At 46.5% G+C, this 121,441-nt stretch overlaps 4 protein-coding genes across 6 annotated transcripts; 3 read left to right on the forward strand and 1 right to left on the reverse strand.

Moving 5' to 3' along the window:
• The first annotated feature begins 2,191 nt into the window (after positions 1-2,191).
• NUP160 (nucleoporin 160) lies at positions 2,192-37,728 on the forward strand. Its single transcript, XM_083164344.1, has 36 exons — positions 2,192-2,438; positions 6,165-6,273; positions 9,110-9,320; positions 10,200-10,422; positions 10,498-10,573; positions 11,539-11,653; positions 11,767-11,925; positions 14,401-14,478; positions 14,566-14,669; positions 15,248-15,332; positions 16,007-16,075; positions 17,251-17,331; positions 17,521-17,691; positions 18,237-18,336; positions 18,619-18,784; positions 21,874-21,992; positions 23,816-23,976; positions 24,056-24,189; positions 25,148-25,221; positions 25,342-25,495; positions 26,084-26,153; positions 26,342-26,440; positions 27,055-27,174; positions 27,584-27,679; positions 27,758-27,852; positions 29,005-29,101; positions 29,196-29,301; positions 30,283-30,443; positions 32,441-32,501; positions 32,586-32,696; positions 32,835-32,958; positions 33,120-33,221; positions 34,291-34,432; positions 36,077-36,202; positions 36,288-36,392; positions 37,508-37,728. Exons 1-36 carry the CDS (start codon positions 2,342-2,344, stop codon positions 37,595-37,597), a joined length of 4,191 nt encoding a protein of 1,396 aa, XP_083020470.1. The 5' UTR covers positions 2,192-2,341; the 3' UTR covers positions 37,598-37,728.
• A 7,739-nt stretch (positions 37,729-45,467) lies between these two features.
• FNBP4 (formin binding protein 4) lies at positions 45,468-61,204 on the forward strand. Its single transcript, XM_083164345.1, has 17 exons — positions 45,468-45,638; positions 48,963-49,049; positions 49,132-49,268; positions 49,978-50,170; positions 50,427-50,574; positions 51,180-51,300; positions 51,496-51,819; positions 52,365-52,557; positions 52,648-52,763; positions 53,327-53,431; positions 53,525-53,658; positions 54,593-54,768; positions 55,375-55,673; positions 56,943-57,066; positions 57,147-57,406; positions 57,766-57,923; positions 59,976-61,204. The coding sequence occupies exons 1-17, from the start codon at positions 45,533-45,535 to the stop codon at positions 60,064-60,066; spliced, it is 2,772 nt and encodes a 923-aa protein (XP_083020471.1). The 5' UTR covers positions 45,468-45,532; the 3' UTR covers positions 60,067-61,204.
• Positions 61,205-62,622: 1,418 nt separating this feature from the next.
• AGBL2 (AGBL carboxypeptidase 2) lies at positions 62,623-93,282 on the reverse strand. 3 transcript variants are annotated; one of them, XM_083164346.1, is made up of 21 exons: positions 93,090-93,282; positions 92,518-92,578; positions 90,044-90,107; positions 88,155-88,280; positions 85,304-85,492; positions 83,925-84,032; positions 83,156-83,306; positions 81,315-82,097; positions 77,309-77,468; positions 76,945-77,071; positions 74,817-74,917; positions 74,561-74,691; positions 72,324-72,390; positions 71,121-71,219; positions 69,638-69,724; positions 68,407-68,473; positions 68,233-68,319; positions 67,931-68,152; positions 66,181-66,235; positions 64,655-64,785; positions 62,623-63,492 (listed from the first exon to the last, which is right to left on the reverse strand). In XM_083164346.1, exons 2-21 carry the CDS (start codon positions 92,551-92,553, stop codon positions 63,347-63,349), a joined length of 2,937 nt encoding a protein of 978 aa, XP_083020472.1. In that variant the 5' UTR covers positions 92,554-92,578; positions 93,090-93,282; the 3' UTR covers positions 62,623-63,346. The 3 variants fall into 3 exon arrangements, with proteins under 3 accessions (XP_083020472.1, XP_083020473.1, XP_083020474.1); XM_083164347.1 differs by lacking the exon at positions 93,090-93,282 and adding an exon at positions 93,064-93,084; XM_083164348.1 differs by lacking the exon at positions 81,315-82,097 and having other exon boundaries at positions 93,090-93,281.
• Positions 93,170-115,265, forward strand: MTCH2 (mitochondrial carrier 2). The gene is made up of 13 exons (XM_083164349.1): positions 93,170-93,324; positions 102,824-102,908; positions 105,504-105,610; positions 107,091-107,117; positions 107,709-107,759; positions 107,864-107,921; positions 109,397-109,448; positions 109,839-109,898; positions 110,931-111,024; positions 111,280-111,321; positions 112,019-112,086; positions 112,170-112,245; positions 114,963-115,265. Exons 1-13 carry the CDS (start codon positions 93,238-93,240, stop codon positions 115,047-115,049), a joined length of 894 nt encoding a protein of 297 aa, XP_083020475.1. The 5' UTR covers positions 93,170-93,237; the 3' UTR covers positions 115,050-115,265.
• The last annotated feature ends 6,176 nt before the right edge of the window (positions 115,266-121,441 follow it).

Below are 121,441 nucleotides of genomic sequence, written 5' to 3' on the forward strand. Positions count from 1 at the left end.
GGCCGATGATAATGTTACGTTTCGGGTGTGCACCCGCAGCCGGGACTGCTGTTTAGGACAGCCACGGCGGAGTCCTACGCTACCTCTGTTGACCCCCGGAGTTGGGTGACCGGTTCCTGCGAGAACTAGGCTTCGCCTGTAGCCGCCATGTTTGGGAGGGCGAGTTAAGCCCGCCCTAGCTCCGGTGCAGCCAGGAGTTAGGTAAGAACAAAGAACCGGGGACCCCCTCAGGGTACAGTCAAAAGGATAATCTAGCTGAGGGACCCTAACTGAAATTAAGGAAAAAGGCAACTTGCCGAAGCTAACTAACGCGGTTAAAGGCGCCAGCGACCTAGTCGCCACCAACTGCGACCACGTCGCATACACAATATAAATACACCACACCAAAGCACACAACGAAACGATACGCACTAACACAGAACAAAGAAGATAACCCAAACTGGAAAACCCCAGACAGGGTAACTGAACACCCAGCAACTGCTGGAGATGCCCACAAGAAATCAAAACGGAGGGTTACTAAACCAAATAATACCCAGGCGGGCAACTGGCAAAAGGGGAAAGAACCAGACCCCCAAAAGGGGAACTTACAGTACCAGGAACTGACTGTCAGGATCAGGATGGCTCCAAGCAGCAAGCAGACAGGCACGGGAACAGGAGAAGCGGGGATCAGGCAGATGACAGCGTCAGAGCGGAAGCTATCATCGGCGGGGTCTGGCTGAACTGACTCCCCTTAAAAAGGGAGTGTGACCAATGGGCAGTAGCCTAATTAATCCCTGCTGGGATAACGCGCGCTGGACAGCGTCCCACACGCTGCCCAGCAACGCCAGAGCAGGAAGAAGTGTTTCCGGCGCCTGTCAGAGGCGTCCTACGTTGCCTAGCAACCCCGACGGCTTCTGCCGGGGGTTGCGTCCTGACGTGGAGACGGCTAGCGTCTCTGGTTGCCGAGCAACCAGACGCTGCGCTGTCGGGCGGCCGGGCACCCCTTCCCTGCCAGAGCGTGCCCCCGGCGCCTGACACAGTTATTTATATCTCATCTCTGTGCATTGTTGCATTTGCTTTTATTTATATACCACCTCTGTGCATTGTTGCGTTCACACTGAGGTTACACCACCACGGTGTTCAAATAGTTACTGGTTGTTATTGTCCAGACACTCAGCAGCACCTGGCGTAGGTTCTCTCACCTGGGCCTCCTCAGGGTGGTTCCAGCCTGTCCGTGTTGGGGTTAGTTTCCCTCTTGCGCCCAGTCTGCCTCAGTGAAGGTGTTGTCCCTCTTAAGACCTGACTGCAACGGAGTCTGGGCGGACCTAATTCGCCCTTACAGCCTGGGCGGTTAAAGGTGAAGCTTAGCACCACACATATTCACTGACACCGAACTGGGGCAACAGAGTCAGAGGGCAGGTCCTGTATCGTCTCTGCTGGCCCTTACACCTGGTTTAACACAGGTGATGGCAATCATACATTCATGGGTAAATCCAGGAACAGGGCGTTGTGTCCCTCCTGCAGAGGGTCATACTGGGACATATGTTACATACCTCCCAACAGTCCCGTTTTTTGCGGGACCGTCTCAAATTTTTGGGACAGTCCCGCCCCCTCCCGGGGTTGGCAGTTTTCCATTGAGATAGGGGGGCCAATTGGGAGTCCCCCCAGCATGAAGGAATAGACGCTGTGCATTAGAGGGTGAAAAAAGGGCGCATGGCCCGGCGGCTGCATAATTTGCATATGATATACCCTCATTTGCATAGGCCATGCCCCCTTTTGCGAGGGTCCCACTTCAAACAGTCAAGAAGTTGGGAGGTATGATGTTATAATACTGTCAGTGCAGCACCATGCATGCAGGCAGGCAGCATGTCCAAACTATGGCCCTCCAGCTGTTATGAAACTACACATTGCAGCATTCCTTGCAATAATTTTAGTATTCCAGAATAGCAAAACTGCACGCTTATGGGAATAGCCGTGGCTCGGTGGCTAACTCGAAATTAAATGAATGGACTGATAGAGAATGAGATGATATATGCTAAAGCAGATCCAGAATGATGCTATGTGCCAGCACTAAACATGGCTGACCCGGAATACATGCTACACTCGATGCCAGCAATAAGCATGGCTGACTCCTCGGAGTGAATGCTACAATGGTCATCCAGAGCGCCACACTGCCAGTACTAACCATGGCCGACTTGGAATGAATGATAGAGTCCTGCAAGCATGGCGGAGCCGGAGTCCTCCTACAGTACCTCTGACCCCGGCGTGCTTTCACCACTGTGTGTCATTTTCAAGTGAAAGATTGGGCGGCAAGCCCCCATGCCCCGCCTCCCAGCGAGCACCGCGCCTCCCGGACGGGAACATGGCGGCCTCTGTGGTCCTGGAACGGAGCTTTACTGAGCTGAGTGGAGCGGAGAGGGAGATCAGGAGGAACGTCCGGGATCTCACCCTCAGCCCCGGTATGCGCCGTCACTGGGAGTATGTCATTGCGGGGTTACTGCGGGGCTGGTACTGACCCGGCCTGTATACCCACAGCTTACCCCGTGCTGCTGCCACCATGAGCCCATCTTATCACGTCCAGCTACGCTGTGCCCTGTTTATCCCATCGTCCTGCCACCCTGTGCACTGCTGCCACCCTGTGCCCTGCTGACCCCATCCTGCTGCCACCCTGTGCCCTACTGTCCCCTGTGCCATATTGTCCCCATCCTGCTGCCACCCTTTACCCTACTAACCCCATCCTGCTGCCACCCTGTGCCCTACTGTCCCCTGTGCCATATTGTCCCCATCCTGCTGCCACCCTTTACCCTACTAACCCCATCCTGCTGCCACCCTGTGACCCGGGGTATCCTGCTGCCACCCAGTGCCCTACTGTCCCCTGTGCCATATTGTCCCCATCCTGCTGCCACCCTTTACCCTACTAACCCCATCCTGCTGCCACCCTGTGACCCGGGGTATCCTGCTGCCACCCAGTGCCCTACTGTCCCCTGTGCCATATTGTCCCCATCCTGCTGCCACCCTTTACCCTACTAACCCCATCCTGCTGCCACCCTGTGACCCGGGGTATTCTGCTGCCACCCTGTGCTCTACTGTCCCCTGCTGACCCCATCCTGCTGCCACTCTGTGCCCTGCTGGGCCCATCCTGCCATAATTTTCCTGCTGACAGCATCCTGCAGCCACCCTGTGGCCGGGTGACCCCGTCCTGCCACAATGTGCCAGGCAGACTCCACTCTTGCTTACCCCGGACTGCTACCCTGTACCCTGCTTATTCTATACTGCAGCCACATTGTGCCTGCTTACCCTTTAGTGCTGCCACGTTGTGCCCTACATTCCTCCTTTTTGCTACTCTGTGCTTTGCTGACTATGTACTGTTACACTGCCTTGCTAATTCTTTATTGCTACACTGTCTGACTTACCCATTACCACTAAACAATAGGCATTATCCTGCTTACCCTCTACTGTTGATACGCAGCATGTATTTGCACCTCTACAGCTAAATAATCCATAGATCTATAGAATCATCCAGCTGCGCATATAGCCAAGAAGTAACGCAACGTCACTCATTGGGGTCAATTCTACTCAGTACAATGTGAATATTCAGTACTTGTGGATAATCACGGCTCCCACGATGTGCATCGCATAGCAAAAAATCGCATGCGTTTTTTAACAGAAAAGCATCCAAATGCATTGAAATTAGTATCAAACATGTTCAATGGCCCCCAAATGTCATTTTTGAGGCTGTACCACCCCCACTATCAACGCGAACCCGAAGCGTGGCGAGCGCAGCGGTACGCGTCCTCCGACCTTTTCATACCCCCACTATCCACGTCGGCGTGGAGTTGAGAATAGAAAGTGTGGCGAGCGCAGCGAGGGGACACGGATACCTTCACAGGTATACGCGTCCCCTCGCGGGCTTCACAGGTGTCCGCGGGGCTCGCTGCGCTCGCCACACTTTCTATTCTCAACTCCACGCCGACGTGGATAGTGGGGGTATGAAAAGGTCGTAGGACGCGTACCGCCGCCCCTCGCGGGCTCGCTGCGCTCACCACACTTCGGGTTCGCGTTGATAGTGTGGGTGGTACAGCCTCAAAAATGACATTTGGGGGCCATTGAACATGTTTGATACTAATTTCAATGCATTTGGATGCTTTTCTGTTAAAAAACGCAAGTGATGCGATCGCATGCGATTTTGTAAAAAAAAAAGGGTAAAAAACTGCAAAAATAGCATCCAATCACATGCCACTATATATGGCATGCGATGGGAGCCGTGATACTCCACAAGTACCGAATATTCTAATCACAAACAACATCAGGTGGATTTCAGCTCGCAACCGCGGAGGAGTGTGACAAAACTGCCCTAACGTGATGCAAACAGCACTACGGGAGGCACTTGAGTCGGAAAATGCTGGTACTCACTACTAAACACCCGCAAGTACCGGCATTCTCTGGCCCGGTGCTATTCACATCATTCTGCATTGAATTGACCCCACTATAGTGTACAACCCTGTCTAGTGCAAGGTTAAATGTAGATCCATTGATGATTGCCATGAACGGCGTTTTGGCAAGTGGTCATCGATGGTTTACCAACTGATGGTTTTCCCTGTTCTTTGTAATAATAATAATCAGGTATGCTGTGCCATTGGTGGAGGGAACCCATCTGAGCCTCCGCTGTCCATGGAATCATTGATTGCCCTTCTGCTCCACGGGAGGTTTCTGTCCTCCCTCAGCTCACCTTAGGACACCTGTGTTACGGTTTGACAGGTGTACCGCCCCAGTCAAACTCCCCACCTGCCACTGCCAAGTTAAATGTTTTTCTTTGTACCACTTTTCTGACACCTCATTGCCATCAACTGAATTGCCTCCATTGAGTATTTCTATAGAAGATTTGCTGCAGTCCGTTAAGGACTGATCTTCATGGTGGAGCCTCTTCCACCAGGGGTGCGCGGTGGAGCCGCTTGCTTCCCGCAGGGGTGCGCGGTGGAGCCGCTTGCTTCCCGCAGGGGTGCGCGGTGGAGCCGCTTGCTTCCCGCAGGGGTGCGCGGTGGAGCCGCTTGCTTCCCGCAGGGGTGCGCGGTGGAGCCGCTTGCTTCCCGCAGGGGTGCGCGGTGGAGCCGCTTGCTTCCCGCAGGGGTGCGCGGTGGAGCCGCTTGCTTCCCGCAGGGGTGCGCGGTGGAGCCGCTTGCTTCCCGCAGGGGTGCGCGGTGGAGCCGCTTGCTTCCCGCAGGGGTGCGCGGTGGAGCCGCTTGCTTCCCGCAGGGGTGCGCGGAGGAGCCGCTTGCTTCCCGCAGGGGTGCGCGGTGGAGCCGCTTGCTTCCCGCAGGGGTGCGCGGTGGAGCCGCTTGCTTCCCGCAGGGGTGCGCGGTGGAGCCGCTTGCTTTTCGCAGGGGTGCGCGGTGGAGCCGTTTGCTTTTCGCAGGGGTGCGCGGTGGAGCCGCTTGCTTTCCGCAGGGGTGCGCGGTGGAGCCGCTTGCTTTTCGCAGGGGTGCCTGGTGGAGCCGCTTGCTTTTCGCAGGGGTGCGCGGTGGAGCCGCTTGCTTTCCGCAGGGGTGCGCGGTGGAGCCGCTTGCTTTTCGCAGGGGTGCGCGGTGGAGCCGTTTGCTTTTCGCAGGGGTGCGCGGTGGAGCCGCTTGCATTCCCGCAGGGGTGCGCGGTGGAGCCGCTTGCTTCCCGCAGGGGTGCATGGTGGAGCCGCTTGCTTCCCGCAGGGGTGCCTGGTGGAGCCTATTGCATTCCCGAACGGGGTGGGCGGTGGAGCCGCTTGCTTCCCGCAGGGGTGCGCGGTGGAGCCGCTTGCTTCCCGCAGGGGTGCGCGGTGGAGCCGCTTGCTTCCCGCAGGGGTGCGGGGTGGTGCCCAGTCCACATGGGTCTATTATAATACCGATTCCATAGAGGTCTACTGTGGAGCCACAAGCAGACCCCCCTGAATATTTTCCACCAGGGAAGAGTTCTCCTCTCCTGCAAATACTCATCCACATGCAAATCAATTTTAATTCATCAATCAGGGTAGTCCTGGGATTCATTAAGTCTTCATTAGTCCAAATTGATGCTGTGAGTATACTAAAATATTGCATCGATGTTCTAGATAATTTCTTGAAATTGAATCATTATTTACCATATTGCTACTTATTTGTGTGTATACGAGGTTGCAATAAGTCGCCATCTGTAATAGAGGCTTGTTTTTATTGTAGGTGTCAAGCCTGTGGTTGGAGGCCAAAAATATAGTGAAAGTGCAGGCGGTTATTACTACAAAGAGAGCAGCAGTATCTTATCCGCTACAAGGAATCGGTTCTTACACTGGTGAGACGCTTATTATAACCTGGTTCTGTAATCATTTACTATGCCTTAATCTATTCAGGTCTCGTGTTTCTGGCCTACTGACAGACCAGACTAAAGGTGGCCATACACACGCAGATTTATCTTCAGATCTGTTTGGTTGGAACAAAAACATGGTTATGGATAAGAGCAAATGACAGTTCACCATTTGCTTGGAAATGCTGGAAAACTGACAAACTGTCACTCATCCATAACCATGTTTTTGTTCCAACCAGCCAGATCTGAAGATGAATCTTACTAGTGTATGGGCACCTTTAGTCTGTGCTGACGTTTCTGCTAGAAGTCATCCATAGCTGCGGATGTGTTAATATCCGCTAACAATCCCACTCATTGTATTGTTGCAAAATCTCCTGCGGTGCTGTCATGTCTAATCACTCGCCCATTGACACATTCAAATCTATCTTCTAATTATCCACTCCTTACACAGTGGACAGAGTTATTCCCAGTGGGTGTCAGGTCTGTCTGCGCTGTAACGGAATATTCCATCCCTAATGATATAGGGAAGGCTGGGGTATTAGAGCACGGTATCGGCTAGTTCCTCTTCGCCGAAAGGACCCTATGACGTCAACGTACCATGTGACAACGAGCGTCACGGTGCTGTGTAACGTGGATCAAGGTAAGAGATTGCCATAAAATACTGGCCGGAGGGCTTGCTCCTTCACTAGCCACGCCACCACTGGCTGCCTTTAGTAAGCAGGTGGCGAGCAGAGCGGAGCGAGCCACCGTGCCCAAAGAGAGTCAGTGAGGGAACGTTTGGGTCCCTTGTTCCGACCTTGCTCCTCCTCTCCCCGCCTCCTCTACTTCCCAGGTCCTTACGGCAAAGGGGAACTAGTCACAACCATTAGAGCACCCATGAAGCAATAAATAGTTATTAAGGCTAGAGATTAAGATAAAAAAAGTTGAATTAAAAATGTATGTAATCTTAAAATACCTAACAAAAGGCTAAATATAAAACAACTTAAATCAATTTATATAAAAGCACAACACTGAACATAAATAATGATTTATTCAGGGATTATGTTTTTAGTTAATGTAGCAATAACTAGTAAAATATACATGGCCAGATGTAAGAAGCTTCAGATCCTAACTGTCCTTTTTAGAACCCTGTAACATGACAGTTGGGAGCTGATTAGCTGGTTGTTTAACACACTCCACTTTATCACTTTATTTAAGCTGGATACATCTTGCCCTTCGTGTGTATGCTAAATAGTTACGTGTGGGAATCCCAAATATCTTTGTGCCAATGCAGCATCCATCATTAGGTCCCATGGAGTATAGAGGGATTGAATTATATTGCAGCGGTGGTCAGACCAGTGCTTTCAGAGTTACCAACAGTCTTTGTTTTCTAGGGCACCTGTGGATCTATAAAATGCCAGTTAGGATTGAATGCAGCATATATTTGAATATGTGACCGTTAGTTATAGGGAGGCCAATCCCGGGGTATTCGGGATTGAAAAATGCTCAATCCCGGGATTGGCCTCCCTAATAAAAAAAAAAATTAGTTCCTGCACATTATATATAGACCTCCCTGTGGGAGCTGCCTTTACCTAATGCCTGACAATGCCCTCCAAATGTACTGCTAGTTACACACACGTACATGCTGTGTGTATGTGGGAGAGGGTCCGGGCACACATGATAGAGGACAGCCGCATGGTCCCGGCTGCACACAGGCAATGGAAGAAAGAGTCTGTGAGGGTAACCTAACCTGGTCACAGCAGCAGGCGGGTTCTCAGAGACAGCAGCGGTGCGGGGGCGTGACCACTTGGCTGCACAGTGTGACTGCATCACGCTGCGCGTCTGAGCTGCACAGCCAGGACGGGAGCAGCTGGGCAGCGTCTGAACAAGTGCTCAGACGCTGCCCAGAATTAGACTAGTCTAATCCTGGGATTCAAATCCCGGGATACCGCCGATCCCGGGATTAGCCACCCTAGTTAGTAATAACTAGACCTGGGCACCAGCTAGATGGGCTGGAAGATGTGACCGGTTGGTAGATCTCGAGGACCGGTTTGACCCGCCCAGAGTTATTGAATTCAAGGAGAACTTCAGTAAGTCAGGTTGTGGCTCTGTTTGGGGTTGTCTAGTATTCCATGTGCTACACCAGAGCAGTTTCTAGCCATTTAAGGATGAAGCCAAATCCTCTATATACTAAGCCTTGGAGAAGATAAAGGTTTGGAGATGCTTCTTTAGCAGCAAAGTAAAGATTATAAATTATTTTGTGCGACTAGGTCCTGCAAAAAAGGAAGCAGGACAGCAGCAGAGTATCAGTGATTGACAGTCTTCCGCTGTCTGCGGGATGGGCAGGGAGCGGCGATTAGGTGAGGGAGGAGCTAGTTGGCTGGAATTTTTTTTTTAACTTTTTGAAACTTTATTACATCTGGTCCATGGAGAGAGAGTTTTCTTGAAGTAACTAAAACAGGCATGGCCAAAATATGGCCCTCCAGCTATTGTGAAACTACACATCCCAGCATACCTTGCCACAGTTTTAGCAGTTCCTTATACCAAAACTGTGGTACGGCATGATGGGACTTGTAATTTCACAACAGCTGGAGGGCCATCGTTTGGCTATGCCTGAACTAAAACAAAAACTGTATTTTTGTATCAGTTTCCGTTAATTCTCTGGTATCTGCTTTCTCCAGCTTGTAATCCCCAGGGAGCCGGGGGCTACAGCAGTCTGGTCCAGACGTATTTGGAGTTAGACTAGGGTAGCTAAAGGACAGTGTGTTCTGTATATGAGAGATGATGTTCCCGGTCCATGTAGTAATTTCCATTTGTTTCCGGCTTTGTTCTTTCATTTCTCCAGGACTTCGAATGCTGACACGTTAGAACTGGTGGAAGAATCTTTGGATATCAATCTCCTAAATAATGCCGTCCGCCTCAAAATCCTCAACTGCTCCATTTTACCTGGTGGGGTGCACATATGTGAGACGCAGAGTAACGTGATCATCCTGATCCTAACAAATCAGACGGTTCACCGGCTGGTTCTGCCTCACCCTTCCTGCATGTACAGAAGTGTACGTATTATGTTGTAGATGGCAGTTCAGAGTCTACCACCTGTGTCTTTCTGGTAGATCAGTGTCCACACCGCAGGTGCACATTGCACTATGTGTCACCAATTACCTATCCTAGCCATGGGGGAAGAGGGCCTGCAGGTCGTACATGGTTGCCCTTTAGGTACCAACCTTACCAGAAAGGTTGGTACATTTAATAGTAAAATAAGGCAAAGGATACTGATAATAAGTTGGTAAACCCAATTTAATTAAACATTTCTAATGCCAAATGGTGCATTTGGAAATCGGGCAGGAAAATAAGAGGTTGGGTTTAAGGTAATCACCGCTATTTAGATCAGTGATTCTCTAGCTGGTGAGAGGTGCCACGGTTGGTGGTCCAGGTCCACGCAAAATTATTTATGGTCAATGTGATGGGCAAAACCAGTGCTGGTGGCTGACTATTATAAAATGTGACAAACAGAAGAACAACCTCGTCCCCCACCACATAACTGATCTTTAAGCTGGTTGTACACTAGTGCGATTTCACAACTTTTAACCCAATTACGACGAGAAATTGGGGGGGGGGGGGGGGGGGGGAGTGGCCAAATCTCACGAGTTTGCCATTCGATCCGATTCGCTGTCCAATGTGGATCGGCGACGGTGATCGGATCTGGTTGCACGTCCGACCCCAGTCAGCCTCCTGGCAGTGGGGAATGGGATCATGTGCGATATATCGCATGCAAAAGGATATATATCCGCATACAATCCTGCCACCTGGGGGAAAAGCTGTTTGTTGATCCTCCAGGGCACCAAGTGTCTGTGTGACAGGTGCACCTTTAATTTTGACACTCTTTTTATGAATGAATATTGAAACCTTAACAATGATTTTTTTTTTTTTTTTAGGAAATCATTACAGAAAGTCATATGCAATCCATATTTACAGATATTGGGAAGATGAACTATAGAGATCCTTCCAACAGCTACGTGATCCCTCTGATGCCTGGGCGTGCACAGAATTCCAGTGCCTCCGCCGCCTGGCTCAGCAGCGAAGGAGAGGCGCTCTTCGCCTTCCCATCCAGCTCTGGTGGCATCCTTGTCGTCAAGATGCCTGCTTACGATGTTGACGGTAATATTACTTGGCAAGCACCGCTGCTGTTGTTGATGGGTTGTGGATTTGTGTTCATTATGGCTTTTTCCTTAGGGGTGGTGACGACTGTGGAGCTGAAGGAAACGCGAGCGATGCAGATGCTAACTGGGTGGATACCCACCGCTATACGGTCAGTACGACCTGTGCTTCTAATATGTAAGCTTAAGATTTGTTTGGGCGAGATCGTCATAGTTTAGTTCATTTGCCTTTAGTTTCCCATGCGTTATCTGGCAGACGATGAATGTTGGACTTTTAATTGAGATGTGATCGCTGTGCGTCGTTCTGTGCTGGAACCTGCCTGATCCTTCAGGACCGGTGTGTACTGGAACGGGCTCATAGGTTTCAGTTCTGGATTTTGCTTAACCAATAATCTTTTATTTAGTTTAAATGTTTTTTGTTTTTTTTACTTTTAACAACTGAATTTTTTTGGGATATGGATTTGGGATTTTGGGTTGACACTATTTAGGTCAGGCATGTCCAACCTGCGGCCCTCCAGCTGTTGTGAAACGACACATCCCAGCATGCCTTGCCATAGTATTGCTATTAGGGAATGCTGAAACTATTGCAAGGCATGCTGGGATGTGTAGTTTCACAACAGCTGGAGGGCCCCAGGTTGGACATGCCTGATTTAGGTTGACATGCATTGGATTGACCACTGAATGTCGACAGGCCTCAGGTCGACATGGATAAGGTAGACTTTGCTCGGAAGGTTGACACAAGCATTAAGTCCACAGTCAAAAGGTTGGCATGGTTTTTTCTAGCTGACTTTCATGCCCAACCATCCACCATGGTGTGGTGGGAGAATAAATTGGTCTGCCTGAAGCATGGCGAGCGGACACTGAACACGTATCCATGTCGACATTTGGGACAAAAAATGTGAAAAACTCTTGTTGACCTAATGCTTGTGTCAACCTCCCAACCATGTCCACCATAGCCTTGACGACCTATTTTGACCCAATGACCCATACCCTAATATTTTAGTTATGGTTCTGCAAGGTTTTAATAGCCTGTAATGGAAGAACATTTAAAAGAGACGGCATTAACGTAGCATGAAGTGAATTCTAATTTGTACTACTGGCTCTTTCCTGCCTGCAGAGGAGACCAGGGCCTTCCCTATCACCCCGTAAGTCTGGCAGTTCACTGCCTTAAACATGACGCTTTCCTGTTCGCGCTGTGCCAGGATCACAAACTCCGCATGTGGTCTTACAAGGTAATTGCTCATTAAAACCAACATTTATAAATGTAATGGGTATATACCTTTTTTTTTTTTTTTTTGGTTTTCTTGCTCACTGGTAACAATTATTTTGTTCTTGTAAATTTCAGGACCAGATGTGCCTGATGGTGGTGGACATGCTGCAGTTTGTTCCTGTTAGTAAGGAACTGCGCCAAACACCGGGTATCGGCCACAAGTTGAGACTGGCATTCTCTACGTCAATAGGACTGTACCTTGGGGTATACTTGCACACGCCCAGACAAGGACAGGTACATGCATGGTCGGTCTCTCTGTTACTATGGATGGCTGGTGATTCGTGCTGCCCCTACTTATTCGGGTTATGGATGCCAGTATGTGGCCAGATTGCCACTAAAATTATGTGGTGTCTTTCTATGAATGCTTTAATGTTTAAACGATCAAAAAACAACGATTGTGTGACCCCCAATCTGCGCACATCTATTTATATAGTAGTGCACTAGGAGGTTATCCCTTAACCGTCACCAAACAGACTGCAAACACAATGGTGTAATAGTTATAGCATTACTGCCTCACTGTGCTGAGGACATGGGTTTGATTCCCACCATGGCCCTAACTGTGTGGAGTTTATATTTTCTCCCCATGCTTGCATGGGTTTCCTCTCACAATCCAAAAATATACCGGTAGGCTAATTGACTCCTAACAAAATTGCCCCTAGAATGTCTGTGTGTGCATGTACATGTGGTAGGGAATATAGATTTTAAGCTCCACTGGGGCAGGGACTGATGTGAATGGTCAAATATTCTCTGTACAGCGCTGCGGAATATGTGTGCGCTATATAAGAAAGGGTACTTGTTTCCTAGCACGGCCACACCGATCAGAATCGCGGTCATCGGGGGTAAAATCGGGGCCATCGCGGCCGCTAAAAAAAATCGGGTGCGATGGCCAGACGCGATGCCCGCGATTTCCCCATAGAGAACAATGTTAAATGCCTCAATTTACCCGCGATGACCACGATTTCCCATAGGAAACAATGTGAAATGGCTCAATTTAGCCAAATTATCATAGGGAACAATGGTAAATGGCCCAAAAACACCCCTGAACATTGAAATGTCCCCCCAAAAGTTATTGACGCCACCCCGCCATCAACGTGAACCCGAAGCGTGGCGAGCGCAGCGGTATGCGTCCTCCGACCTTTTCATGCCCTACTATCCACTAGGGCGTAGAGTGAGAATAGAATAGTGTGGCGAGCGCAGCGAGCCACCGAGCCCGAAGCGTGGCGAGCGCACGCGGATACCTTCACAGTTATACGCGTCCCCTCGCGGGCTTCCCAGGTGTCCATGGCGACGCGGACACCTGGGAAGCCCGCGAAGGGACGCGTTTACCTGTGAAGGTATCTGCGTCCCCTCGCGGGGCTCGCTGCGCTCGCCACGCTTCGGGCTCGGTGGCTCGCTGCGCTCGCCACACTATTCTATTCTCACTCCACGCCCTAGTGGATAGTAGGGCATGAAAAGGTCGGAGGACGCGTACCGCCGCCCCTCGCGGGCTCGCTGCGCTCGCCACGCTTCGGGTTCACGTTGATGGCGGGGTGGCGTCAACTACTTTTGGGGGGACATTTCAATGTTCAGGGGTGTTTTTGGCCCATTTACTATTGTTCCTATGCTGATTTGGGTAAATTGATCCATTTAACATTGTTTCCTATGGGAAATCGTGGTCATCGCGGGTAAATTGAGGCATTTAACATTGTTCCCTATGGGGAAATCGGGGGCATCGCGTCTGGACCATTTAAGCATTTTTAGGTGCACACGACGCGACCGACCCGATTTTTTCACTGTTTTCAATGCATTTCAATGGAAAAATCGGGGGCATCGCGTCGGTCGCGTCGCAGGCCACTCATATTACCCCCGATGGCCAAGATTTGTGGCCGTGCTAGGAAACAAGTACCTAAGAAAGTGTTAATAAATAAAAATAAATTATTACATAACTTGCCATGCAGGGAAACAGATAACAATTGTGCCTAGTAAAGTACAATTGAAAATACAATAATACACTTAAAAATATTGCAGATCACACCTTCAAGGAGAAATAACGGAGTTGTCCCAGGCGGCTGAACTCCAAGTACTACCAGAGTTCTCAATGCGCAAGCGGTTTGTCCAGACCAGACTTCCAGCTACTCGGGCAATAGTCGTTTACACCGCGTCGGGCTCCGTCTAACAGACCGCCGTGTTTCTACCCTGCTTGAGTCTTTATCAAGGTCCAGAAAGGTTTTAATTTTGATAAAGACCCGAGCAAAGTGGAAACACGTCAGTCTGTTGGACGGAGCTCAGGATGGTGAGAACGACTATTGCCCGAGTACCTGAAAGTCTGGTGTTTTCCCCCCGGGGCAACCCACTTGTGCATTGAGAACCTGATATCTTATGTACTAATTTATGTTTGCAGTCGGTTGGGGAAATGCAGCTTCCTTCCTACAGTAGGTTTTTACAACTTGTGTGGGACAAGCTAGAGCCATTTACAGTCATTTCAATATACCGGGTTGACTTAATTTGCTAGGGAACAGCACTACCTGTAGATCTGTGACAGGGGGCCCATTGATTTCATTGGTATGAACTGTGACTGCTTGATTTTACTGACACGCGAAACACAGGTCGGACATGTGGGGTGATACAGGGATCCTCTCGGTGAATAGATTTCATGCACAAATCCACGTGAATGAATGTTTCTTATTAATGTGACTAAGAGGCCCGATGCTCCTCTCTCCCCCGTTGCAGTTCTGCGTGTGCCAGCTGGTCACTGCTGAAAGAAATCGGTACAGCTTGGATCACATCTCCTCCATATTCACAAGCCAGGTGAAGAGCGGCACTTATAATACACGTCTTCTATGCTTAATTCTCCGATTTTAGATGGATAGAATTTAAATCCCCTCTTCTCTCCAGGAAACGTTGGTGGACTTTACGTTTACGCTGACGACCACTGATATTTGGGCTCTGTGGCTCGATGAGGAAAACCAAACTGTTGTGAAACATATTAATTTTGAACAGTGAGTAGACCTTAAATCTTCCTCTGCCGTCAAATTTGTGATTTTAGAATTAATTGCGTTTAAATCTAGTCTGTACGGTTCTCCCCTTGCTCCGGCGGTGCGGCATGGTTGTGCCTGGTTGCTCGCTATTTTTGCTTTACTTACGTGAGTCAGGCCCTCGGTTTGAGTAGTTATTATATAAACATGGCTAAGGTCAACACAAGCATTTGGTCGACAATGGGAATGTTGACATGAGTTTTTCACGTGTTTTTTTTCCCCCCTGAATTTTGCCGTAAGTCAACATCGACACTGTATTGGTGTCCCGCGAGCCATGAGGGAACGCGGTACACCGATACAGTGTCGATGTTGACTTACGGCAAAAGTTTGACCGAAGCCCTGTTGACTTTTAGTGGTCGACATAATGTATGTTGTCCTTCATAGTGTCAACCTACAAGAAGGTCTGTTTAACGCGAAAGAAGTCTAGATGTATCATTTTATTTCTCTTCTGAATCGTACATTTCCATTGTTCATCAACGTGTCCTGGTAAATGAAGGAATTGAGCTTATTTCCAGTTTCAGATAATTGTATTTAAATTTCAGTAACCAAGCTGGCCAGTGGAACCAAGTGTTCATCATCCCTCTGCCAGAGGAGGAGCTAGCCGTCGGAGATGAGCAAGACCCCAGGGTGTGTATCCGATACTCTCCCGATCGATTTATTTTACTCACTATTGGCAAGCAAACCCTCAGTCTGTCTCTTATGCTAATAAGGTCTAATGCGGTTGGATGGATGCTTGTGCACAGTTAAGGTGGCCATATATCTACAGGTCGATTGTCAGATTGGGCTGGTTGGAACAAACACCTGGTAATATCTGAATGACAGTTTTCGGCAGTTTTCCAGCATTTCAAAGCAAATGGTCAACTGTCATTTGCTCTCATCCATTACCAGGTTTTTATTCCAACCAGCCCAATCTGAGAATCGATCTGTAGATGTATGGCCAGCTAAATTCTATATATTAGTGAGAATGAATCTGTGTGATATGTGTAAATGTATACACTGGGTGTCGACTTGTGTCAGCTTAATGCAGGCATGTCCGAACTGTGGCCCTCCAGCTGTTGTGAAACTACACATCCCAGCATGCCTTATCATAGATCTAGCATTCCCTAATAGCAAAACTGTGGCAAGGCCTGATGGGACTTGTAGTTTCACAACAGCTGGAGGGCCACAGTTTGCACATGCCTGGCTTAATGGATAGTTGTGGAAATTAATCACCTATGTATTGTGGGCATCTTGGTGGTTGCTCTGTTATTGCCTTGGCGTTGGTTGGTTTTCATTGAATTTATTTTGTATTTGAACGATAGGAAACGTATTTAGAGTGCCTGTTTGCCCCCGGGCGGTTCACCGTCGCTGCGCTACATAAAGCCTTACAGGTAATTACAGCAGATTCCGCTCCCTTGTTACACAGTGCTTTCAGTTATGTCAATGTACCAGTGTAAATGCTCATAGTATCCTCTTCATTCATGTGCTATGGTGTGTGCACAGGGAGCAATTCGGCAGCCGAGTTACGACTAATGATAGTGGGGGCATGCAGCATTGTGCAGCATGGCCCTTGTTACGAGACAGTAGAAAAAGGCTGTGCTGCACAGTCTATGTCTACGTGCAATCCCAGGGCCACGCATCGGTATCAAATCAGCATCGGATGCGGCTAAACACAGTGCCATTTTGGGGGGTATGCAATGTGCCGCCGCCATTTGCGACGTGGGAAATAGCGGCGTCTCCCTATTCAGTGCTGTCATTAACGACAGCATTGATGCGGGATGACGGCAGAACGGGCCCGACTTCAGAAGCTGTCGGGCCCATTCTGCCGATAACGGCCGTGGATTGTTGTTATCCAGGCCGCAGATCGACAATCCACGGCCGTTGTCGCGGCCACGCCCCCTTTGCGCCCATCGCGGGACATTGAATCCCGTCTGTCGTTATGGGCCAGGATCACGGCAGTCGGCGGGGATCGGCAGACGTGATCCCAGATTGCTTTCCCCCCTTTGACTCACTGACTGACTACATAGCCAAAATTGCTCCGTATGTCCACACCTTGATCCTGTCTAGAATGTGATACAGACAGCAGAGGTAATGCTAGCTCTAGCAGGGTAATGGGCCCTACACACGAAGGGATATGCAGAGATTTTCTGAACGATGTTACTTTTGCTCGCAAAATGCCCCTACATCGCTGTGTGTGTGGGGGGCGCTAGCAATGTGCGGCTTTCTCTCAGCTATTTAATAACTAGCACGCTGGTTATTAACCGGAGAACACTTGCCCTGACAGTTTGTTCAGAACGCTCATCTACAGGCATAGCTACATGTGTAGGCCCCAGACCTGACGTGTTATACAGGTTAATATACGTCTATAACTTCCTGTACCTGCTGATATGTGATCACACGCCTCATTCCTTGTTATGTGCTGATAGGATGTTTGCTTTACCATTGTCCACACTTTTGAGCTGTTTTTCCGTGGTAACTGAATTTTATGGCAGAAAATCACTTTTTTTTATTTTATTTTTTTACATTTTATTTTATTCAATTTTTTTGTTCATTTTGATGCCAAAAGATTTATCAAAGGGGAACCGGAAGTTTGGATCTCTCCTGGGAGGAAATGAGGAAAGAGGTCACGTTAACCGTCGAAAAAGAGGTGAGGTCTCATGAGCATTGAGAATTACATTGGGAGAGGGGTTTCCTTCGCGTGTATTTTTTCAAAGCGATTAAGTGTGTATTATGGATGTATACAAATGCCCATCCGGCCTTTATTATATGACACTGCTGGATAAATGAGGCCGGTGTAGGTCCCGTGGGTAATTGCACCTTCTCTCCTCCCGTGTAGCTGCACAGCCATGTCACGCCGTATGAGACGTCTCAGGAGGAGTTCCGCCAGTTACAAGTGGACTACTGGTCTAAATTCTACACCTGCTGCTTGCAGTACCAGGAGGAACTGTCCCGTCCCTTGGCGCTGGTCGTGCACCCTGATACCAGTATGATCTGCCTGCTTAAAAAGGTGAGTGTTTATAATAATTCTCTTTCGCTGACCACCAATGGTAGCAAGGCATGTGACATAACAGAGATCACTTGAATTGTTCCCAGTGCATTTGTTTTCCCTTATGTCACATTAAGGGGGCACAGAACCTGGTAGGATTTGCACATGGCGACCTTACTGCAACTTGGTCCTTACACCCTAAAGGGGGGTGAAGTTATAAGACCGTGGGCCAGATTCTCTAAGCTTCAAAAGTGATAAAATAGAGAGTGATAAACAGCCAGCCAATCGGCTCCTGTCGGACATTTTTCAAACACAGTCAGTGACATGGCAATTAGGAGCTGATTGGCTGGCTGTTTATCAGTCTCTATTTTGAAGCTTAGAGAATCTGGCCCCTAGTTTGCTTTGTCTGTGTTTCGGACAGCTCGTGGATTCTTTGCCTTCGTTCCCTTTGGTAAATTAAGCTCCCTATGTCGTTTGCATGCGTTGTATAGAGAACACGCGTAGAGCACGGAATATAATATAACTGATTCTTATTAACGCGAGTTTTCACTTCTTCTCCCAACCAGGGTTTCTCATCTTTCCTTGCCCCTTGTTCCTTGGTGGATCATTTATACCTATTACCAGCAGAGCACTTGCTTACCGAGGATGAAAGTGTCATCTCAGACGGTGAGATAAATGACTTCATAGTGTCTTTAACACATTGCTTACGATAACTAGAGTAAATTTGGGGTCTTTGGGGTGATTCTAATCTTCTGCAAGTTCGGCCCGGTCCCAAAGTTTGTGGGACTGCACATGCGCATGGTCCGCGCAGGGCAATATATTAACTTCTCCCACAGGACAATCGTGTGTTATTTTCAGCTGTTCCCTCCTTTTGGGGAGCAAATATAAGTCCGAGGCAAACGTTTGTGGTAGTGTAATGTTATTTCCGTGTTCTGTTCTCCTCTGCAGACGTGGAACTTGCCAGTGACACAATCTATCTGATACAGTGTCTACGTGTGATCGGAGATTATCTCTCTGCGGACATGGCCTACACGATCGAGTCCGCCTGCTGCAATCAGGAACCACCGGAGAGAGTCGCAAAACAGATTTTGGACGAGCTGATTGCAAATGACGTGTAAGTGGCAGTTTGTGTGGCCTTTTTTTATATAACTAGTGTATGCTCAATATAGTTATCATTAACTACCCACCCGTCAACTGAAAATACAGGTCAATTTTGGCTGTGTAGCCACAACCTGCATGTACAGTGGTGACCCCATGACGTCACTTGTTACATATATTTACAAATAACTATTTTCTCTCTGTACATCTTGCTGTTTTCATTGTGTAGGTAATTTTCCCAGGTACAGTTCAGGTGAAGTGTTATCGGTCTTCAGAGGGCTGTGGGTGGGGCTTCACATGGAGGGTCCCATGCACTGCTCTCGCCAAGTCTGCAGCAACCGGCGTACACGCATCAATAGCAACCAATCAGAACATTGCTGTACATGTGTGCTGTGTACCGTGATGGACTTTTTTTTTTAATTCAATCATTTTTATTGGATTTTTATATACCATGAACAGAAAAAAAAACCCACCCCAAACATAGATGGGGGTAATTAGGGCATCAAAGCAAAACTGCAATATAGACATTAAGGAATATAGCATATATATATAATTACATATATACGACCTTATATAGGGGAACAAGGTTTACATATCATAGGTATCCATATTATCTCAGAATATCGACGTAATAGTACATGCACCGAAGGCGCCATTTGGGCACAACCAAGCAAAAAAAAATATTATATATTTTATATTGACACAGTAACTGAATACTGGGATATAGTAAGTAGCATCGTCTTGTTTAGTAGGAATCGCTCAATATATCTTGCAGTGACCATATTAATCTAGGGTAAAAAGTATATACTGCATGCCCAACTACCCAAAATAAAAAAAAATACAATAATTACAAACACAACCCTACCTCAAAACCCCCCACCCTGTATAACCTGCCCCCAACTGAGGTATACCTGGAGCCCATAACCATCTAACCCCTACTCTACTACCTATACCTAATTAGACCCTCCCTCCCCTGTATTGAAGGTAGCAACCTGTGGTCCCTAGCTAGACTGATACCCGCACATCCATCAGGATGGGCGCACCAATAACATAGCTAAGCTATACCAAACTAGGTAACCCCTTCATCCCACCCACCCAGTAAAAGGATTACTGCAGTATGGACTGGATGGGGCAACAGAAAAATAAAGAATCACATAACAATTGAGGAGTATATAGTTAACCCGTAACATGCATAGAATTAACTCTCCCGCTGCAAAAGGAAATAAAGGAAAAAGAAAAAAAAGGAATGTGGCAGTTATTGCAACTATACTATTTCAATGACTAACAGAATGGATTCAGTATGAAATCCCGGCACCCAAAACCCCGATGCCGGAACCCCGACCGCCAAAACCGCGACAAGGGGGGGACGTGGATCGCCCCCCCTTGCGGGCCCGATGCGCCCGCCGTGCAGCGGGCCCGGTGCCTCGCTACGCTCGGCACACTAATTTATTCTCCCCCAGGGGCGTCGTGGACACCCACGGAGGGAGAAAGTGTCGGGACCCCGACCGCCGGGACCCCAACCGCATCCCAACAGAATAAACTGCACAAACATATCTGCACATAAAATGGACAACAACTATACTAGTATTAAAGGAACATATCAGGAACCAAATATTGTGGAGGTAGGCCTCAGCTATATGTATGAGGACATCAATCTGGCCAAGGCTCCCCATCCTGAGAGGACGGAAGCAGGGTGTCAGTTAGTAATAGCAGAGCAATATAAATAGTAGTTCCTTTCTCGTGCGCCCAAGGAAATACACATGGAAAGCGGGAATTTTGTGACATTAAGTCCAGAAACATGCTGTGAAACCGAGGAGAAGTGTATAGGCTTTGGAGACATACAGAAATGGACTCCTGGAGAATAAAATGTTCTGAACGAGTCACATAACGAATGTCTGGACGGGGCCATCCAATGGGAAGCAGAGCATCATCAGGGACAATAGGCGACATTCCATTATGATAGGATGAAACAAAAGGTGTAAAGATATCGGCATCAGGATTTATAAAATACTTCTCCTTCTGGCAGTGTATATCGAGGAGATTCGGAGACTCAGGCCGCACATAGGGCATGGACACAGGATGTAGAAGTTTCATATCGATTGGTTCAGCTGCATAGTGGAACTTTAAATATCCCTCAGTATCAGAAATAAAGAGACCAGCATCGGCTGCAGGAGCCACCCCACTCTGACCAGGTGGATCCAGATGTGGATCTGTTGCAGGTGATATGCAGATCACTGGATTAGTGCTCAAAGGCGCAACCGTGATGTCACCAAGTGTATTGAGGAGCCTCTGAGTGGAAGCGTTGATGGCCTGGAGGATACTTTGCAAGGGGCCAGACCTCATGAAACGTGGCAGGATGGTGGTGGCTAGCACACCACCAGAGTGCACACAGGATAGTGTCCAGACCTCCTATATTACACAAATTAGGAGAGCAACCACAGGCTATATAGAGCAGTGAAGGATCAGTAGGGCAAAGGATTGTAATGCAGGACACCTCACACAATTTCAGCACACCGTGATAGACTTAAGCTGGTCTTCCACCTAAAGATTTATTGTCGGATATGGCTGCTTGGAAGAAAAATCTGGTAATATCTGAATGATGATTTTATTGTGTCAGTTTTCCAGCATTTTGAATCAAATGGTCAGCTGTTATTTGCTCCCATATATTACCAGATTTTTTTCCAACCTGCCAGATTGGGCAATAAGGGCGGTATCCAATCCTGGCCACTATTTCTGACAGCATTGAAGGCAGATTACGACAAAACAGATCCAACTTTAAAACAAGTCTGATCTGTTTTGTTGGAAATGGTCGCGGATTGTCGAATTCACGACTTTTTATTTCGACAATCAGTGGCCATTTTCACATACACTTGACAGCCAGAACAATGAATTCCTTCTGTCGAGTTACAGTCGCGCTGAGTGCAAACTTCCCGGAATTCCGACTGTCGTGACCCCTGATTGAATACCTCCCTAAATCTTTAGATGTATGGACCGCTTTATTCGTGGAGCCGTGCTGTTAATTATATACTACTTTGGGAGCAGAGCCGGGTGCTGCAGCTGGTTTTAACTGAAGTAATTCGGTTCTCACTTTTTTACCCTATACAGGGAGAATATCTTGGAGGACGTTAACAATAAGCTGCAGGACATCAGAAACCCCATCCAGGCCATCGGAAACTTGCTCCGAGAGATGGATTATGAGACGACTTCTCTGGATATAGACCTTGGTTAGATTTATAATATGATCCGTTTAGTTGTTAGCATTGTGCAGATCAAAGGCTCTGATCATCTCCTGCTGGTAATATACCTATGGCTGTTTTTTAATGAATGTAGCCTACAGTGTTCTTTCTGTATTCAGAAAGTCGACCGGTTCTGAATGTCGACAGATTGTCGGCACCTACGTTTCGAAAAATTAACATCATCATGCAGTTAGGCTGACATGGTCACTCGCCTTTTACGGCACTCGTCAAACCTCATATTGGTTGTTAACCTGTCCCTTAAGGTGGCCATACACACGCAGATTTATCTTCAGATCTGGCTGGTTGGAACAAAAACATGGTTATGGATGAGGGCAAATGACAGTTGACCATTTGCTTGGAAATGCTGGAAAACTGACTGTCACTCATCCATAACCATGTTTTTGTTCCAACCAGCCAGATCTGCAGATAAATCTTACTAGTGTATGGGCACCTTTATACACGGAGGGACGCGAGTGATACATTGTGGCGTAGGGCTGCTGGTCAGTGCCAAACGCATGGGTACTCCTGGTTTGGTGAGCTCCCTCCTCGTCCAGCACCACAGCTGGGTCTATATTCCACCTTGGGCTTCCCACTCTCACCGTATAATACCTTACCACTACCTATTATGGGTTTTTATTATCGGATTTTATCCAGCTATTCTGCTACTAGTGCTAAAGGCCTGATTTTTAGTTGTGTACTTCTGTCCTGGATACAGGGACGGGCTTGGCAATGGCGACCCTGACTGACCTATCCACTGGGACCGGTTGTGCTAGTAACCAAGGCTATTATGGAAGAAATATACTTCTTGTAGAGAAGTTTTTTTTTAAATGACCGATGCTGATTGGTTGGTAGTTTTTAATACATCCGTCCCAATGCTGGGTAGGGTAATCGGCCAATCACAGACATTGGGTGGTTGTAGTGGTCCAATCGTAGGAAACAAATGCTCTATATTGAGGCGAATGAGCAGTAGTGACTTCAGGCGCGGGTGCGATAATATTCTAATGATACTTTATGTCTGCCCTATTGTCTACTAGTTTGCGCCAGAGTGCAAGCGGTTAGACGCCCCTTTTCTGCGCCCCGGTACGTAGTAACATCGCAGGTGGTTCCAGACACTCCACCATCGGTGCACCATCAGGTTCACCATCAATACTGGCTATGTGGTTGAAAATTTAGGCCACTCCCTCTGACACGCCCACATGTCGCACATAATTTTTTTTTTTTATGATGTTCATTTTAGATCACTGCTTAGGAATTCTCATCGCTTGACTACTTCATTTCTAACGCCGTACAGTCAGGATAACCATGCCCCGTTTTCAGAGAAATGTGCACACACTCACAATAGCAAATCGCTCGTCTCGCCAACATCGGCATTGCTATTAGTTACCGTCCACCTCTAAAACAGACTCAATGTTTGACCCTGGTGCTAACACTAGGGACCATCAGGGTCTCCACAGTGAAGTTAAAGTGCTATGTCTACGCAAAGTGCCAGAGCAACCTGCTTGTTGGCCACTCTGGGTCTTTGTGTCTGGCCCGTTAACCCACATGACAGCATGGTGAGGAAATCCTGTGCTGGCCTCCATAGTGGGGTTATTGGCCTGAGCAGTCCATCGCTCCCAGGCAGACGTTTTTGATTAACTGTGAAAGTTGTCGGAAGTCAGAATATTGGTTCCTGTGAATCGTCACGATTCAGCCTCGGCCTTATGTGTAACATAGTCTGGGGCTGATACCTAGGGTTCGCTGCTTCCACATAAACCTGCAGTGTGCCTAATCTTTCATTGTATTTGTACTTTTAATATGTATATTTTAACTAGGTCAACCTCTGAATGTCCGGATGAACCTCTCCAATCTATACGGCAGTGTCACAGCCGCCAGCATAGTCTGTCAGGCTGTCTGCAAAATCTCTGCTACGCGGTTCTTGATCTGCCGCGACTTACTAATTCTTCAGCACCTCCTGTTAAGGATGGGAGATCGGGTGAGCACCATCATCGACACGTAACTGTTTACCTGGGGCTCCAACTGGACTGCATTAACTGGACTGCTTTCTCCCATAGGCCTTTGCAGGAGGCGGGCATCTGCTGCAGTCACAGCAAGATCTCATACCACGCACCTCCCAAATGCTGCTATCCTACTACGTCATCCGCTGGGGAAGCCAGTGTCTGGCGTCTGCGGTTCCTCTGGATGCATTGTGAGTTTGGGTCTTAATTTGTTTGTTCTTTGGATTTGATTTTAATGCAGTTTTACAGATTGCGGTTACTTTAATTGGCTTGTACGTATTCCCAAGCAACTCTTATATGGTACCATTGTTACCTTTGTACCTCCCTTCGGTTTTGCATCATTGGGCCTTGTTCTGGTTGACTCGGTCCCTTCGGTTTTGCACCGGGGACCGATGATGTTTATATTCGCCAAGGCTTTCGTACAGGGGTGGGTGGGTGGGTGGGATGGAGGCAGGCAGGGGCATGGTGTATGTGGATGCCCAGTGTTTCCTGAATGTACCCACAAAAACTATGGGTGCACCCAGGAACCCGCTGGGCGTCTCCATGCGAACGCACAGGACGTCAACTGCCCGCCCTGTTCTCGGACCCAGACGCCACAAATATAGGTCAGTCCAGACTGACTTATATTTGTGACCATCTAATGATTTGACTCCCATGTGAATGTTTGTTTATGCTAAACATCCATCCGCAATGCGGCAGGGAGTGGGCATTCACTAGTCCAGTGGGCGGTGTTGGGTGGCTCGCCATGCAGCGAATTTACGCTACTAGTCAACCAGAATCAGGACCATTTGTGTGTTTCCCCCTAATTACATCTCAGTATTAGTTGGAATTGGCCTGAGTGCGCTGCAGCAGTGGGGACACAAGACCGTCACATGACATGATTGGAACATCCTCATTGGCTGCTGCTACGGAGTCCCTAAGCCAATCATAGTGCATTGCTGCTGGTTGTTTCCATCTCCATTTAAGCTAATAAAAGATTTTATTAACGTGCGGTGGCTGGTAAAGTAAGTGATAATCGGTCATCTGTTAATACTCATCATCTGAGTTACCTGTAGTGCCGAGTCGGCAGCGGATGATTTGGATGGGACATGTTATTTGAAGTGTTGTGCACTGTAGCAAATGTGTTCCGCAAACGCTCTGTCTTCACAGAGAATTGAATCTTCTGCATCTGTCCGTATTGGAGCTGTCCAACTCATCGGCGTTCACGCCCGTACAGAGATACGGTAAGCTTTATCCTTTACTACCAAGGGCTGCGCTGTTATCCCTCCAATGTAAAACCTGCATCGATAACATCAGGAATGCGGTTGTTTGCAGATCACATGTAACCATTTGTTTTTGTGCAGTTTCTGCACCGCAGACGATTGTGGAGTTATTCTTCCAAGACGTGGTGAGAAAGCGATTGTCGCAAATCTTTGCTCGGTACAACGCTCCACAGACGCACAGTCTGAACTGGACACAGCTGATCACTGACATCACCACGTACCTTCTGCAGCACCTGTATCCTTCTTTATATGCAGGAGTATCTAAGTGACTTTATTACTTACTATGTCTTCTATTTTGTTGACTTTGAAATGTGATCCGTGACTGTTGGGAGTCCTCGTGTTACTTTCACTATCAAAAAAGCCAAAAAGGTGTTTGTAACCCCTCCAAATAACCCTTTATATCAAAGGTGGGCAATGATTTCAGCCACTTAATACTTACACCAGATATTCGAGAGCCGCACTCCAGAAATAGGGGGTGTGCCTTTGAATGTATTGTAGCACACCATATACCCCTTTTACACATCATGCAACACGAGTAGGCCCCTTATTCCTGCCCCTTACATTAGTAATTCTACACACCTGCCCCTCTATAGATACTCTAAACACCTGCGCGCCAGCCTTGAGAAATGGCACTGATCGCAGCCCCATACAGCAACTCGCACATCCTCGGTGGCGGTGGAGACTGGATGCTGTGTGTGCGCTCGAGGACCGATTTTGGCCAGCCCTAGTTTAGACCATTTTCACCATAATACCAATGCCTGCAATGTATTTTGTTAGGAAATGTGAAGCCCTCCCAAGTTATGCTCTTTAACCAAATCACTAGCTGGCCTTCAAACCCAGGCTTCTTGTTTCCAGAGTGTTTGATGAGAAATTGTCAATATACTCAGCTCCAGGTAGGGTACTGCATACTGGATGGTGGCCACTGTTTGTATGTCCTCCCTACCCTATTGGTTAAGGCTAGCATGTCCACTACTGTACCACTGATACTTAATGAACTTCCCGTATTGGCGAGCCAGGTGTCTGTCTCTTATACGGGGAAGAACACCCTCTGTAATGCATCATTGTGCCCTTCCCTTCCCAGGAGTATGTGCGTCTCCTGCAGCCGTGGTGTCAAGTGAATGTTGGCTCATGTCACTTTATGATGGGACAGTGCTACCTGGTCACCGGAGAGGGGCAAAAGGTGAGATGTGTTGAATATTTACTGCCTGTGTATAGATGTCCATTCCTTATATAGGACACAGGGGTCACGCCCTCTGACCTTTTACCTCTTAATGGCTAATAATATAGATGATCCGTACTTGTAATTAACCATGATAAGCTATGGAAGTGGCAAGTAGGATATTGCACATAATACTGGTTGGCAAATAAGTTCCCGATGACACTATAACTTCTGGGATTCAGCCTCCGATTTAAACGTACCCCAGGTTGGGAACCACTGGTTTAGTTAAGGGTGCTGCAAATCCCAGCATGCATTCCCACGGGGTTTAAGCATGATCTAACAGCAGGGAAGGCTGGGATGTGCCACTTCCTGCCTGCCACAGGTGAAGTTTATGGACTTAGTAGTGAGTGGGGTAGGCTTCTAGTCACCGGTTCCCTTCTATGATTAATATTAAGTTTAGCAGAAATTACATTGTGCTACATGTTACCTGTTTGTTGGTTCTTAAACTGCAAACTTTCTCCAATTTAATTTGTATTTACAATCTGTTTTTCGAAAACCATATGTAATCTATGTAAATCACACAAGTGTTGCTGGACTGGTGCATCCGTTTAATCATAGCCGTGTCCCTTCTCTAGGCTTTGGAATGCTTCTGCCGGGCGTCCTCTGAGGTGGAGCGAGAAGATTTCCTGGAGAAGTTAATCCGTGTGGAAGAAGGGGAGCCCCCTGCCTCTGCCTGTCTTCAGTATTACAACAGAGTAAACAGTCTTTCTTATAATTGCCTAGGCCCCTGAGAATATGGGCCAACTAGTGTCCGACAATCTCGTATTCAGTCATTAGATGGCGCTAATGTGTATTGAAAATGGAGATTGAGAACAGTCTGTCCAAAAACAGCTGTTACCGTTGCTTTCATGCCTGTGTGGGGGTGGGGGGGGGGGGGGGGGAGGTGCTGCTAATGTAATGCAGCTTCTTTTTTTTTTTTATGAACCAAAAACCCACTCCGAAACAAAAAGCTTGTGGATGGTTTTGCCAAAACACGGCAATGATTAAAACCAAAGCCAAAATCCGGGGGTCCGCGCACTAGCTGTAAATCTGGTAGTGTGTTGGTTGGGTTCTCCTTCTCTGTCTTGCATGGGCTGTAAATGCGAGGACTCCCTTTGATTGCAGGTATTGCGTCTCCTGGAAGACGTAGGCTTGCCGGAAATGGTCATTAAGTTATCCAATTTAGCGATTACGGAGGCTGCTGACGACTGGAGGAGTCAGGTAGGAGCCGATCTCCGTATTCACCTCTGCACTTACCATGCGGTGTAACTGCTCACATAACATTCTACCTTCCATCAGGCGGCTCTGAGGACCCGGATTTTCAAACATCACTTGGACTTGGGACACAACAGCCAGGCTTACGATGCACTGACGCAGATTCCTGATCACAGCAGGTAATGGTCTCCGATAGGCATGGCTGTGATACTAATCCCACATGCCGCACAACGCAAGGTATACTCACACTGAAGTCGCTAGTAGACACATCGTGAATAATGGTTCACAATTTAGTTGTTCCTAGATCTACAGGTATATAATCTTCTGTATTGGGGAAATTGGTGCACTCTGTGTGGGCCAGATAGTTCCTCTTCCCTGAAAATACTTACATGCCCCCTGCTGGTGAGATTCTGAATTGGAATAGGATTTAATCAGCTGCCAGAAAAATGAGGATGTTCTCTTCTGAAATTACTACTTAGCTCCAGAGTGCTGAAGTCAGTTGGAATGATTAGGTTCAGCCAGCTTACAGAATGATAGTTTGGTTAGTTCCAAATTGCCATTTCAATGTATACTCTGTCTGTGTTGTGGCCCAGAGTTTAGAATGGGAGCGTAAATTAGTTGTGAAGGGGCGTGGCCTAGCTCGGAGCGAGCTTTCAGTAGGATTCTGCTGTTAGAGTGAAAAAAAATAATGTCGACCTTTTGACTGTCACCCATATGCTTGTGTCGACCTTAGCCATAACCTATTTTATTTGGCGACCGAGTGACTGTATCCCAATGACGGAGGGTACTGTAGCTGAAGGGAATCTTGCCATTTCTGTTCACAAATGCTGAAGTTATATAACCAATATCTCCAGCGACACCTACTGGTTATTATAAGGTACTGTTTAAAAAAAAAACAAAAAAAAAACGGTTACTCTAGAACAGGGGTCCTCAAACTATTTTGCTCTGGGACCCCATCAGACAATAAAAATAATTACAGGACCCCAGAAAGTTACTGCAGAAGATCATATAACGTGTAGTCATCAGAGAGCACCTGCATGGCAGCATTGTGGAGGCATAAAATGATGGGAGGAGTCTAAAATAAACAATTCAACAGATTTTTGAATAATTGCAACCCCATACTGATGGGAGGAGTCTAAAATAAACAATTCAACAGATTTTTGAATAATTGCAACCCTATACTGAGAACCACTGCTCTAGAAATGAGAAATTGCAGGCTCACCTTTTTTTTTTTTTTTTTTTTTTAATTGCGTTCTGATTTTTTTTTTTACTGTTTTACTTCGTTCTTTTTTTGCTGTTGGGGGACTGATAATTATACTTGTATCTTGTAGGCAACTGGACTGTTTGCGACAGCTGGTGGTCATTCTGTGTGAGCGCTCCCAGCTTCAAGACCTGGTCAATTTTCCCTATGTGAATCTTCATAATGAGGTAACTGTTGTCCTGGCTGGAAGCGCCCAGTCATGTGATGGAAGATATTCGTGGTGGTCGTTAATATTGTCCGTAATCTGTGTGTGTTATTCAGGTGGTCGGTATAATTGAATCCCGCGCTCGTGCTGTTGATCTGATGACCCATAATTACTATGAGCTCCTGTACGCTTTCCATATTTATCGGCATAACTATCGTAAAGGTAATAATTATTTATTTAAGCATTTTTACGTCCTGCTTGAAAAATTTTATGATAGATATAGATTATATTATAGTTCATGCTAGGCTGTGTCGCGACCCTAGAAAAAAGAGGTAGGTAACTAGGTTACCTGTAGGAGGCGCAGAGATTTGAGTGGCTTTGTCAAGCTGCAGTACAAAGGTGGGGCTTGTCAGTCCCCAAAATAGATATGGAAAAGAAAAAGGGGGGGTAGACTGCGCTGATTTCCAATATTAGCAAAATTAATGCTTAAACATATCGAGTACCACTAAATAGGTTTTTATTAAAAAAAAAAATAATAATTAAAATAAGATTATACACAATATAAACTTCACAATTTTACAGGTCAATTATTAAATACCTTTAAAATAAGGGGGCAATAAAATGTCACGTTTTTGACTGAACTGATGAAGTAGTTATAAGTCCATACGGTACCGTATTTTTGATGGAACAGATGGATTCCTTTAGATCTGTATATGCAGGTATGGTGTCCTTGTTCTCAGATATCCTCACATATTATTTGCATGATTGGGACATAAGCAGTAGAGCCCCTGCGTCGCGACCCTGCCTGATTTTTAAAGGACAAAATGCACCCTGCCCCTCTAGCAGCTTCCTGCTAGAACAGCCTGACGTCCATCCCCGCTGGTGAACTGCTGTAGATGCCGGGCCTGCCTCCCACACTAACATCGGTGGGCCTGGCGCACTCCAATATTGGTGTCGGTGGGCCTTGGCCAGCCCCCTCATGCTGTCCCCCATACCCCAGCCCTGATCCTAGATATAATATATTGATGATTAGCACACGTAGGCTGAATGGCTGATTCTGTTTATGACTACAGGCATCTTGATGAATGGCACAATTGATGAGTTTCATAGGTTACACGCTCCTGCCCAGGCTGTTGGTGGCGGGGCTGTGATTGTTATGCCGCGCTTTATACTGTATATGTAACTTCCCCGTTATGTCCACAGCCGGCACAGTAATGTTTGAATACGGAATGCGTCTTGGCAGAGAAGTCCGAACTCTAAGAGGTCTTGAGAAGCAAGTGAACTCTTACCTGGCATGTCTGAACTGTCTATACCTCATCCGGCCCGAGTATGCCTGGATAGTGCAGCCAGCAACAGGCGCTGTGGTAATGTATCTCCTCTGCCCCGTACATTGGCTGTTCTGCAGTAGCGAGCACCAGTCTTGTGTGTTCTGCAGTAGCGAGCACCGGTCTTGTGTGTTCTGCAGTAGCGAGCACCAGCCTTGTGTGTTCTGCAGTAGCGAGCGCCAGTCTTGTGTGTTCTGCAGTAGCGAGCACCAGTCTTGTGTGTTCTGCAGTAGCGAGCGCCAGTCTTGTGTGTTCTGCAGTAGCGAGCGCCAGTCTTGTGTGTTCTGCAGTAGCGAACGCCAGTCTTGTGTGTTCTGCAGTAGCGAGCGCCAGTCTTGTGTGTTCTGCAGTAGCGAGCGCCAGTCTTGTGTGTTCTGCAGTAGCGAGCGCCAGTCTTTTGTGTTCTGCAGTAGCGAGCGCCAGTCTTGTGTGTTCTGCAGTAGCGAGCGCCAGTCTTGTGTGTTCTGCAGTAGCGAGCGCCAGTCTTGTGTGTTCTGCAGTAGCGAGCGCCAGTCTTGTGTGTTCTGCAGTAGCGAGCGCCAGTCTTGTGTGTTCTGCAGTAGCGAGCGCCAGTCTTGTGTGTTCTGCAGTAGCGAGCGCCAGTCTTGTGTGTTCTGCAGTAGCGAGCGCCAGTCTTGTGTGTTCTGCAGTAGCGAGCGCCAGTCTTGTGTGTTCTGCAGTAGCGAGCGCCAGTCTTGTGTGTTCTGCAGTAGCGAGCGCCAGTCTTGTGTGTTCTGCAGTAGCGAGCGCCAGTCTTGTGTGTTCTGCAGTAGCGAGCGCCAGTCTTGTGTGTTCTGCAGTAGCGAGCGCCAGTCTTGTGTGTTCTGCAGTAGCGAGCGCCAGTCTTGTGTGTTCTGCAGTAGCGAGCGCCAGTCTTGTGTGTTCTGCAGTAGCGAGCGCCAGTCTTGTGTGTTCTGCAGTAGCGAGCGCCAGTCTTGTGTGTTCTGCAGTAGCGAGCGCCAGTCTTGTGTGTTCTGCAGTAGCGAGCGCCAGTCTTGTGTGTTCTGCAGTAGCGAGCGCCAGTCTTGTGTGTTCTGCAGTAGCGAGTACTGGTCTTGTCTTGTGTGTTCTGCAGTAGCGAGCGCCAGTCTTGTGTGTTCTGCAGTAGCGAGCGCCAGTCTTGTCTTGTGTGTTCTGCAGTAGCGAGCGCCAGTCTTGTGTGTTCTGCAGTAGCGAGTACTGGTCTTGTCTTGTGTGTTCTGCAGTAGCGAGCGCCAGTCTTGTGTGTTCTGCAGTAGCGAGCGCCAGTCTTGTGTGTTCTGCAGTAGCGAGCGCCAGTCTTGTGTGTTCTGCAGTAGCGAGCGCCAGTCTTGTGTGTTCTGCAGTAGCGAGCGCCAGTCTTGTGTGTTCTGCAGTAGCGAGCGCCAGTCTTGTGTGTTCTGCAGTAGCGAGCGCCGGTCTTGTGTGTTCTGCAGTAGCGAGCGCCGGTCTTGTGTGTTCTGCAGGAACGAGCGCCGGTCTGGTGCGTCCAGCAGGAACGAGCGCCGGTCTGGTGCGTCCAGCAGTAGCGAGCGCCGGTCTGGTGCGTCCAGCAGTAGCGAGCGCCGGTCTGGTGCGTCCAGCAGTAGCGAGCGCCGGTCTGGTGCGTCCAGCAGTAGCGAGCGCCGGTCTGGTGCGTCCAGCAGTAGCGAGCGCCGGTCTGGTGCGTCCAGCAGTAGCGAGCGCCGGTCTGGTGCGTCCAGCAGTAGCGAGCGCCGGTCTGGTGCGTCCAGCAGTAGCGAGCGCCGGTCTGGTGCGTCCTGTAGCCTCCCTGTACACACACGTCATACAGTTGCAGGGTATTTGACAACAAAGCAATACTTTAACATTACAGTTTTGGTGACTTGTCTTTCCATAGTAACAGTTTGCCTACATAAGATTAAATCTGGATATGTGAGTACAGGGGAACTTGATTATAGTTCTTCTGCCCCAGCCAAGTTATACCAGCATGGGCCAGGACACTAAAAGCTTGGTGAATTGTAACCCTAGTAGTGATATCCAGGTGTCTCAGTGATAATGTTCTAAGCTAACCACATTCCTTTTATTTACTTGTGTAGTATGAACGACCAGGAGCATCTCCAAAGCGGAGCCACGATGGGGAATCTGCAGAGCTCCCCAGTAAGTTCATGCTCCAGTGTCTTATACCGTATCTGTTCCGCATTCGTAAAGTCCCACAATTCCCAGTTGTGGTTTATTTTACAGGAAGTAGCCAGATCGAGATTCTGGAGCTGCAGGACTTGGAGAAGGAGTATATTCTGTCTCAGACACGGCTGACGTTGGCAAAGCATGATAAGAGTGCTACAGCAGTAGCCGGTAAGAGAATTGGTATCTGGACCGGTTCCTGGGACTTGTGGTTCCACAGCAGACCTCCTTGCTCAGATCGAATTCTAAGACTGTTCATTTGCAAGCTTTAAAACCTCATTGTTAATATAACCACCCCATGTCTTGCAGGGAGTGCAGCCGCTGAGGAAATGGTGTCTCTCTTGGTGCAGGCTGGATTGTTTGATACCGCCATTTTGCTCTGCCAAACCTTCAAACTTGCCCTCACGCCTGTATTTGAGGGCCTGGCTTACAAGTAAGTTCCTTTTGTGTAATGTTGATCCTTCCCTGGATTTCTACTTGTTCGTAGTAGGAACAGGTCCTTCCCGGGTTATGTTTGCGCACGTGTGTTTGGCGTCTTAAGCTACTACGTGTGTGTGTGTGTGTGTGTAATGCATTTCTGTTCCTGCTTGTCAGATGCATCACATTACAAAATGGCGGAGATTCTGCTCAAGCTGAGGCGTGGCACTGGTTGGCTGCCAATCAACTGTCGACTGTGGTCATCGCCAAGGAGTCAAGGTATGGCAGTGGGTTTCTTTACACATTTTATTGAAAGGATACTGTCCACAACCTCAGTGCTGGACAGGCAAATTTGTTTGTAACCTGATACAATATGGCCGTTGAAAGTTCCCTTGTCAGAGCTGTCTGCAGCTGTAACTAACAGACGGAATACCGCACGCAGGTATATGACCTATTCAAGGCATGGTGATTAGGTTTATGTGATAAAGAAAAAGTAAAAAAATATGTGGCTAGGGGACAGATGGGACGGGATGGAATAATGTATTAAAGGATACTGACAAGTAAGCAACTAGGAGAAACCTTAAATTAGGTTTTTAAAAATGTAACTCTTTTTAGAGGCTGTAAAATAAACTGTCCAGACCTGAAAACTTGTACACACCGGGCGATTTGCGCTGCTTTCGGTTCAAAAGCCACCCAGTGTCTATGGGCCAGCGATGAGTGCTGATCATCACTGCCCACCGCCTCTTATCTGCTGGTATTATTGGTAGATGAGCGATGTAACGGACGGCTTTCCATAGTGTCCTGCTATGGAAACCCATCCGCCGCCACGAAAATCTCTGACCTTTAATTCCAGGATGAAATATGTGCGCAGTGCCCTTTAGCATAGAATCATTTCTATGGTGCATAGAACTTAAAAGATTTCATTTGTTTTTCCTTAGTTATTTGTTTGTCGCTACCTGTTTGTGCCTTTTCCCTTATACTGTTCATTACCGTGTTTTCCTCTACACGCAGATTTTGGAAGTGAATTCTTTCCCTAGGCTTTGAATGGTATTTACTTTCTGAACTCTGTGGCATTCTGCCTATTAGTTACCGCAGCAGACCGTTCTGAATAAGGGAACGTGTATACAGTCATGTTGTGTAAAAACGTGGAGTTTTTATGCGGGAGAAATACATATGTATGTCCTGTATGTAGGTGAAGCGTTAGAGGATTTGTGGAATAAGTTATGGTGCATTAAACTATTTGGACTTAAAAAATACATGGCATAGATCCCTTGTTTCAGGTGTAACCTTGCGCTTCAGAGGTCCAGACTTGCAGGCATGAGACGTTTTGACCTGTCTTTCACCCTAGTGCCACAGATGAAGCCTGGAGACTAATGACTTCCTATCTGGAGAAGTATAAGACCCAGAACAATCTGTACCACCGCTGTATCATTGACAAGATGCTGACACATGGAGTGCCTCTGCCCAACTGGCTAATAAACAGTTATAAGGTTTGTATGCTCACCCTGGCTGCTTGCAGCACATAGCGGGCGGGCACCATTTATTAACAGTTTCTTACACATCGCAGCATGTTCCGTTGCGCTTTACAATAGTAGACCGTGATACAACAAACTGGGTATTTACAGACAAGTCAAAGGTATGAGGGCCCTGCTTACAATCTATAGGGAAATAGGCATTAGTTTCACCAGAATGCAAAGGTTCCTGGTGGGCTGTAAGATACGGTGACCCAGCAGTTTGGCCAGGGGTCAGGAGGGTGGAAAATGTGAAGATAAGAGGGGATATATGTGGACTGTAAAGTGGGGATGTGATTGGATACATACGATATAAGAAGGTTATGTGGCTGGTTCTGGAATTTGATCAGCTTGCCTGAAGGGGTGAGTTTTCAGGGAACGCTTGTAGGTTTGGAGACAAGTCATTGTGCATGGTGACCTGAGACTCCTAGATAGGAAAAAGCGGAAGCGATCAGTGATGTGTGATCTGCTCCTCAGGCTGTGGACAGTATGACTAATATGAGGTGCAATGATGGGAGCAGCGGATCGATCTGCTCTGGCCTGACAGAAAATTAGAATGCAATATAGAACATTACACCTCGGTATAGGGCTTGTTACCATCCTTAGTGTTCTTTCTAGGAACTGTAGCGGGCATGGCGCAGATGCACGGGGGCATCATAAGGGGGGGGGGACCGGGTCTGCCGACGTCACTGTTGTGGGCGGTCCCGGGCTGCAACGTCACGAAAAGGGGCAGGCCTGGCATTACACACAACAGATTTGAAATAGCTAAAATGCATTAATAAATGGGCTCCTAATGGTGCACCTGTGCCTCAGATAGTCCTAGGATTTGCAACTTTTTTTTAATTCAACAAAACTTTATTGAATTTACTACACACAATTCGAAGCTAATGCATTTAAAGGAGCTTAGTAGTCATTTTAAATGGTTTTCAATGCTTTGAAAGAAAGTTTCGCTAAAGGGAGTCACCGTAGAAAGGTGAAGGAGGCAAAACACTGTTAAATTAAAATGAATAGAAATTATTTAAGGCAGTGGTCCTCAAGAACCCGAAACAGTTCACATTTTACAGGTGTCCACAGAAAATCATAATAGAAATAAGTGTCAGTGAATAATGAGTGCACCTGTGCTCCTGCTGGATGGCCTGGAAAAGGCCAAGCTTTGTCAGGGCTGTAGCCTAGTGGGCTTAGAAGGTAGTGTGCAGCATTGCCTTTTAGTGATGGGAAGGATTCTCCTCTACAGAGCCTTGTCAGCCTGCTATAGGCCAGTGATGGCTAACCTTGACACTCCAGCTGTTGTTGAACTACACATCCCAGCATGCCCTGCTCCAGTTTTACTATTTGGCCATGCTAAAACTGATGGCATGCTGGGATGTGTAGTTCAACAACAGCTTGAGTGTCAAGGTTAGCCATCACTGCCCTAGGCTCAAGCGGAACTAGACATCTCACAGGAAGTGACGTATCCCAGGCCAGCTTGGTCCTGGCTTTATTCCGTGCTGTCTCGGCATCAGAAAGATCTAACTAGGGAGCGGGGACGGGAATTATTGCATCTTGGGCACCTGAGACTCCTTGATGGGGAACATTAGAAGCCATCATGGCTGAGGTTTATGTGATGTGCGATCTGCTCCGCAGGCTGTGGACGCAGCAGAATTACTCCGCCTTTATTTGAAGTACGATCTCCTGGAAGAGGCTGCAGAGCTGGTCTTGGAGTATGTAGATGCCATTTTGGGGAAAGGTCACCAGTACTTTGGGATAGAGGTGAGTGTTGGTGAGAGCTGGGCTGACCATGTCCCACCACTGTTGCGTTAAACCCGATGATACATTTCCCCTATTGCCCTTGTAGTTGCCTCTCTCTGCGGTATCCCCATTGGTTTGGCTGCCTTACTCTGCGATCGACCATCTCCTGCAGGCATTGGAAGAGAACAATAACAGTCGGCACAACCGAGATGTGAGTACATTTCATTTTTCATCTTGGGGGAAGATAGGGAATACTAACCAATCAGCTTCTAACGGTCATGTTATTACAGGCTGGGTTTGGGCCCCTGTTACCAGTCTGGGCCCAGGAAATTAGTAACCCCCCCCCCCCCCCCCCCCCCCTCCTCCTCTTGGTTGCCCTGGAGATAGAGTGGTGCTGCTCGGATGGGGAGTTGGATGTATCGAGGGGGAGTCAGGTCACATCACTGACTATATAGTTTACAGATATCGTTCAGTTTATATGCACAATATAATTTGCCCGGGTTTGTCGCTAATAATAATAATTTGCCCGGGTACAGCCTGTCTACTTTTTTTTTTTTTCTCCTAAGAGCTTGGACTTAACCCGGTCATCTGTATCTGCTTCCAACCAATTAATAAGTATAAATTATTTAAAAGTATTTACCTGTAACCGTAGGAAATTAAGGGGCAGATTTATTAAGCTCGGTGAAGTGATAAACTGTTTTTTATCACTGGCCAATCCAAACCATTTATAATTGCAAAGCACAAAACAAAGACATTAATCCATGTTGATCACAAGAATTTTCATAAGTGCATTTGTCAGCCAAGAAGTTTGTTTTTAATCTGATAACTCCTGAAATTCAATCAGTGGCGTAGCTCGACATTTTTCTCCCCCCTGCCCAAGAAAATCCGGTGCTCTGCCCACCCCCAGCCCCCCACCCCAAGAAGGGGCGAGCTGTTGGACTATGGGTGCCACTGGCTGAGCTGACAGGCGACCTAGGCAGTAGTGACCGCTGAGCTGGTCCCACTCCATGCATATCTAATGAGCGGGGACCCAGCGCAGTGCATATGTTATGAGCTTGACCTGCTCATTAGATACCCGCTCATTCAATATGCACTGCACTGGGGTCCCCGCTCATTAGATTTGTACAGGGCAGGACCATCTCTGCGCTCACTGCTGCCTGGGTCACCTGTCCGTTCAGCCAATGGCGCCCACCGCAGACCCCGCTGGAGTCTCCCCCAAGCCGCTGCGAGGACTGCCACATATGTAGCTACGCCACGGAGTTCAATGTATATTTAAGTCATTGTCTGCAGTCTGCTAACATTGTCTCCTATTTTGATTTGTATTAGCTCCTTGAGAAGCTGAAAGCCAAACTTGACGAATACTTTGGTAAACTTGAGACCTCCACTACAAACCTATTGTCCCTTCGGAGGAGCTAGCCCCAGCGGCCTTCTGGTGACACATCTGACCGCGATAGAACCATGTTTGAAATTGTAACTACATTTGTAATTCAACATTATGCCACAGCCAGTTATTTTTTTGTAAAATAATAATAAAATATTTTCTATGATGTTTTGTGTACACAAATTCTCCAGATAATACTTCTTCTTGTTATTAATGAGAATGCTATTTGTATGCTGCACACTCACATGGCTGTATGTTTTACTTGTGCATGCACAGATTGTCACCGCACGGAAAGCTGGACACCACCTAGTGCTCAGTAGCTGCTCGCAGGAGAGGAGGGGACCCAGACAGACTGAACACAGGGTCACCTCCTCCTTAATATGTACCTGCCTTGGCCATTTAAAATGTACCTAAAAATATTCTGGATGGAGTATTGTTTATTGATGTTTGTCTATACCACGACACGTGCATTATACACCATTGCGTTCACAGTGAATTATTAATACCAGTCATTTGTATAGCACACACATTCCGCAGCAATTTAAAGATAATATTTGGCCATTCATATCAGTCCCTGCTGAAGAGCTTACAATCTATATCCCTAACCCACAGATTTACGCTCGAGTTAATTTTAGTTGGGAGCCAATTAACCCACCATTATATGTTTGGATCGTGGGAGGAAACTGGATTGCCTGTAGGAAACCCATGCAAGCACGGGGAGAATATACAAACTCCACCCAGTTAGGGCCATAGGAATCTGTACTGTGTGGCAGCAAGGCCACACCATTACACCATCTAATTGTGTTCACAGGGTAATGGGCAAAGCATATTATGCCGGTTTTGGGGGAAATCAAACATTGGTACTTATGTAGTATCTGGGCTGCCGATTTTGAAATCGGGTCCATCGCATCGCATCCGACTATATCGCATGCGATGGACCCGATTTTTCCATAGGATTCAATGTTAAAATGGACTGAGTCCATTTTAACATGAAATTCAATGGGAAAAGGGGTCCTTTTCCTCCCCTACTATCCAAGTGGGCATGGAGTTGGATATAAACCTGTAGCGAGCCCCGCGAGGGGACACAGAATACCGTTCGCTCGCCACGCTTCGGGCTCGCTACGCTCGCCACAGGTTTATATCCAACTCCATGCCCACTTGGATAGTAGGGGTATGAAAAGGACCCCTTTTTCCCATTGAATTCCATGTTAAAATGGACTCAGTCCATTTTAACATTGAATCCTATGGAAAAATCGGGTCATCGCATCGCATGCGATATGGTCGGATGCGATATCGCATCGCATCTGATTGTATGCCTTAAGTTAAGGCATACAATCAAAAAATCGTCAGCCCAGATAATACATAAGTACCCGAACATTCGCAGATTTTGACCAAAAAAATATTGGGAATGGTGAAATTATCTTTTATTTATATGGAGCACCTAAATACATAAATGGTAAAAAAAAAAAAAAAAAAAACTATAAAAGTACAAATACAATGAAAGATCAGGCACACTGCAGGTTTATGTAGAAGCATCGTACCCTTGATATCAGACTATATTACACACAAGGCCAAGGTTGAATCGTGACGTCTGCCTGGGAGCGATGGACTGCTCAGGCCAATAACCCCACTATGGAGGCCTGCACAGGATTTCCTCACCATGCTATCATGTGGGTTAAACGGGCCGGACACAGAGACCCAAAGTGGCCAACAAGCAGGTTGCTCCGGCACTTTGCGTAGACATAGCTGTTTGATGGTCCCTACATTCAGCACCAGTGTAGAACTTTGAGTCTGATTTAGAGGTGGACGGTAACTAATTGTAATGCCGATGTTGGCGCAGACGAGCGATTTGCGATTGTGAGTATGTGCACGTTTCTCTGGAAATCCTAACGGGGCATGGTTATCCTGACTGTATGGAGTTAGAAATGAAGTAGTCAAGCGATGGGTATTCCTAAGCAGTGACCCAAAATGACCATTAAAATAAAAAAATTGGGACGGATGTATTGGGAACCTTGGAAAGTGCTAAATTACCAACCAATCAGCACCTGTCATTTTAAATCTTTCTCTACGACTTCGTACATTTCTTCCATAATAGCCTTGGTAATGGGTTAGTAGATAGGACCGTCAGGGTAGCCATTGCTAAGTCCGTCCCCGTATCCAGGACTTGCTGGGATCCTGTAATTATTTTCATTGTCTGATGGAATCCCAGAGCAAAATAGTTTGAGGACCCCTGAACTAATCAACAGTATAGGGAATTGGAGCTTGCTGAAATGTATTGTCTGCATTTTACAATGCAATTCCTATTTCCCCACTTCATCATGTTATGGGTTGAAGTGTGTGGGATACAGATGTATATTGTGGGTTCTGATTGTCCTGTGTATGTGTTTCTAAAGGTGACATCCACTATTGCGAGGTATCGCATACAAAACCCTAACAACGCACCCAGCAGCTCCTGAGTGGCTGGGCCATATGATAAATTGTATCATGTGTGATCCCAGTCATGGCTGCGGGATCTGATAGATCTTTGTGGCAGCCATGACTATCTCTGATGCACACAGGACCGCGCATCAGATCGGATTCAGAGGGTACACATGCCATTTGACACTTTTTCATCCGATTTCTTGGCCCAAATCACACTAGTGGATGGGGCATCTTTATTCTTTGTTTTGAGATGAAGGGTGCACATGAGCGGAAATAGAAGAGAGGCAGGGACACAATGAAGCACCACAAACCATAATCTGCAAGATGGCATGGAGAGATCTGCATGGAGGACAAAGGCAGAAGGTAGGGTCAGACATGTAATGACAGACAGAAGCTTTGAGAGATACACACAGAGATGGCATGAAGGTCGACATGGGCTTTTTCACGTGTTTTTTTTAGCCAAAATACCAACAGGTGGTATTTCATATCCTAACATCTACTGGGGCGTGGTAGTAGTAGAATAAAATAGTGTAGAGGGGATGCAGTGCACTTTTTTAGTATCCCTCTCGATTGTGTCGACATATGGACAAAAAAAAAAGGTGAAAAGCCCTATGTCGACCCATGCTTGTGTTGACCTAATGACCTGTCGACCCTCAGTCATGTCGACCTAGTTGCTGTCTATCCAATGATCCATACCCGTAAGAATCAAACCCTTCACTGCTGCCAGTCTCCTTCCTAGGACGGCCCCTCTCATGATCCAATATTCGAGGAAATGTCACAAAAAGAAGTCTGGCATGGTACAGATACACATTTCATGCTATTTACAGAGTGCAAATCGCAGAGCTAGTTAACAACCCCTCCTGCGGTACTAAGCATTGCGTATCCAAGCGATAGCCTGGTTTCCATGGTGTTAGTGGTGAAGTGTTATAACCATAAAGACAGGAGGTGATCATTTTTTTATTTTTGTGGTGTTAAAGTGCGACGGGACAAGTCCTGGCTGAATTGAGATCTTCCTTATGGTTCTGATTTGTGCTAAACGAAGGATAGGGGGCCAGATTCTCTAAGCTTCAAAAGTGATAAAATGGAGAGGGATAAACAGCCAGCCAATCAGCTCCTACCTGCCATGTCACAGACTGTGTTTGGAAAATGTCAGGCAGGAGCTGATTGGCTGGCTGTTTATCACTGTCCATTTTATCGCTTTTGAATCTGATCTGAGAATCTGGCCCCTGAGCTTTAAAACGATGAAGCCGTGCACTATAGAAGGATCCCAAGATCCAACTGCCAGAATGTAGGAGATTAATAGATTCTGCTGGGTTTAGGTGTAAACTGCTAAATGAGTGGTTCGGCAGGGGGCCTCACAAACCGGGAGACTTGCCTGTCCTTGTGGAAGACAGAGATCCACCTGATTTTTGCGGGCCTCACAGCCATACCAGGAGGGTAGGCAGGTATGGTACATTAAAAAGGAAAGGAATTTCGGGCTAGACAGCTGCTTGGGGTACTAATGGTTCACCCTGGAACGTGTATTACAAAGAACAAGATCACCATTTGTGTCAAACAATGAAATGCGTCAAACAATGATCCAATCATGGGATTCCTCTCACTTCTTTACTCCAAAAAAAGAAAGCCATTTTTCTACAGAGTGTGATACCATTAACCCAATATAAATTCAGAATAAACAGAGATGGATTTTTAATGCTCGTACCCTGTGGAACTGTCTACGTTTTCACACCGTAGACCACGGGTGTCAAACACAAGATAGCACGCAGGGGCAGTGTGTCTAAAACAGGAGTGCTGCGTCCACGTCCGCGGCCGCCTTACCTGTTCCTCCACTGTCGGCGGCCATGTTCCTGTAGGCACATATGTATGCGGCTACAGAAACATGGCCGCCGTCCTCCACGGCTATGTGGAGGAGGGCCTGGCCGCCTGTTCCCTCTGATGCCCGGCAGTGACAGACACTGGGTGGGGACGTCATGACGATGACGCCGCCCGCCCATGCGTCTGTAGAGAAGTAGGAGCAGGCAGGGAAGCTGGACCGGGAGTCGGGGACAGTGTGGCCGCAGCAAGCATTGAAGAAAAGCTGGAAGCCGCGGCAGCTGCAGGACAGAAGGAGAAACAGTAAGTGAGGATGAGGATCACACTCACAATAAAAAAAAATATATATATCTGCTGTTTCCTGAGGTGTCCCCGTGTATAATAATAATGCCATGACACCACAGGCTGCTCCTCCTGTATAATCATTTATGTGTCATGGCATTACTTTTATTATATTATACAGGGGGAGCAGTCTTTGGTGTCATGGCATTATTATTATACAGGGGGAGCAGTCTGTGGTGTCATGGCATTCATTTTATATTCTACAGGGGGAGCAGCCTGTGGTGTCATGGCATTATAATTATACAGGGGGACCTACAGATACAACCGGCCCTTTGAGGGTGACCAAACTGCCGATGCGGCCCCCCGATGAATTTGAGTTTGACACCCCTGCCGTAGACAATAATGGCATTTATTGGAATTACACCAGGTTTTTCTTCAGGGCTATACTCCTCCACTGAAAAACATAAATAAAGGGGGAAAAGCTCTAAATAGTGTGATACATTCAAATGATGTCCACCAAACCACCACTAAAAATTCTGAATACTGAAACCCCATAAAGTGGTCTACGTTTCATACCTAGGGCCTCACCGTTTCTGGCTTCCACTCTTTCTCCTCCAAATGATGATGTATAAAAAGGGAAAAAGCTCCAAATGGTGTAAACGCCATTTTTTTTTTTCACAAAACATAAACATTAAACACCAGAGAGGTACGCAGATCAGATGTTTCGACTGTAACAACTAGTTTTGTTACAGGGCTGTATCTTTCTCAAGGTACCTTGAGAAAGATACAGCCCTGTATCGAAACTAGTTGGAGGAGGGATCTCTGGAGAACGTTTGCTGGACTTTGTGTCCCTGGATGGGACAGCTTCCTGCGGGGACGCCTGTTGGATATTGGTATACTGCTGTCACAATTTGCAACTTGTTTTGTGGACCTGCTGAAAGGGTGAGACTCCTGCTTACCTCTCAGGTGTTTAATATTTATGTTGGTACTTTTTACCTAGCTTTACCACGATTTTGATCGTGGGCATCGCAGGTAAAAAAATCGCTGGCATCGCGGCCATTGAATGCACTAAAAATCGGGTGCGACGTGATGCCCGCGATTTCTCATAGGGAACAATGTTAAATTTCTCAATTGACCCGATTTTCATGTTCAATGCCTCAATTGACACGATTTTTCCATAGGAAACAATGTTAAATGGCCCACAGAGGCCAAATAGCCACCCTGAAGTGTGAAATGGCCCCCACAATTGGTAATGCCACCCCACGATCAACGTCAACCCGAAGCGTGGCGAGCGCAGCGAGCCCGCGTCCTACGACCTTTTCATACCCCCACTATCCACGTCGGCGTGGAGTTGAGAATAGAATAGTGTGGCGAGCCACCGAGCCCGAAGCGTGGCGAGCGCAGCGAGGGGACGCGGATACCTTCACAGGTAAACGCGTCCCTTCGCGGGCTTCACAGGTATCCGCGTCCCCTCGCGGGGCTTGCTGCGCTCACCACGCTTCGGGCTCGCCACACTATTCTATTCTCAACTCCACGCCGACGTGGATAGTGGGGGTATGAAAAGGTCGTAGGACGCGTACCGCCGCCCCTCGCGGGCTCGCTGCGCTCGCCACACTTTGGGTTCACGTTGATCGTGGGGTGGCGTTAACAATTGTGGGTGCCATTTCACACTTCAGGGTGGGTATTTGGCCTCTGTGGGCCATTTAACATTGTTTCCTATGGAAAAATCGTGTCAATTGAGGCATTGAACAGTAAAATCAGGTCAATTGAGAAATTTAACATTGTTCCCTATGGGAAATCGCGGGCATCGCGTCGGTCGCGTCGCACCCGATTTTTTAGTGCATTCAATGCCCACGATGACCACGATGGGCGCCGGGCTAGGTAAAGAGTACCTTTATGTTTTGTGTATAAAATGGGTGTCTTTTTATACATCATCATTTGATGGAGAAAGAGGAGGAGTGGAAGCCAGAAAAGGTGAGGCCCTTATTTTACTCTAACAGGCACTAATGTCTACTGTATGAAAACGTAGCCAGTTCCACAGGGTACGAGCATTAAAAATCCATCTCTGTTTATTTTGAATTTATTATTGTGTTAACGGTATCACAGTGTGTAGAAAAATGTCTTTCTTTTTTGGAGTAAAGGGTGGGCCCCTAACACTTTTGTCAGATATGACCTAATTCAGATGGATTGGGCCAATTTATCTGTCAAAATCTGATGTGTAGGACCCAATGCACAATCCCGTGCGCATTGGGTCTAACCAAGAGATTGATCCTCCTGCACATAGGATAAATCTCAAGTCAATCAGGTCCAACTTATTGGACAACAAGTTGGACAAGTGTAAGGGGGCCTTATAAAAGTGAGAGGAATCCCGTGATTGGATCATCGTTTCACAAACATTTCAAGTGCATGGGGAACATATGGTGATCTTTTTATTTGTAATACCGGTATGGTCAATTATACTCTGCAGCACAGGCTGCAATTGCAGTGAATTGCAAATCCAGTGAAAGCAAGCAGACTGGTTTATTGAATCCCTGCAGCACCAGACACAATTGCAGTGTAACATTAGAAACAAGGAATAGGCTGCTCAGTGGTGAAATCTCTGCTGTGATGCCATTTGCATCGCACTCAATGCTGCGGAGCCTCACTGCTATCACCCGCTGTGTACACATGGGGCGATTCAGGGGAACCTAAGTGATTTTGACTATGTGTACACGGCTTTATTACTGCTCCCATGCTCTCCTCGCAAGCCCGTTATGGCCGTTCATGCACTAGGGATGGCCGTCGCATACCCTCCAACTGTACCGATTTTATTTAAACGGTCTGTACCGGCTAAATCAAAGTGCACCGAATGTACCGGTTTCTGCCCTTCAAATGTGTTGGAGGGTATGCCATCGACCATCGATGATGTACAATCATTAATGGTTTATTATGACCAATGTTGAACGGTTTTGCCATCGATTGGGAGAGAACCAGATGGTTTTCTTCCTTCGATTGCACAGAATAAATAAACATTTGTTTTCTTTCAAGGTGCTAGGACATGGAGGATAGCTCTGCCCCCCAACCCCCCTCCAAAGCCCTGCGCCCAGGTTGTGATTGCCCCCCCCACAGGCCATTCACTGCATTAAAAAAAAAAAACAGATAACATCGATAGTCGACATCATCGATAGTCTCCCATTATATAACCAGTGATCATCGATGGTCACTCGCAGTTTCGACATCGATGGCAATAGTGAACTCACCGATGGCCATCCCCTTACGTTGCACCCTATCAGGGCTCAGACTAGAGCTCACGTCGGTCTGTATTGAAAAACGCCCGTTTAGCATACCTGGGGGCGGGGCTACAAGACGTCACGTCTGTCAGCTTATTGGCCAATCAGATCTTCGGCCCCTTGTTGACGTGTGGCAGTGACGCGTTACGTCCGCGCCCGCAGGGTGACCAGGATCCCGGCGCTCTCATGGGGAAGAAAACGCGGGGCCTCTCAGGCCGGAGACCCATCCTACAGCTGTCGCCGCCAGGACCCCGTGCCGCCACTCGGGAGGAGACCGGCTCTGGTTCGGAGGGTGAGTTCCGGGCGTTAGAGGCTGGTGCATGGGAGTATCCGTGGCCTTAGGGATGAGTGCGGCCTAGTGGTAGCTGGGGCCCAGCCCTCATTGTGTATCACCATATAGACGCTGCCTGTCCTGTTTATGTGGTACAGGGGGAGTATAGACCATAGTAACATTATATAATGTGCTGGGGTATTACTGAGGTATGAGGCACAGGAACCTCAGCCCTCACTGTGTATCACCATATAGACGCTGCCTGTCCTGTTTATGTGGTACAGGGGGAGTATAGACCATAGTAACATTATATAGTGTTCTGAATCCTGACCGCCGAAATGCCGACACTTTCTCCCTCCGTGGGTGTCCACGACACCCCTGGAGGGAGAATAAATTAGTGTGCCGAGCGTAGCGAGGCACCGGGCCCGCTGCGTGGCGAGCGCAGTGAGCCCGCAAGGGGGGGCGATCCACTTGTCAGTATTTCGGCTGTCGGGATTCTGAACGCCGGGACCCCGACCGCCGGGATTCACTACTGAATCCGTATAGACCATAGTAACATTATATAATGTGCTGGGGTATTACTGAGGTATGAGGCACAGGAACCTCAGCCCTCATTGTGTATCACTGTATAGACGCTGCCTGTCCTGTTTATGTGGTACAGGGGGAGTATAGACTATAGTAACATTATATAGTGTTCTGGGGTATTACTGAGGCATGAGGCACAGGAACCTCAGCCCTCATTGTGTATCACTGTATAGACGCTGCCTGTCCTGTTTATGTGCTACATAGGGAGTATAGACTATAGTAATATTATATAATGTGCTGGGGTATTACTGAGGTATGAGGCACAGGAACCTCAGCCCTCATTGTGTATAGACGCTGCCTGTCCTATTTATGTGCTACATGGGGAGTATAGACGGGATGCAGTTACAATCTCGGCGTTCAGAATCCCGACCGCCGAAATGCCGACACTTTCTCCCTCCGTGGGTGTCCACGACACCCCTGGAGGGAGAATAAATTAGTGTGCCGAGCGCAGCGAGGCACCGGGCCCGCTGCGTGGCGAGCACAGCGAGCCCGCAAAGGGGGGCGATCCACGTCCCCCCCCTTGTCGGCATTTCGGCTGTCGGGATTCCGGCGTCGGGATTCTGAACGCCGGGATCCACTACTGAATCCGTATAGACCATAGTAACATTATATAATGTGCTGGGGTATTACTGAGGTATGAGGCACAGGAACCTCAGCCCTCATTGTGTATCACTGTATAGACGCTGCCTGTCCTGTTTATGTGGTGCATGGGGAGTATAGACTATAGTTACATTATATAGTGTACCGGGGTATTACTGTGGCATGAGGCGCAGAAACCTCTGCCCTCATTGTGTATCACCATATAGACGCTGCCTGTCCTGTTTATGTGGTACAGGGGGAGTATAGACTAGTAACATTATATAGTGTGCTAGGGTATTACTGAGGCATGAGGCACAGGAACCTCTGCCCTCATTGTGTATCACTGTATAGGTGCTGCCTGTCCTGTTTATGTGCTACATGGGGAGTATAGACTATAGTAATATTATATAATGTGCTGGGGTATTACTGAGGTATGAGGCACAGGAACCTCAGCCCTCATTGTGTATCACTGTATAGACGCTGCCTGTCCTGTTTATGTGCTACATGGGGAGTATAGACTATAGTAATATTATATAATGTGCTGGGGTATTACTGAGGTATGAGGCACAGGAACCTCAGCCCTCATTGTGTATCACTGTATAGACGCTGCCTGTCCTGTTTATGTGCTACATGGGGAGTATAGACTATAGTAATATTATATAATGTGCTGGGGTATTACTGAGGTATGAGGCACAGGAACCTCAGCCCTCATTGTGTATCACTGTATAGACGCTGCCTGTCCTGTTTATGTGCTATATGGGGAGTATAGACTATAGCAGGGCTGGGCAACACCGGCCCTCCAGATGTTAGTGAACTACACATCCCAGGATGCTTTGCATTAGTTTTGCTATGTGGCCATGCTGAAACTAATGCAAAGCATCCTGGGATGTGTAGTTCACTAACATCTGGAGGGCCGGTGTTGCCCAGCCCTGGACTATAGTAATATTATATAATGTGCTGGGGTATTATTAAGGCATGAGGCACAGAAACCTCTGCCCTCATTGTGTATCACCATATAGACGCTGCCTGTCCTGTTTATGTGGTACAGGGGGAGTATAGACTATAGTAACATTATATAATGTGCTGGGGTATTACTGAGGCACAGGAACCTCAGCCCTCATTGTGTATCACCATATAGACACTGCCTGTCCTGTTTATGTGGTGCATGGGTAGTATAGACTAAAGTTACATTTTATAGTGTACCGGGGTATTACTGAGGCATGAGGCACAGAAACCTCTGCCCTCATTGTGAATCACCCTATAGACTTTTTGTGTTATGTTTATGTGGTACATGGTGAGTATAGACTATAGCAGTGGTGTCAAACTCATGGCCCTCCAGCTGTTGTGGAACTACACGTGCCAGCATGACCTGCCACAGATTGCTAAAACTGTGGCAGGGCATGCTGGGACGTATAGTTCCACAACAGCTGGAGGGCCATGAGTTTGACACTGCTGGACTATAGTAACACTATATAGTGTGCTGGGGTATTAATGAGGCACAGGAACCCCAGCTCTCATTGTGTATCACCGTATAGGTGCTGCCTGTCCTGTTTATGTGGTACATGGGGAGCATAGACTACACTATAATCATATAGTGTGCTGGGGCTATTACTGAGGCAAAAGCACCTCGGCTCTCATTGTGTATCACCATATAGGTTCAGCTTGTCCTATGTATGTGACACATGGGGTGTATAGTATCAGTAGTGGCATTATATAGTGTGCTGGGGTATAACTGGCACATAGGAACCTTCCCTCTCATCTTTCTTAATAGTTTTCAATGAGATGTATGCCCTACCAAAAAGAGGAAAATGTGAGTCCGAGTGGAAGCTGCTGAGCCCTAATGGTGATGAACAGCTTGTCTGTCATGTCACAGGCAGAAAACCATTATTCACAATGGGACCATTGCTTCACTTCTTTCCCACGTACGCTCCTTAGTCTGTGTGGACCGACTTCTCTGATTTGTTCCCACAGTACAAAATCTTACTAGTAACTTACTTGAAGTGTGATGAACTAGGTCCTAGTGTGTGTGTGTGACACTGCATTTAGACTGTAGGCTCCACCGATGCAGGGACTAATAGGCTTAAACCTATTTGTATAGAGCTGTGATGTGTTGGCCTTGAATAAAGGCCAGTAATTATAGCTCTCTAAAGAAAAACTCTCATGTATGTATTGTCTCCCCAGCGGATGACGTAGACTCCCAGAAAGTACCACCGCCACCTACAGCCGGGATGATCACAGAAATACAGGCCGCAGTGGTGAAGCCTACGGGTAAGTCATTATTGTCATGTAATTATTGTCCTGTTGGTTCTCATCAGATGGCGCATGTAACCCAATGTTACTCCTTCCGCAGGTGGTCTGTGTTTGCTCGGTGCATATACAGACAGCGATGATGAGGATGGAGACTCCTCTGAGAAACCCACTCCCCCACCTATCCGGAAAGGAAACGTTTCTGCAGACATTGACAGTACACTGGCCAATTTCCTTGCTGTAAGTGTGATGTTTGCTTATATAAGAACGAGTGTTCAGCTGCGGGTGGAATTATTATTAACACTTAATTATATGGTGCCAGCCTATTTCGTCGCCCTTTTATAATTGGGAACAATGTAATAAAACGATACTGGGCATTAAGAGACGGAGTGGTAAGAGGTCTTTGGTTACAAGATTATTTGGTTCTAGTGATGTTACTAAGGTGTGGATTATTAGGTGGACATTGCCTAGAACTCTAGATAGACAATCGTTCAAAAGGAAGACGCATGAAAAGGTCAAAATGAGTGGTATTACTGAGGCAAAAGCACCTCAGCTCTCATTGTGTATCACCCTATAGGTACTGCTTGTCTTATGTATGTAACACATGGGGATTATAGTATCTGTAGAGGCATTGTATAGTGTGGTGTGGCATAGGGGTCCGACAGTCATTATCCTGACTGGCCGGGCCCAGACAGCATGGTGAGCGCAACAAAGCCTCTTGCGGGGGTTCCGCCTCCCCTTTGTTTATAAAAAAAAAAATATATGTCAACATGTTACACTAATTGGATACATGTTGTCTCGCCATGCCACGGGTTTGGTACACTATTATATTTTCCCTCTCGGCTGACATGAATGGTGAAATAAGAACAAGCCGGGTTTAAAAAAAATAAATAAATCAGGAAAAACTTGTTGACTTATTGACCCTATTTTTAATTTATTTTTTTGTTAGGAGATTGATGCCATTACTGCACCTCCCCCACCGGAAGACGAAGCCACAGGTACCGCCACTGCTCCTCCACCAACCCCACCAAGACCAGATCCGAAGGATTCCCATGGAGCAACTTCTCTTACACATAATGGTGCAGGTCCGAATGCTGCGGAGGATATGTGGCGCTACGATACGCAGTGTTCTCTGGCTGGCGGTAAGAGGGCTTCCACACAGCCACGCTACTTCATTTCTTTGTGTTTTTATAACCGGTAATCAACGTCTGGTATTCCAGCTGCTGTGGAACTACATACCCCAGCATGCTTTGCTACAGTTTTAGCATGCCTTACAGCAATACTATCTGGGGCTGCTGGGATCTGTAGTCTCACAGCAGCTGGAGCGCCACATGTTCCCTAACCCTGTTTTAGAGCTCTGATTATTTGGTGTGATGTGAATATTTAATGTTTCCTTAGTCGGAGTGGAGATGGGAGACTGGCAGGAAGTGTGGGATGAGAACACTGGCTGTTATTACTACTGGAACACGGAGTCCAATGAAGTGACCTGGCAGCTGCCACAGTGCCTGGCTTCCCAAGTTCAGGGTGCTCAAGGATACACAAACAGGTGAGGCGTGCAGTCAGGATAGTTTTCTTTTTTTATTATTACTTTTTTTTATGCCCTATTGCAGGCTTGGCTAAACTGTGGCCCTCCCAGTTGTTGAGGAACTACAAATCCCAGCATGCCTTGCCATAGTTTTAGCATTCTTTAATGGCAATGTATGATGGGACTTGTAGTTTCACAACAACTGGAGGGCCATAATTTGGCCATGCTTGCCCTATATATTGGGTCTATTTTAATGCTGTGTACACACGGGGTAATATGATTGCTGGGGATATATTGCTCAGTGTCTCCTTTTCATCAGCGATGAAAAGGAGACACTGCTACGGGGCGGAGGGGGAGCGCAGCAGCAGCAGACGCTGCTGTCACTTTGATGGGAGGAGGGAGGGAGCAGCGGCACGGGGCTGGGGATATCAACGCTGATCTCCCTGGTGCTGACCTCCCGGCACAGCGATCGCCGGGGAAAGCCGCTGGTCGCAGGTGCACACGGGAGCGCGCAGCTGGCGATATGGTCACTCAGCGACCATATTCCCAGCGATTTTACATGAAATTGCACCGTGTGTAGTCACCTTAACATTGACTTTTTTTAACAAGATGTTATTGACTTCTAGCACTGAGGCTTCTGAGCTGGTGTGTACGGTGAAAGCAGATCCTCTCCCGGAGGTGAAGGAAGAGGCCCCAGCCTCCGTTCTCAGCAGCTTACCACTTCTTGCGAAGAGGGAAATAAAGAAGGTGTGTGTGTGTGTGTGTCCGTCCGTGTGTGTCCGTCCCTCTAGTCAGTTACAGTATATAACCGTTCCTGCTTTAGAACTCTGTGACCTTATAATTGTAGTGACTGCTTAATGTTGCTCTGTAGTTTTATGGAAATGAACAAAGTTTGGGTTTGCGTTCCACTTTGAGGACCTTTTTGGGGTTTTGTTTTCTTAGGAAGTGAATGAAGCGATTCAGGCCCTTTCCCACAAGGAAGAGGAAAAAGTGGGTGTTGCCGCATCACTGCTGGCTCCGCTCTTACCGGAGTCGGTGAAAGAGCAGGAGGAGCGATGGCGGAGGAGAGTCATCTGTAAAGAGGATTTGGGGGAAGCCGCCTCTGAGGACGAGGAGGACATGGCTGCCGTTTGTACGGACAGTGAGCTGGCTGCAGATGAGCAGACACTGGACGACCTATGCAGCACGGTCCAGTCTGGAGAGAGCGAGGAGGAGATGGAGGAGACGGATACCTTTGAGCTGGAGAGGGTGCTGGAGAGAAAGAAAGTAAGACCAATATGGTTTATTTGCCCTCAGTGCGGGTATGGGGCGACATGGCTAAGATCCATAGGGTCAGAACGTCGACGACTGAAATGGCGACATGAGTTTTTCAGGGTCTTTTTATTTTTTTTGGTCCCAAATTCTGACGTAAGTCCACAAGGACACTATCGGTGTACCACGTCCCCTTGCATGGCTCGCCATGCTTTGGGCACGGTGCCTCGCTGTGCTTGGCACAGTATTATATTCTCCCTCCCTAGGGGGTGGTAGGGTATGAAATACTGCCTGTTTTGGAAAAACGGTAAAAAAAAACCTCATGTTGACTGTCGACCTAATGCTTGTGTCAACATTCTGACCCTGTCAACCTAATTGTCTACCTTCATAGTGTCGACCTAGCAAATGTGGGGCTGTATAAATAAAACCAATAAGCTTGCCATCTAAATTTCCTGTTTTGCTTCTGATTATCTTGAATGAGCCTAAAGAATGTCTCTCTGCTTGGCATAAAATGTCCCTGTGGGGTTGTGAAGAAAGCTCATTGACTTTGCTCCTACCAGGCTGAACTGCGAGCACTGGAGGAGGGAGATGTCAGCGCGTCTGGGTCCAGCCCACGCTCTGACTTCAGCCAGGCAGATGACGCCCAGAAAGCCAAACCGGTCATCAGCAAGTGGAAGGTGTTCGTTCCGACAGCCAGTCCCGAGTCCACTAGCCGCAGCTCCACCAAGACTGGGAGAGACACACCCGAAACAGGTGAGCAGCTGTGACTCTACCTGCTTATCTAACATTCCTGTTATACCACGGCTGAGACTTGTAGAATTCATTGTTGTCTCTTGTTTTGAGAAATGGGAACTGAAGCTGCAGAATGTCCTGTTCCTGAAAAAGAGCCAGAGAACGAAGACCTGCCGGTGAAATTACTGCCAAAACCAGTGGTGGACGAGGAAAATGATGATCTGAAGGTAACGTCTGACAGACCACATATGACCTTTTATGATGTAAAGCCATTGCCTTATTGTAGGCCTGGCCAACCTGTGCCCCCGACTGTTAAACTACATATCCCGATATGCCCAGTCACAGTTTCAGCATTCCCTAATAGTAAAGGCATGCTGGGACTTGTAGTTGCACAAAAGCTGGAGAAGAAAAGGTTGGCCAGGTCTGCCTCATTGCTTATTTCATAGCTTTTATATAAAATGGTAAGTAACAGTCTGTAGGGCCTTCATGGGCTTGGTTGTATCATGTGGCGCTCACTAAGCATCGGTGACTTGTTGCTTAGCGAGCGGCTTAACGCAAATTCGGCCCCTTCCAAATGGATGTGAATCAACCCCTAACAGCAAGCTACTAGATTGTCAGCCTTGTTGGATATTTCATTGGCGCACCTCTGCAATGTGTTGGATATTTCATTGGCGCACCTCTGCAATGTGTTGCGTTTTGGGTTGATGTCTTATGTTTGCCTTTGCATTATATAGTTTTCTTAGTATACTGGTTACCTTGCCCAGGGATTCATCTGCGATGTCCTTAATAGTTTCAGATTGGAGAACTGGCTAACAGTCTGATCAGTAAACTGGAATTTTTGGGCATTAACAGACAGTCCGTGTCTAATTTCCACGTACTGCTGTTTCAAACTGAGGTGAGTGTTTCCATAGCTTCACATTTATCTCCTAGCCTTGGTGGTTTATGCTGAAGCCTTAATATTCTCCTTCCTGTCCTCTCTCTCTTTCAGACACGTATCTCAGACTGGCGGGAAGGGGCACTCAGCGGGAGCTACCTGAAACGCAAACTGCAAGACGCATCAGAACAAATAAAACACTATGAAATTAACGCCACTCCTAAAGGCTGGTCCTGCCACTGGGACAGGTACGAAACTTTCCCAATTTTCACCTTTCACATCTCAAACATGACTTGTGACATCACCACCTGACCTCGTGACCCTCATCTGTCTGGAGACTGAATGCAGCTGCAATTTAGGTTCTGGGTGGGCACATCCTGGAGCACGCTGAGCGCTTGGGGCCTGCACATTGGAGAAACTTAAGTTTTTACATGTGTGTGTATACGTAGTGTCCATGTAAACCAGTTTCCTGATTGGACAGAGAAGTTGGTTAGAACTGGCTCAAAGTGCTGAGTGCCCTGATCTGGGAGGGAGAGGGGGGAAAGCGCATGCGACAGCTCTGTGACCATTTCAGGATATCTGGATCCATTCATTTCCCGTTTAACATCGGTGAAGTTTCCGCAAAGCTTCCATGGTGCCAAGTGTGAACGAAGAACCCAAGATACTGTCTCCTGACGCAGGTCAGACCAAATTATTTCATTTTTTAATTTTTTTTAAATATATTTGTGTTTTTTATATCCTATTTTTTTTTTTTTTGGTTTGTGTTGTGCTTATTTAAGATCTTTACCTCTTATCTTTCAGCTCTCAGAGAATAAACACAATTACCTAGTATATCCCAATGAGTGGATCTATTAGAGGATGTCATATTTGATCTTTACATTACCAGAATGGTGCTTCCATACGTCCCCAGCTTTAGTGATTTAATTCACACTGACTCGCCGAAATGCAATTTATAAACTATATATCGGTCTAGCTTCTAGGGCTTGCCCTCTAATTTAAGCAATCAATGGTTTTTAAGACCGTCCTTGTTTTAGGATGGAGTTTCCTTTTTGTGAATTGCAGTTCTCTTGTCTGGTTCTCTCCTGTTCGCTGGTGACAGCCACAGCAGAGCAGACCCGAATGAGGTTATGGATGCCCGGGGGACAGAGACTTAAAATCTCGCTCTGTTTTTTTGTGGTTTAGGGATCATAGACGTTATTTCTATGTTAACGAAATCTCAGGCGAGTCGCAGTGGGAGTTCCCTGATGTGGAGGAGGAAGAGGGGGCACCGGCACCCCCAAATAAACATGAAGCAGCATGTAGAGAGAGATTCGAAAGTGCCCCAGCTCCTCCTCCTGAGCCTCCAACACCTTTTCCAGGTAACTGATCCTTGGACCTGATTTTGAAGAAGAGTGTACAAACCTTTTGTGCTAAGTGTGTTGGTGGTGATAATAACTGACCAGTATAGGGTTCAAGCAGCTGTGTGGCCAAGGTGTTAATCTGTCCTTTTAATTCATAGTAGTGATGCCTCTCGAAACTTGTTTATGTAGAGTGGTTCCTAATGGTTTTATCCATAGTGTATGGGGGAATCAGATGTGGTTTTTAAGTAAATTGATTGAAAAATATTCTATAATAGTGGTTAAAAGGCAAAATGTGCCCTTCCCATTTAGCAGCGCATGTCATTTATTCGCATTAAAGGGAGAGGTTAGGGGGGAACCCAGCACCTCCCATAGGTGCTAGGCATGCCCTTATTTAGTGAAGTCGTCGGTTAGGGCATGCCCTAGTAGTGACAGTGGGCAGGGTCACTCACTGGCAGGCCACACCCTGTTTTATCTGGATAATACAGTGCCTTGCATCCTAGAAGGAAAGTATGGAGTTCCTTGTACTGTAGGAGGAGAGGGGCAGTAGTGAGAATGGATTTGGAAATTGTGATCTACTCTGCAATAACCAGAAGTACATGGTGGCATAAAGTTCTCCTCTTCCAGGTTCCATCGCTACTAAACCATCAGTTCCGGCTACTGTTCCGATGGCTCATTACTGGGAGTTCATGCAGCCCCCTCTGCCGTTAGAAGTACCTCTTCCACCACCACCCCCACCCCCTCCAGAGTCCCCCCCTCCTCCTCCACCTCCTCCTTCCCCACCTCCCCCACCACCTCCTCCCATTGAAGACGGAGAAATACAAGAGGTCGAAATGGAAGAAGATGACGATACTGAGGAGCCACCTGTCCCAGGAACAGAAGATATGGTTATGAAATCCCTCATCATTGAACCTCCAGTCTCCAAGGTAAGGGAGCATGACCGGTCTATGAAGCCTCTTGTTACCAACATGTAGTGACTACAGGTTGTGGGAGAAGATTAAATGGTTTTGCTGTATGGAACTAAGTATACATGGAGATTACTGTGGACCCAATTCGCCCAGGGTGTACATGTGATGAACCACTAACAGCAGAAAAGTACTGTACTATATAAAGCAACCAAGTTGCCCACCTGGAAGTGCAAAGGGCTGCCTTACGTGAATCGTAGTGAGTGCAGCCTCTGTCCTGCAGGATTTAGATTTTCTTACAGATCTGTGGTCAGAATGAACGGTAGCCAGCAATTGAATCTGTGCTGCTATGGTTCACAGCATTGTACATAATCTGTCAATGGCGTTCACATTTGTACATTTACAGACCTATACTTGCATATAGTAAATGTGTACAACCCTTCCATTCTTTATTGGCAATCAAAGCGCAGCCCTAAAGCTTTGGCTCCTACTCCAACCCCCAGGGGCCACGAACAGACAGTGGAGCCCAGTTTACATTGTGTGGATGATAGGGGCCTAGGCTCTACACACATTTCCAGTTTGATTGTATTTCACTCCCCATCAGTTATACTCTTGGCTGTGCACGGTCGGCGCTTTGTAGATCTACAGTTACGGGTTCGACCACTCTTGGTTGACTGCGTCTAGTTGGACGCCTAAAGAGTAGATGGGGGTATAGAGTAACCAGTGACTGAAGTTAGACACAAGCTGGAAATCAACTGAGACTAGGTCGACACAAGTTGTGGTGGCTTGGTCAACACCAGACTAGACCGCATTGATTGCCTATCCCGTAGCCCTCTTGACAAGCAGACTTGCAGCAAGGTGAGAGGTCCCGCCTTCTGCCGCACTATCTCTTAATAAGGCATATGGTCTCTAATAAGGTTGAAGTGAGAACTGGAATTTTATTTTCTAGCCTAGTTAGGTCAAGTTGCCTTTCGCAACTTAGGCTATAGGTTCTACTCTTTGACTGCTTCTCTGAGAACTCCTAGGAAGGTCTGGGTGCAGTTGGCTTTAAAACAAGTGTTGGTTGTCTGGCAGAGCTGCTGCAGGTCACGTTCCAGCACATCCTAGCAGACATGGAGGCCCTGGGCTCTGGCAGAGAAGCTTGCATGCTGGGTGTCTGATTTGGCTACCAAGTGATTCCAGGCTACTGTAGTAATACCACTATATGGGCACCTGGCATGTGGTTATAGGTGACACTATTAAGGTCTCCTGTATTCTAAGCCCAGCAATAGCTCCTGCCTCTCCTTTCAGGCAAAAGTGGAACTTGCTGCACCAGCCAAGGTGACCAAGAGGAAGGCGGTAACCGATATGTTTGCAGAGCAGTCTATCACCATTGGAAGTTGTCCAGTCCTCTACACTCAGCAGCCGATAGCAGGTGCGTCCTTGTGCAGTTTCTTGTGTAACTGAAGATGTTCCTAAGTTCTAGATCTAATGGTTGCCTATTTGTCTCCCCAGCTCCTGCATTGCAGGCAATGACTGTACCACCCAATTACATGGGGCTTCCACTCCAAGTTCCCTCTCCTGTAGTGATGAGCAGTTTGGACTATGCCATTCCGAGCACCCCTATGGTGCCAGCCATGCCACTTGTATTGCCACACACTTCACTGCCTGTGCCTGCAGTCCTGGAACCGCAGATTCCTTCAACGCAAGCTCAGCCACCTCCTCCAAGCAAACCGCAACCCACAGAGAAGCTCAAGAAGGCCAAAAAACTAAAGGTATAGTCCACTGGGAGAGAACAGCAGAATGTGCTCTCCAAAATGAGACACTGGTACAACACTTGGGTAGGGGGGGGGGGGGGGGGGGACAGGGTTGTACATCTTTCCAGGTTCACAACATTGAGATCCAACCTACAATAGCTTGACCATCTGCAGGATCTTCAGCTCTTATTGCTCTACTTTAAAAGTTTGTACCAAGTGTTTTTGAAGTAACCCCTGGAGTACTTATACCTAAGGTTGACAACACCTCTATGGACAGGACTGATCTTAATATCTTTAGAACACTTGGAAACACTTAATCCTACTTAGTGATTTGGCCCAAAGGTTGATCATTGCTATTTCTCTGGTGTCCTTGGCAGGTAAAAAAGAATAAGGTAAAGATGCCCAGTCTGGTCCAGAAATGGCAGAACATCCAGAAGGAATTGGACGAAGAGGAGAATTCAAGCTCCAGTGATGAGGATCGCAAGGTCGTTAACCAGAAACGCATCGACGAATGGAGAATACAGCAGCTATCCAGGTGAGCAGGCAATGTTAGTGTAAGCACGTACACATTATATATTGATCTCATACATACATATATACATACATACATTGTAGTGTACTGGTATAATCAGTAACCTTTTCACCTGTAGATACATCCCCCTTGGGATGGTCAAAAAAAGCTGTCTGGTCAAGTGCGGAGACTTGTTCCACCTTGAGATTTATTACATCTGGAAAATTCTTGACTTAAACTGCAAGCGGCCCCGTTCTGTCCCAAAGATCTTTAGGCAAATGTGACGCTACACCTTCCAGATAGCTACTTTATCAGTGTTTGCAGCGAGAGGTCTTTGGGCCCCATTCAGACCTGTTCATTCAGGTCCAGATTCGGCCCAGTCTCTGATAGCAGGAGCCTGCGGGTGCATATAAACGATAATGTACATATGCACATTTTTTCGTTCGCCGCCTGCCAGGCAGAATTTTTTCTGGGTGGGCACCCGTGAATGCTCGGGGAGGGCTGATGACGTCACATGACCTCAGCGCCTGCCCTCAATTCGCCGAATAGCGTTAATTTGAAAAGTCTCATCTTAGTGGAAAAATGATTCGCTGGTGATTAACATCGGATGATTTTTGCCTCTGTGTGGGTGCATGCAAGGGGATTCAGGTGGCACTGTGTGCGTTCAGCGGGGCTCATAATCTGGGTCTGAATTGGGCCCTTTGTCCTCTGGTGAGATCTGATTCTCACACCTCCTTGTGATCAGAAAGGCAGCCATTATGTTTTATCTTAGAACTTCTACTGTGCTGTGATCAAAGCTCGACAGCAAATCTGTGGCGGCATTGGTGTCCCTCCTAGAATGGAACATGTACTTTAATATTTACGGTGCCCCATCACACAGCCCATACAGTGTGTGTGCTGCCCGTACCTTTTACACTAGATTGCATTGCATCGCCTGTGCTTATGAACTAGATGGGATGCTATCTAGTTTAAAATGCAGAGTGCACATCGCACTGTGTATGGGCACCTTCAATCTGTTTTGTAACTGACCTGAAGGAATGTTTTGTAACTGACCTGAAGGAATGTATCTGGAATCGGTCTTCCTTCAGCATAATATTTAAATCTTTCAAAACATATAGTAAGTAACGGTTCACTTTCTGAACTAGACAACAAAGAAAAGGTACTAAATAACCCACAGCGCAATTAAACTCAGCCCAGGAAATACAAGAAAAAAGCCTTCACCGTAGCTTTAAGACATAGGATACATACAAAGATTTAATGTAAATCCACTGGCGAGTTTTACACATAAACAAATATATCACTTACACAATGTATTAGGATATATTCTTTTTTTAAGTCTCTATGATCTAAAAGACTCAAAAACAGGGAGACCATAGTGCAACAATGTCTGAGAAAGAGGCTGATTTAATATTATTCAGTGCACTCACATTCAGATTGATTTTATGCGCATATATCTGAACTAAGCAGGTACATCTATATAACCAACTACCTTGCAAACCCAGGACTAGCTTCTCCTGCATCCCTCTCCTGTGTGGTGCAAAACAAATCACCTACAGTCTTCCCGATTAATGCACAAAGCACCTGGGTGGGGGCCATTGGGAGAGCGGATGTATCACCTCACCCTGGGAAACTTTGTGCCTAAGGTTCTGTTATTGACCAATATACCCAAGGTATCCAGTGTTACCCAATTAATGCAGAGAAACAACAAATGTTACATTATAGACAAATGCTGGGTACACACTTTATGATTGTTTGAACAATATCAGCGGCTCGTGAGTACATCTGATACCTGACATCCCTGCACGCAATATATCTGTGTGTGTGTGTAACCAGCCCATATAGCAGCCCCAGGAACCGCAGACGGTGGCATCCCTTCCATGGTTTGTGGCCAGGTATGTTGGACAGGGGATTGGTAAATGTGGATACACGTGATCGAAAGCTTACCAGTCATTCTATTAGGTGGCTGAATGTGTACCCAGCCTTGTAAACCGGAACGTGACCGTTTGAATGATAGTAACCGAAGAGTGAAGCGTTGTCTGTGCTGATGTGGCATCTAATTGCTCATTACTGTTTTAGTGGCATGGCAGAGAAGAACGCCAACTTCGAAGCCCTACCAGACGACTGGAGAGCCCGATTGAAAAGGCGGAAAATGACTTCAAGCACGTGACGACTTCATATTTTGTACACTTGTATATTTCACAACTTCTACTGTAAAACCCCCTGCAAAGCAGCGTACTTCCTCTCCTCCGCCTTGTTCTGGTTGTGCCTGGACTCTTTCCAGAGGTTCAGCACTATGTTGGTCACTTGTCCGGTCCTCTAGCCCATTTAATTTAAGACCCGATGCACCGCTGCCTTTTTCCTTCTGTACATGTCCCGACGTCTGTCTTCTGTGGTGGTTTTTTTCTTCTTTTAATATATATATTTATTTTATTAGTTTTTCTCACAAAAGGGTACATTCCTTCATTATAAATTCGACCCAAACTGTTTTGTTTTATAGAAGACCCAGCAACTGGTCAGGGTCCCCTGCTGAGGATCTATGGGAACTTTATACTCATTTGCACCCCCCGCCCCCATATATCTATATATATTTTTTTTTCACGGTAAGGGTTAAGATGACAGTGTGGAGTAATGAGTAAAATCTGAGCCGCCTTCTGCTGATTGGGCTGTATTCGTGTGGTTGCGGCGGTCGTCTTACATAGACACAGTAACAGCGGTGTTACAGCAGTGTATCCGTAGCATCTTGATGGTGAAGCAAAACCTTTCGGTCCAGTTCACCATGAAGTTTTTAGCACGGGTCTCTTGGGGGTTTGTGTGACCCAAACCAGAGACATTGCTGAGGCACTCTGCGCTTACAAGATGGTTGCCTCCATGCTGCAGATGACACCTATGCTTTCCTGTTTCCCATATACAGTGTCACCATTTTGTGTGCTGAACCAAAAGGTGCCTCAGGGATGTTACACATGATGGGCTGTATATTGGTTCAGCTGACAACATGGCTGCCTACAGGGGTGTAGCTCATCAGTCTGCTTTGTGTTTCTCCAACAACCACCTTGGTCATTTTTGTCCATTTTCCACCGGTGAGAAGAGTCTGTTCTCTTAATGGAGGGAGTGGGTTAAAAAGCACTGAAATTACCCATTATCTCCTTTTTCTTAACTTTCTAACCAGTTTTTTATGGAGTTTGTGTAGCAAACCGTTCTAAACCCAAACCGGCCGTCACCATGAGGAAGTAAATGTTTTAGACTTCATTATTTTCCACTGTTCTCTGTAAATGCTGTAAATATCAATAAAATGCATTTTTACTGACTATTCTATTCCTATTGTCATATTTTATTTGTTGTGTTATTACTTTTAACTCTGTTTATGTTCCTTTTTATTGTGTGTGTTGTGTTTTTTTTTTTTTTTGTGTGTGTGTGCAACATCTGAACAGTGAGGTCATGCAGCTGTTCTATACACCTTACAGAAAGTGTCTACTTTGCAAGAACCAAAACAATTCTGGGAACACAAATGGCCTGATTCAGAGCCACCCGCTGCTGCCACTTTAGTGGCTTGCCATAGTGGCATAAGCTGCTGTTCCTGTGGTGTATGTGTGCATCTGAAGGTTTACAGCCTAAGTGTCTGCAGACTATGGTGCCCAATGCTGCCTGTTACCCTCTGCCTCTCAGGTGCCGGACACGGTCCCGACAGTTGGGATCCCGACAGTCATTTATCCGACGTTGGGATCCCAACTTTCAAAACTCAGATAGACTGTTGCCTGACGGCCACTGGCTGTTCTCCCTCGTGGGGGTCCACGACCCCCATAGATGAGAATAGAATAGGTAGCGAGCCATCGTGCCCGCAGTGTGACAAGCGCAGCGAGCACGCAAGGGGCTTTGTTGCGCTCACCATGCTGTCTGAGTCCGGGCAGTCGGGATCCCGACTGTCGGTACCCTATACCACACCCCTGCCTCGCCCTGCCATGATAGTGTATTAAGCTGGGCATGCTGTCATAAAATGCCAGTGAGACTTTAATATTTTGTCTCAGGCTGGCACTCTGCAGTTATCATGGGCATACAGAGAGATCTCAGTGTATAGCACCCGATATCTATCTGCGCTCCTCTCCTGGGGAGGAGACCTTTCCCTGTTCATCACCTGTGGTATCAGTGTATGGCACCTGATATTGGAGCTCCTCTAGGATGGAGACCTTTCCCTGTTCATCACCTGTGGTCTCAGCGTATGGCACCTGATATTGGAACTCCTCTCCTGGGGAGGAGACCTTCCCCTGTTCGTCACCTGTGGTCTCAGCGTATGGCACCTGATATTGGAACTCCTCTCCTGGGGAGGAGACCTTTCCCTGTTCATCACCTGTGGTCTCAGCATATGGCACCTGATATTGGAGCTCCTCTAGGATGGAGACTTTTCCCGTTAATAATCTGTGAGATCTGTTTATGGCACCTGATCATGGAACTCCTCCCCTGGGGAGGAAACCTTTGACGTTCATCTGTGAGAGATCTCGGTATGTGACCATATGCTATCTGTGTTCCTCCTGTGAGGGAACGGGAACTGTTGGTTGTGGTAGCGCATACACTGCATTATATGGCCAACTTGCAGCTTCAAAAGGTCATGTAGGCTGCACCAGGCAGATCTGCAAGGTAACTGTATAATGTATACCCAGCATAACCCTGTACCACTTGGCATGTAGTAACAATACTGCACCAGCTGTTGCTGAGACCGCCGACCACATAACACCTTCCATTACAATTTTATTGAGCAATAAACTGACAATACTGGACTGGCATCAAGTCATTACACTGGATTAAGCTGAAGTAGACTGGCGCCTTCAATTCTGGCTCGTGTAAGAATCCCGCAGCGGTGTGAAGGTGGCGACTTTTTGCTGATGTCCCGGCTTTGGATAGAAGTCTCGTATAACCATTCAGTCTCCTATCTTCATCGTTGCGGACACAGTGACATGTTGTGCAGATTGGCATGTCTGTAAATGCTATGCTGGTTCTCAGATTTTTTTAATATATTAGTCCATGGTTGAAGGAGGCACTCAAACAAATAAGTTCAGAGACCTCTGTATTAGGGGTAACGTTGCCTCCGACCTGGGGAAGTGTGGTGACTGTGGTCGGTGGAATACAAATCCAGTGTTTCCGGCTGTGGTGTTCTGCTCTGCCGGGAGTGTGGTGCTACGTACTTCCATTGGGATGCACTCCGGTGGCTGGAGGGGACCAGGCACTCTAACTACAATGAAGGTATTTAGGTCGGTAAGTGTTTTGTTTCTTATGTGTATGGTGCCCTGAGGACGGGGGACACACCGAAAGTGCTTGGCCCTAATACTGATGTGTTTTTGAACTTATTTGTTTGAGTGCTTCCTTCCACCACACCACAATGGCATCTAAGGGAGGGTCACACTGGCAATCTGAACTGTGACGCTAGGGCTTGATCATAAATAAAGCCACCATCACACCTACTGATTGAGTCCCTTCACCTTTGAAAGCGTTAAGTCTTCTCGAGAACCTGCGATAAAGGATTCAGACTTTCTGACAGTTGGCAATGACCGTGTATAGTCGGGGATATCGCTCCTTGATTTCTGCAGGAAGTTATCCAAGTAGTCTGCAAACAACACAATCGTTTAATGCACATTCGCACCCAGACCAGCAAATTGGAGCCTGTTTCAATTTGTCGTCTCTTCTAGCAGGCTAGCTTTCGAAGCATAAGCTTTGAGTTGGTTTGCTAGAGATAGATATATATATATTTATATTTTCTAGTAGTCCGTGTGTCTGACTGGGGCACAAAGTCACCCTGGGGGATGCAGAGCTAGGGGCCCATTTTTAGGGGTGTGGCCAGCCACCACATTGGTTTTTCTAAACCAGGCATGTCCAAACTATGGCCCTCCAGCTGTTGTGAAACTACAAGTCCCATCATATCTTGCCAGAGTTTTGCTATTAGGGAATGCTAAACCTATGGCAATGCATGCTGGGATGTGTAGTTACACAATAGCTGGAGGGCCACAGCTGTTGTGTAACTACACATCCCAGCATGCATTGCCATAGGTTTAGCATTCCCTAATCCAGGGGTTCCCAATCTATTTCTAATCACGGCACCCTAGAGTATCAGAATTTTTCCACGGCACCCCTAGGCCCCCCAAAAATATATCAAATTAAGTAGATTGTGTTTATATGTGTTTCTTAGGTTCAGTTATGTGGTAAGGGGCAGGATTTGGTTCTGGTTGTAGACATTTTACCATTGGCAGCCAATAGCACTGGTTTTGTCCAGTAATAATTGATCATAAATAATTTGAATTGGTCCTGGATGACCAACCCGAGGCACCCCTGCAAGTGTCCCGAGGCACCCCAGGGAGCCTAGGCGCACAGTTTGGGAACCACTGCCCTAATCGCAAAACTCTGGGATGGCCCCTAGCCAGGGTTGCCTACCCTCTCGGAATGGCCGGGAGTCTTCCGAAAATCTGGTCCACCTCCCGGCCCCTCGGAAAGGTGGGCAACCCTCCCGGATTCAGGGGGACCTCCCACTGCGCCCCCTGATTGCGGTATTTAAATGCCGCAATCTGCGGGTCTCAGGAGGGGGCGGAGCTCAAATGGGGGGGCTTAATGACATCTTGCTCAAACCCCTTCTCTCTTTTTTTTAACTAGTAGGCAGAGCAGACAACGTGGCCCCATTTTGTGTATTTGGGGGCCCTGTACAGGTGTCCCCCCCTGTTGCTGAGCCTGCACACATACATAGGCATGAGTTATTCGGGGGATTGGACTACACTTACCAGAAGTCACTAGAGCAATGACTGATTCTTGCTGATATTTAGAGGTCTTGCGCATCTTAGGACTCAACTGCAGATCAATGGTGACGGTAGAGGGCTCAGGGTGTTTTTGCTTTTCCAGAGTGGATGCAAACCTATATAGAATGTAAATATAATATTCATTAAAAATGAAGCCATGATACGCCTTTCCTGAGCTAGCATTGTCTTGGTTTATAATGAGACAGATGTTACTTGTAGTCCGCTTTACATTGGTGGCTCTGGAGGGCGGCTGACCACACTGGGACCTCTATATATAGTAAATATTCAATCTGCAAAACCATCTGGAGATGTAATTGGGAACACCTGGTCAAGACTAGAGTAGGTCAGACCCTCTCCTGCTCCAAATGAGAATTTGGGAATGATGTAGGTAGGACAAGGCCAAGTAATATCTGATAAAGATGGAGGATACGGCATGAGCGGTAGCTTCCAGAAGCTAAGGACTTCTCAGTAACTATTTCGGCCCGGGCGTCCCCTGCTTTCTCCAACTCTCCGATGAGCGGAAATAGACGCACCATTGATTAGTTTCGCTTGTCATTCATCAACAGAACCTGGTCTTACTGTTATGGAGCTTTGAGCTTAATTGAGCTCATCTTCTGTTCCATGTGAACGTTGCCCATTCTGTGTACTGGAGGCACTTGGTGCAACGTCCGCCTTCTGGGATGCACAATTTCCCTATGGTCTTGTTCTATGGTAATATGATAGACGTTTTACGTCTAGGTCTAGAAGACGGTCTTCTACCCAGGATCAGAAGATCTCTTCCTCTAGATATATAAGGGTATGTCCTGAGAACGCATTTATCATTGTACCTTCTTACACTATCCTGATATTGGTATTTTCCTCTGTCCATCTAATAAAGGATAATATTGCTGGATAAACTGCTGTTCCATCCCAATAATCTACAACATGATGGCTTTCTTGGGTGACTATACATCATGTATCTAGTGTTCCAGACATGTAGATTGGTTGACTATATCCGTCCAGGCCCCAACGGTAAAGGACGGTCAGCCGTCTTCTATGCGGCCCTCTCTGGTGGCTATTCGTTTGCACATCAGTTGTTCTCCATTTCTTTTTGTGGTAATTGGCCTTAAGATTAACTTTTACAATTAATTCTGGTCGGGAGATAGTAGTGCTACCAAATACTTGTATGTCTGAAATGACCTTCAGTTCCTATTGGCAGATGGAGTTGTTTGGGTTCATACTTCAATGTCTAGCAGGAGTGGTTGCTGCCTTTAAAAGGAAGAAAGGTTCCGAACTTCTGTTAACTTTGGAATAGAAAATGTCCTTTAGTGCTGTGTGATCAGAGCTGCAGCGTTCTGTTCTCTGACTGTATATGTCAGAAGCCACCAAGTCTGAAGAAGCCGCCAGGCTACCGGTGAAACGCGTAACTGGATTATGCAACTGAAACTGATTCTTCAGTTGGTAGAACCTGCGCCATAAAAGATCTTTTCAAAAGGATGACCGCCAATTAGCATACCTAATAATTAGCTTACCTGTATGGCCTCGTCCCCATGGCAGGTACCAGAGCCCTTGATGTAAACGACTTTTCTAAATAAAGAACAAGGAGAATTAAGTCACATAGATCATTGTGCACTTACAAAACAAAATCAGCATATAGTATGATTGTATACTAAGAATAAAACGTAACGGAGCTATGGGGAAAGGTAATACAGATTTAGGTACTTGTGAGTTATCCGGACGCCCGATTTCAAAATCGGGTCGGATCGGGCACATCGCATCGCATCGCATGCGACCATCGGATGCGATGCGATGCGATGACCCGATTTTTCCATAGGAATCAATGTTAAAATGGACTGAGTCCATTTTAACATGGAATTCAATGGGAAAAAGGGGTCCTTTTCATACCCCTACTATCCAAGTGGGCATGGAGTTGGATATAAACCTGTGGCGAGCGTAGCGAGCCACCGAGCCCGAAGCGTGGCGAGCGTAGCGAGCCCCGCGAGGGGACACGGAATACCGTCCCCTCGCGGGGCTCGCTTCGCTCGCCACGCTTCGGGCTCGGTGGCTCGCTACGCTCGCCACAGGTTTATATCCAACTCCATGCCCACTTGGATAGTAGGGGTATGAAAAGGACCCCTTTTTCCATAGGAATCATTTTAACATTGATTCCTATGGAAAAATCGGGTCATCGCATCCGATGGTCGCATGCGATGCGATGCGATGCGATGCGATATCGCATCGCATCGCATCTGATTGTATGCCTTAACTTAAGGCATACAATCAAAAAATCGGGCGTCCAGATAACTCACAAGTACCCAGATTTACTCTGAGAATAGTCTCATGCAGGCTACACATCAGTGCAGAGAGGGCCCGTTATTGTGCCCTACCATCCACTAGGGCGTGGTGGGAGAATGAAATAGAGTGCCATGCGAGGGGACGCGGTGCACTTTAAACTGTGTCCATGTCGACTGTGTCGACATTTGGGTCAAAAACCAGTGGAAAACCCCATGTAGACCTTGCCCATGTTGACCTAATGCTTGTGTCGATCTAATGACCTGTCGCCCTTTCCCCATGTCGACCTTCTTGCTGCAGACCTAATTATCCTTACCCGGCACAACATCCCTGCAATAGGTTGGGGTGGAGTTACGATAAGAAGACATCTCGCTCTAGGTATCCGGAGAATTCTATCACAGGAATACGATATGAATACAAACAGCGGGAAGTGATCATGTAAAGGTGCATTGCACAGGTGCGCCTGCGGTTTAGGACCAGTGCTCATGGGCGGATCTCTTAGAACAGAGTGGCCAAAACATTTCCCTGGTGATCTCTCAGCTGTGCATATGAAGATCTTTAGGAATGCACAGGTACGTACCTTCGATGGGTGCAATGTAGGCACCTATGGAAACCCATTAAAGATATAGTCAATCGGGAAGGGAGGTGGCAGTAGTGGTCAAATTTTATTATTATTCCCAGTGAAAGGCATTAGAACGGCTTATGCGTTACATTATAGAGGTGTTATTTCGTTTTTGTACATTACGGGTGAGATTTAATAGGATGAGAGATTCAGAATGTTGGAGATTTGGTAAGACATCTCCAGTTTTTTTAAAGCGGAAATCATTTACATTTCCAAATCAAACTGGTTTTGCAGTGTAAATGATTGCCGCTTTAAATAATCTGGAGATTTCTTACCAAATCTCCCACATTCTGAATCGCTCATCCTATTAAATCTCACCCTACGTTTCTTGTTGCAGTTGTACATTGTAGACTATCAGATGCGCGTACCTCGTTTGAGCACATGATCAGTCACATGGCTTTTGTCCCTGTAATCAAGCATGGCATGAAAAGGTGGGAGGTGCTGCTTGATTGGCGAGGGCTCTTTGGAGAAAGGAGATAAGTTGGCACGCTGGATTACGGTTATAATCAGGGGAAGGCGGTTGGCACTAGGTTCGCGGGTCTTGACTGCAGCGTGGCGAGGACAGACATGTTCCAGTGTTGAGAAGTCTCCTGTAGAACAAGAATTGGAGGCTATAGTATCACGTCAGCCATCTTACCAGGCCTCACCTTTACACGGGCACCTAACTCACCAATGAATGAGGTTGGGAGTCTGTTGATGAGCTGGGTCTTCACAGAAACAGACTCTGGCTTGCGTACATAGGTCAGAGTGGGCTTTTCTATAGTATATAAAGAAAAACAGACTCTTGTAGAGTATTCGGAGGACTGTGCTGATGGCGATGGTTTTATCGGGTGTTATTTCTTACCCACGGTTTGTACTGGGGCTTCCTCAGCCACTTCAGTCTGGGACAAGGAACTTTCCTGGGACTTCATCTGTGATAGACAAACCATTGTCTTGTAATATAGACACCAATATAATATTCAATTATCACCACACGGTTATATTGTAGTTACATTTGTCTGCTTTTTATACATATATATATAAAATAGCGCCATTCGGAGTGAGAATCACTGAATGTAGACATTCAGCGACTCTCGTTGTTCGCGATGGTACCGGTGCTTGCCAGAAGACACTTCTGGGTCTATTATTTATTTAAGAACATTAAGTGGTCACTTCTGAGAAATCTTTCTATATAATGTTAAAATCGGATATCCCCCTTTGTCCCACGAATGTATTCTTGCAATGTAATGATGATATACTTTATTGTTACTTACTGTGATATCTGTATACTATGCATGTCATCTCTGCTTTAACCCTTTAGGTGGTATGCCTGGAAATTTTCTGGGCTCAGCTGCGATGCGGCAGCGGGCTATCCCGGGAAATTTCCGGGCATACCTACCATGCAGTAGGTGCGTGCCAGTGGTGCCTCCAGCTGGGCATCACTGGCGCACCTCCTCTAGGCCCCCCCCCCTTCTGTCGTCCCTGACCCCTGCCGCTTCCCCAGCCGCCATTCACTTCACAGCAGTGATGAAGGCGGCAGGATGTTCGGGGGGACTCGGGAGTGCTCAGGAGTTCAAGTGCCCGAGTCCTCCCTTGCCGTCGCGATCATCCCCGAGCCTGACGTCTGTGGTCATTGCTGTGACTGGCGGCTGGGGCAGCAGCGGCAGGGAAGCTCAGCCTTTCGGCGTACAAATGCTGGAGCGGAGGTGAGGGGGTGGTCCCTACATTCTGTGGTGGGTTTTCCTGCCCCAGCAAAACCCACCACACAAGGGGTTAACTCATTTTCAATAAAATTGTTATACAAAAATAACATTTAACAATATAGAGAACTCTAAAATATACTACATTACTAATAACAATATGGCATGTTCTGCCAGAGGTGGGTGGTGCGGCCCTCAAAAGGGATGGCCCCAAAGTACCGGCACAGAATACAGCACCATCTCTGGGCAGGGCCACCCCCCTTATTGGCCAGCCACACCTCCCGCATGGTGGGGGATGGAGGTATTAATGCAGAGTGCCCGGTGATGCCGCTGAGAATGGCAGCTCAGTATCTCTATGCGCAGTTACAATCACATCTCAGGGGAAACTTCACTCACCTTCAGTTTTCTTTTCTCTGCGTTTCCTGCACCGGAACCTTTAGATGGGGTGGAGTTGGCTGTTTGGTTCGAGGACCCAGCAAGGTCCTTAAAACATAAAAAGAAGAATTTATATAGAATTTATAAGCGCTGCGGAATATGTGTGCGCTATATAAGAAACTGTTAATAAATAATAAATAAATATAGAGGCGCCACAACATTTTTATTTTGGAGGGAGACAAAATATAATTTTATTTTGGTTCCCCTAATGTCGCCCACTCAGGAGTGGTTGGACTTACCCGTCACACCACCTACCCGATGACAGATATATATCTATAGGGTAAAATAGGGTTTATTTTATTGAATTGATTATTTGAATGTTAAGGTGAGTTAGTTTGTTGTAGTGAGTGCTGGGCCCCCTGTGTTTGTATTTACTAGAGTGTGTGGTCACAGGCCACCGCACCCCAACCGGGGAAGTGAGTGCCCATTTGTAGGACTGGCGAGTGTGTTTGTATCTATCTATAGGGTATCAGCAGCTCTAAGTAACCTCCCTGTTGGTAGAGGAAAAGGGGAAGAAAGTACATAGAAAATAGATTGCGCTTATGAGTAAATTAAAGATATTTATTAAAATAGTATAAAACATGACAGAATTAACAGCAGTTCTTTATGCAGTCAGTTCCTGATGGATATGGAATGGAAACCCGACACGTTTCGTCATAGTGACTTCATCAGGGGTGTAAAGTCAAAGACCATCATATATAGAAGTTTTGAAGATTGTAGCAGTAAAATAGGTCCTTACATGGGTGGATAAAGGGGGGGGGCACCCGGGCACATGCCGCCCCCCGCCCCCCCCCCCCCCCCCCCGTTATTTCTGACATAGCTAATTTTGCAGCGGAGGACCGGGGCTTTCCAATGGCTGGCCCCACATTGCTAGCCCCCTGGGAACTGGAGATGCAAAGCTGGAACCTTTTCCTCCTAGGATAACATAGAACCCGCTAATTCCGACCCCCACTCGGTTCCCCCCCCCACCCCCCCCTTCCCGGCATCAAAGTAGTGTCGAGGTTGATCTCATTCGAACCCAAATCGCTGGGCCTTCAATCTGATACCAGGCTGGTTCATATGGCCGTTTCCATGGAAATTTGCCGGTGATGTGGGGGGCGGGCAGCTGATGTCAGCGGATGCCACCTGCCTGCCCGCTTCCCAGGAACCTGCAGATCTAAGACATCAGACATCATAGTCGGCGACCATCGAATGATTTTGCCCCTGCACGGAAGACTGCTAATGGATGCTTATGCTAAACCTCCATTCGCATGCGTGTGGGGGGGGGGGGGATTGACGTGCGAGGGCGGCGGGTGTTCGTGCGGGCGGCGTTTTAGATGACCTGCAAAGCAGCGAATTTCGCAGCTTTGCGGGCCAACCAGAATGAGGGCCTAGATTTGCGGCACTCAGGAATAGAAATACTCCTTCCAGAAGTGTTGCTTATACGCACACACGTAGATCTTACCACATTGTCACGTGACTTTGGCTTGTGTTTGGAACTGCGTTTCTCATACATGTGGTTCCTCTCCTTACGTGATCGCAGGCGTTTTTTCCTCTTATAAAACTAGTGAAGAAGAGAGAACAAAGAGATTAAGGCAGCAGCTTTGTAAACAGGTGGATGTTCATTCTGTGCTCATTTACCTCCCCTAATTTATTGCAGCAGAGGCTGAGCACCAGCTATGGTGCGCAGCCTGATACCGACACCAGATTCCACTATGAACCCCACTCTCCTCATTGAGAAAAGATGGCCTGACTCCAAACTTGTGTCCTGCCGTTGTATCATATGGTCTAATGTTGGGAACACACTAGACCAGTGATCTTCAAACTTTTTCAACTCGCGTCACACCAAACAAGATTTTAAAATTTGCCAAGGGTCACCATCACAAAAAACACAGAGGCCCCACAGGAAAAAAACAAACCCAATGAACTGTTCTCATATGCCCAGAGACAGGACTGGAGCAGGAAGTAAAGACAATGGGGGATGTCGGTAGCAAACCACGACAGTGGGCGTCACTAGTGAAGTAGCGGGTACACATTGGTCCCTTTTAAAAATCTGTTGTAACCAATGTTCAACAAATTTGTTTCAAAATTTTCTAGTGTGTACCCAGCATAAGATATGCTAATGAAGCTATACGCGTAGTTGTTTGATTTACTGTGTCCCTGTCCCAGCGGCAGAGGGCATCTATACACAAGATGGCATCTCGGTCATTAGCATACTTTTGCAGTTCCACTACGAGCAAGCCATTGTGTGCACCACTGAGTCAAAATGTTTGGGCACTATTGAAAACAATGAATGCCTAGTAATCGAGCGTATTTGTGCACATCATGAGATCCATTCTAGTGTCTGTGTACATTCATTTTCTAAGCATGTACAATATGATACTCACACAGGCAAGGCTGTAACTAGGGCAATGTGTGCAGTGTGCCACCCTACAGGGAGCATGGCTGCCCCTCGGAATTGCAAGGTGCAGCCAGAATCTCTGCAGCTCCCCAGGACTGTCCATTGGGCTCAGCAGACATGTACGGTTGTAGCCTGAATCCGTTCCACCCCTGAGAATCCCCAGAGAGCTCTGTGTTTGTCCCGCCTCTTCGTCATGACATCAGTGGGTGTGGCTGGCACAGGATGTACAGTGCTGCACCTTTCCCAGATGTACTGTATAGCGCTCACCTTCGCTGCCATGTTCAGTAGATGTGCAGGGAGTCCATCAGATTCCGAGCTGTTGGATCCACTGGTGCTGTAAGCATGACAACAAGAGATGACTGTTACCATGAACGTCATATAGCAGTGCAGGATCACAATGGGTAATTCAGGGAATCCTGACTACTGAGACAAGTCAGCCACTACGGTGCTAGTGTGCTACTTGACAGTTTGGTAGGAGCGTCATCACTATGGGGGTGATTCAGGATTGCTCGTAGCAATCAGAATTCGGTGAACATTGAATGATCTCTCCTGCTAGTGGAGGAATGCGAGGGGTTGTTCTCGTACACATCCCCTCGCATGGTACCAAGGGGACTTGGTGGCGGGGGAGGGGGGCGGCGGCAGGTGGCACCTCAGGCGCTTGGTGAACAGCAATGTTTTCTGCTTACCGAACCAACCTGAATTATTGCCTATATCCTCCTGTGCAAACTTCTGCTCCATCACAAAAGCCAAGTTTTTGCTCAGCCCCGAAATAGACATCTGCACAGCTTTGTGCAAAACAGCATGTGACCTCCACCAAGTATAATATGTGCAGAGCCCTAAGGCGGGGATGGGGAACCTTCGGCCCTCCAGCTGTTGTTGAACTATACATCTCAGCATGCCCTGCTACAGTTTTGCTATTGGCGATGTTAAAACTGTTGCAGGGCATGCTGGGATGTGTATCTCTACAACAGCTGGAGGGCCGAAGTTTCCCCATCACTGCCCTAAGGCAACCACACATCACAACGTCTCCTGGTTCCGCACAAATGCCATCAACTGCAACTGTGCACAATGATGACAACAATGTTGTTTTCTAGAATACCGATCGGCGCTCGCTTATTTGCCACCATCGATTGCATGTGAAATTGGATCATCCTATGGCAGGTGCAGCATGTCTGTCTGACCATGGCCTCCTATGGCATCTGGGAACACAGCTGCTTGCATTGACACGCCCCTGACACTCCCATAACACGCCCCGACACTCCCATAACACGCCCCCGACACTCCCATAACACGCCCACCCACTGAATGGGCTATTTTTACACGCGCTGGGGAGCGATGTTTAGCCACTGTGCATGCACATGTATGTGCATGTGCAGCCGCTTGGTGCGAGCGGGCATGGCGAACTGCATGTTCGCAATGTCTCGTTCGCACCTAGCAGTGCGGGCAGGGGGCATGGGAGCGGTGGTGGAGACGGGCTGCGCCCATGGGAATGCCCAGAATTTCATGGGCGTTCCTATGAAAATGCTGGGCATTCCCATGTGGGTGCAGGGTGCGGGCACCTGATGTCAGCTGCACGCCCACTTCCTGCATCCATGCGCAGCTTTGCGTGTGGACCAGAATAAGAGCCACAGCTGCAATATAACAATTCCCATTATTGCAGAAAGTATATTATTGATAGTATATAATATTACTGACTGCTTTCATCTCTGTGCAAAGCTCTGGGTACACAACTGACGTATTGGCGTATCGGTCAGGAAACCAGCTGGGCGGATATTTGAATTGACCCGCCCTGCTGTGTTGTCCGCCTCGTGGCGTAACTATAGCTCCGCAGCCCCCGCGGTGGCGGGGGGGCGCAGAGAAATTGGGGGCGCCGCCGGGGGGGCTGCGGGGCTATAGTTACCCGCGGTCTGCGTCTCGCCCGGCTCTCTGTCGGGACCTTCCTGACGTCACGGTCCCGGCCGGCTCCTGCTGCAATGAAAACTGACAATTAGAAAATGGCTGCCCCCATACTGCAGACAGTTTTCTGTCTGCAGTATGGGGGCAGCCATTTTCTAAGAGTCCGTTTTCATTGTAGCAGCAGGAGCCGGCCGGGACCGTGACGTCAGGAAGGTCCCGACAGAGAGCCGGGCGAGAGTCGGACGCAGACCGCAGGTAAGAAGGGGGGGAAGGTTAGGTGGGGGGCGCCGAATAAACGTGCGGCGGGGGGGGGCGATAAATAGTTAGTTACGCCCCTGTCGCCTCCCTAACTAGGTCATACGACTTAGTGTCTAACCCTAAACTCCCAGCCTCGGCAAATCCCTAATGTTGACATTCTGATAATGGCATTTCGAGGGTTTACACTCTGACAATGTCAACATGTTGCCTGACAGCATTTTAACATTGAAGCTGTCAACATTATGGTGTCAACATCGATATAGCCAAGTTACATTATGTGGCTCCAATAGCCAAACATTAGACAAGTCCCAGCTAAAGAGAGCTTACATTCTACAGGGTCCTGCTCTCACCTTGACTCGATATCGGACAATGATATGTCGCTCAGATTCACATCCGAATCGATGTTCCGTCCAAGCTGTTTTAGTTTCTCTCTTATTTCTTCCTGCACTAAGGTCTTGATCTCCGACAAACAAACCTGGAACTTTAAGCGAAGAGGATATTTACTGGACAGGTACAGGCCATGCACATACTAATAGTTCTGGCTCTGCAGCTGGTATTAAAGCAAAGTATGCTCAGGGGCTTCCCGACTCCCTACAACGCACTCACCTTGGTGTTGTCGGGATCACAGAAGTCCAGCAGTGTGTCACAGAAGTGGTGACCCATCGATTTCAGGTCACCTGCTGTAAAATGAGTGCCCTTTCTGTCCCCTGCAATGTTTGCAGATAACCAAACACATCAAATCCATGTTAACAAGCACATACGTAGTTACATGCACTGCTTAAGGTGAAAGGATTTCAAAGGATGAGTTTTACTGAGCTGAGTAACATACAAGAAACACAGTAACTAGACAAATGAAACTACAAGTAAGGAATCCTAATCTGTTATATTAGGTGGGAGGTGCTTCACCTAATCTGTTATATTAGGTGGGAGGTGCTTCCTCTAATCTGTTATATTAGGTGGGAGGTGCTTCCTCTAATCTGTTATATTAGGTGGGAGGTGCTTCACCTAATCTGTTATATTAGGTGGGAGGTGCTTCTTGTAATCTGTTATATTAGGTGGGAGGTGCTTCCTCTAATCTGTTATATTAGGTGGGAGGTGCTTCCTCTAATCTGTTATATTAGGTGGGAGGTGCTTCACCTAATCTGTTATATTAGGTGGGAGGTGCTTCCTCTAATCTGTTATATTAGGTGGGAGGTGCTTCCTCTAATCTGTTATATTAGGTGGGAGGTGCTTCACCTAATCTGTTATATTAGGTGGGAGGTGCTTCCTCTAATCTGTTATATTAGGTGGGAGGTGCTTCCTCTAATCTGTTACATTAGGTGGGAGGTGCTTCCTCTAATCTGTTACATTAGGTGGGAGGTGCTTCCTCTAATCTGTTATATTAGGTGGGAGGTGCTTCCTCTAATCTGTTATATTAGGTGGGAGGTGCTTCCTCTAATCTATTATATTAGGTGGGAGGTTCTTTGCCTAATCTGTTATATTAGGTGGGAGGTGCTTCCTCTAATCTGTTATATTAGGTGGGAGGTGCTTCCTCTAATCTGTTATATTAGGTGGGAGGTGCTTCCTCTAATCTGTTATATTAGGTGGGAGGTGCTTCCTCTAATCTGTTATATTAGGGGGGAGGTGCTTCCTCTAATCTGTTACATTAGGTGGGAGGTGCTTCCTCTAATCTGTTACATTAGGTGGGAGGTGCTTCCTCTAATCTGTTATATTAGGTGGGAGGTGCTTCCTCTAATCTGTTATATTAGGTGGGAGGTGCTTCCTGTAATCTGTTATATTAGGTGGGAGGTGCTTCCTCTAATCTGTTATATTAGGTGGGAGGTGCTTCCTCTAATCTGTTATATTAGGTGGGAGGTGCTTCCTCTAATCTGTTATATTAGGTGGGAGGTTCTTTGCCTAATCTGTTATATTAGGTGGGAGGTGCTTCCTCTAATCTGTTATATTAGGTGGGAGGTGCTTCCTCTAATCTGTTATATTAGGTGGGAGGTGCTTCTTCTAATCTGTTATATTAGGGGGGAGGTGCTTCCTCTAATCTGTTACATTAGGTGGGAGGTGCTTCCTCTAATCTGTTATATTAGGTGGGAGGTTCTTTGCCTAATCTGTTATATTAGGTGGGAGGTGCTTTGCCTAAACCAGTGGTTCGCAAACTTTTTTTTAAATCACAATGTTCTATGCATGGGTCTTCAAACTGTGGCCCTCCAGATGTTGTGAAACTACAAATCCCAGCATGCCTTGCCACAGTTTTAACACTCCCTTATAGCAAAACTGTGGCAAGGCATGCTGGGATTTGTAGTTTCACAACATCTGGAGGGCCACAGTTTGAAGACCCATGCTCTATAGTATCAGAATTTTTTACAGCACCTCTAGAATAAAAGTCTCCTATTGCACAATTCAGAAAAACTTATTGTATGACGGAAACTACAAGCGCCGGTTTTGCCTATTACATTGACCATAAATAATTTAAATTTGCCATGGGCCACTAACCCAGGATACCCCTCCAAGTGCTCTGAGGCACTCCATGGTGCCAGGACAACCAGTTTGGGAACATCACCCTTGGAGTAAGGGAGTATCACACCTGAGTGTACATCACACCTGGAGTATGGGAGCATCACACCTGAGTGTACATCACATCTGACATCACACCTTAGTGTACACAGCCAGGAGCCAGCACCGCGGCAATAGCGGAATGCTCACTATAAGCAGGCACCAATGACTAGTGTTGGGGAGCACTCACCTAATGTGGAGCCACCAAACGTAGATTCCATGGTATAGCTGTTCCTGATGCCATGCCTCCACATGACTATCCGGCCTGTGCCTTCTTTACCTTTCTGTACTTTAAACTTGCAGCCCTTGAAATAGAACTGAATAGAATGTGCGCATTAATGATCACATCGGTTTCATAGAGCTAAATACTAGATAAAGAATACAGAGCAGCGATACACGCACTACATGTAATAGGACAGACCAGCGAACGTCCAGCTACAGAAAAATAAGACCACTACGATACCATTCCCTTTATGTAGTCCCATTTACTGTATTCTTCCTGATAATATATAGACTGCACCAGGTTATTCTACTGTGATCTAGGATCGCGGTACCTTGTCTGGGGCGTTCTTGCTCAGCATCAGAGGGAAGATCCTCTCGTGTAGCTTGGTCTCAGGCTGGCACTTACTGTTGCAGCCATACATAAAGACGTTGTTTTTGCGACTGTGCCCGTGAAAGTCACAGTAGAGAAGAACCTCACGTTCCGCAGAAATCCTGTTGGGTGGAAGACACAGCACTGGTCACCTACACTGCAGGTTAAAATAATATGCAGCATGCCTATATACTGTGTGGAGCATGTCTATATACTGTGTGGAGCATGCCTATATTCTGTGTGCGAGCATGCCTATAGTCTGTGTGCGAGCATGCCTATATTCTGTGTGCGAGCATGCCTATAAACTGTGTGGAGCATGCCTATATTCTGTGTGGAGCATGCCTATATTCTGTGTGCGAGCATGCCTATATTCTGTGCGCGAACATGCCTATATTCTGTGCGCGAGCATGCCTATATTCTGTGTGGAGCATGCCTATATTCTGTGTGCGAGCATTCCTAAATTCTGTGTGCGAGCATGCCTATATTCTGTGTGGAGCATGCCTATATTCTGTGTGCGAGCATTCCTATATTCTGTGTGCGAGCATGCCTATATTCTGTGTGCGAGCATGCCTATATTCTGTGTGCGAGCATGCCTATATTCTGTGTGCGAGCATGCCTATATTCTGTGTGGAGCATGCCTATATTCTGTGTGCGAGCATGCCTATATTCTGTGTGGAGCATGCCTATATTCTGTGTGCGAGCATTCCTATACTCTGTGTGCGAGCATTCCTATATTCTGTGTGCTAGCATGCCTATATTCTGTGTGCGAGCATGCCTATATTCTGTGTGCGAGCATGCCTATATTCTGTGTGCGAGCATGCCTATATTCTGTGTGGAGCATGCCTATATTCTGTGTGCGAGCATGCCTATATTCTGTGTGCGAGCATGCCTATATTCTGTGTGCGAGCATGCCTATATTCTGTGTGGAGCATGCCTATATTCTGTGTGCGAGCATGCCTATATTCTGTGTGCGAGCATGCCTATATTCTGTGTGCGAGCATGCCTATATTCTGTGGAGCATGCCTATATTCCGTGTGAAGCATACCTATATTCTGTGTGCGAGCATGCCTATATTCTGTGTGGAGCATGCCTATATTCTGTGTGCGAGCATGCCTATACTCTGTGTGGAGCATGCCTATATTCTGTGTGGAGCATGCCTATATTCCGTGTGAAGCATACCTATATTCTGTGTGGAGCATGCCTATATTCCGTGTGGAGCATGCATATATTCTGTGTGGAGCATTCCTATATTCTGTGTGCGAGCATGCCTATATTCTGTGGAGCATGCCTATATTCCGTGTGAAGCATACCTATATTCTGTGTGCGAGCATGCCTATATTCCGTGTGAAGCATACCTATATTCTGTGTGCGAGCATGCCTATACTCTGTGTGGAGCATGCCTATATTCTGTGTGGAGCATGCCTATATTCCGTGTGAAGCATACCTATATTCTGTGTGGAGCATGCCTATATTCCGTGTGGAGCATGCATATATTCTGTGTGGAGCATTCCTATATTCTGTGTGCGAGCATGCCTATATTCTGTGGAGCATGCCTATATTCCGTGTGAAGCATACCTATATTCTGTGTGGAGCATGCCTATATTCCGTGTGGAGCATGCATATATTCTGTGTGGAGCATTCCTATATTCTGTGTGCGAGCATGCCTATATTCTGTGGAGCATGCCTATATTCCGTGTGAAGCATACCTATATTCTGTGTGGAGCATGCCTATATTCCGTGTGGAGCATGCCTATATTCTGTGTGGAGCATGCCTATATTCTGTGTGGAGCATACCTATATTCTGTGTGGAGCATGCCTATATTCCGTGTGGAGCATGCCTATATTCCGTGTGGAGCATGCCTATATTCTGTGTGGAGCATACCTATATTCTGTGTGGAGCATGCCTATATTCCGTGTGGAGCATGCCTATATTCCGTGTGGAGCATGCCTATATTCTGTGTGGAGCATGCCTATATTCTGTGTGGAGCATACCTATATTCTGTGTGGAGCATGCCTATATTCCGTGTGGAGCATGCCTATATTCTGTGTGGAGCATGCCTATATTCTGTGTGAAGCATGCCTATATTCTGTGTGGAGCATGCCTATATTCTGTGTGGAGCATACCTATATTCTGTGTGGAGCATGCCTATATTCCGTGTGGAGCATGCCTATATTCTGTGTGGAGCATGCCTATATTCTGTGTGAAGCATGCCTATATTCTGTGTGAAGCATGCCTATATTCTGTGTGGAGCATGCCTATATTCCGTGTGGAGCATGCCTATATTCCGTGTGAAGCATACCTATATTCCGTGTGGAGCATACCTATATTCTGTGTGGAGCATGCCTATATTCCGTGTGGAGCATGCCTATATTCTGTGTGGAGCATGCCTATATTCTGTGTGGAGCATGCCTATATTCTGTGTGGAGCATGCCTATATTCTGTGTGGAGCATACCTATATTCCGTGTGGAGCATGCCTATATTCCGTGTGGAGCATGCCTATATTCCGTGTGGAGCATGCCTATATTCCGTGTGAAGCATGCCTATATTCCGTGTGGAGCATGCCTATATTCTGTGTGGAGCATGCCTATATTCCGTGTGGAGCATGCCTATATTCCGTGTGAAGCATGCCTATATTCTGTGTGGAGCATGCCTATATTCCGTGTGGAGCATGCCTATATTCCGTGTGGAGCATGCCTATATTCTGTGTGGAGCATACCTATATTCTGTGTGGAGCATGCCTATATTCTGTGTGGAGCATGCCTATATTCCGTGTGGAGCATGCCTATATTCCGTGTGGAGCATGCCTATATTCTGTGTGGAGCATGCCTATATTCTGTGTGGAGCATACCTATATTCTGTGTGGAGCATGCCTATATTCCGTGTGGAGCATGCCTATATTCTGTGTGGAGCATGCCTATATTCTGTGTGGAGCATGCCTATATTCTGTGTGGAGCATGCCTATATTCCGTGTGGAGCATGCCTATATTCCGTGTGGAGCATGCCTATATTCCGTGTGGAGCATGCCTATATTCTGTGTGGAGCATGCCTATATTCTGTGTGGAGCATGCCTATATTCCGTGTGCGAGCAGAGTTGTATCTGCATACTGAATGCTATACTACAGTGTTTTCCTACAAACACAGTAACATTCCATTTCATTTGCAGATACAGGCGCATTGAAATACTCAATTTAGGGCCTGATTCAGATTTGCTCTGTAAACTGAACATCGCAGCTTACCGAGCGCCTGAGACACCGCCCACCAAACTGACTTTTAGTAGCGTGTGCCTGGATGAAGACAGAGCGGGTTGAGGGCATCAGCTGCCCATCCCTGCCAGACATTGGCCCACCCGCGAACCCATGGGAATGGCCAGCATTTTCATGGGGACACCCATAGAACGCTGGGCGAACCCCATTCCAGCCGTGATTCTTGCATACAGCTTGGTGACTACGCAAGTCACCGAAGCCATTCACATAGGTGGGATGCACATGTGCATAATAGACCGTGCACATGCGCAGTCCCCAAAACAGCAGCCGCTGAGTAAGTCCTGGACATTGCGGTGCTTGGGATCCGTGGTGACTAATGGTAAAATCCATCGATAATAAGTGTGTAACGAGTGGCTTTGGACATATTCGCGGGGCTGCGCTGGCTGTACACATCTATTCGCACAGCGTGCCCATTAATACGCAAGGCAGGAGTTCACTATAGAGGGTCGGACGCTGCTAATTCACTGCCATGCGATCAGGATTGAATCAGGCCCACTGTACCTTACTTCTAACCACAGCCTGTTTCGGACCTTAGGCCCACCTCCTATTGGAAGACAGTTCTGATTTTGATGGACTTACCCTCCAGAGGCAAAGACCTAGAACATGTGATGTGGTTACTGCGGCACGGTGCTGAACACATACTAGTCTAATAACATACATGTAGGAAGTGTCCCATATGTGACCACACTCAGCACATTCTCACCTTTTAATCATTGCCCGCGTGTACCAAATACAGGGGAAGGAGTCTTTCAGTATGCTCCTGTAGTTCCTGTTCAGGTCTCTCCCCGACAGGGAGCAGCGGTAGTTCCCAACAATCACCCCATCAGGGTTTAGCATGGGCACCACCTTAAAAATAAATGTGTCCCTCAGTAGCTGGGCGTCGGCAGAGTCGCTGAGGAGAAAGTCCAGGAAGCCCTTCATCATCCATGATCCGTTGGTCTCTCCCGGGTGCACTCTTGCAGTCACCACCACAACCTTCTTACTGACCGCCGATGCAGGGTTCACGGATGGGGAAGTGACTGTCAGCAAGTAGACAGTGTTACCGGCCAAACTCCTGCACAGGGCCCGGAGCTTGCAGTACTGGGAGCAGGCGGGGTCATGGGTCCACCTCTGGAGGTCCCTGTGCAGGTCAGAGTATGTGTATGGATAGCAATGGGCAAAGTAACAGGTGTCGTTGTCGTGCGGGAACTCAAAGGTCCATGTCAGGCGGTACAGAGTGCCACCGTCCTGAGATCGGGAGCTCCGATAATACTTGATGTCTTTCCCTTCCCTTCTCCATCCTTCTCCCCTGAGTGAGGCATCGTGCTCAGAGTACATCAGAGGCTTCATACCCGTATTGTAGAGGCTGTTGCTCTTCATCAGGTTAGTGATAGTGAAACGGTACGGAACCAACTTCTTGGTGTTCTTCACCTGGAAGTAGAACCACTGAGTATGCTTGCTGGTGTACAGGTCGGTACGCAAGGTCAGCTCATATTCATACATCCCCCTGGATAGAGAATACTAACCGTCAGTAACAATACAAGTATAGTGACAATAGCTACAGTCTAGTGACAATAATGACAGCATTAGGGGCCTAACTATGGAAGGCAATGAAGTCATCTGCCACTGGGCTCCTGCTCCCAATGGGGCACCTCTCCTGCCCTGCAAGGTTGAATTAGGTCATTGAAAGCTGTCTGTATTGCTTCTGTGTCTTACTTCCCCTCCTAGTAGGACCATAGACATCACACTCGCTTTATTTTAAACATAACAAATCCCTTCGCATCCACTCACCATTGAAGGATTTTGACACCATGCGCAGTCTGTGCGTAGCCCAGGACTTACTTGGCGGCTGAGATAGAATCAGGCTCCAGAGCTGACGTCACACACCTTCCCCTGAAACCCTTTGGGACACCTGCGTTTTCCCTGGCACTAACCATTAACCATCGGGATGCCACCACCAAAGGCCAGCCGTCTGTCTATCAACTTGTGTACGGCCAGAGAAAAATAAAGATGCTGGATATTTTTCACAAGAAGGGCCTGCGCATGCGCGATATGATTTGTGCGCATGCCCAGTCAATTGATAATCGGACGTCCTGCGAGTTCACAGAGTAGCGACGAGATCTAGCCAGCAGGGGGCGTGCATTCACCAGGGTGGCGCGGCAGCATTCTCATTCTTGATTTAATGGCCAGAGGAATTAAAAGGTTCCCAGGGCCGGTGCAAGAACCCCCGCCCCAGGCAAATCCCCCCCCTGCCCGCCTCCCGTGGTACTACCTGTTTGTATTGCTCACCTGCTCCCTGCTCCTGCACCCTGCTGCCATCCTTGCCAACTTTCTATGGCACCTGCTCTCCTTGGCGGCTCAGTACCGCCCTCCAGTGGCCGGCGCCCTAGGCAAATGCCTAAAGCTGCCTAGTGGTGGCGCCGGTCCTGAAGGTTCCCATTATATGGACAATTTCTGTTCCAAATTCATTTACTCATTAAAGAAACTCTGTAAGTACCTGGTGCTGTAGGGACAGGGGAGAAGCACAGGGATTTACATGTATGATGACGGCTTAGAACGACTTACACTTTCACAGCTTTTTGGAGATTCCCACTTTCAAATCGTGATTCGAACTGCAAGTCGTTGTTATTCTTCCCATCCAACATTGTATAGGGCATACTACTGAGACAGCGGCGCCCACCAGTCCGGGAACCAGTGAAGCAGGACCCCTTGTAAGCTGCAACCACAATATCTCATATTTACTATCAGGGTCATCAATTGGGTTTAAAGAAACTTTTTCTACGACAAAACCGCAAAACAAGCGGGGGTTTATTTACTAAGTGAGGGGTTTTAAATGTGAAGATGTTGTCCATAGCAACCAGATTATTGCTATTATCTTCTGCAACGGGCAATGAATAAGTAGAATCAGAGAGATTTTGAGGCTGGAACACAGTTTAAAATTAAAATAGGGAAGCCACACCACCTGTCACCAACTGCCATTCCAAACTGACTCACTGGCAGCTGGTGTTTCTCCCCTATTTGAATTTTGAACTGGGCTGTAGCCCCTCCTCCGGAGCGTCACTAGTCTCATCCAATCAGTGTCCAGGCTATCCGTAATACATTACTCCTTTCAGTATTAGATCACACAGTCTGCCCACCCTACAATACAATCCGCAGCAATGACCCTTATTACGTTGCATTACCTGGGCTGTAGCCCCTCCTCTGGAGCGTCACTGGTCTCATCCAATCAGTGTCCAGGCTATCCGTACTACATTACTCCTTTCAGCATTAGATCACACAGTCTGCCCACCCTACAATACAATCCGCAGCAATGACCCCTATTACGTTGCGTTACCTGGGCTGATTTCATATACCAATTTTCCCTCTCCTTCTGTTACAACTTGTGGCATTGGTTCCTTCCCTGTATGTCTGTAGAATACCTCAGGATAGGACGGCTCCCATTCTATGTGATCATGAAACAAATAAACAAACAATACACAACTTGTTATAGAAATATAAGAATATATATTAAAATACAAATCTACTTATGACGAGTGTGGAAACCATTGGATCAGCCATTACTCTAACACATTTAATGTGTCCCATGATTAAAGACCCTTGGACCTTCATCGTATGCTATCCCTTTGATGAGACTGACACACAACTGAAGTCGCCTCCCTCATTCCCGCGTGGTGGCTAATTGATTTTGGTCCAGGGAATGATCTCCACTCTGTATATCTTCCCTCAGGTCCTACATATTTCACACATGCAAAGACATAACTTCCCACCTACACAATAAGTAGCACAAGGCCGTGGTCTCCTTGGCTACACAAACATACCCAACCACCAGATCCCATAGATTTATTAACCAACCCAACTCCAGGGATCCACCCCAATTCTGCAGGCTTGTAGCTGTGGAACTACACATCCCAGCATGCCTTGCCACAGTTTAGCTTTAAAAACATTCAAACAGTGGAATTGCAGCCGATGGGCACATGCTAAAATGTGTAGTGCCCATCCGCTGCAATTCCACCGGTTTCCTAACCCTGCAGTGCTGTATTAGAACAGTAGAACACTGATTATAATTAGAGATGTGCAGGCTCTGATTTTCTCTGATTTACTCTGATTTCAAAGCAGGATCTTATTGGCTATCAACAACTGTCATGTGATTTGGGATAGCCAATAAGATCCTGCTTTGAAATCAGAGTAAATCAGAACCTGCCCATCTCTAATTATAATGGATGGTTGTCCCAACAATGACACCAGAAACAATATATATAGCTGTAATGTATGTCCACCTACATACATATTATTCCGATAACCATTGGTCCTAATTACTGTAGCACATGGGGCTGTTGAGTTCCCAGAACCACCCCTGAGGAAAGAGACTGGGGATATTACTGAGCCCCAAAATAACCCAATTCCATTAGAATTGCAACATATTGGCCCTGCCCCCCTCCCGATAGAGTGGTGAATCTCGGAATTTTGCCGCAAGGGGCGGGGCTTTTTATTATCATGCCCAAATATGCAGCTGTCTTTATGTAAATACTTAATTAGCATTGTGTTAAATAATGGCTTCTAATTGTGACATCCCATGTCATCACCTGCCCAGTATAGGGAGATGAGAGCAGTCAGAGGACCCAGCAACTATCACATGCCGCGTTGTCTCCTTGTCCGTACTGTGCCTGTTGCTGGGTGAAACACCACCATAATAACCACCTGGTTCGTACTTACCAATGTGACTGATCTCTTCAGCAGTGACTTCACATTCTGTCGGCCAGCGAGGGGGTCTCAAGAGGTTGCTTTTTATGGATGTGGAGAACAAATCTCTGGGTTCGCTGAGACGTGGGATGATCTGGCCCTTTTGGTTATCAAACAGAATCTGCCTGGTTTTAAACACTGCACTCTCCTGCAACAGAGAGTCTTGTGGAGGGGAAGAAATAAGCGTGTTATTTCAGAAGAGCCCAGCGAGCACATGTATGAGTTAGAACATCTACAAGGCATCTACAAGGAGTGGTCTTGTTCTAGACAATGTCCCTTTCGCTGGTCTCCTGCCCTACTGATTTTCTGAAGCCAAGAGCCTCGAGGAGCGGTGTTAAACTGCAGCTCACAGATCGGAAGGACTCAAAATGGCCTCTTCTCTTCATTAAACTAATGTTTTTACTTGGCTCTGTTAGAAGAGAACTAGTTGGGTTTGAGCCTCCTGAAAGGTGAGGGGCAGCACAATCCTGCTCGCGGTGTTAAATATTGAATGGGATCACAAGGAGGACCGCCCATCGGTTAGCTAAATGATGGCAACAACTTTAGAAAAAAATGAACATGTATCCTAACTCACTGAAACAGGAATAGAAGTAATATAGCTAGGAGTGCAACATGTATCAGAACTCATCACAACAGGAATGAAAGTAATATAGCTAGGAGTTCAACATGTATTCTAACTCATCACAACAGGAATAAAAGTCATATAGCTAGGCGTTGAATATGTATCCTAACTCATCGCAACAGGAATGAAAGTAATATAGCTAGGAGTGCAACATGTATCGTAACTCATTGCAACAGGAATGAAAGTAATATAGCTAGGAGTGCAACATGTATTCTAACTCATCGCAACAGGAAGGAAAGTAATATAGCTAGGAGTGCAACATTTATCATAACTCATCGCAACAGCAATGAAAGTAATATAGCTAGGAGTGCAACATGTATCCTAACTCATCGCAACAGGAAGGAAAGTAATATAGCTGGGAGTTTAACATGTATTCTAACTCATCGCAAAACAGGAATAGAAGTAATATAGCTAGGAGTTCAGCATGTATCTCATCGCAACAGGAATGAAAGTAATATAGCTAGGAGTGCAACATGTATTCTAACTCATCGCAACAGGAATGAAAGAAATATAGCTAGGAGTTGAACATGTATCCTAACTCATCGCAACAGGAATGAAAGTCATATAGCTAGGCATTGAATATGTATCCTAACTCATCGCAACAGGAATGAAAGTAATATAGCTAGGAGTGCAACATGTATTCTAACTCATCGCAACAGGAATGAAAGAAATATAGCTAGGAGTTGAACATGTATCCTAACTCATCGCAACAGGAATGAAAGTCATATAGCTAGGCATTGAATATGTATCCTAACTCATCGCAACAGGAATGAAAGTAATATAGCTAGGAGTGCAACATGTATCGTAACTCATTGCAACAGGAATGAAAGTAATATAGCTAGGAGTGCAACATGTATCCTAACTCATCGCAACAGGAATGAAAGTAATATAGCTAGGAGTTTAACATGTATTCTAACTCATCGCAAAACAGGAATAGAAGTAATATAGCTAGGAGTTCAGCATGTATCTCATCGCAACAGGAATGAAAGTAATATAGCTAGGAGTGCAACATGTATTCCAACTCTTCGCAAATGGAATGAAAGTAATATAGCTAGGAGTTCAACTTGTATCCTAGCTCATCGCAACAGGAATGAAAGTAATATAGCTAGGAGTGCAACATGTATCGTAACTCATTGCAACAGGAATGAAAGTAATATAGCTAGGAGTGCAACATGTATTCTAACTTCGCAACAGGAATGAAAGTAATATAGCTAGGAGTGCAACTAGGGATGGCCATCGACCATCGATGATTAGAAATCATCGATGGTTCATGGCCGATGTCGAATAGTTTTGCCATCGATGGGGGAGAACCAGATGGTTTCCCAACATCGATGTAAAGCTTAAACGAATAGTTTCGTATTTTTTTTTCCCTACAGTGCCGGGACACAGAGCATAGCTCCGCCCCCGACACCCGTGAAGCCCCGCCCCCACATTTTGATTGGCCCACAGGCCACTCAATCAGAGAAAATGGATGACCATCGATATGCAAAAACATTGATGGTCATCCATAGAATGGTTATACACTATCGATGGTCAGTTGCACTTTTGCCATCGATGGCAACCATAGATGGCAAAGGCAACGATGGCCATCCCTAACTGCAACATGTATCATAACTCATTACAACAGGAATGAAAGTCATATAGCTAGGAGTGCAACATGTATCCTAACTCATCGCAACATGAATGAAAGTAATATAGCTAGGAGTGCAACATGTATCCGAACTCATCGCAACAGGAATTAAAGTAATATAGCTAGGAGTGCAACGTATCAGAACTCATCGTAACAGGAATGAAAGTAATATAGCTAGGAGTGCAACATGTATCCTAACTCATCACAACAGGAATGAATGTAATATAGCTAGGAGTGCTACATGTTTCATAACTCATCGCAAAAGCAATAAAAGTAATATCGCTAGGAGTTCAACATGTATCCTACCCTGTCGCAACAGGAATGAAAGTAACATAGTCATAACTCATAAGTTATGACTATGAGTTCAACATGTATCCTACCCTGTCGCAACAGGAATGAAAGTAACAGAGTGCAACATGTTTCATAACTCATCGCAACAGGAATGAAAGTAATATCGCTAGGAGTTCAACAATGTAGTAAGATAACCATAATATGAATACAAATGCCATATAAGAGGGCTTATAGGAACACAGCAGGACTACACAGCTTTACTCTGTGATGAGACGACGTACAAATGAGCTTCTTCTGGTCATCCGCAGAGGACAGCCGGTCTGAATTGCTCTCAGAATCTACGTGTCCCCATCGCCTGTTCCGTCGGGCTGCTTGCAGCAAGATGTCTTCGTCTTTTGCTTTATTCTCTAAAGAAATATAAGCAGGTACAGTACCTCATCATCATTCCACATATCTCCTGGTTTAAAGGGTATCAGGTCGATAGCTCGACACCATATGATCAACATGCACAAGGTCAAAGCTAGCAAAGGGTCGACATGGCCATTGTTGGCTTAGAAAAAGGTGGACATGAATTTCTGGTGTTTATTGTGGGGTGGAGGAGATTTTTCATCCTTTACCATCCACGTGGACTCTGATTGGGGACAGTGAATCTTGCCTGAAGCACGCCGAGCGAAGACAGCCAAATCATCAATGGTTTATGGCCGACGTTGAATACTTTTGCCATCGATGGGGGAGAACCAGACGTTTTTTTTGCTTGTTTTTTTCAAAGTGCCGAGGCACGGAGCATAGCTCCGCCCCCGACACCAGCCCCTGTGTTTTGATTGGCCAATCAGTCAAACACGATGGATGACCATCGATAGGTAAAATTATTGATGGTCATCCATTGCATAGTTTAGCACTATCAATGGCCAGTTGCACTATTGCCATTCCCGGCAACCATCGATGGCAATGGCAACGATGGCCATCTCTGATTCATTGAAAGGGAGGTGATATTGCATTAAGTGGGCGTATCCGGACCATCTGCGGGGCGGGTTGTGGTGGCTGCGTGATGTCACATGCCAGAACATGGCAGCCCTGTGCATGTTCCCTTCTATATCAGCTCCTCCCTGTCTAATATGTTATCACCTTATAACACTAATAATATTAAAATACTGTAATAAACAAAAAACAGAATTGTGATTAGATAGCGGAATATAGAAACCACTGTATTAAATCTGTAAATGTACGATAAAAGCTATATATCAGAACTGCTAATAATCGTGTGTGTGTGTGTCTATAGCTGCACAGAACCTGATCTGTTCCGTGTTCTTCCTGACAGCAAAGTGCAGGCTAATGCTCCCTGTTATCAGCCACAGCGAGGCGGCCAGCAATGTCCTTCAATTACCATAAATGCCTTCACTTCCAGTAAGTCCCTGTAACAATGACATGTACATGTAATGTATGTATGAACGCTGTCAGCAGCTCTTTTACAGATGCTCATGTATAATATATGCTCTGTTGTTATTTCAAGTGGATATGTCATAATGAATGAAGAATCGTTATCCAATTACCGGTAACATTACATGTCACTCACTACTTGTGTCTTACCGCAATACTAGACCACACATTTAGTTATTGTTCTATTTATCTCTCCTGGCACATGTATCCAGGCTCCTACCAGCAATGCGGGATGTCGGGAAGCAAGGGCCGCATAAGGCAGTGATGGCGAACCTTGACACTCCAGCTGTTGTTGGACTACACATCCTGGGATGTGTAGTTGAACAACAGCTGGAGTGTCAAGGTTAGCCATCACTGCCCTAAGGTGTGCCCGGTACAGTGAGAGGGAACACCTGGAAGATGGAACCTGGAGAAGAACCAGGGAAGCCTATTATAGGGACATGAAAGAGCAGGCCTGGAGGTAGCATGTCCGTGGCTGTTAGTTTGGGGTAGGCCCCTCCCACTCCTGGTGTCCTGTATACGGTAATGCTGTGGTCTGTTTGTGCACAGTACAGAACCACCCCTCAATATATCTCCCCCGCAACCACCCTTCCTTTATTAATGTTTTAATTACAGATGATAAAATGGAAATAAATAAATAAATATAGCACCAATCGCTATGGGTTACAGCAGCTTTTGTACATAGCCACCTGTTCCCATAAATGCCCCCCAATATGATCTTATGTACACTTACCTTTAAAATATCCGTAGTACCTGAGGTGATGGCGCATGAAGCTGTCATACGGGTCTCTGGGGACCTGGAAAAGATACAACCTGTCAGATTACTTTGTCCTGTACATTGGAGGTTATTCAGGCCTGATTGCACGGCTGCTACTTGGCAGCCGTGCATTCGCCGCCCCGACAGAGTGAAATCCCACCCCGTGCAAGCCTGTGAAAATTTCTCACCCCCTTGATTAGCTGCAAATCTATTCAAAGCCGTTCCCCATGTAATGATTCCCCAGTGTGTGCAGTCTGCACAGTCCAGGACTTACTCATTGGCTGTGATAGAAACAGGATGTTCGGGTCCGGAGCTGATGTCACATGACTTCCCCCTCACACACCTGGCCACGCCCCTCACCATGTAATGATTCCCCAGTGTGTGCAGTCTGCATAGCCCAGGACTTACTCATTGGCTGTGATAGAAACAGGATGTTCGGGTCCGGAGCTGATGTCACATGACTTCCCCTCACACACCTGGCCACGCCCCTCACCATGTAATGATTCCCCAGTGTGTGCAGTCTGCATAGTCCAGGACTTACTCATTGGCTGTGATAGAAACAGGCTGTTCGGGTCCGGAGCTGATGTCACATGACTTCCCCCTCACACACCTGGCCACGCCCCTCACCATGTAATGATTCCCCAGTGTGTGTAGTCTGCATAGTCCAGGACTTACTCATTGGCTGTGATAGAAACAGGCTGTTCGGGTCCGGAGCTGATGTCACATGACTTCCCCCTCACACACCTGGCCACGCCCCTCACCATGTAATGATTCCCCAGTGTGTGCCGTCTGCATAGTCCAGGACTAACTCATTGGCTGTGATAGAAACAGGCTGTTCGGGTCCGGAGCTGATGTCACATGACTTCCCCCTCACACACCTGGCCACGCCCCTCACCATGTAATGATTCCCCAGTGTGTGCCGTCTGCATAGTCCAGGACTAACTCATTGGCTGTGATAGAAACAGGCTGTTCGGGTCCGGAGCTGATGTCACATGACTTCCCCCTCACACACCTGACCACGCCCCTCACCATGGAATGATTCCCCAGTGTGTGCAGTCTGCATAGTCCAGGACTTACTCAGCGGCTGTGATAGAAACAGGCTGTTCGGGTCCAGAGCTGATGTCACATGACTTCCCCCTCAAACTCCTGGGAACGTTTTTTTCTGACACTAACAGAAAACGGCCGGTTACCAACCCCAAACGCCGGCTTTTTGATGATCAACTTAGCAGCCATGAGATCAGGTCTGAATTAGGCCCATAAACACAATGTACTTAATGTGATGTTTTTCTGAATTTCAAAATAAGAAACTATTGTCCTAGAGGTGACGTAAAATAATTCTAATACTCTAGGGTGCGGTGATTCAAAAAAGTTTGGGAACCAATATTATAGCTTGTAGAAAAAAAAGAATCCAATATATCCTACATATAAATATAACAATGTAATTCAGCAGTCTCTGTGTAATAGGAGACAATATTATACTTTGCCAAGGACCAAGAGCGTTACAAAGTATCCAGTAAGTGTATCTTGTATTTCAGTTGTTATCTCCACTGGGCAGTGATACTAGATACCATGTGTATATATATTACTGGTTATACGCTTGGATTACATTATCTCATGCTTAACAGCTCTGCCAAATAGGCTTTGACTTCTGTAAATACTGCATAACAATGTTACGCTATTTGCAGTTTGCCAACACTGAATAAGAAACAGATTATAGCAGACAATGGAGAAGATTTATTAGACATTAAAATAGTACAAGTGGAGGTGTTGTCCCTAGCAACGAACCAGGTTCAAGCTATCTTTTATCTTGTACATTCTATAATATGTTAGCTCGAATATGACTGGTTGCTAGGCAACACCTCCACTTGTCATCTTCAGGCCTGAGGAGTCTCCCCCAATAACCTGTATATAGGCCCTTATTCTGGTTCACTCGCAAATGGACAAAACTATGCGTTTCTGTACAGGGTAAATACTGGCTGCTTTATTTTTACACTGCAATTTAGATCTCTTTGTAGTAAAACCCCACCCAAATCTAATTATCTCAGCACAAGTTACATCTGCCCCACCTGCAGTGCACATGGTTTTGTCCATTTGAGAAGGAATTTGCCTTTGCCAGTGAACCAGAATAAGGGCCATAATGTGTTCAGGTCTCAACGTGAAAACCAAATGTTCGACCTTTGTGCGGACTAAATGGCAAAGATTAGGCATAATGTGAAGCCACGCCCAATTATCCAGGCTACGCCCCCTTTCTGTGCATGTGTATGGAATTAATGGTTAGGGCTCATTAGTAGCCTTATCCCTTGTTGCATCCTGTTAATTCCTATTAATAACCATCGATATTTTTTATATTATTCTCATCAGCATTTAATAGTCATGATAGACAGACAGATAGATAGATAGATAGATAGATAGATAGATAGACAGACAGACAGACAGATAGATTTACATACCTCTGGTTTGAATTCTGATTGGACAGCGGGGCACATGATGGCGCATTTATCTATTTGAAATCTGAAGAAAGCGAAGAACATAAATGACAAAGAAAAATATATTAATACACATGCACACATATAGTACATACATACATACATAGATTGATACATAAATAGATACATACATACTGCATATATGCACACATATACACCTACAATACATACATACACATGCACACATATAGTACATACATACTTAGATAGATAGATACATACATACATACATACATACTGCATATATGCATACACATACATACATGCATACATACACACATACATACTACATACATACATACATACATACATACATACATACATACATACATACATACTATATGCACACACACATACATACTGTACATACATACATACATAGTAACATACATACTATATGCACACACACATAGATACATACATACATACATACATACATACATACTGTACATACATACATACATACATACATACATACATACATACATACATACATACATACATACATACATAACTACCAGCTGCCGGTGTCTCACCTGGATCGCCTTCTAAGCCACTGGCCCCGCCCCCCACAAACTCTCCCCGTTGCCTGGAGACCGGTACCACGTGCTCCCCCAGCACTTCCGCCTCCCCGGCGACGGGTTCTCCTTGAATCCGCGACCCGGCTCACGTGACACGAGCAAGATGGCGGACACGGCCAGTCAGTTGATGTTGGGCTCCGGCCTGGCCGTCGTGTCCCACCCGCTGATGTACGTGAAGATGCTGGTGCAGGTGAGCGTGTTCTCCGGGGTGGGAGGTGTCAGGGTTCGGCGTATGCCCCATGCACGGTGCGCAGCTGTCACCTGCCCCCGGTAATGGTCCCCAGGTGTGCGGATGTGGCCCTGGTAGAGTCTGCTTCTGTGCACCATTACCCAGCACAGTGCCACGCCTGGCATGGGGTTGTGTGGTACTGATGCGTCTGATCTGTGTGTGCTGACTATACACTGCATAGTGCCACTTCCCCCTCTGATCTGTATGCTTGCTGTCATCAGTATTACTCTGCATACATACACTGCATAGTGCCACTACCCCCTCTGATCTGTATGCTTGCTGTCATCAGTATTACTCTGCATACTTACACTGCATAGTGCCACTACCCCCTCTGATCTGTATGCTTGCTGTCATCAGTATTACTCTGCATACTTACACTGCATAGTACCACTTCCCCCTCTGATATGTATGCTTGCTGTCATCAGTATTACTCTGCATACATACACTGCATAGTACCACTTCCCCCTCTGATCTGTATGCTTGCTGTCATCTGTATCACTCTGCATACATACACTGCATAGTGCCACTTCATCCTCAGATCTGTATGCTTGCTGTCATCGGTATAACTCTGCATACATACACTGCATAGTGCCACTTCCCCCTCAGATCTGTATGCTTGCTGTCATCGGTATTACTCTGCATACATACACTGCATAGTGCCACTTCCCCCCTCAGATCTGTATGCTAGCTGTCATCGGTATTACTCTGCATACATACACTGCATAGTGCCACTTCCCCCCTCTGATCTGTATGCTTGCTGTCATCGGTATTACTCTGCATACATACACTGCATAGTGCCACTTCCCCCTCAGATCTGTATGCTTGCTATCATCTGTATTACTCTGCATACATACACTGCATAGTGCCACTTCCCCCCTCTGATCTATATGCTAGCTGTCATCGGTATTACTCTGCATACATACACTGCATAGTGCCAATTCCCCCTCTGATCTGTATGCTTGCTGTCATTGGTATTACTCTACATACATACATACATTGCATAGTACCACTTCCCCCTCTGATCTGTGTGCGTGTTGTCATCGGTATTACTCTGCATACATACACTGCATAGTGCCAATTTCCCCTCTGATCTGTATGCTTGCTGTCATCAGTATTACTCTGCATACATACACTGCATAATGCCACTTCCCCCCTCTGATCTGTATGCTTGCTGTCATAGGTATTACTCTGCGTACATACACTGCATAGGGCCACTTCCCCCTCTGATCTGTATGCTTGCTGTCATCGGTATTACTCTGCATACATACACTGCATAGTACCACTTCCCCCTCAGATCTGTATGCTTGCTGTCATTGTTATTACTCTGCATACATACACTGCATAGTGCCACTTCCCCCCTCTGATCTGTATGCTTGCTGTCATCGGTATTACTCTGCATACATACACTGCATAGTGCCACTTACCCCTCAGATCTGTATGCTTGCTGTCATCGGTATTACTCTGCATACATGCACTGCATAGTGCCACTTCCCCCTCAGATCTGTATGCTTGCTGTCATCGGTATTACTCTGCATACATACACTGCATAGTGCCACTTCCCCCTCAGATCTGTATGCTTGCTGTCATCGGTATTACTCTGCATACATGCACTGCATAGTGCCACTTCCCCCTCAGATCTGTATGCTTGCTGTCATCGGTATTACTCTGCATACATACACTGCATAGTACCACTTCCCCCTCTGATCTGTATGCTTGCTGTCATCGGTATTACTCTGCGTACATACACTGCACAGTGCCACTTCCCCCCTCTGATCTGTATGCTTGCAGTCATAGGTATAACTCTGCATGCATACATACACTGCACAGTGCCACTTCCCCCTCTGATCTGTATGCTTGCTGTCATCGGTATCACTCTGCATGCATACACTGCATAGTGCCACTACCCCATCTGATCTGTATGTGTGTTGTCATTGGTATTACTCTGCATACATACACTGCATAGTACCACTTCCCCCCTCTGATCTGTATGCTTGCTGCGATCTGTATTACTCTGCATACTTACACTGCATAGTGCCACTTGCCCCTCTGATCTGTATGCTTGCTTTCATCCGTATTACTCTGCATACATTCACTGTATAGTGCCACTTCCTCCTCTGATCGCTTGCTTGCTGTCATTATCCGTATTACTCTGCACATATATACACTGCAGAGTAGCACCCCCCCCCCCCGCTATGTATGCCTGCTGTCATTATCACTCAGCACATACATACCACATACCCTGCATAGTATTACTTCTCCCCTAACATGTAAGCTTGCTATCATTATTACTCTGTACATACATACACTGCATAGTACTACTTACCCCTAATATGTATGTTTTCTGTCATTATTAGTATTATGCTGACCATAAATACATGCACTGGTCAGTGCTGCTTCTCCATATCTGTATGTTGGCTGTTATCATCCTCCCTTGTACAAATATTTACTGCACAGAACCACTTCCTCCCGACCTTTTCATACCCCCACTATCCACGTCGGCGCGGAGTTGATATTACATAGTGTGGCGAGCGCAGCGAGCCACCGAGCCCGAAGCGTGGCGAGCGCACGCAGAATACATGTAATTTGCGACCCCTTGCCACGATTCGGGCTCGGTGGCTCGCTGGCACGCTGCGCTCGTCACAGTATGTAAAATCAACTCCACGCCGACGGGGATAGTGGGGGTATGAAAAGGTTGGGAGGACGCATTCCGCCGCCCTGAGCGGGTCTCGCTGCACTCGCCACGCTTCGGGGTGACTTGGATAGTGGGGGGTTGCCTAAATCACATTGTATGTCATACAAGTGTATACAACATTAAATGGCATCACACCCTATAAAATTGCATGCAATTTTGCGGAAGATGCGATCTCATCACACCGCCCAAGGCCAAAGAGCAGTGAATAAATTACATAGGAAAATTGCATCGCATGCGAGGCGATTTTCTTATGCAGAATCGCCCACTAAGCTATTTGCTTAGTGGGCGCCTGGCTACTACATAAGTACCTTTCCCTCTGAACTCAATCAAACTATATTGAGTGTACCTACTGAACGATATCGGTCTGTGATGTTGCCGCGACCCCGGTGAACAGGCAAGTTGTTGACTACATAGCCAAAATTGACCTGCTTGTTCAGACTATGTTAACTAGTCTGTAATTTCTCACCTTCCGATGGGGTGTCATAAGCAGCAGCGCATATTGAGCGCACACATACCACCGGTAATCCAGGGGCGCAAGGTTTTATCTCTCTAAACCTTTCTCCCAATTGATTTCTCTTCAGGGAGAAAAGATTTGTTCGTAATGCTCAATAAAATAGCTGCCAGTTATGTTGGACTTAGCCTCAGCAGCGAAGGGGTTAATGATCAGCCACCCTAGGGTCATATGTGTGCAAGTAGCAGCATTTCTGTCTATCTCTTGGTATGATAAGCGATTATGGAGACCTTTTATATGACCATATTAATTTCCTGACTACACCTTAATTATGGTGTCATCGTGTAGACATATTGCATGCACTTGTACTTGTACAGTTCCATTAGTCAAGAGAAGACCGTGTTGCTTTATCTCTGTGTGTGTGTGTGTGTGTGTGTGTGTGTGTGTGTATGTGTGTGTGTGCATACATATATATGTCATTGTAGCAGTTATTTCTATGCCGCAGCGCTGCACAGAATATTCGGCCATTGACATCGGTAGAGCTGGCCATGTCGCTCTGTAACTGGTTTACTGCAGGCCTTGGTGTCTGCAAACACGGTATGTATGTGCTTGGCAGAGGATAGGGAGCACATCCCAGCTGGGTGCGGTTTCTGCGGATCAGGGCAGAGAAACTGATGGGGGTTGGGTGTAAGGAGTTAATGCTAATACATATACAAATCTGGCAGATCCAGCCCTGTCGCTGGGACATTTCTATGCCATGGATTTAACAGCGCCTCAAACTCCACTGCCGGGAGAGTGTTTATGGGTTTTGTGACTGCAAGCTAATGATTATCTCAGCTCTAGTATGATAGTCCAATTGTATATCCTGCTAAAGGTCAAGTCTCCTGCAGTCAATAATACTGACCTGACATGACACTTCCCTTTGCTGGATGTAATGTGATCAGAAGAGAACCGAACAGCATGGATATGACAATGCCTGATAGCTCTGATCTGATAGGTCTCCTGCATTTTTGTATATTAAACAAGACTACCTGGTCACTTTGTACCGCCTTGCTCTGCTGGGGTACCTGACTTTGGGTGCAGGGTCTGCCAGAGCAAGATTTGTAGAGTGGTGGGTATTCCTGGGGCAGGACAAACCTACCAGGGCAGGTTTGTCCGACCCCAGAAATCCTCACCACTGAAATAAGGGGAAGCCCCTGCTCCCCTGGGGCTGCTGCTGGATTCGGCTTAGGGGACTTGGGCGTGCTCGGGCATTTGTGTCCAGGTGCCCGAACAGCCCCAAACTTTCCCGAGTGGGGCTTGCTGCCTGGTCACTGGAGTACTGGCGATCTGATTTACGACCGCGGGGTGGTGACTGGCCGGAGGTGAGCAACGCGGGGGGCTGCTCTTAGAGGTGGTTCATACCTCATTATCGGTGGTATGCCCAGAAATTTTCCGGGAGAGACCACTACTGCAGTAAATTTCTGGCCATACAACGAAGCAGTTAAGTGCTGGAACACTAAGACCTACAGGGATACCACAAGGATTTCGGCTGATGAGGCTCTGTTTCTAACCCCTAATTGCAATTATGGCCCCCGGCCTGATTGTCATTAGGCAAACTCGTCAGCCTAATACTAATGACTTCACCATCCGTAAATACGAATCCTGAGAACTCGGCAGCTTTTTAAGTTTGTTTCCCCCCTTTTCTGTTATTTAAAAAAAAAAAAAACAGTCTTTGCAAATTTTTTGATCACATTTTATTAATATAAGTTATACGGGTATAATCACTTATCAAATAAGCACTTGCACTATTACATTTTATAAATGAGGCATGCAAAATAATGCCATGCATAGCTTTCTACAGTTGTGCTCTCCCTATTTCTTGTACTGCTTGTATCGTTGATTTTTTTAAATTTAGCACCACACTGAGCACTGTCTTATTGTGAGAATATTCCCTTTTTTTAAGGCTGCCGGCCACCTGCTTCTAATACAGTGCAGTGTGCTTTTTCTTTTTTCTTTTTTTTTTTGGACATATTACATTATATTAAAGAAATGGCAGATGTGACTGGAAAGGTGGTTCTACATAGATATGTGATATCTGCAAGCATAAATAAAATGTACATCCTACAAATGTGGTTTGGTGTTTTTTAACTACCATGGCAACCACTGTCACATGGCATATGATGTAGTGAGCAAAGGCTTTGCAGGTCCCATCGGAGATCTTGTCACTGTGACATCCTCCTAGATCCACCTCTGTTTACATGTCACTAGCTGATAGCCTGTTTCTGTGTCTGGAAGCCATACTTGTTCTCCCTCCAGAGATAATGATATACAGTATATAGCAGTGGTTCCCAAACTTTTTTTTTTAATCCAGGCACCCCAAAGTATCAACATTTTATGCATGGCACCCCTAGGCCAAAAGTTCCTAGTTGAGAAATTAAGAAAACATTAATTAAATTGTGTTCACATGTCATCCTTTGGCTTAATTATGTAGTGAGGGACAAGATTTACTTCTTTTTGTCCACATATTTTTTAATTGTAAGATACAAGCAGTGATTTTCAGTGAGTTTCCTAGCACTGCGCCCACGATATTAAGTTGTATGACATCTCATCGCATCGCATTGCATGCCGGCATATGGCATGCGATGCGATTTTAAATTGTATTAGCCCCTATACGATTTTTAATTGTATAAGCACCCTAATGGGTGCTTACAATGTTAAATGCACCCCCACTATGAACGCCAACCCGAAGCGTGGCGAGCGCAGCGAGCCCGCGTCCTCCGACCTTTTCATACCCCCACTATACACGTCGGCGTTGAGTTGATTTTACATAGTGTGGCGAGCCACTGAGCCCGAGGCGTGGCGAGCGCATGCGCATCACTTCACATGTATTCCGCGTCCCCTCGCGGGGCTCGCTGCGCTCTCCACGCTTCGGGCTCGGTGGCTCGCTGCGCTTGCCACACTATATATAAAATCAACTCCACACCGACTTGGATAGTGGGGGTATGAAAAGGTCGGAGGATGCCTACCGGCGCCCCTTCGCTGCGCTCGCCATGCTTCGGGGTGGCGTGGGGGTGCTTTTAACATTGTAAGCACCCATTACGGTGCTTATACAATTAATTATCTTATAGGGGGCACATTTAACATTGAAAACACCCATTAGGGTGCTTATACAATTTTAAATTGTATACCATTTTATATGGCATGCGATGGTATACACTTTAAAATTGTATAACATCGGCTGCCATCGCGTAATATCGCATACCATCGTATGCCTTATGGTATGCGATGCGATGGGCGCCGTTCTAGGAAACAAGTACCATAAAATTATAGTACTAACATTTACAATAGGTAGAAGCACTTTATTGCATAACGGTAAATGGTACGTTTTTTTTTTTTCAGTATATATTATTTATATCCATAGCGGTGACCCTGTAAAATCTTTAGTCTTCTCAATCTTGTTTCTCTTCTTCATCCATCTCTTCTTCCTGCTCCTAGTCATTGGCCACTTTCCAGCAGTGACATCAGTGTTGGTCTGATTCTGCGTCCACTGTAAAACGGCTGTCATATCTGGATGGATCCGCGGACAAGTACCGTGGGGACCAACGCACTTATCCTTCTTGCTATAGAAGAAGTGTTTTTTCTTGGGCTTGGCCTGCGTCAGACACTCTGCAAACTGTCGGTCACACTCGCACGCCATCCTACCACACACGGTGGGTGACTTGCATTCAGTGTGTGACCGGCCACAGGAGAAGTGGTAGAACTGCCACTTAATTTTGCTGTGGCACTGCAGGTCAAGCCTCGAATAACGGTAACAACAGTCATGCTGGAGACAGCATCTGTCCACATCATCCACAGCAGTGCCCGAACCTCCCATGCCACAGTAACAGCCGTACAGGTTTATGCCCAGCAAAGGCACCTTAAGCCGGTTCCTATAACACCAAAGGGTCACTACCAAATCCAGCACCCCACGTTTTTGGCGAACAAGGGTGTTACTGCAATTGCAGATCATGTGATGTCTGAGGGAGAATGTGTAGACCAAGAGGAAGAGCACAAGTTTTTTCATGTCAGATTGCTGGCACAAGACTGGATCTGTCTGTGGAGACATAAATAAATGCCCATTACTATAGTATAATATTAGCTGATGCACTCAGTTTCATCCAGGCAAAGGTTTGCTGGACGGAACATTTTACCCTTTTTCACCCCCTATAAGTCGTATTTAAAAAAAAAAATCGGTACTTGTATACTATCACGGCTCCCATCGCATGCCATATGTAATGGCATGCGATGCGATTTTACCGGGTTTTTAATGCATTTGTGAAAAAATCGTATGCCATCATGCGATGCGATTTTTCACAAAAATCATGGACATGTGTTCAAATCATGTAAAATGCACCCCAATTGTCATTTTTCACACTATCACCCCCACTATCAACGCCAACCCGAAGCGTGGCGAGTGCAGCGACCCCGCGAGGGGCGGCGGGACGCGTCCTACGACCTTTTCATACCCCCACTATCCACGTCGGCGTGGAGTTGAGAATAGAAAGTGTGGCGAGCTTCACAGGTATCCGTGTCCCCTCGCGGGCTTCACAGGGGCTCGCTGCGTTCGCCACACTTTCTATTCTCAACTCCACGCCGACGTGGATAGTGGGGGTATGAAAAGGTCGTAGGACGCGTACCGCCGCCCCTCGCGGGCTCGCTGCGCTCTCCACGCTTCGGGTTGGCGTTGATAGTGGGGGTGATACAGTGTGAAAAATGACATTTGGGGTGCATTTTACATGATTTGAACACATGTCCATGATTTTGGGAAAAATGGCATCGCATGCGATGTTTCCCTGTACGATGCCCATCGTGGGAGCCGTGATAGTATACAAGTACCAAAAATTCCACCAGAGTTGGTTCACAAACCGTCACATTTTCCAGAGCACAATGGTGATGCATTGTATATGTCAGATGAACGTTTTGTGACATAACTCCTAAACAAAGCCTCGAAATAAAGCGTCAATATTTTGCTGTAAATATATAGACTAATCCCTTTAACTTGATATATGAAGTGTCCTGCTCTTACAGCGGTCAAAAAATCTGTGGTGTGTGTGTGTGTGTGTGTGTGTGTGTGTACGTACGTATGTTTGGAAGCCTGTGCTATTTAGTTATGTAACCCACTATACCTGCTTGCTTGTGTTCTCCTCTGACGCTTCTGCTGTTCTCTGATGCTCGATACTGTAATACCAACCTTTATAATATGCGGTGGATGCCGACGTGGTGGGATGTATTGTAGGACTTCCCAAGGCTTTAAACCCACCTCCCACTGACTTGTAACCCATTTCTAACCCATTCCTTCATGATACACTATAAATGGAAGTAGTTAATTAGCAGTCTTCCCGTGAAAGGGTTACTATGTGAGATTTAGTGATGTGTCCTATTGGCAAGTGGCAAAAGGACTAAATATAACAGCTTGCTTCTCATACCCATCAATTACATCTATTTTGGCTCGGGACCCTGCGCCAAGAAAAAAGTTAGTATATAACGATTTAAGCAAGTACAGTTTTATGTAACGGATTTCCCCTATGTTTTTGGGAAATAGACTCCAGGTGACCGTACATCTATCGGTGTATAACGGATTTGGAAAGTTATGTCCATACTTTAATGTGGTCAGATGCAGGCTGGTGTCTTCCCAGTGTGTGGTATAGGGGTCCAATAGTCGGGATTCCGACGGTCATTAGAATAGGTCGTATTGACATTAAACCTATTCAAAGTTTTTCCTAACTGTTGGAAAAAATGAGAAATTCGAAAAAGACATTGATTGCCAACTGCACGTCTTTTGTTTTTGTTTTTTTGTCGAAAATGACGCCTAATTCAACAATTAAGCAGCCGTTTTCGAAAAATAAAGATTCAACTTTTATCATAGTCGAATCATGAAAACAGCTGGGATTAAATAGGTACTGGCCGATATCTCCGACTATTGGAAAGTATTTGGCCCACGTTCCTGTCCCTATTCGAAGTCCACGTCGGTGGTAAAGTATAAAACCATTTAAAAAATTAAAATAATCCCCAAAACTCATGTCAACAATATGGATTGTGTCGACCTAGACAGTCAGCAATCCATATTTACCTCTTGGCATAGCTGCACCTAGTGGCTGGAAACTGCTCTTCATCCCATCTTGCTGCGGTCATGTCCGCTCAGCGGCTGTTGCTGGCGGTCATGCGTGTAACCAGCCAGGTTATCTCTGGACAAAGTGCCGTTAAAATATGTACAAGAATGGAATGAGGGATTGCTGAGGGACGGAGACTCCATTAATGAGAAGCGGACATTGATGAAGTCTCGCTCTTGTTTTTAGGTGGGACATGAACCGCTGCCGCCAACTTTAGGAAGAAATCTCTTTGGCCGTCAGGTGTACCAGCTCCCGGGTCTCTTTGCATATGGTAGGTCTCCTTCACCAACATTTTATTTTATTTTAGGTACAGATTTATTTAAAGCTCTTCTGTGGTTTTTGTACTCCATGTCTCTCTAAAAAATATCCACTAAAAATCCCAGCGTCGCTCACATTTGTGTTACAACAATTTGTGTGTAGAAAAAAATAAAATAAAATTAGGTAAATTAGGTGTATTTTCACGGCGCCCAAGTTTCTTACGTACGGTACCATAGGGAAATCTCATCGCATGGGCCATTTTAAGGGCCGTGCGATGCGATTTTCCTATAGAATTTATTCACTGCTCTCTTAGCCCCGGCGGATCGCATGTGATTTTATAGGGTGTGCGATGCCATTACATTAGCTATACAATAATATAATTGTATGACATACAATGAGGTTTTAGGCCCCCCCACTATCCATGCCAACCCGAAGCATGGCGAGCGGCGGCGGTACGCGTCCTCTGACTTTTTCATACCCGCACTATCCACGTCGGCGTGGAGTCGAACTTATATAGTGTGGCGAGCGCAGTGAGCCACCGAGCCCGAAGCGTGGTGAGCGCACGCGGATTACTTTACATGTATTACGCCTACGCTCGCCACACTATATAAAATAAACTCCACGCCGACGTGGATAGTGGGGATATGAAAAGGTTGGAAGACTCGTTCCGCCGCCCCTCGCGATCCGCTTCGGGGTGGCGTGGGGGGGGGCTAAAACATCATTGTATGTCATACAATGATATTATTGTAAAATAATCGCATTATTGTAATAAAATCAAATGCAATTTTGCGGGAGATGCGATGCGATCCCCCGGGGCTAAGAGAGCAGTAAATAAATGACATAAGAAAATCGCATCGCATGCCCCTTAAAATGGCCCATGCGATGCGATTTTCCTACGCAGAATAGCGCACTAAGCAAATTGCTTAGTGGGCGTCGTGATAATACACAAGTACCAAAAATTATATTTCTCACCTGGCCAACTCCAATATTGATCGTTAGCATATATATACCAACTGTGGAATCATTATTCTAGTATGAAAGCAATACAGGTAACTCCATAGTTGGTCACCATCACACTGCCTAAATATCAGACTCCACACTTTTTTTTTTTTTACAACAACCTTTATTAAAGACTAAACTTCAAACCACAACCTACTTTTTCTGGATCGGTATTTTGCCACTAATGGGAGAAAACAAGCTTTAAAGTAAAGTCATTGCAGCAGCACGGGAATGAGAAACCTTTCCATGTTCCTATTGAGAACTGTGTATTCAGGGCCTTCCAGTCAGACAGGCAGAGTGTTCCCGCACCTGGGGGCAGCTGTTGTACCTTCCATGGTCCAGTGTCCCCCAGCCATCAGTAGCTGCAAAACAAAGCATTTATGATCACATACGATTGAATCGTTTTCTATTAAGAGGGCTGGGGAACACTGCGTTCCCATACTCGCCTGCAGAGAAGTTCCTATTACGGGGAGTTCTGTTAAATGCATTTTTATTTAGCTGCTTGTGGTCTGGAAGCATTTCCATATCCGATTACCCAATTGTTTTGATTTTAGGCAGGAGGACCACTTCCTGTTCTTACCAGTACAGATGTGTCCACATCTAGCCTCCTTGATCGTAAACAGTGCAACTTTGTCCCTTTAAAATTTGTCACATTAGCAAAATGATTCACAAGCAGCTCCTGGTTAAAATGACGCGTAGCATGCCTATATTCTGTGTGACCATGCCTTATCTGAAAAAGAAAAAATACGTTGGTGTTTTCCAGCATTTTGTATACAGAATATAAGCATGCCACATAACATTTTCATCAGCAGCAGCTGCTTTGTGAAGAAGACTAATTTCAAAGGAAGAGTCAAAGGCAAAGAGTCACACAGAGCTAACACGTTACATGTAACATGACTTGTAGCACACGGAAGATTAGATGTATGATGTGTCCACATACATCGAATCTTCCGTGTGCTACAAGTCGTGTTACATGTAACGTGTTCATGTTTAATGAAAAAAGTTTAGCACCATTATAACTGTGTATCTAGCTGTATTTCTAGTGGTGTTAAATATAATAAAGATTATTTCCTTTATGCCAGCCATAGGTACATGCTCTGGTGAGCGGTGAGGCTTTGGACACCCATCTGAGCTCTCACCGGCAACCCCCCAGTTGTCTCTGTCTGGCATTACTAGTTCCTTTTCCTCCAAAGAGGCGATGATTTGCAGAAAAGCTACCTCTGCTGCCTGCTTAAGAGGTTCTTAATCACACATTTTAAGTTGAGGGAACACATTATTTTGGTTTAACATCCACAAACATTCCCTCATTCTATACAAGGGGAGAGAATAGAAGTGTTCATTCCAGCGCTCTGCATCTTTCAAAACCCATTTGCTTCCTCTTCCCTGCCTGGGGGTGTCGCTCTTTGCTGTGGTCCTTCTAAGCACAGTGTGGTCTGTATTTCAGCACTGATATGCAGACCTGTGCTTGAAGCACCACAGCAGAGAGACACCCACAGGCAGAGAAGAGGAACTGCACAAATTTCAAAGATGCCGGGTTCTACAATGAACACTAGATGGTATTCATTGTGCATAGTGCTTACTACTAATATGATCATCTGTTTATTTGCAGCAAAACACATCATTAGTATTGATGGCAAGAGGGGACTATTCAAGGGCCTGACTCCCCGGCTGTGTGCTGGCGCTGTGGGCACTGTGGTGCACAGCAAAGTCTTGCAGGTAATATTATTTATAGTCTTCAGATGAGAATAAGTGTTGGAGATGCTCCGGCCGCGCAGTGTGTTTGTAATTTCCATGTGTGCTTTTACTTTAAGACTTCCGTCATTTATTGTGGGACATTCAACTAAATGATTTATAGGCAATTGTGTAAAAGTGGTGTTTGCCCTCAGCACCCAATCAATCATTTGGTATCTTCTACAATCGGATTGGTTGCTGCGGTCACCACCACTTTGTCTTCTGTGAAGCTGGGTACACACCTAAAGATTTATCTATCTGGTGGGAACAAAAATAGGGCCTTATTCTAGTTCACTCTCAGATGGACAAAACCATGTGCACTGCAGGGGGGCAGATGTAACATGTGCAGATAAATTTTAGATTTGGGTGAGTTATTTTGTTTCTGTGCAGGGAAAATACTGACTGCTTTATTTTTACACTGCAATATAGATCTCACTTTGAAGAAAAACCCCACCCAAATCTAATTCTCTCTGCACAAGTTACATCTGCCTCACCTGCAGTGCAGCATGGTTTTGTCCATTTGAGAAGGAATTTGCCTCTGAGTGAACCAGAATAAGGTTCATAATGTATGGGAGTATATGAGAAGCCAACGCTTGCTACAGCACTAGATGCAGTGTCTCCCTGGGCTTGTGGTGTCGCTAATCTGACCCTGGGGGACTGGCAATGTTTGGATCAGTCCGATGATTCCGTTTTTAGGGGCTGCTGATGGTCATTACCTGAACACTATGAGGCCATGGACCAAAGTTGCCAACAAGGCACTGTGCAGGCAGCTAGTGGTCCATAATGGTGTGGGGTGTGTTCATGTAGCAGGTGTTGGGTTGGCTGCACCGCCTGAACAAGTCCCTGACCACTATTTTGCAGTGCTTGGTGACCATTTGCAGCCCTTCATGGACTTCCTAGATCCCAGTTTGTACAGCTTTAGTTTGAGGGACATTCAGGAGAGTTTTGATGAAGGGTGTGGCATAAGCCTGTTTATGGGACGTGGGTGAGGGGTCCATTCATACCGAGGATCCTGCTTCTACAAGTATCAGGGAGCTGTGGGAAGCTATCCAGGAGGAACGGGTCAGCATCTCCTTAGAGGTCTAACCAGCACTTGTGGAGTCGCTGGGCTAGAGGTGGACCTAGACTATACTAGGCACCTGTCCCGTGACACTTGGCTCCTCAATGTATAAGGACAACATAGATACAGACTTAAGCACACGATCAATAGGAAAGGAAAGAGTTTCTCATATCAATCAGTCCAATTCTACCTATTATTTCTCTATGGTGGATTATAAATAATAGCTAAAGTCTTTATCATTGCCATGGGAATCACCCCCACTTTCCTCTGTAGTAGGGGGGATACCTGTCCCCCAAGGCAGTTACTGTTGGTGTGTCATTGTGAAGTGACCTGGTGCTATTCCTGTTATTGTGTACTGTGCGTCTGACAAGTGTTCCCTACTGACACTGTTGTTCTCCTCCTCAGTGCTACCAGAACCAGAACCAGACAGATGTAAGTAGCACTAACATGGGCTGAACTCCTCACATACAGAGCACATGTCTGGCTTATCTATTAGAAGGGATTAATCATTGGGCAGCTGGCTGGACACTATATAACCATGTGGTATAGATTTGGTAGGAGTGGAACTGATAGTACTGTAGTAATACAGGCAGATGTGACAGGGGAATGTGTGGTAGCGTAGTAATACAGGCAGATGTGACAGGGGAATGTGTGGTAGCGTTACCACAGTGATGGGGAACTTTCGGCCCTCCAGCTGTTGTTGAACTACACATCCCAGCATGCCCTGCAACAGATTTTGCATGGCCATATAGCAAAACTGAAGCAGGGCATGCTGGGACGTGTAGTTCAACAACAGCTAGAGGGCCAAAGGTTCCCCATTCCTGGGTTACCAGCTTAGTGTTTGCAGGTCGAAAGTTTTTGATCGGAGGAGAATTCTCTATTTATAATGCCTGCAATATATATTTTGTTACGATCATGAATAGTTTACCTTTTATAAGTAATGGTTTTCTCGGCATGTTCTGTTGTGGCGACATATGAGCAATATACTGTAGTCCCTACAGTCTTTCTCTTATCCCTCTGTAGGGAAGTGAACCAAAAGAAGCCTGCACCTCCCTGGACCACGTTATCAAAGAGGTAACCACTTTATCCTTCTGCTGTATGTACGTTTGCTGCCTGCACTGTGGATATGGAATGAGGACACCGTTCATCACACAGAGCACATGAATTCTCTCTTTCAGACCACGCAGGAGATGGTTGCTCGGTCCGCTGCTACCCTCATTACACATCCCTTCCACGGTACGTCTAGTGTTCCCCAGTTTTTTATAATTAAGTAAAAGTAACGTTAAAGTTTGGTACAGATGTGTCTTCCTACATCTAGCCAAAAATATATCTTAATCGTGTTGCGATTAAGATACATTTTTGAATAGATATAGGAAGACACATCTGTACCAAACTTTAACGTTACTTTTACAGGACGCATGAGGAGTGTGATAACATCGTTACCTGACCTATCGCATCGGCATGGCCGATGTATCTGTCTGTATGTAGATGCACTTGCTGTGGGGACCACAGGTGACCGACATCACAATTGAGCAGACTTCATTGCGTGCCTAGTTGTGATGTCAGGTGCCTACCAGTCAGGTTGGTGAATCAGCCAAACGGTCCATCCGTTGCTCAGGTGTGTACCCAGCATTAGACACCATCCCTTTGCATACTGGGTGGCATGATCATCCACATATTTCACATTTTGGTCCATAAGATCACCTTCTTAGCTTTGTACCATTTCAGGTTATTCACTGGCCTTAACTTGCTGGGATGCGTTCATTAGGTTGACAGTGTCTTGGTCGACCGCTATTGGTCAGCAGTCAAAATGGTTGCACGCTATTGGTCGGCATGCATTACGTCGCCATGGTCAACAGATCGAAACACAAAAGGTTGACATGTTTTTCATGATTTCTTTTTAATTTACCGACTTTGCTGTACTTTACCATCCCAGTGGACATAGAGGGAACATAATTGTGCTTAGCGCAGCGAGCCTTGCTTGGGAATGCGGTACACTTATACGGTCACCTATGTCGACATAGACACCAAAAAAACTGTGGTGAAACTCATGTCAACCTTTTTTCAACACACATAATGAATGTCTACCTTTTTTTGATGTGTTGACCTTTTGACTGTCGACACTGCCAAGTCGACCTCAAGGCCCATACCCAACTTGCTTACATTTTATTAAAAAAGTGGTAAAATGGGCGTGTTCTAGAGCACAGGTTCTCAAAGTCGGTCCTCAGGACCCCACACAGTGCATGTTTTACATGTCTCCTCACAGAAGCAAGTGAAATAATTAGCTCCACCTGTGTGTCTTTTAAAATGTCAGTCAGTAATGAGTGCACCTGTGCATCTTCCAAGGTGACCTGGAAACTGTGTGGGGTCCCGAGGACCAAGTTTGAGAACCACTGTTCTAAAGTGATCACTGTAGTGCAGGCCTGGCCAACCATGTGAAACCCCACATCCCAGCATGCCCTGCCACATGTTTAGCGTTCCCTAATAACAGTTGCAAGGCATGCTGGGACTTATTGTTTCACCACAGCCATAGTCACAAGTTGGGCAGGCAGACAGCCTGCACATCCTCTGGATTATGATCTACTTTTAGAGGTAGGGATGTAACCGGGGGTTCCTGTGCTGGTAAACTCTGGAAACCTATAAATTGCCAATATTTGCTTCCAAATGGCAAGGCGCTCAATTGTTTCCTCCCTCATTTTCTTTCCTTCCAGTAATAACGCTGCGCTGCATGGTCCAGTTCATCGGGAGAGAGACCAAATATAAGTAAGTGCTCAGTTTATACCAGTCTTTCCTTCTGTTGTTCTTGAAAGCACTCATTCTTGTGTACTTAAGGGGCCTACACACTGAGGGATGTGCGCCAGAGATCTGCGCGATGCTAGGTCAGTCCGCACACAGCCATGCACCAGCGATGTGTGCGGAGAGATCCGGAAGGGCCAGTGTTCTCCAGTGCATGCAGTATAAAGCTAGACGGGCGATAGGGCTGCGCATTGCTATTGCCCCTACACACAGCGATTTGAGGTAATTTTCTTAGCAATCTAGTCAGATCGCTTAGAAAACCACCCAAACTTTCTCCGTGTGTAGGCCCCTTGGCGTCAAATCATCAGACCGTGATGTTTGTTTGGAAATACCAACATGAACTTTAATGTCTTTCAGTGGGGTGTTCGGCTCCGTAGTGACCATATATAAAGAAGAAGGCGTTCTGGGATTTTTTGCGTAAGTTGCAAGATGTATTCTCTTTATGCATTTTCTGTTTGGATGACTGGTCGGCAATGCGCCTTGCTGAGTTGGTGACACATGCTGACCTGTCTTGTGGCATATATATATATATATATATATATATATATATATATATATATATATATATATATATATATATATATATATATATATATATATATATATATATATATATATATATATATATATATATATATATATATCTCTATCTCTCTCAACAAAACAATATCACTAAGAATTTGCTAGATTTGAGTGGTCGCTAATAACACTAGATCCCCCTACTAGAGGGATCAATACAATCGAAATACAGAACCAATAGTGTGTATTGTAGTGAGATAAATAATCTGTCTTCCCAACTTAAAATTACAATCAACCAAGATTTCTTCTTACATATAAAACATTTATTATAAAATACATAAAAACAAATATTCTTGAAATAGTATTTTCTTGGGATTGGGGATCATACCAAGTACCCGACGCATTTCGTCTGTGAGACTTCATCAGGGGTTTGACACTTTTAGTATGAATCTTTAAAAATGTGATGATATTTTAACTTTTATTAGAGTTTTAATGGATTTCCTTGGTAGTGGAAGCTCAAAACGAGAAAATGTTTTACTGTATTAGTTTGTCATGGGCATATGATCTGCCAATATTCAATCCTTCCTTTATTTCAAAGGTAAATCTGTGCCATTTGTGATTGAGTAATCATCTTATTAACTTCATAGAGAACGTAGTGTGTAGGGCCAAAGAGTTAGTCCTCACGTGAAATAGGGGTATGATAATGAAGGTCTTTATTTTTTAACCTCCAAATAGATAGAACAAATCTCCTTTTAAGTAAAGGCTTGAAACAAAGTATGACGTCCCCTCAGTGTAGCCTGTGCATGTGAACTCTCCAACATCCAAATATATATATTATTTGAGCGTTGTTCCTTTAATCTGACATGTAACCTGCTGTGAAGCATTTTCCCACCAGATTTTCATATTTACGTTTCTCGTTCCTCTATGTAGTGGTTTAATTCCGCGACTACTAGGAGACATCATTTCCCTTTGGATATGTAACATGGTGGCGTATCTCATCAACACGTATGCGCTGGAAAACGGGGTATGTTCCTGCAAGTCCTCTTTGTGGGCCAGATTCATAAGTGATAAAATGGAGAGTGATAAACAGCCAGCCAATCAGCTCCTGTCTGACATTTCTCAAACACAGTCTGTGACATTTCTGGCAGGAGCTGATTGGCTGGCTGTTTATCACTCTCCATTTTATCACTCCTGAAGCTTGGTGCATCTGGCCCTGTGACTTAACACTCAAAGGAAGACGTGAGGGACAACTAACGTGTCGCCCTTTTCCTCCTTATAGGCGGTGAGCGAGATGAAAAGCTACTCTCAGGCAGTGACTGGGGTGAGTTTACTTCCACTGTGCTCCTCTAGGGGGGAGTCTTGTGCTCTGCCTGCTCTCTTCCTGTATATGTAGGGAGTGGGACTCCTTAAGGGCCAGGTTATTTACAGCTGTAGCCCAACATGTTAAAGGATCATTTTATGGGAATTTGTGTTAGTTTCCTATGCATTGTGCCATTACAAACAGTCATGTGTTGATATTAGTGCTATTTGGGTACAATACAAAAATTGATGTCTACTGCTGTTTTTATTAGACTTGTCTACAGCAGCCTTGTACAAGTCTCTATGTATTCTCTCTTGGCTTACCTTAGGATATGGGCAATATGACAAACACGTTATAGAGAAATGTTTATCATATATATATATATATATATATATAGATATAGATATATATATATATATATATATATATATATCTATCTATCTATCTATCTATCTATCTATCTATCTATCTATCTATCTATCTATCTATCTATCTATCTATCTATCTATCTATCTATCTATCTATCTATCTATCTATCTATCTATCTATCTATCTATCTATCTATCTATCTATCTATCTATCTATCTATCTATCTAATCTATCTATCTAATCTATCTATATATATATATATATATATATATATATATATATCTATCTATCTATATATATCTCCTGAGTCCAGTGTGATCAGGTTGTCTCATGTTTTCCGTGTCCCTAGTTCCTGGCTAGTATGCTGACTTACCCATTTGTCCTGGTCTCTAACCTCATGGCTGTGAATAACTGCGGGTAAGTATGATACCTGGGCACTTCCCACCCACATCTTGGTCTCTCCTTGTCCTCTAATAACCATACCTGTGTTTCTGTCCTAGGCTGGCTGGGGGCAGCCTTCCCTATGCCCCTGTATACACGTCCTGGACAGACTGCTGGAGACAGCTCAGCAGAGAGGTAAATATTCTCCCAATGCTGCCAGGCTTGCTGCACAGTGAGCGCCTACAGCCACATGTCATTGTCACCTACTGCTCCTGAATTATACCTCCACCCATCGCTAGAACACCACCCACTGCTCCTGAATTATACCTCCACCCATTGCTGTATCACCACCCAGCGCTCCTGAATTATACCTCCACCCATCGCTAGAACACCACCCACTGCTCCTGAATTATACCTCCACCCATTGCTGTATCACCACCCACTGCTCCTGAATCATACCTCCACCCATTGCTATATCACCACCCAGTGCTCCTGAATTATACCTCCACCCATTGCTGTATCACCACCCACTGCTCCTGAATTATGCCTCCACCCATTGCTGTATCACCACCCACTGCTCCTGAATTATACCTCCACCCATTGCTATATCACCACCCACTGCTCCTGAATTATACCTCCACCCATTGCTATATCACCACCCACTGCTCCTGAATTATACCTCCACCCATTGCTATATCACCACCCACTGCTCCTGAATTATACCTCCACCCATTGCTATATCACCACCCACTGCTCCTGAATTATACCTCCACCCATTGCTATATCACCACCCACTGCTCCTGAATTATACCTCCACCCATTGCTGTATCACCACCCAGCGCTCCTGAATTATACCTCCACCCATTGCTGTATCACCACCCAGCGCTCCTGAATTATACCTCAACCCATTGCTGTATCACCACCCAGCGCTCCTGAATTATACCTCCACCCATTGCTGTATCACCACCCAGCAATCCTGAATTATACCTCCACCCATTGCTATATCACCACCCAGCTCTCCTGAATTATACCTCAACCCATTGCTGTATCACCACCCAGCTCTCCTGAATTATACCTCCACCCATTGCTATATCACCACCCAGCGCTCCTGAATTTATACCTCTACCCATTCCTTTATCTACCACCCAGCAATCCTGAATTATACCTCCACCCATTGCTATATCACCACCCAGCTCTCCTGAATTATACCTCAACCCATTGCTGTATCACCACCCAGCTCTCCTGAATTATACCTCCACCCATTGCTATATCACCACCCAGCACTCCTGAATTCTACCTCCACTCATTCCTTTATCTACCACCCAGCGCTCCTGAATTATACCTCCACCCATTGCTGTATCACCACCCACTGCTCCTGAATTATACCTCCACCCATTCCTTTATCTACCACCCAGCGCTCCTGAATTATACCTCCACCCATTGCTGTATCACCACCCAGCGCTCCTGAATTATACCTCCACCCATTGCTGTATCACCACCCACTGCTCCTGAATTATACCTCCACTCATTCCTTTATCTACCACCCAGCGCTCCTGAATTATACCTCCACCCATTGCTGTATCACCACCCACTGCTCCTGAATTATACCTCCACCCATTCCTTTATCTACCACCCAGCAATCCTGAATTATACCTCCACCTATAATTCTACCTAGCACTACTAAATTATACCTCCACCCATTGCTATATCGGTATCCGGACTGATCATAGACTGACTCATGGTAGACCGTCATATGGTCGACCACTTATGGTCGACGGGGTCAAAAAGTTGACGTGGAAAATGTCGGCATACATTTTTTTTACTGAACTTTCAGCCAACATGTGTCGACAGGCAGTATTTCATGCCCTTCGGCGCAGAGGGAGAATAAAATATTGTGCCTCGCAGCGCTCGGCACAGAGCCCGAAGCACGGCAATCGCAGATGGTACACCCACACGGACACTGTCTAGACAGTGTCCGTGTCGATATGTATGTCGACATAGACACCCTAAAAACATTTAAAAAATCATGTTGACCTTTTTGATGTCGACCTTTTGACCCCGTCGACCATATGATTGTAGACCTAGACACTGTAGATGATATATATATACCATAACCGCTATATCAGCTGTTGTTGAACTACACATACCAGCATGTCTTGCTACAGGTTTGCTTTTTATCTATGCTAAATCTGTTGCAGGGCATGCTAGGACGTGTAGTTCAACAGCTGTAATGCCAAAATCTCATCGCTGTTATATGTTAAATTAGGACCATGGAATTCCAACACAACATTCCGCACAATGAGAGGCGGGACTATATAACAGCCCTATAATACTATAATAATTCACAACATTCCGCACAATGAGAGGCGGGACTATATAACAGCCCTATAATACTATAATAATTCACAACATTCCGCACAATGAGAGGCGGGACTATATAACAGCCCTATAATACTATAATAAATCACAACATTCCGCACAATGAGAGGCGGGACTATATAGCAGCCCTATAATACTATAATAATTCACAACATTCCGCACAATGAGAATACAAGTCTCTGCTATGTAGTTAGGAGTAGGCTCGATGAATGAGGGCAGAAACCTCATTGTTCTCTATTATGTGATGGAGAGGCGGGACTATATAACAGCCCTATAATACTATAATAATTCACAACTCTACGGTCATAGGTCATATGGCGATGACTGATCTCTCCATCCACCTACCGGTCGACTTTGAGATTTTTGCCCTTGTTAATCTGGTCTCTTTCTCCGGACCAGAAAATATGGTCATTTTTTTCCCCCGCGTAATGTCCTATTTTCATCTATTCTATCAAAATTTACTTTTTCTGTATCAGTGGGTTGAGTTGGAACGAAGGTCCTATTTGCAACGTTTTCCTCTTTTTCGTTTGCAGGGGAACACAACTCGGGGAAACAGCCTGTTTTTCCGCAAGGTGCCTGCAGGAAAGAGCTACGTGTATGCACAGAAGAGATTTTATTGAAGAGCATCAGGGTCCCTGCCTGTACCTGTCCCTGTCCCTGTTTAACCTTCAGGGGGGGGGGGAGGGGGGGCGTCGGTATTTGTTTAATTTGTACACATTTTGTTTACAATGCTGTATGATTTTTTTTTTTTCATTTTAATAATCATTCATTATTGATAACTGAAGACTGTGTATAACTTTGTTTTTAGCTGCCAAATAACACCATCCATTTCATCACCTGGCCTATGTCTTGGCATTTAAAAAAAGATGGCGTCTTCCAAGTTATTGCGGTTTCAGCAGCATTGTGTATTTTATTATATTTATTGAGTTTTTTTATTCAGATCAGAGATTCAATTGCATCCAACCTTTAATAGAACACTGCACCGATGGAAAGGGCTACTAATTCTAGTTATATCTTTATACCTACCGTATAGTATGCTCTCATCTATGTTGGATGCTGGAACACATTTCTTGTGGCCGCTAGTCGGAGGCAGCATTTTACAGCAGCAGCCATATAGGGCAGTATTCAATGCGGCCCGCGAGGGGGTTAAACAGCAGGGGTCAAAGAAAACAAGCGACCCTCGACGTTTAACCCCTGCTCCAGCTGCTCAACATTCAATGGGGCAGATGTATGAATCCTTAACAAGAGATAAACGTAAGGGTGATAAGGAGAGATAAACGTCCAGCCAATCAGCTCCTTACTGACTTTTTTCAAACACAGCTGTAACATGGCAGTTGGCAGGTGATTGGCTGGACGTTTATCTCTCCTTATCACACTTGCACTTATCTCTTGTTAAGGCTTAATACATCTGCCCCAATGTTCCCAGGGAACCCTCCACCAAACAGCAAGGCTCATGGTGAATGCAGGGAGCCCACTGCATTTAGCCGCGAGCCCCGCTGTTTTAGAGAACGCACACAACGTTTGCATGTCGCTGCAAAAACCCAACTAGGTGGAAACAGCGTGTGCAGGGGGGGGTCAGTTGAATACTGACCGCGCGAGCAGTCACAGCTCGCAAAAGTAATTGAATACGCCCCATTGAGTGCGAGTGAGTCATGCGGTTGACAGAGTGAGTGGTTGTGGTGGACAAAGCGTGTTGCCTCAATACTGTGCGCTGCAGCCAGCACAACCGGGGCAACGGGGTTTTAGGTGAAAAAATATTGTGTATTAATCACACATACTGGTACTGAACCAACCCGATGTTTCAAGACTGGACGCCTCTCTTTCAATGTGTGTTAAAATGCAAAGTACAAAGGGCCTACCTTAAATGGTGGAGGGGGAGGTCACAGGTGGTAAAGAAGAAAGGAGTGCACCACGCCAGTTCCGTGCGGCTCTGGAGTTTCAAGCTGGCTTTCAGGGGGGCTTTTTGCACTTTTGAAAAAGAGAAGTTCAGCCTCGAACATTGGTTTGGTTCCGTACCAGTATGTGTGACTTAATACACTCAATTTATTTATTTATTTTCACCTAAAACTGTGCGCAGCTTTTTTCTTTCATTTATTCACCCTCAAAATCAGCGACAGGTTAGAACTCCAATTCGGCCCTGGCATTTGTGCATGCACAAGCCGGAGTCGAGAATGTCCCCATTACAGGGTTGTGGATGCTGCAGATCTAAGCATGCTGCGTGGTAGGAGCCTGGTATAAGTGAATATGACGCAGAGAGCCGGCACACTCACTCTCTTAAAGGCATCTACTGTGGTGTCCATAGCAAAAAATAACATGTATATCCCCAATGGTCTTGGCACTCTGCAAACGTAAATGGAAATGAAGCTCAACAGGGATGTGGGCAGGGGTGGGACTGCAGGAGGCAATGGAGTCATTTGCCACCCAGGCCTGATGGAGCATCTTTCTCTATTGTCCCAGCTGGTATACGGTCATTTTGTCTACAGCAAGTTGGTCACCAAGCATTGGGTCGACACCATTACGTCGATATGGGGACAGGTTGACGTGGCTTTAGGTCAACAGGTGTACACAAGCATTATGTCGACATGGTCTAGGTCGACAGGCAAAAGGTCAACATGGGGTTTTTCACTGTTTTTTGAGCTGACGTGTGCCGACAGGCGGTATTTCAAGCCCTACCATCCACTAGGGCATGGTGGGAGAATAAAATAGTGGGCCGAGTGTAGCAAAGCACCGTGCCCGAAGCATTGCGAGGGGATGTGGTGCACTTCAAACTATGTCTATGTCGACATTAGGGTAAAAAAAACTGTGGAAAACCCCATGTTGCCCTTTTGACTGTCGACCTAGACCATGTTGACCTAATGCATGTGTCGACCTTGACCCATGTCGACCTAATGGTGTCGACCCAATGCTTGGTAACAGACTTGCTGTAGACCAAATGATCCCATTCCATCCCAGCCAGCTTCTAGACCGTGTCACAGGGTGATGCTTGCGGCGACTGCTGCGTGCCGCACTATTAGCCGCAGCCAGCGTACAGTAGGTGAGATGTACTCAGCCTTGAAAAGTGATGACCTGAAGTGATTAACCACCAACTAATTGGCTCCTATCTGTCATTTTCCAAACCTAGCCTGTGACAAGGCAGTTAGGAGCTGAATGGATGATGTTTTATCATTTTCCATTTTGTCACTTTTCAAGCTTAGTACATCTGGCCCATTGGGAGCTCTTCTCCCTTGTTCAGTCAGCCAGCGCAGTTCCGCCTGCTTCTCTTCCCACCCAGCCCATGCAGAAGCTCCACCGCCTCCTGCTTCTCTTACCACCACCTTCTCACCCAGTGCATGCAGAAGCTCCGCCTCCTGCTGCTTCTCTTACCTTCTCTCCCACCCAGCCTATGCAGAAGCTCCTCCTACTCCAGCTTCTCTTCCCACCTAGCCCATGCAAAAGCTGCGGCTCCTCCTGCTTCTCTTACCACCCAGCCCATGCAGAAGCTCCACCTCCTGCTGCTTCTCTTACCACCACCTTCTCACCCAGCCCATGCAGAAGCTCCACCTCCTGCTGCTTCTCTTACCACCACCTTCTCACCCAGTGCATGCAGAAGCTTCGCCTCCTCGCGGTTCTCTTACCGTTTTCCCTTCCACTCAGCCCATGCAGAAGCTCCGCTTTTTCCAGCTTCTCTTACCTTCTCTCCCACCCAGTCCATGCAGAAGCTCCTGCTTCTCCAGCTTCTCTTACCACCTTCCCACAAAGCCCATGTAGAAGCTGCGGCTCCTCCTGCTTCTCTTACCTTCTTCCCTCCCACCCAGCCCATGCAGAAGCTCCACCTCCTCCTGCTTCTCTTACCTTCTTTGGTACTTATGTATTATCTGGGCTCCCATGTTAAATGCACCCCATTTTTTTCATGCCCCTACTATCCAACTACACATGGAGTTGATTTTATATAGTGTGGCAAGCCACCGTGCCCGAAGCGTGGCGAGCCCCGCGGTCTCATAAGAAAAACGGGAGCCCAGATATTACCTAAGTACTCCTTCTCTCCCACCCAGCCCATGCAGAAGCTGCGGCTCCTCCTGCTTCTCTTACCTTCTTCCCACCCAGCCCATGCAGAAGCTCCGCCTCCTCCTTTTCTCTTACCTTCTACTCTCCCACCCAGCCCGTGGAGAAGCTCCGTCTCCCCTTCTCTTACCACCTTCTCTCCCACCCAGCCCATGCAGAAGCTCCACTTCCTCCTGCTTCTCTTACCGTTTTTCCTTCCACTCAGCCCATGCAGAAGCTCCGCCTCCTCCAGTTTCTATTACCTTCTCTCCCACCCAACCCATGCAGAAGCTCCACCTCCTCCTGCTTCTCTTGCCTTCTTCTCTCCTACCCAGCCCATGCAGAAGCTTCTCCTACTCCAGCTTTTCTTAACCACCTTCCCACCCAGCCCATGCAGAAGCTCCGCCTCCTCCTGCTTCACTTACTGCTTTCTCTCCCACCCAGCCCATGCAGAAGCTCCGCCTCCTCCCGCTTCTTTTACCTTCTTTTCTCCCACACAGCCCATGCAGAAGCTGCTGCTCCTCCTGCTTCTCTTACCTTCTTCCCACCCAGCCCATGCAGAACCTCCGCCTCTGACACGAGGAAGGAGCAGCTAATTACATAGAGCAAGGTGCATTCTGGGGACATGTATCCTGCACCCTTCCATCCCCTTTAGGAGGTTATACTTGATAATCGGAAGGGACAAGGAGATGGAGGTAGCAGTGTCCCAGCATGGGGCGGGGCAACCCAAAACATGATTTCTGTCTTGTGACATGGCAGCGTTGCATGGTGGGCACTGCCACACTGCATTACCTGACAGGCACTGCCACACTCTGCGTTACATTAAGGGCAATACAACATTTTACATTAAATTTTTATCGGCATCTATTAAACTTAAACACTTGCTTGAGCTGTCATGTCTTTGGGCTATTGCAATACTTCATCACAGCTTCTGTCATCGTACAGAGCATCATTTATAAATCTGGAATCTCCCATGGTGCGGTTATTACCACGGGTAGAACACTTACCATGGTAAAACCCTGTTGCCACCAAACTGTGCACAGATCTCACACAACGATAAAAACAAATACTCAAACCGTTTATTTCTTTATTCAAAAACATAGGGCCAATATATCCAATGTGCCTCCCTTGTGGAACCATTGTTTGCAGTCACTTCCGCTCTTAAGAGGTGCATTGTGGTCCTTCGGCACGCCTGGATCTGCACCAATCACGGTATACATCTCCCTTACAAAACCATAAAACTCGTTCTTTCAATAATTGCTTCGGTTTACTGATGTAAAACAGATTGCAGGGATATCTCATGGTGTGTACCATGCGTGAGAGACAATGTGATGGCCTAACCATGACTTACCTTGGTAAAAACCTCTTGTCATACACCGGTCTGTGTCCTGTGAACATTCACCGGATCCTGACTATAGGGTGGATACACACGATGGCATGATGTCAGCGTGACTAATCGATGACATCATTCAGTGCGTAACACATCATAGTGCATTCCTGCGGGTCACATGCTCCCTCTTTCAGTAGGTCATGCTGCATGGCCAACCAGAAGATATTGCATGCATCCCGCTGCAGTGTTATGGAGGGCATAACAGCAGGCTAGTGTGTACCGGCAATCGGGCAGGGTGCAGGGAAATCTCCCCAACCATTGGCCAGAGTGCTAGTCCTAATGTGTACCCACCCTTAGTCCTAAGGGCAATGTGGATGGATATTGAAAAAGTTGCATAAAGTCTATTGTGTTAACTACCAAAAAACAACAATGATTTGAGCTTACTGTAAAAGGGATGTTATTTGGACGTTGTTCAACTCATCAATAAGGTTCTGTTCTGATACCAACCAGTCCACACTGCGCTCTACTGCATGGCTCACATGATTGGCGTAAGTTAGGGTTCAGAACACGGGAAGGCTCCCATACATTAGTTTGGCTTCCGATTTGGCAATGGAAGTGACGGTTGTTCCATGCAATGCAATCACATGCAATTTATTGCATGTAGAGGGACTCCCGGGGAACACTAGGGCGATGTCGGATGCGATACATCGGTGTGCCACCGATGTCTGCATAAATGATTTCTCTTACGTACAGCATGTCAGACCTCTACAGGAGGAATGTATGGCAAATGCTGTTTAGCCTGATTTTACCCGATCCCTCAGCTCGAAATCAAATGGGATACGGTCATTGGGTCACCGGCATGATGGTCGACGGGGTCATTAGTTCGACATGGGTGTTTTTACTGTTTTTTGAGCCGACATGTGCCGACAGGCGGTATTTCATGCTCTACCATCCACTAGGGTGTGGTGGGAGAATAAAAAAGTGTGCCGAGCGCAGTGAGGCACCGTGCCCGAAGCATAGCGAGCGCAGCACTGGGAGGAACAGCAGACAAAAAGAACCCAGTAAGCAGAATTGTATACACAACACGGCTATACACCAAGGGCCTGATTCAGACCGGTTTTCTAGGCTGCGTATGTTCGCAGTCTAGCGAACAAGCAAACGTGGCACCTAACTGTCCGCTTAGCAGCCAATAGCGCACTTTGGGGGGTGACAAGCGCTGAATGTAAATACTGTGCACTGCTGCAGGACAGAGGAGAGGCTGCTGCAGTCAGTTCCAGCCAGGCCTGCCCAGCCAGCCTGCACTCAGTGGATGTTTCAAAGGTAAGGATGATGATGATGTATGTGTGTATATATGTGGGGTGGGTTAGGCCACAGGGTGCGAGGGTTAAGCACTAGCGGGGAGGGTCAGAACTAGGGTTCGGGAAGGAGCGTGTCAGTGTAACAGAGCGCAGGCCTCAGGGTGAGGTAGTGCGCCGGTGTGATAGAGCTCAAGCCGCAGGGTGAGGGTGTGCGTCAGTTTAATATAGCGCAAGGTGAGGGAGTGCATCAGTGTGAGAGTTCAGGCCACAGGGTGAGGGAGTGTGTCAGTGTGATAGAGTGCAGGCCGCAGGGTGAGGGAGCACGTCAGTGTGATAAAATGCAGGCCACAGGGTGACAGAGTGC

Source organism: Crinia signifera, chromosome 11 (genome assembly GCF_055691185.1).
Source record: "Crinia signifera chromosome 11, ASM5569118v1, whole genome shotgun sequence".
NCBI lineage: Eukaryota > Metazoa > Chordata > Amphibia > Anura > Myobatrachidae > Crinia > Crinia signifera.

Bases quoted from the DNA above. Each gene is read 5' to 3' on its own strand.
- NUP160 (XM_083164344.1), top strand. From the start codon at position 2,342: ATGGCGGCCTCTGTGGTCCTGGAACGGAGCTTTACTGAGCTGAGTGGA. The intron at 2,439-6,164 runs GTATGCGCCGTC...TTTTTATTGTAG, and splicing joins GGATCTCACCCTCAGCCCCG to GTGTCAAGCCTGTGGTTGGA. The intron at 6,274-9,109 runs GTGAGACGCTTA...TCATTTCTCCAG, and splicing joins AGGAATCGGTTCTTACACTG to GACTTCGAATGCTGACACGT.
- FNBP4 (XM_083164345.1), top strand. From the start codon at position 45,533: ATGGGGAAGAAAACGCGGGGCCTCTCAGGCCGGAGACCCATCCTACAG. The intron at 55,674-56,942 runs GTAAGGGAGCAT...CTCTCCTTTCAG, and splicing joins TTGAACCTCCAGTCTCCAAG to GCAAAAGTGGAACTTGCTGC. The intron at 57,067-57,146 runs GTGCGTCCTTGT...TTGTCTCCCCAG, and splicing joins CACTCAGCAGCCGATAGCAG to CTCCTGCATTGCAGGCAATG.
- MTCH2 (XM_083164349.1), top strand. From the start codon at position 93,238: ATGGCGGACACGGCCAGTCAGTTGATGTTGGGCTCCGGCCTGGCCGTC. The intron at 102,909-105,503 runs GTAGGTCTCCTT...GTTTATTTGCAG, and splicing joins CCCGGGTCTCTTTGCATATG to CAAAACACATCATTAGTATT. The intron at 105,611-107,090 runs GTAATATTATTT...TCTCCTCCTCAG, and splicing joins TGCACAGCAAAGTCTTGCAG to TGCTACCAGAACCAGAACCA.
- AGBL2 (XM_083164346.1), bottom strand. From the start codon at position 92,553: ATGTGCCCCGCTGTCCAATCAGAATTCAAACCAGAG. The intron at 71,220-72,323 runs GTGAGCGCTATA...CTTCTTCACTAG, and splicing joins TACTGAACATGGCAGCGAAG to TTTTATAAGAGGAAAAAACG. The intron at 69,725-71,120 runs GTAAGATCTACG...TTATGTTTTAAG, and splicing joins CAAAGTCACGTGACAATGTG to GACCTTGCTGGGTCCTCGAA.